The sequence below is a fragment of the Mesocricetus auratus genome, unplaced genomic scaffold (assembly GCF_017639785.1).
Source record: "Mesocricetus auratus isolate SY011 unplaced genomic scaffold, BCM_Maur_2.0 Super-Scaffold_100024, whole genome shotgun sequence".
Taxonomy (NCBI): domain Eukaryota; kingdom Metazoa; phylum Chordata; class Mammalia; order Rodentia; family Cricetidae; genus Mesocricetus; species Mesocricetus auratus.
In genome coordinates this window covers 23,040,326-23,180,714 of record NW_024429205.1, presented here as the reverse complement: position 1 = coordinate 23,180,714, position 140,389 = coordinate 23,040,326, and the positions used below count along the sequence as shown (strand labels likewise).

The 140,389-nt window shown below is 45.4% G+C and overlaps 4 long non-coding RNA genes across 6 annotated transcripts; 2 read left to right on the top strand and 2 right to left on the bottom strand.

Moving 5' to 3' along the window:
- Positions 1-47,825: 47,825 nt before the first annotated feature.
- On the bottom strand, positions 47,826-60,542 carry LOC110341533. The gene is made up of 3 exons (XR_005870847.1): positions 60,438-60,542; positions 58,072-58,123; positions 47,826-48,264 (listed from the first exon to the last, which is right to left on the bottom strand). It is a non-coding gene; the product is annotated as an uncharacterized LOC110341533 (long non-coding RNA).
- Positions 49,223-52,262, top strand: LOC106021425. Its single transcript, XR_001196699.3, has 5 exons — positions 49,223-49,385; positions 51,298-51,344; positions 51,434-51,536; positions 51,635-51,794; positions 52,078-52,262. It is a non-coding gene; the product is annotated as an uncharacterized LOC106021425 (long non-coding RNA).
- An 18,907-nt stretch (positions 60,543-79,449) lies between the features above and the next one.
- LOC121133834 lies at positions 79,450-94,286 on the bottom strand. 3 transcript variants are annotated; one of them, XR_005870840.1, is made up of 4 exons: positions 93,852-94,286; positions 92,578-92,759; positions 82,448-82,568; positions 79,450-81,426 (listed from the first exon to the last, which is right to left on the bottom strand). It is a non-coding gene; the product is annotated as an uncharacterized LOC121133834 (long non-coding RNA). The 3 variants fall into 3 exon arrangements; XR_005870839.1 differs by lacking the exons at positions 92,578-92,759; positions 93,852-94,286 and having other exon boundaries at positions 82,312-82,874; XR_005870838.1 differs by lacking the exons at positions 92,578-92,759; positions 93,852-94,286 and having other exon boundaries at positions 82,448-82,874.
- Positions 92,693-95,399, top strand: LOC110341521. The gene is made up of 3 exons (XR_002383487.2): positions 92,693-93,118; positions 93,207-93,321; positions 94,845-95,399. It is a non-coding gene; the product is annotated as an uncharacterized LOC110341521 (long non-coding RNA).
- Positions 95,400-140,389: the final 44,990 nt, after the last annotated feature.

Below are 140,389 nucleotides of genomic sequence, written 5' to 3'. Positions count from 1 at the left end.
GGCAAGCACTCTAGTAAATTAACTCTACCCCAAACCCTGAGTTTTATTAATGTGAATTTTTTTTAACAAACTCTGATCTGTCCTGAATCTTTTCCTATCTGTTTTAATTTTTTTTAAGATGTCTGTTCTCATAGTCTGCTCGTTTCTTGTTTAGGCATCTAGTGTCATGCTATTTTCCTTCAGAATTTCCACCTCTATTCTTTGAACTCTTCTTTAAACCCTGGAGATTTCCTCAAATATCTGGTGATTCTTGGTCATCTATATATATTTATTGAATAAATTTATTGAATATTTATTGAAACCCTGTGGGGCTCTTCTTTGTGTGTAAAGGATTTTTTTTGAGCTTCATCCAGATGAGAAGACACTCAGCAGCTAACAGGCTAATTTTTTAAATTGCTGTCAAGTGTGCTGTCTGCCCCACCTGTCCAGCTAGCTCTCCACCCACCATCAGCTTCCAGGTTATCTACTTCTGAAGTACTGTCTCCCACATTCCTCTGTGATGTCCTGCTCATGTCCCCAGACTCAGATACATAGTGCTCTTCTGCCATCCTCTTAGGTAAGCTGACTCACTCCCCATGTCGGCCACCCACAACCAGGCTTATTAGCCAGTATCTTCCCATGTTCCCGTAATCTCTCTTTTGTGTGCACGAAATTATGATCGCTGCAGATTATTATGGCCATTAGAGAGTCACAGAAACAGAAACTTTTCATAGTGAAATGGGATTCTCTATGATATCTATCAGATACAAACATTAAATATTAGTGTTGTTCCTTAAAGTTGCTGGCACAGAGGAAGTACATCCTGTGTCCCCAGAGATTAAGGAAGAAGAATGAATAGGAGGTAGCTATCACAATTTACTGTCACTTGGGCAGGAGAGATGACTCGCTAGTTAGTTAAGAGCACTGGCTGCTTTTTCAGAGACCCAAGTTCAATTCCCAGAACCCTCATGGCAGCTCACAAACTGCATAATTACAGTCCTAGGGGATCAGACATCCCTATTCTGGTCTCTGTGGGCATCAAAGACTCACGTGGTACACAGACACATATACAGGCAAAACATCAATACAGATAAATTAATAAAGGATTTTTTAAAAAATTGCCATCACTTTTAATTTTGATTTAAGAGATGGAAAGTTCTTGTCCATGTAGGAACATTGCCCATGGAGACAATGGAAGCTATAATTAGGACTTTGAGTTCTGACATGATGCCCCTACCCCAGAGGTACTGTCTGATATTTAGCCCTCAGGACCCAAGAGATGTTCTCAGATAGGAAGAAGTCCACAGGTTGGAGCTGTACCCAGTTTCAAGTGTAAAGAACAAGAGTAGCCAGCATTGCTTCTGATAATCAAATCAAAGGAGAAGCGGCTACGGACTGTCTCCATCACATCGTGTCCTCTCCGCTGATAAGGAAATAACCAAACAATTCTCTCCTGGGTCATCAGATTTTGAAGCACACAAAAACAAAACCTGGAAAGCCTATCAGATGGAATCTGAACACGAGACAGAGAACTGTACATAAACAAAAGCACTTCCACCCGAGACGCAAAGATGGAAGTGGGCGATAGCAGACACAGGAGTGTTCTCTGTGTGAGACAGACAGCTCAGGATCTAGATAACAAAGACAGAATAGTTATTGCCTGGGCTCAGCCACAGAGATAAAAGCTAGTGGGTATGCTGTGAAACTGCAAGCAAGGAAGAAAAAAAAGAGTCAGCTCATCAAAGGTTTCTGTCTAAAAGCAGGCAGTCAGGAGCTCTGAAAAGCATCAACCATGTGACTGTCACATATTGGGTCCTGACTTGAAAAGGGCCTCTCAGGTAGGGTCCAAGGGGCAAGAGGAAATCTGGTAATAGCGAATCCTGGTTTGGCCAAAGGGCAGGAAAAAAGGGAGGAAGGTAATAAGACCAAGCCTTCCAAAGTAGAAAGTGCGTGCGGACCCACTGCCTGCAAAGGCATTTTGGAGAACAACCGTGTATAACTTTTCTGTATTGGCAGCCAGTGCATCACACTGAGGTCCCCTCATGGTGTTGTGATAATGAAGGTAAAGCAAGCAAATAACAATAAAAAAGGGTTTCTTTTCCTTAGTTACTGGATTGGCGAAGACACGTGTGGAATGATGTGAACACATGGTGGAGACCCGGGTGCCTGGAGGGAAGGAGAAAGTGCGAGCACCAAAGAAGAGAAGAATGAAGACAAAAAGGAACTTATACATGCTCATCTAAGAGAACTTTACCATCCTTTAACACTCTATCCATGAAAGTATGTGGCCATGTGGCTACCCACAATGCCAAGGATGACCTGGAGAACCAAGTAAAAGCTCTACAGAGAACCTTCGCTTTGGATACCCTCAAGTCTGCAGTTCACGTGTGAGAAAGTGTAGGGGTCGTTTGTTGAACCCCAACAGGGTTTGATTTGGAGTTGGCTTTTCCAATCCTACACACACGGTTGGTGCTTTTCAGCTTCAAACTGCCGCCTCTTCTTCACCCAGATCTTATTAGAGCCCAGGATAGACACTGGACCACAGCTTCCTATCATGGGCCTTGAGCCTGATGCCTCTGGCCCAGCCTTGTAGATCTGACTCTCATTGCTATACTGTCCCATAATGACCAACTCAATGTCTCCATCACCAGCGACTATTTACTGGATGACCTCAAAGTATAGTACCTTTCATTTACATGCTGAGGGAGAAGGGAAAAGATTCAAGGTAGAACAAGGAGGGTATCTGCAGACAGATTCTTTAGCCTCTCCCCTTCCCTTCTCCACGCCCCCATCTTTGTTCTTTTCATCATCACCATTATGGTGATGATGATGATGGCAGGTACTGAACAATTTTTAATCACCGAGGCAACAGTAGCACAGAGGTAATCATTCTTTCAGTGTCACATACACTGTCTGTTGTTTTTTCCATCATGAGACAGCTGAGGTGTAATGGACCCAAAGAATTTGGGAGTGGCAGACCTTGGTGATCAAACACGGAGTCTGACCTTATCCACCAGGACTGACTACCTTCACACTTAAGAGTATCCTATTTGTTCCCATTCACGTAATTTTTCATAGCTTAAAAATGTTGTTTTCCTCTACAAGTCTCAACCAGACACATAGGAGATGTTACTAAATCATTGTTCCACGCAGTTGGAACATCTCATTGACACACACGATGCTATGATGAATTCTCTGGCCAGGATGCTAATTGGATGGTTTTTATTGTGTGTCTTTCAACAGCTGGTCAGCCTTGCCTTGGATGAAGGAACCCTTTTCAGGCCTGGAGGCCTGGGCCTCTGTGACCTGGTGTGAAAGGAAGTATGAAGGATCTCATTATTAGCTGCTCAGCATCATGCCTGCAATGGGAAGGGAAAGCTCAGAGGCACAAGTGGCTGCCAGTTTGACTCGGTCTCTGGCACTCTTGATGACTGTCTGGGAAAAGCTGAAGCCAGTGTGAACATCTGTCCGGGCCAGTGAGAACGGAAGCAGAGCTGCTTCTCTAATCACGTGATTTCTCATCTGCCTTAGATGATTGGATTTTAGTGCAATAGTCTGAATGTAGGCTCTAGGGGTCCTGACTCATTCTTTCCATCCTTCCTTGGTAGTAACCAGTAGGTCCAAACACCTCCCAGATCGTGTTGTATCCATCAGGATAGGCCCTTAAATATGAGGAACTAATACCCGTCTGAACCAACTGGAGGGCTGAAACAGAGGAAGCGAGTGAAGGCAGAGCCCAGCCTCCAAAGACATGTCCCATGTTACATGCTTCCTACTTTTTTGACACCATCCAACAATATTAATGACATTGCTAATCTATCAAGAGGTTGATCTATTCATTAGGCTAGAAAGCCCATCATCTCATTGTCTCCAGAAATGCCATCACCACTGGCATTCCCTGAATAGTGCTTTGGCAATAACTTGTGATTTCAATACAATCAAATTGGCAATCAAAGTGAACTATCATTGATGGCTTGCTTAGACTCAAAAGGATGTATGTTAACGTTGGAGGCATTGTAGCCTACACGGGGGAATGAGGGCCACATGTGCCTTTCGCTGTAGTTACTTGGTGTCAGCACACACTTATGACCCAGGTATGTGTGTGTGTGTGTGTGTGTGTGTGTGTGTGTGTGTGTGTGTGACAGGTGAGGTCAGAGGAGAGATAACATTTATAAACATGAAGTAGTGTGACAGGATAATTTAAAACAAGGTATGTTCAAGGTCTAAATTGCTCTGCAGTCATCAAGAGAAAGGACAGTTCAGTCTAGACCGACAGGACATTGAAAGATAAAAGAAATGTAAGTGAATGGAGGACCCGGGAGGAACAAGGTGTTTGGCAGGGAGGAAGCAGGGAGGGAGCAGGGAGAGCACAGGGAGAGGGCAGAAGGTTTGCTGAGGAAGGTCATGGTCAGCTCTGGACAAGGAGAGAGCAGTGGTAGTCTGCTTTCCTGACAGGGATCATGCTGGAAAACCCAGGGGTCTCTTCTCTTAAGCATTTTCCTGAGCCCACAGGGTGTCACTGTCCAGCACTCTAACTGTTTCTTGCACAGAGTTCTTCTAAGCTTCTACTGACCTGTGACAGCTTTGTCCCTGTGTCTATAGTACTTCTTTCTGAACAGTAACATCCTTAGAGCTCTGGACTCTGGCTTATTTGTCCCCACTGGGTCCAGAACACATGCTTAAAGGTGTGTTGGGTAGAAGTAACGGATGCAGACATTACTGCAGGTGAGACTGTGTGAATGAACAAGCTGGTTATGGGATGAAAGTACTGCATGTGCCAGGCCTGCTAACGCCTTCCGAGGACTACATACGGCATCCTGGGATTATACAGATTCACTTTTAAAGCATCCGTGTGTTCCATAAAGAGTTATTGAAAGCCCATAATGTTCCTGACACTGTTGTGGAGGCTTAGGATATCACTGTGCTAAAACAGCCAAGTCCTACTGAGGTAAAGCAGATGTTTTGAGTGGGAGACGCAGCCAGGCCTGCTACATAACTTGTAGAAGCTAGTGCACCATGGGAGAATGTGACCTTGTTTAAACAGCAGGAAAATGAGTGCTATTAAAGTTACCAAAGTCTAAGACTGGATATACTTAGCACACTTAGTATGATTTAAGCCTTGGGCTCAGTTCTCAGCATACACATACACCTTATTTTTCTTTTGTTGTTGGTGGTGGTTTTTTGAGACAGGGTTTCTCTGTGTAGTCATGGCTGTCCTAGGACTCACTCTGTAGCCCAGGCTGGCCTCAAACTCATAGAAATATGCCTGTGTCTGCTTCCCTGAGCACTGAGATTAAAGGTTTGTGCCACTACTGCCTGGCTTACTTTCCTTTATGCCTACCTGTAGCCTCCCTTTCAAGCTGTCACGATGAAATGTTCTAAGACCAATAATCATTTTACCATAATCACCACAATGTTGGTGATCTTTGTAACACACAATGCCAGTTTCAAATGTAAAATGAGAGCCACTTAATAAATTACACAGTTCCTATTTCATAGCTCTTACACGCATATGGACTTAATTTTTGCCAGAGCAGTGGAGACTGTATACAGCTAGTCCAGTTGGTTTTATTTTGGTCATTGGCATACAGTACTCTACCCACACTCTTACATGCACTTTACTGATGAGTAAGAAAAGTCTGAAACAAAAAGAGATGTGGGTTGCTCCTTCCTTTGTGTGTGTGTGTGTGTGTGGAGGGGGAGGGGGAGGGGGTCACTGAAGCTCTGAGACTCCCCAGAGGCTACACAAGAATTTGCTTCCAATGCAGAAAGAACACAGTACATGAGAATAATGCATGACCAAGGAACCTCATCTCGTCTTCCTGACTCGTGGTACTTTTCTGTACTATGTTAGGACTGGGTTTTAATGTGCCTTCTGCGAGCACTAGACAGTTGGAAAAGCCTTTGACCCTTTTTCAATTTGGTCCCTCCAGTACAAGTCTTCCTGTAAGAGGACCCCAAAAAGCACACAAGAGTCTTGCGCATCAGAAAAGCTCAGACTTGACTATTAGTCCAGTGAGATGAAAATGAAAGGATTCTTGATTACAAACACTGTGTGTGTGTGTGTGTGTGCATGTGTGCATGCGTGCATGCCTCTGTGTGTGTGTGTGTGCGCACACGCACAGAGCACCTGAGAGGTGTCCTAGGATGGTGCTAGAGTTTCTGCAGTGCCGTGAGATGGTGGTGAGTCTGTGGAATGCCTGGGTGAGGTTTAGGTAGTATGGTGTTTGTATGTACACATGACATGTATACATTGTTTGTGGCACAAGCTCGCCACATGTCCCTGTGATTGTATGTAGGCTCTGGGGCATATTTATATAAGTGTGCAATGTGAAATGAAATTTTTTTTGGTTTCCCTGCACATTTTGTCTCCAGGCTCTGTAGTCTACATCTTATATCCGTTTCCCCCCTCCACACGCGTATGTAAACACACACACACACACACACACACACACACACACCTGTCTCTTCTCATGTTCATCTCGGTAAAATAACACACAGCTTTCTGACATTCACAAACAAAGCCGCGTGGTTTTTATCTGAGTCAAGCGCTCCCCGGGTCTTGGTGCTTTTTTTTTTCTTCCTCTCCTTCCTGTAAATCCGTTTTATGCGTTGGAGTCAGAGGATGACATCTTGCTACACCATGTTAGACAGCACCATTATTTTTTCCAGCAAACCATTTCCAATGTGGCTAAGCAGACAAAACTGAACAAAGACAGACAATCCAGCATAAATCAGGAATCAGCTCATAGCCCCTGGGGAGGGACCCAGAGGAGCCCTGGTCACTATTCTGAGGCTGACTTGCTCTGTTCCATTTAACCCCTTAGACTGGGGGCTGAAAAAACCTCTATAAGCTCAGAAGGTCTCCGGTGATGCTACGCAGGCCCCCTCTCTGCTGGAGTCAGGCTGGAGGGAGGTGTGCTCTGCAGGGGAAGGAGGAATGGCAGAGATTGATGCACGCTCAGAGGCCCTTTCTATCCTGTGCACAGGTCAGGCCTGTCTTTTGCTTTCCAGATGCGGCTGCTATTTATAGTCCTGTCCTTTTGCTATTCTTCCCATACCCCCTGTGGTCAGCTCAATGCCTATATTTAAAAAGAGCTGTTCTGTGCTCAAGTTCAAATCAATCCCAGAGACTTTTCTTAAGCAATCTTCATTCTGAATCTCAGGCACAAGAACTCCCTGGGAGCGCTTTTCACATCTATGTGTCAGAGAGTGAGTCTGGAGTCCTACAACCCCAGCATGGGTCTGTATTGTAGCCTGTGCTGTGACAAGGGTCCTCCCCCCCCCACGCCCCCGCTAGAATGGAGTTATGCTTCAGATCTTATTCTAGGTGGGCTGGGGATGTGGCTCAGTGGGGAGAGGGTTTGTCTGGCGTGCACACGGCTGCCATCCCTAGCACCACATAAACCAGGTATGGTGCCACACGACTGTAGTCTCAACACTTGGACGGAGGTGGGAGGATCAGAGAAAGACAGCCTGGGACACACGACACCTGGTTTCAGAGAAGCAAAAGAAATCTTATTCTTGGTGATAAATCTATGTGTTCTTTCTTTCCAAACCAATGTTACCATGTCTTCACCTGACCAGAAAACAGTCACTGGCTGTCAGGCTATACTGCCTAGACAGCTAAACTTAAACCTTAGGGTCTGTTCTGTATAATGAGGGAGCTATGAGGTTGGTGGACTTAGAGGTGGAGATCTAGGTTTGAAAATATGTGCACCTGGGTAAGCCAATGAACTTCCTCTGCTATATAGAGTATGCTTGTCTCCTGGGGAAGCTGTGACAACAAAGATGAAATCATGCCTATGCTAAAGTAGTCTGGAAAGTTGCTTATTCCCGTAGGTTAGCCTTAACTCTTGTACTCCTCATGAGAGTGTTACGAGAAGTAAAGGTGACAAGGAATTGAGATGTTTTAGGCAAGTGGTTCTCAACCTTCCTAATGCTGTGACCCTCTAATTCGGTTATGGTGATCCCCAACCACAAAATCACATTCGTTGCTACTGTTGTGAATCACAATGTAAGTCTCTGTTTTCCTGATGGTCTTAGGTGGTCCCTATGAGAAGGTCGTTAGACCCACAAAGGGGTCACGACCCACAGGTCGAAAACCGATTTTTTTAGATGAAAGAGAATAACATCTCAAGGAGTGATTAAACATTCAATCAATAATTGATTTTTTAATTAAAAATATTTGAGGTTCAAACTTGGCAGGTATTTACAAATATTGTACATTTAATGTAAGTCAATAACAATTAATTGAACACATTTTAAATTAGTCAATATAGTCAACACCAGAGATATCAAGGAGAATAAACAAATTAAGTGGGTGATTCTTACCACATAAAAGGAAAATAGATCAATATAGCTAAAAATAGACACTCCAGAACTCAATCTCACTATAAACATTTGAGATATGGTAAATAAGAGAGTAAAGAGAAATGATCTAATTCTAGTGTAGGTATCACTGGGCATTCATTGAGGAAGTGATTTTATTAAATCTTTTATATAATAAAGGACATGACAACTTGGCTAATATGACATATATAAATAAACAAATTAGAGGACAAAACTGTACACATTAAAAAAAATCAGTGTAGAGACTTTGCCAAGTCAGTGGAGAATTCCTTTGAAACAGTAGAAGAATGATAAAGAATGATAAAGAATGGTAAAGAATGGCAGGGACTGTGCTTGCTCCCTTCTCTGTCACTGCCACAAATATACCTGAGAAAACAACCTAATGGGAGAGATTATTAATCATGACTCATGGCTTGACAGTCTTCTTTCTATTAATTAAGGGTCCATGACACAGCTGACCACCATGGTGGCGGGAACATATGGAAGAGGCTAGTCCTCTAATGGGAACAAAAGCCAGGGAGTAACAGGAAGGAGCCAGGGCAGAGGACACCCCAAAGATGTGCCCCAAGTGACCCATTGCCTCCAATCAGCTTCCAGCTCCCACAGTTCCACTGTCTTCCAATAATCTGTCCAGATTCAGGATCTGCCACAGAAGGATGACTCCATTCATAAAGGAAGAACTCTGATAATTATGCCTCCTCAAAAGACCACCAACTAACAGACAAGAATCCAATCAAAGGACCATGGGGAACTTCCACATCAACCCATGGCGGGCATAAATAAATTGTGTGTGTGTGTAGGTGCAGAAATACCATGGCACACTCAATGAACTAGAGAACAACTTTTAGGAGTTGATTCTCACCTTCCTCTTTGTTAAGGCAGGATATTACTGTTTGCGGTACAGTGTACTCCAGGATAACTAGACTGCGAGCTTCCAAACCATTCTTCTGTGGCCCATTTCACCTTAAGAGTGCTAAGATTACAAGTGCAGTCCACCACATTGACTTTTTGATGTAGGTGGCTTCTAGAAATTAGGTGTGATGTGACATCTCACTGGACTTTAATCCCCTGTAATGATTACTGACCAGCAGTGCTTTACACAGCTGTTAGCTGTTTGTATGTCTCTCTTTATGAGATGCCTACTCAAATCTTTTGAGAGTCTTTTCTTCTTTGTACATTGCTGGGGATTGTACATGTCAGGGCTGCACCCCTGGGCCCTTTGCCCTTTTTAATGGGGTTGTTTATTTTCTCAGTATTGAGTTGTTTGAATTCCTTATATATTTATAGATGGAAGGAAAGTCAAAGAGTAGGGAAGCCCTCTCCATATTCTGTTGAATTTGAATTCCAAGAATATTCCTATTTTAGGTCTTGCTACTTCTATTTTATTTGGCTTCGAGTTTTGTGGTACTGGGGATTGAACTTGAGACTTCACACGGGCTAAAAAAGCACTGTGTTACGGAGCTATCTCCACCCCTGCTGCTTGTGGATGAATTCCCTCATCACCCTGCCCCAACTCAACTCTGTAGCTCCAATTATTGGCTGTCTGTTGGCTTTCCGATGTAGCTTTCTGTCTCAAATGTTCCTTTCCAATAATGGCAACTCTAAGACTCCCAGATTCCGTCTTTTGCATTCTCTAACAGCACCCACGGTGTCGACTCCACAACAGCGCATGTGCCTTGACCTTGCTATATACTCATCAGCTTCATTATCGTGACAGGAGAGCTCAGAGTAGCTGCTTAAATCTAGGTGCTTACCATTTGCAATCCACTGGGAAGCAGAAAGAAAATGCCAGAAGGAATTAAGCGGGTTTTCTCATTCCTCTTCCTTTCTTACTTCCTAGTTTCTTAGGGCCCTACCTTTGAGTTGTTCAACAGTAAATTTACCCACCGTGCACCGCAGCCAGATCAGAAGCCCTTTGGTACCACACACCTTTCAATCTGAACAGTTTAACAAAGATGGAGAAGATGCAGCCTTTGGTCTCAAGGAGCTTATTACCTAGCAGGGAAATACATATTAAACTCTGCCTTAGTTATTTTCCTGTTGCTGGCCTAAAACACCCCGATGAAGCAACTTAAGGAAGGATTTATTTTGGCTCACAGTTTGTGGGCACAGTCCACTATGCAGGGGAAATCAAGGCATCATGGGCTTGTTGCTCACACTGCATCCGCAGTCAGGAAGAACAAAGCAATAGATGCTTGGTCTCAGCTTCCATTCTCCTTTTTATATTGTCTAGGAACCCGACACAGGGAACGTTGTCACCCACAGTAGGTAGTACTTCACAAGCATGCCAGAGACCTGGTCTCCCAGGTAATTCTAGATGTCATCAACTTGACAATTGAGATTAACCATCACAAACCCATTTTTTTTCTATATAAATGTGCTAAGTCTAATATTTGGCATTATACTCTGGGAAACATAAGCAAGTTACTGACTCAACACAGAAATTTAGAAACTGTATGTACTGAGATTAGCTGGAAAAATAAGGGTAATGGGGATATGGGGAAGGACCAGTCCATAATGTGCTTGCTTGTTACCTGGGTTTGATTCCTAGCAGTCACGTAAAAAGGTGGGCACAATGGTGTGCGTTTGTAGTCAACACTGGGAAGACAAAGACAGGAAGATCTCTGGGACTTGTAAGACAGTCAAGCCAGTACAGCTAAGTGATGAACTCAAGGCTCAAGGATAGACCCTATTTCCAAAAGAAAAATTGTAAAAGCAGTTGAAGACAATACCTAATGCCCACCTATGCACCCCCACATACAAATGCATAGTGCACACACCCACACTCACGTGTACCCAGACACACACTCACAAACACACGACACCTCAGCACACACATACCATACATATACCCAAAAGGTGTTTTTTTTTAAGAAAAAAAGAGTGAGGAGGGTCAAGTAGAATGATGCGGGGTGGAATGACACAGAGTATGCTGAAGGCAGCACCACCCGCAGGCAAGGCGTGGCTCATCTGTCTTGACCCCAGCAAGATGTGTCCATCCGTGAATGGTGGGACGTCAGCTCTTTTCCCCTTAGCCGAGACCAGCCTCAAAGACAGGGTACTGAAGGGGAATTACATTCAGCATCCCGGTAGTTTTGAAAAGGCAAGTTATTTTAGCCTCCGAGACCAGAGTCCACTCCTTTCCATCTCTTTAATGATCCATTTTTTGCCCGAGGAAGCCCCCATGCAGATGACGCATGGGCGTCCTCCTCGGTTCTTGGCTCACTTTTCACTCCTCAGATCTGCCTTTGTTCTCTGCTGTTCTGTTTGGAGTGTTTGGCCTTCCTACACCTCAGGCACTGATCTGTCACTTACCTTGGCTATAGCACCCATCTTCATTCCTCTATACACACACCATCCAGTGGATTGAAAGCACTGGGTTCAAGAGGGCAGAGAGGAGAAAGGATTCTCTCCCAGTCACTGACAACTGAGGAATGGCCCTCATAAGTCCTTTACTTATACAAGACCCCAGCAAGATGTGTCCATTTTTGAATGGCAAAAAGTCAGCTCTCTTTTTTCTTTACTGTTCACATGCTCTGTCCACAAAACATGCCTTGCAATTGTTCTGGGGTTATACATTTTAAACTAGTTAAAAAACCAAATGTTAAGGTCTACATTGTTGACACTAAAGTCCAAGGGCTTTGGCTCACTTGGGACATTTGTGAAACATGTCCTGGCTGTTCTTGATTTTTTTCAGATGGATTTGATGTGTGGGAGAAGAAGTCAGGTTGAGACAACTGTATATTTTTAAAGTTTTGGCATTGTCAGTTTTCTGTATCTATCTCAGAAAGAACTAATCATTTAACAAAGGAATAAAGAGTCAATTTCTAGCAACAGTGCTAAAATCATCCCTTAGGGAAAGTACAGATGTTTCGACAAGTGGACACCCACATGCGAAAGAATGAGTTTACATTTCTGCCTCATCCCATATACACAAACACACTCAAAATAACATTTCAAAACCCAAATATAAGAGACAAATCTCTTACTTTTGAGAAGAAAACCATTATAAATCTTCATGACCCTGGACTAGGTAGCAGTTTCTTAGATATGACAGCAAAACACAAGCAATAAAAGAAAATATATATAAAGATGTCATTATAATTAACGACTTGTGCAACAAAAGTTACTACCAAGAAGGTGAAAATAATTCAAACCATAAAACATGAGAAAACATTTGTAAATAATACATCTGCCTAAGGTCTAATAGACAGTATATATAAATTACTCTTAGAATTCAACAACAAGACATATAACCCAATTTAAGGGTAGACAAAGGACTTAAATAGGCACTTCTCCAAAGAAAATATACAAATGGCCAACAAGCACAGTAAAACAATCTCAACATCATTAGTCATTAGGGGGAAATGCAATTCAAAACCAAAATGAATTTACATTGGTTTTCATACCCATTAGTACAGCTATAATAAAAAATAAACAGAAAATCCCAAGAAATGGTGAGGACGAGAAGAAATTAGAGTCTTCGAACATTGCTAGTGGAACGGTAAAATGGCACAGCTGGTCTGGAAAGCAGCTTGGCAGTTTCTCAGAAAGTTAAACATAGAATTACCCATAACCCTGCATTTCCACTCATAAATATATACACGAGAGAATTGAAAACACATGTCCACACAAAACCTTGCACATGAATGTTCATAGAAGCATTATTCATATGAGTCCAGAAATGGAAGCAACCCAAATGTCTATCAACTGATGAGTAGGTAAACAAAATGTGCTATCTCAAACAACAGAATGGCATCCAACTATGAAAAGAAATAAGGCGCCGATCCACATTACCACATGGACGAACCTTAAAAACATTATGCTAAGTGTACAAAGCAGACACAAAAGACTATGTGTTGTATAATTCCATTTATATGAAGTTTCCAGAATAGGCCGGTCCATAGAGGCAGAAAATAGGTTGGTGGTTCCCTAGGGCCAGGAGCCAGTGGAAACAGATAGAAGGTCAATAGGCAGAGTTTCTTTCGGGGAATTAGGTAGGAATGATGGCTGCCCTGCCCTTTCAGATATGCCAAAGACTGCTGAATTTAAATGGTAAACCGGAGGGACCTGGTGGGGAGGGCAGGGAAGGAAGAGAGGGAGAGAGAGCTGGGATTGACATGTGAAACAAGCTTGTTTCTAACTTAAATTTAAAAAATGTTATATTGTAGGCTACGTGAATTTAATCTCAAAAGAAATAAATGCTGGCCACCGATGATTCCTTGTGCTAGATTTAGCTACCCTTCAGGACTCGCTGTGACCACGAGACAATGCGGTTCAGAGTCACACTTTCTGCTGTGTCCTGAGACAGAAAAGGGTTGAGGGCAGAATACCAGCATGACATGGGCTGTGCCATCAAGGTGCTCACGCCCGGTTGGAGAGCTCAGACCCACTCTTCACTGACTGAAACAACAGCCTGTAGATCACAAGTGGAGAGAGCTGGTTCTCCTGAAGCCCCCGGGAGTCCCTCAGTCTGACTGAAGAAATGTGAGAGGGCAAGGACGTGACTCAGTTGGCAGACGAGTGCCTCTTGTTCTCTAGGCTTAGCATGCATAAGGCCCTGAGTTCGATGTCCAGCACCCATGAAAACTGCTCCATGCCTGTAATCACAGCCATCAGTGGGTAGAGGCAGGAAGACCAAGAGCTCAAGGACATCCTCAGCTACATAGCAGATTAGAGGCCAGCCTGAGCTACATGAGACCCTGTCAATATATACGGGGGTGTGCGTGCGTGCGTGTGTGTGTGTGTGTGTGTGTGTGTGTGTGTGTGTGTGTGTATAATACAGGCAGGCTGTACAGGATGAAAAGGAATCTCATACATATATGAGGTTTTGCAGGCAGTAGGGCTGATGCAAACAAAGGCTTAGAGACACGTGAAGCGTTCAAAAGTAGCCTTACCATGCCTGGATTATGATTCTAGCTCTCTGCTATTGTTTTTTATTAAACACCAGAACCACTCTCCCCTTTGATCCATGGTTCTTATCTCAGAGAAGATGCCTTCTATGTGAACGCTGAGCCTTGGTGGGGCTTGGCAGGGTCCCCCAATTTCCCCCACTTTATCAAATCTGAGCACCAGGGACAGATCCAGAGCCCAACTCTGGTCTGACACTTTGTATCTCCTCTCTTGAACCCTCCTTTGCCGTGATGACGAGATGCATCCACCTGCTGGACAGATGTCCTCCTTCCCTCTCATGGAGGCTTTGATCATGGATGAAGAGGCCAGGGACAAAAGGAGACCCAACCCATTCTCCTGGGAAAGAGCTGTCCCATCTGGCTCCTTTGGAAGTCAGATGTCCTTGGCTCCTATTTGGATGGCAGATCCACTGCCCAGAGGTGGAGAGTGGGGGCGGGGGAGACTTGGGGAGGACTGTGGTGCCTAAGGAATTGTTCAGCAAAGAGTGCTGTGAAGGGAACACAGATTCTCAGTCTGGAGCCACGGGGCCCCTAATGCCTCCCAGATGAGCAGCTAGCCATCGACCTCCAAGTATGTGCTTGCTGGCGTTTGCTCCCACATACGCGGGGCATAAGCCTGTTTTCTTGTGTTTACCATTGTGTATGGGGATCATAACTGCTGCATTGCAAACACGAGTACCCTGGATGATGGAGCCGGCCCTTGGCAGACTTTCTCTAAAGCCAGAGATAATCCCCCACCCCCCTTGCACCGGAATGCCAGTGTGATGAACTAGTCCATGTTTCAAGCCCCATGTGCTTACAGAAGAGCAAACATCTGTCTAGTCGGCCGTCTATCCAGGAGTGGATCTAAGCATGACAGACAGACTGGCTCTCCTACCCCAGGACAATGGGTGCCCACTAGAAGACCCACAGCATGGTAAATATGCTCTTCTATACTCTAGAGCAAGCAAGACACGATTTAACACTGACCTGTCCTTGAACCAGCAGATAATTTGTTTTTAAAATCCAAGCAAGCTCGGCTCCTAGTCCGTTGCCTATCTCTCACTGTCTGAGGGATAATGGCCTGACAGCACCGACAAGGACCAGATGTGCAGTGGACGGGTCGGTCAGTACTGGGAAGGAGAGAGGGAGGGAGGGAGGGAATGAGCTTGGATGTCATTACTTGGAAGGGTCACAGGGTCAGTGACAGTGGCAAGAAACAGATTTTTCCAGCTGCTTTCAGGCTGAGATTTGCTCCGCATAATCTGGATGCTTTTATCTGTTTCTGAAAATAGACAGGAATTTTTTCCACAGGCTGCTCCAATCTGGCTGTGGAGATGTGAGGGAGGACGGAGCAGACAGTTGCACGTATGTTTGTGTGGAGTCCCCATCCTCCACTAGCCCTTCCCTGTGCTGGCCCTATGGGACAACATTATCTTAATGTCTCTTGATGAGAGTCGGGGATGCAGGGGATACTCTCCACTCTGAGTTTTAGCTCAGCGTCAGAGTGAGCAAGCCTTCCTTCTTTTGCCTTCAACACTCAGAATCAAAGGCCTTGGTGAGGTCAGAAGCGTGGCTCCTCGACCCTATCGAACAACACATGTTGGAGACAAACGGTGCAGGAAAGAAAATGGCTCCATCAGACTTATGGCACATGGTTGTTACCAGTTCCTCAAATCACTCTCCACCTTTGTCCTAGACTACAAAGAAACATCAGAAATTATCTACAGAGATCTTCTGGAAGGTTAACCCTGGACTAAATCAGACTCATCTCTCAGCAGCTGGTCCCTCTCATCTGAGATCAAAAGGATCTTGAACCTTCCAAGTGAACTGCTGTCAAGTGAACAGCAGGAGGACCTCAAATATTATTTACATATCATTTTCTTTCTCCAATTATGCATTGATTTCTTCTTGTTACAAACCTATCTTATAAACATGGAAACCAAGGCATGAAAGGACAGCAGTGTTCAGAATTATGTAGACAGTCATTAGCCCAGAAATGTATGTGTCTAGATACCGCCTCTGTTTATCCCGGCGGTTTGTTTCAGCTGTCACTCATCCACCTGACAAGAGGCGGAGTTTAGGGGATTGTGCGAGCTTTGCTTTTCTACCTGGAATGTCTCCGGCCTACCGAACACTGCTCTGAGCCTTCGAGACTGGTAAATTTGTGGAGCTTCTTTGTAAGCTTCCTCTAAATCAGGCCTTGTTACAAATGGAAGCAGGAGAAGCGTGCCAGATTGTTCTAGAGTGCTGGCAATGCCCCGTGTCTCTTAGATGCCTTCTCTGCCCTTACAGACAGCCTTCTAGTAACTGCAGATAGCCGTGATGGGGTAAAAGTAGTAGAAATGTGAGCTCACACAATTACCCATGAGAGCCGACGTCCTCAGAGAACCCCTGTCTGTGTCTAGAACCTTCAGGGAGGGAGTCAGTTTCCTAATGGCACAGCTTTTCAACATCCAGCCACGCTAGGGATCGAGAGGAAAGTCTTGTTTTCTGGCTCTCACACCTGGTACTGTGGTGCAGTGCGCGGGAAAATGACGTCAATCATTTGTGCGTACAGCGCTCTGTGTCTCACCAGTTTTAGACCTGGTCGTCAAAGGGAAGATAGGCGCGCAGCTCAAAGGGAGGTGGATGGGGGGCCGGGGGAAGTCCTGGAGCAATGGCGGTAGGGAGGGCAGGGTGAGCCAGAGAGAGAGGAGCAGAGGCATTTCAGCGGAGAGCAGAGCTGCACGGCTTCCAGCACTTGCAGTATCCTCAGCCTCCATGAGAGACCCTCCCTGCCAGGATCTTCCAGCACAAAGCCACTCAAAGGAAAGGGAACAGGGTGCTGGCTGCTTTCAGGTGCCTGGAAAGAAGCGAGCCAGCATCTGACTCATCCCTTCTTCTAGAAGCACTAGCACAATGAAGACACTTGCTGATGATGTCATCTGGTGGTGACTTGTACAAGAGAATTTGGTGATACACAGGGCCAGGCACTTGGTCATGCTGTTCTTTATGTTCCTGGGTATGAAGAATCACAGCCCTCTTATGACGATAAACAAAGTCCCAGAAAGAAAAGGAAAAAAAGGAATACATAGAGGGACATGATGTGGAAGTCCTGTGTATGTGTCAATAAAGCACTGTTGGCCAATAGGGAAGCAAGATAGGTGGGACTAGGAGTCCAGGAGGATTCTGGGTAGGAGAAACACAGGGAATCAAGATGTAACCGACATAGGGCTAAGAAGCCCGGAAACTTCTCCAGTAAGAGAAAATACTCAGATTAACAATTATGGGATAAATACTTAAGTCAGAGCTAGCCAGTAAGAAACAAGCAAGGCCAACAGCTTCATAACTAATACAGCATCTTGTGTGTTATTTGGGGACTACAACGTGGCAGAGCCCAGGTGACTTGGGGGGGGTATCAAAGCAGCAGACAAGAAAAAGGCATCTCTCTACAGGGACAGACTTAAAAAGGGATGTTTGAAGTAAGGAAAGCAGACATTCACTGTCTGGTGGTCCATTGCAGGGATATGCTGTGCAAAAAGCACATGAACTTCCACCTGGGGAAGATAAAAACTTAAGCCTACCTTTGCCACATGGTAGCCTTGATATCTTTGATCCTTGGTGTTCACATACACATCCGTGAAATGGGAAGATGAAACCTACATGCAGAGTTCTTATGGAGACTGTTGAGTCCACACCCTCAGTCCTAGAACCAAGTCTCCAGTGGAGAACTTTTAGAAGTTTCCACCCACCTCCATATACTTGTCTTGTGCTACTCGAAAGAGGAACATCAAGAATATGTAGCCCAGCCATCCTTTTCTGGGCCATACTGTAGGGGGTGGTTGATTCAATGTCATAAGCCAGGCACAGGGATGGGGGCTGAAGCACCTGGCTTCTTAGACAGTATTCCTTCCTCCACACCTTGTCTGTCTGTCTGTCTGTCCAGGTGATCTAGATGGCTCTCAATGTAGCCGTGTGCTTTGCCTGATCACAATGCTGACTCACAGTCCTTGTCTGTGATAAATAACCCTTAGAAGAAAAGATGGAGATGAAAATGGATGAACAAGAGGTCTACCCTCCCCCCCCCTTATCTGGGGGTCAAAGCAATTCAACCCTCCATCTCTTGGGTGCTACTGGTAGGGGTTGGGGTGGGCAGCAGAGACTTCCATTAGTCACTGAACTTGTGGCTGTCTTTTTCCACAGGAGCCCTTTCTGCCTCCCTGCAGGGAGGTAGTGTCATGACACCCTGCTGTGGAATGCTCTATCCACTTGCTTTGGATTTTAGGAATCCATCCAATGACCATGCAGGAAGTCACCTCAATCTTCCTTGCCCGTAAGAAGCTTGAAACTGGCCAGAATCTCGGGGGCAGTTGAGCTATTAATGGAAAATGAGTCAACTGTGAGGCCCTTAAAGGTTTATACTACACAAGTAGTACAAACCACGTTCCCATAAACCCCGATGGACATCTAGGAAGCCTTGTGGCTTCCTAGAAGAGACAGCCTCCTCCCAGGCCATGCTGCTTTCTGAGTTTGTATACTGAGTAGGTATGCATCTTCAACACGGATGAGTTAGCATAGCCAGAGGCAGGACCGAGGAAGACTTCAAATGAGGCCTAGAAAGAGTGGGACCGGACCCTTAGCCCAACCTTGTGTTGGGCCAAATTCAACCTCAGGATTTCCTTTTCCTATAGCTGGTAGGAAAGAGAGCCAGACACTTGCACACAGGGAGTCTTCTAATTCCAGGAAAGGCTTGCCTTTCAGAGTATGGGCCTGTGGGCACTGACTAGAGCAGATGTGTTTCTGGAAGCTGTCCACCACTGACACCCAAGCCTGGAGTCTTTATGCTGGCTAGATAGCTCAGAGGCCTAAAGCCCAACTGCCAACTGGGAAGAGATTGCTTAGCCCTCACTTAGAGAGATTGAACCAATGTACCTAAGAAATCACAAGATAGACCTGGGTGATGGTGGCCCACACCTTTAATCCCAGCATTCAGGACTCAGAGGCAGGCAAATCTCTGAGTGTGAGGCCAGCTTGGTCTACAGAGCCAGTTATAGGACAGCCAGGGCTACACAGAGAAACCATAGAAAGAATGAAAGCAAGCAAGCAAGAAAGAAAGAAAGAAAGGAAGGAACAAGGAAGGCAGGAAGGGAGGGAGGGAGAAAGGAAAGAAGGAAGGAAGGAAGGAAGAAAGAAAGAAAGAAAGAAAGAAAGAAAGAAAGAAAGAAAGAAAGAAAAGAACAAGGCAGGTCAGATTGCAGGTTACCAGAGGGCCCTTCTAGGCCAAATACCTGCCAGCTCCAGGCAAAGATGAGTTCATTTCCTTTCACCCTCAATGATCACCTACCTACCTGCTCCATTTCGCTCCAGATGCTCACATAAAGGATTGGATTCAGGGCCCGAAGTTTAGAGGGGAAGGCACCTTCCCTTTTTCTGCATGCATACACAGGCACAAGCATGCTCTCATACCTTCTACTCCCGATCAACCTTATCATCAGCTGAGCCTCATTTCCTTCCACGGCAGGGTCTTTGGAGCCCAGCGCCGAGCTGGTGTTGCTCTAAAAATAACCATGTCCTCGGTGATGAATGGGAAGGCATTTGCTCTCCTTTCCCTGCCTCAGCGCTGAGCCTGACTCATGTTGGGAAATGACATTCTGTTAACACAAGCACTTTTGTTTCCTCCTGTGCTCACTCACCATCCGGTGAGGGCCCTGGCTGGGACTGGTTTTCAATTTTTAAATTCTCTTCCAGAAGGGGTCCATTCCACACCACTATCCAGTGACACTAAGGCTAGCTTTAGACAAAGAAGAGGAAGAGAAGCATCTTGCATATCCCTGGAGGATGCTAAGGATGTGCTGGGTTTGAGCCGTAGCAACACCTAAACCAGGCATGGTGGCCTGCACCTGTGATCCTAGTACTCGGGAAGTGGAGGGAGAAGGACCAGAAGTTTAAGGTCATCCTCAACTGCAGAGAGTTTGAGGCCAGCCTGGACTACATAAGATGCTTCCAATAAACAAACAAACAAACAAAAACCAAACAGGCAGATGCTGCTGGACAGAAGGGCAGGCAGACATAAGAGGAGACTCGGGTTCCAAAAGTGAGCATAGGGTTACGTTGCCCAATGAGTCTCACCTTTAGCGATTGATGGGGAAGTGGGAGGAATCGGACTTAGGGAGGAGATGTTGGCTGAGTAGAGGTCTTCCTTTGCACTCAGGTGCCTTCATTGGGCTAATAAGGAAGTAGGGCTGGGGGCTAGCTCCTAGGCACAGATGCTTCCATATTCAAAGTTGCATGCATCAGCCGACAGGAGCAGAGGGGTAGCCTCCGTGGCTCTCCAGGCCAGTAAATCCTTCTGAACTTCCAGCATCTCCACTCTGCTCTGTGACTCCTTACAGCAAGCAGGTCAGGAGGGATCTTTCTCAGAGAGCCTGGACTTCACCTTCATGGCAAGGGTCTTGTTTCCTTAGGTTCCACTCAATAACCCTTATCTTCTCTCCATTTTCCTTAATTTCTTATTCTTCTAGACACCAACAAGTCCAATATTAGTGTGCTGTCATCTGGTGAGGGCCCTCTTGCCGTGTCAGGACATGGAGGAGGTCATGCCATCACGAGAAAGGAGCATGATTACTAAGCAAGTAAAGACCATTCTGGTTGAGTTCTCTGTTAGCTTCAGAAGATCCCTGGATCACCTGAGCAGTGTCCATCCTTGGTCTCTGTGATTTCAGTATGTTCCCTAAAAGACCATGTGTTTAAAGCACCATCTCCAACCTCATAGGCCAATGGTATTTGGAGGCAGAACCTTTGAGAAGGGTTACATGAGATCATGAAGCTGAGGTCCCTATGATGCCATTAGTGCCTTTATGTGGGAACAAGAAATCTGAATTGGCATGCTCCTTCTTTCTCATGATAGCATACTAATATTGGACTTGTTGGTGTCTAGAAGAATAAGAAATTAAATTTCCTCATAAATGTCCCAGTCTCTGGTGCTTTGTTACAGCAGCAAAGAAAAGCATAAGCCAAGAGGTATACCCATATTTAGAGGAATCCCTGTTTCCAAATCAGCTTCCCCGAGGACACGATGTCCTTGGCTGCTCTTCAAACTATTTTGGTGGCCACTCACTGCCTGAAGGTCTGGCCTGAATAAACTCACATTGTTTTGTCTTTTCTGATGGCTCTTTTTGTTTGTTTGTTTGCTTTTGTTTTTTGAGACAAGGTTTCTCTGTGTAGCTCTGGCTGTCCTGGAACTCACTTTGTAGACCAGGCTGTCCTGGAACTCACAGAGATCCTCCTGCCTCTGCCTCCCAAGTGCTGGGATTAAAGGTGTGCACCACCACCGCCTGGCTCTGATGGTTCTTGTTTGCACACTTCTCTTTGACTTTGGTCTTGGCCCTCTCCAGGACTTTCATTCTCTGTGGTTACCAGAGCTCATCTACTAAAGAGCAGGAATAAATGGGAGAGGCATATCCAGGGAGAAATATCAGAAATACTGTCTCTCCACCCAGGCGTGTCTCCTGAGATTTCTCTACTGAGAAAGCCTCCAAGAGTCTGGGAAACCTTACTCACTACAAGCTAAGATGACAGTGGGTTCCAGGGAATTATCCTGGATGTTTCCAGAGGGAGCCAAAGTCCATCTCAGGATATTTATATGATAACAGAAGCTTCCAGTACCGATCAATGACATGCACAGTTGAGTAACCGTGGCTTCTGCCAAGTCTTCTCCATTTGCAAAAGTCTCCTGCTTGCTAAACATGTCACTTCCTTGCTGAGGGTTAACTGCTCAGCAAGTTTTTGATCTATATGTTAAAAAAGCAACCAAAGTCACCCCTGCAGGCAAGCAGCCTGCTGCCTCTCTGTCTCTAGATGACATCTGAGCAGCCCTGTTCTGATGGGTGCCGGAGAGTAACTCTTCTAAAATTAGAGGGCATGGAGATCTTTTTCATTTCTTTTTAAACTTGGACCTTGTAAGTTAACCTTCTCCCCAGTGAGGAAGGCTTCTAGACAAGCTGGTTTCACTGCTATAAAGATAAATGAAAGGCTAAGTGGAACTGTGAGCACCTCCCGGGGCTGTAGCTGATGACTTGACAAGTCATTTATTCCAGGGCACAGCCTGGCTTCTAGCCAGGCCCTCCAGTGTAAGCTGAGCTAAGGAAAAACCCCAGTGAGGTGGGTGACCCCCAGCGTGGGTCCTCTGCTTTCCCGCCGCGGCCGTCCGGCATCTGGTGGATGTGCATAGTTCGCAATGCTTTTGAGGACGATGATTTGGTCTCATGGAAAAAGGAGACTTGGTCCAAGATAATGTCTGGTAAACTTTGACATTCCACCCTGACATGGCCGCATACTCACATAGAATCACTAAATAGCTGTATGACCGCATTACAGCATCTTCCTCAGGAACCAGCTTGTCACTGAATCCATCCCTGAATCACGTTTTTTTTTTTCTCAAACAAAAGCCTTGATGTGGGAGGAGCTGGAATCACCCAATGGAAGCAAGTGTGCAGGCTGCCAAGGCTGCAAGAACCTTCTAAAGGTTTTGGCCCAATATTTTTCATTTTATGTATGAGAAACCCAAGATTCATGAACAGAGAATCTCTCAACTCGGAAGAAGAGGACAAAGTGAGTGACTTTCACAGCCTAGGCCAAGGTGCCCACGCACCTCTAAAGCTGCAAAGCCCTTTTGTCCCCACTGCTAAAGAACTCCTGAGGGTAAGTGTCTAGGGCAGTGGTGGATGGAGTCTCAGTAGTAGAAAGAAATGAAGCTGTCTCCATAGACTTGGCCAGGACATGAGATCTTGCTGTCCAAGAGGGAGACATGAAGGAGAGGTACTGGCAGATCCCGATTTTGCTAAACCACAAACACAAAAGTTCAACCAGATGAGACGAGTCACCTTGGTCTGTGACACAGGCAAGAACCTGTGTGTGTGCCGAATCTTTTCAGAGGACCTAACAGAAGAGCTGATCATGCTGCTTCCTCAACAGCGGGTGCTAAACGCCTGTTGCATGTAGAGCATCCTGCTATTGTGCGGTTGCTGGAGGGGACAGAGAGGATGGAGCAGGGCAGAGTGGCCAGTCCAAGAGCCAGTCTGGTGGCTGTGATGGAGGTATTTTTACAGGCACACGCCAAGTGCATACGTGTCGAGGAATGGGCTACCTAAAGTTTGAATGACTCTCTTCCCTCTGACATCATACCATCACATCCCTTGTATTTGAGGCTGTTACTAACACAGCTCCTAAGATTTAATGTTATCCTTGCAATAAAATGTTGGCAACTCACTCAGGGTCGAGTGTTTTGAAACAGTGCTGGGTGATGAAATCCCCAAGGCTGGCAGTCATAAATGTAGTTGAAAGGACTTAGGCTCCTGGGACAGAGAAACATGGTCTTAAATCTGAGTTTGTTTATTAGTTATGTGACCTTGAGACACTTCTTCCCACTCAGAGCCCATATCCTATCTGAGGTATGGAAAAGTCTGCTAAAGAATGAATCTCCATGGAAATACATACCTGGGTACCTACAAAATATATCTCGTATCTCCAAAGAATATTTCATGGGTAATTATAAGTACATATGTATCGTACTAGGGACAGTGAGAGAAACAGGAAGCTTTTGATAAATCTTTATTCTCAGGGAGAAGAAACATGCCTGGAAAGAGTGTCTTTTGTCCCAGGAATCACAAGCAACGTAGAAAGCCTAGCATGTATCGCCTCTGCTCTAGCGATTTCTTCGCTTTGGTAGTGGCGGCAGGAACTTTCAGAGGTTGCCTTCCACGGTCCACATTACATTGTTTTTCCATGGCTGGCTTCAGTTTATACTAGGGCTCCCTCAAAGCTCATAAAGTTCCCCTGAAACCTTGTAACATTTCACCTGTGGAAGTTTATTGCCCACAGGATGTGAGCTACGCCCTTTGGGTTTTGATAGGTTTGCCATTATTAAACATGCTCTCCCATTTCCTACCAGCCATGTGAAGATGGCCTACCTCCTGATTGGACAGAGTAGACAATCTCCTTTATCCCCAGTGAGGAAATATCTCAACTCTTTGAAACTGAGCTTAGGTCGTTAGCAAGGATTTTTGTTCCCAGGCTCCTGAGGTTCAGGAGTTGGCTCTGTAAAGTTTACCCCAAGCTCACTCCAGCTGCTCAGACTCCTCCCAGCAGTCATTCTCTGGAATCTGTTCATGGATGCATGCTGACCTACACAGTCAGACGTGCTGGAGATCTGAGAGGGGCAGTAAAGATGTTTGGGGTGGCTTGAACACGACTGCCCCCATGGGTCATAGATTTGAATGCTTGGTCACAGGAAGTGGCACTCTTAGGAAGTGTGACCTTACTGGAGAAGGTTTGACTTTGTTGGAGGAAGTGTGTCACTGGGGCTGGGCTTTGAGGTCTCAGAACCTCAAGCCAGGCCCACTGTGCACTCTCTTCCTGCTGCCCGCTGATCCAGATGTAGACCTCTTGGCTCCTTCTCCAGCACCGTGTCTGTGCCCTGCCATGTTTCCCACCGTGATGACAATGGGCTAAGCCTCTTTACTGTAAGCTACCCCAGTGAAACGCTTTCTTTTGTAAGAGTTGCCGTGGTCATGGTGTCTCTTCATAGGACTAGAAACCCTAACTAAGACACCAAAGGTGACTCTTTCTCCAGGAACTGTGAGACCCAGGTGATTTTCTATCTCTTAGTTCCTAGTTGATGCTCTTTTCAGACAGATGCTTCCAGGCCCTAGCTTCCAGAAGTTTCAGTTCACTTCTGCCCAGTTTCAGACTCAACTGAAAATGAGTCTTTGTTTCCTGAGAACTCTGAAAACAGAAAAAAGAAAAGTTGAAGAATTGGGGCAGGTTGCTCAGAAGCAGAGGTCTAGCCAGGGAATGGAGGCGGGTGGGCTCATTGAGAAAGACGGGTGGGTCCTGGTGAGACACAAACGGCAGATGTCTGCACTCTGCCCTGCTGCAGATGAGCTCTGGAGCTGGGGGGCACCAGGCCTGAGAGGCAAAAACTGCCAGTGGTAATGAATGGAGAGTGTCTGCCAGCTGGAAGACCTCCTCTTTGTCAAAACTCAGCCCAACACTCCAGACATGAGCCAACCCACAAAACAGACAAAGGAGCTCCATTTCTAAAGGTCAGGCTTTGTCTAGTAAGGAACGCCCGTGTCTGGAATGCAGGTGTCCCGTGGCCTCATTGCACCTGCCAGGCATGCAGACAACACCCCCACCCCAGGTCTTCCGCAAGGGACCTCCTCGAAGACATTCTGTCCCCATCAGATACCCCGCAGCAGTATTTGCTCTCGTTTGCTTTCCAACATCAGGGGATATTTTGCAGAGTAAAGAAAGACCATGTAAAACATCCTTATTCTGTTCATCTTCTTCCTCCGACAATAATCACAACAATACTTCATCATACTTTTAAAACGCAGAGCTTGGCTCGGCTGGGTGAGGCCAGGCCTGACTTGGAGTTGTTCAGTCCCAGAAGTCCGAATGCTGAGTGGTCCAGCATCCCCTGGTCTTAATCGTGGGGCTCCTTCCTTCTTTCCAAAGCTTTTGGAGAAGAGGGGCGCTCTCTCCTAAGCAAGGAGCTCAATGGGGACTTGTCCCCATGACTTCACCCCCACACTAGTGGCATTAGAATCTGCCCTTCCTCGTCCTCCCCTTCAAATCTTCCACTGTGAGAGCAGGAAGCTTTCCTGACAAAGAGGTGACAAATCATGTAGGAGGTCACATTCCTGTGTCTCCCCTCTCAGCTACCCCTAGGCTAAGGCAGTCTGGAAAGCATCAAAGGATTCAGAAAGCGAGCTGAATGGCTCTTCATGCTTTCCTATGTGGAGCCAGGGAGCAGAGCCACAACTGATGCAAGAATTGGAAGAGCAGGAGTTGAGCGCAGGATCCCCACAAGAATGTTTAGACATGTTCAATGGAGCTGTGTGTGACTGCAGGGCTCTACTTGCTGTTGGGGCCTAGGTGGAGCTGGGTTCTGCTCACACTGTGTGTGTGTGTGTGTGTGTGTGTGTGTGTGTGTGTGTGTGCACGCGCGCGTGAACTCAGTGTTATGTATCACACAGACTGGGAAGAGCGTAGGAGAGACTGAAGCATCCTCTTCCATTCCAAGCCCAGGAGAGCCAGAAAAGGCACTACTGGATCTGGAAGAGGGTGAAACCAGGAGAAGGCTCCTGGCAAGGGTCTGCTAACTGTGTGGAGCAAGATCAGAGTGCAGAGTCTTAGAGAATTTCTAAGAAAAAATAGTGGCTCAGCTATGATCCAGGAAGTCTTCTCCATCAACAGAGGCTGAATTTAGGACACTGTGCCAGGAGGCCCCTGCCTCCCTGGACCACACACAGCCTGTTGAACACACTGAACAACTGCGCAGAGTGTGTCACTGTCCCAGGAGAGACTTTCCCCCTGCTGCCTGCTTGTCACCTCTAGATGAGATAAATGACATTTCTCCAACCCCTGAGACTTTGCTGAGCCTGTCCCAGATGCCCCAATTACCCAGCTCCATTACTCTTATTTCAATGGAATAGGCCCTAGGAACAGAGAAAGGATCCAGTAAACACTACATACACACACACACACACACACACACACACACACACACACACACACTGTGTGAGCAGAATCCAGCAGCTCTACCCAGCCCCCAAAAGCAGCTCTGAGGCTGTCGTCTGTGCCTGCCACATAAAAAGTGGTTGGCTTCAAAACTGGTTTTTGAACTTGGGAATCAAAAGATTTAAACATCATTACAGCCCAGAGGAGTGCATGGAGGCACAGTAGCCAAGTGAGATGTATCTTTCATGGGACCCCGGGATAGAAAAAGAGTATTTGTTGAAAACCAAGACAATCTGAGGAAGGGATTTTAGTTGATAAAAGATTCAAAACAAACTGACTTTTTCTCCTATTGCAATCCTGCTTGAATAATCCCAGATTTCCCCCCAAATGACAGGTATCTTGACGAGAATTAAGAACAAAAACTAGAGAAGGGGAAGCACAATTTTTTTTGATATTTCAATGGGTAATTATGTGTATTGTTTCTATAGTTTCACTCTTGCTTTGTAGTCAAATAATTCAATGGTAGAAAACTGACCCCCCACAAATAGTATTTCCTTGTTTACATAATGGTTCTATTAAGATACACTTTCATACACTACATGTCACCCATTTGAAGTATATGAATCAATGCTTTTGCAAAACAGATACGAGCTATCACAATCTTCTACCACGAGCCGTTTGCCTATTGTTTATCTATTTATTTTTACTAGAGATTGAACCTAGGACCTTGCATATGCCAAACATTCTATCACTTATCTGTATCTCCAATGCTGTTTTTATGTTTTGAGTCGGGGATAACCTTGAGCTGAGTCTGTATTCACGAAAGTCTTAGGCAGGCTTTGAACCTGCAGTCCTCTTGCCTTAACTTCCTGATTAATGAGGATTACAGAGCTCCTTAACCTGGCTCAGCCATAAGCTACATTTTTAGAAAATAAACACTGGGGTAATGGGGTGTGTCTACATGTACATGCATGTTTAATCCTTTAGAAAATCTGTTTTACCTATGCTGACCCCACCTGAAGAAGTGAAATTTAGCTCACAGCTGTAAGAAAGCAGGCAACATTTTCCCTGGGCTTACTGAAAAGGGACCATCCATTCCTTACTGCTGCCAGCCCTTGCTGTAGACCTTTTCTTAAGAAAGGTCTCCCTATAAGGAGACTATTTTCCCTGTTTCTTAGATGAAGTAACTGAGGGTTCAAACTATCCAGCTGATAAGTGGCAGATTTTAAAGCAAGTTGGTCTGAATTCATGGCCACCTTCCCAAAGCCCCAGACGCTCCAGAAGACAGGAGATGGCCAGAGACCTGCTCTAGAATGGTTTCCCCTATGAGAGTGGGAAGCTGGACTCTGAACTTCTCTATTGTGCTGAGAGACACACAAAGAAAAGCACTGCCAGGTTACATCTCCAAAGTGTAGCTCCGAATCCCTGGGTTGTCCAGTCAGCCACAAAGTCAAAGCCTACAGGCTTGGTGAAGACTCTTATCATGGGCCTTCTGCCACAGGAGCAGTGACATGTCCCAATTCCCTGTGTCCTCATCCTCTGAGGTCATGGACAGTGAATGCCTCCAGAGCCGTCCTGCTCTTGTCTGAGTCTTAGGACCCAATTAGCCAAGGTGACAGACTGGGGTCAGGGTCAGGGGCTGGTGGAGGTGGGGTGGCCCTAGACATGGAGTTGTCTTCTCAGCAGCCAGTTAAACTTCTGCCCTCTGCTTCCCCGCCCTTTCTTGGACTTCTTAGCCCCTTTCCTGTATCTTCTATTTATTTACATTTTGTTTCAGTTGGTGTGTGTGTGTCTGTGTGTGTGTGTGTGTGTGTGTGTGTTTGTACAGGCAAGAGCATGTTTAGGTTTTTGTATATGCATATATCTGTCAGAGGACAACCTTGGCTATCAGTCCCCAGGAACTCCAGCGACTTTATTTTGATTTCTTATTGGCCCAGAGCTCACCAGTCAGGTAGTTATGATGTCTAGTCCGTGAGCCTCAGGAGTCCTTCAGTCTCTGACTCCATGGGACTCTGAGCAAACTGCAGGTCCTCAAGTTTACAAAGCAAGCACTTTGCCAATGGAGGTGTCTCCTCGGGGCCCTTCCAAACATCTTTTGCTTTGCCACCTTCTTTGTGAGGGCTCCTGTTCTTTTCTCTTTGAATAAAGCCATCATTCATAGGTCTTAAAGACTGACAGTACCTACTGTTGGTAACTAGATCAAAAACAATTTCATTTATAGGTGGAATTTAAAATGGAATGACCCATGTGGAAAGCAACTGGCAATATTTATGAAAAACTTAAATAGGTAAAGCCATGGGCTCAGCGATGTAAGTTCCCGAAATTACTGATTATGGAGATACACACACAGGCACAAAAATCTGCAAGGTTGTTTATTAGAATGCTTGGAAACATTGATGCATCTGCCAGTGTGAACTGGTAATTAACACTGGTCCAGCCACACAGAGATAATTGGTAGTCATTGAAACTTGCCTGTTTATCTATATGTTTTCATAGACACATACAAGATAACGTACATGTAATTTCTTGAAAGCAGTAGACACTAATAGTCAATATTTAAACTTCCTCGGTGTCAGACATGTGCGTTCTGTTCATTGACTTACTAATTCTCAAAGCAACTGTATGCCTGTTTGTAACCCACTTTCAGACGAGGCTTTATACAAACTTTACAAACCTTACCCCCATGTCACACACTTACTAAGCAACCACACCAAGATAGTTACAGAGGTCTGTCTCACTCCTCAGCTTACCAGTGCAGTCACTTTTGGTTCATGTATTTTGAGATAGACTTTCACTGTGTAGCTCAAGCTGGCCTTGAACTTGTGATCTTCCTACTTCCAACTCCTAAGTGCTAAGATTACGAATGTATATCTCAATGCCTAGCTTTATAATTGTGTATCTATAAGGAAAATATATGTATGATACAGGTCAGCAGTTGCTTTTTATCCTTTTGAGATCTTTTCCTTCCATTCCAGGAGGAGTTTGTCACCTTTTATGGGGTATTTCCCAAGCTCTTTGTTAATGACCCAAATACTCAATTCTATCTCCATGTGTTTGCTTGTTACTTCTATTATTTTACAAATTCCCCATAGGCTAAGTACTGAAATCCCATTTTACAATGCTCATGCCTGTCACCAGGTAGAGAGATGGTCACAGAGCATTGGTTGAAACCTTAAGGAAATTTAGTAAACGAGAGACAGGGTTCAAGTTCAGAGTCAAGATGTCCAGCCCTACGTTGACTGAAGCTATTCTTGAAAAGGGCCTGTTGGCTGGAGCAGGGAGTTCTTCTCAGCGGCTCTTTAGGATGGCCTGAGCAGTTCTGAGCCCCAGAAGGACTTTTTCACAGTGCTGGGGCAACTGGTGAACCCAAGCCTTCAGGAACTATTGCTGAAGTTCCTGGACTCTTCCAGGGGAGATGTGAACAATTCCTACTTCAAATAGGATGCAACACTGGATCAAGAAAGCGTCCCCTGGTAAGCCTAGCTTAGTGAGCTAGCACATTTACGCATTTACTGTGGTTCCTAACAGGAGCCTGGATGACTGCTTATCATCTGCATCACAGGAGAGCCCAAGGAAAGGTGAGGCTCTGGAGCTTCCTGTGCGTGGATGCCGGATGCCGGCAACTCAGCTGGTGGGAGAGTCGCTTCTCCCCAGCTTTGGCTCCTGGCTGCTCTTCCTTGCACAAGGGCTTAATATATCTGGCTTCAGGAGTTATTTGAGATTTGTGAGGTTCCTCTACTTCCTGAGCCTTTTAAGTCTCATGTACTTCCTGCTTCCCATGACTTCTCCCTCCTTGGAGGGACAGTTTCACTTTAGAGGAAACAGCTATAGGAACCCTATGAAGCTTCATGTGAATTTTACACTTGTAGTTACCTCACCTTTTTGAGATCTGCCCTCCTCCTCCTCCTCCTCCTCCTCCTCCTCCTCCTCCTCCCCCTTCTCCTCCCCACCCTCCTCCTCAAAAAAGAAGGAATACTGTTCAAACTTCAGGAAACCAGTACAGCCATTCCCAGTCAAGAATGTCTTATATCTCTATCCCAGCCATCTCTCTCCTTAGTGCTTTTCATCTGGGGTTCAAAGCACTGCTTCCCAGGAGGGAAAAACAAATGTCTTGGGTTTCCAGGGGTGTTCAAATACTTGAGAAAGCTTAGGGGGAGAAGTCTATTTACCCAGCAAATCTTAAAGGTCATTTGAAATGTCAATTGGCTGTGAACAATCTGCAAGGTACCACCTCAGGAGAGAGGGGGACAGTGGGCCCTCATGCCATCAGATGCCAGACTGACCGACACTGCCATTTGTGATAACCAGGTCACAAAGAAACAAGTTTATTTTAATGTTTTTGTTTTCTGATTTTTTTAAAAGTAGTTTTACTGCTTGGACCCCAAACCCTTAAAAAGCAAGTGTTTCAATAGGAACCTTTGGCAGTAAGGACCCTGGAAATCTTCGCTTTCAACTTTCTCTATCCTGGTGAACATTTTCATCACTTAGTTCCCAGAGACAAGAGACAAGGACTCTGAGGACAACAGGTAGGACTGAATAGAAGGCTCTGTATAAGGTAGCTGGCCTGCTTCCTATTAGTTCATTAAGGCCTGAGTTCTGTAGGACCATCTGGGACACAGTAGATGACTCTGGTTGTAAGAAGTGACAGCTGGGGGGGCTGGAGAGATGGCTCGGTGGTTAAGAACACTGGCTGCTCTTCCAGAGGTCCTGAGTTCACTTCCCAGCACCCACATGGTGGCTCACAACCATCTGTAATGAGACCTGGTGCCCTCTTCTGGCCCACAGGGACACATGCAGGCAGAATGCTGTACACATAATAAATAAATCTTAAAAAAGGGAAGTGACAGCTGAATGTTGCCTGCGCCATCGCTTTTGCAAACCTAGGGTCTCAATCCCTGACCCTGCAGTTGGAAGGAGAAGCTGTTCATATGACACTTGGCTTAAGGGCAACTTATTATTTTAGCCCCCACCCCATCCCACATAGACACCTTAGCCTATCTCTCAGCTCCATGTTATATATGCCTATGAATATTCATTGGCCAGAAGAAAAGAGTAAAGGAAGAAAGGGAGAGCAAAATAAGGAAGAGAGAGGATAAAGAGTGATAATGAAAGATGAAGAAGGAAAGTATGGGAGGGAAGTCAATGAAAGAGGAAGAGTGACAATTAAAACAGAAAAGGGAGAGGAAAACTCACATGATCAGAAAAGAGTGGGCCATGATACAAATCCAGCAAAGGGAATTATTTCAGATCCTCCCAGGAAGATAACGTGGTGCTTTTCCTTCCAGTATGACAAAGGTCCCTCCATGGTCCAGGTCATCATCCCCACTCCTCCTCCAACACCAGCATAGCCCCCCCCAGTCCCCCATGGTCCAGGTTGTCATCCCCACTCCTCCTCCAACACCAGCATAGGCCCCCCCCCAGTCCCCCATGCAAACTGCACCCATTGTTCCAATGCATGATGCCAGTTTCCAGCACCTAATTCAGGGCTGACATGAGCCTTCCAAGATCAGGATGGGCTTTTGCAAATCCCAAACAACACATAGCAAAGCAATTGCTCAACTGATTCTTAAGATACCACCACCTGGGGTAAATGCAGGCCAGCTGTTGAACAGCTGTCCCACATCAGCCCTCAGTGACCGAGGTGGAGTGGAGCTGTAATTCAACAAGATAAAGGGAAACCTCAGAGGCCAGGGGCTCACAGCAGGAGCTGAGGCCGGCTGAGCTGCAGCCCAGACTCTTGGCCTGAGTTTTCTTTGTCTTTGCAGTTTTATTATAAATATACTCGTAAAAATAAGTACCACTCTTCTTTTGCAAAACACTGTATAATTTAAGCATTTCCCATGCATTGTTTCATTTGATCCCTTTGCATTTAAAATTGTTTTAAAATTAGCTAAATGTCAAATGTATTTATAATCTCCCCCCCACTTGACCTACATAGTTTGTACAATGTCTGTTGCTTTCTTATAAATGTAGCACAAGAGGGAAAAAATGTCTTTGCATTTTCCCCTGTCTCTTGCAAAGCAGCCTTTTCTCTCCTCTGGCCACTTCTCTTGATGCTGTAATTACAGGTTTTTGCAACTTTGTTTTCCTGTCTGTGTCTAGGAGATAACAATCCTTTGTTCCCTTCCCACTTCCCTTTGAGAAAACGTTTTGTTCATTGCACCTGTGGCTTGCCCCTTTTGCCTCCTCCAATGTCAGCACAGCCAAGTGTCACCAAGTTCTTCAGCACCCAAGGACAATGAGAAGCACAGCAATTGTTACCTCGTCAACTTCCCAGTACAGCCCTCTGCCCATGGCCGCCCTTCGATGCCCCGTGTATTTTATTGTCTGGGAGCCAACTCTCACTTTCCCTAACTGGACAACATTAAAAGTTAGTGAACCACTCTGAGCAGATGTTCCCACAACTGTAACACCAAAGTAGAGTCCAGCTAACTTTATAGGCGTGTGATTAGAAGCTAAAGAGGAGGCGTGGGATATAGTTCAGTCACCAGAGTGCTTGCCTTGTGTACAACAAAGCTGTCCAATCGTTCTCAGCACCCCATAAACCAGAAATGACAGTTCTTGCCTGGAATCCCAACACTCACAAGGCAGAGGCAGGAGGATCAGAAGTTCAAGGTCATCCATCCTCAGATACGTAGTGAGTTTGAGGCTATCCTCAGATACGTAGTGAGTTTGAGGCTATCCTCAGATACGTAGTGAGTTTGAGGCTATCCGTGCTACTTGAAAAACCTTGTTTACAAACGTGTGAGAGGGAATGATACACAGGTACCACAGAGCCTTGTACTTGACGTGGCAAGGACACTCATGTACGCCATCTCCCGGTCTCTCTTTTAGGATTGTAAGAAGAACATTTGGCTGCAGCATGACAAGCTCTATGAGGCACCCCAGGCTTTGGCCCCTTGAGCTAAACGCTCATTTTTGTCTCATTTAGCACGTACAAAATCTGTCTCGTCTGCACTCAACAGTCAATGTGGTTGTCAGGATCAAATAGGAGGCTTGTAAAAGTACTTTCTAGAGTAGAGGGAGATCTGCCAATACAACTCCTGGGCATTCCCTGGGCAGGGCAATTGTCCTATTTCTTGGTAAAATTCCCTGTTCCTTCCTAAAGATATTTGTTGCTTATTATTAGTATTATTAGAGACAGGGTTTCCTTGTGTAGCCCTGGTTATCTTGGGACTTGCTTTATAGACCAGGTTAGCCTTAAACTCACAGAGATCCACCTGCCTCTATCTCCCAAGTGCTGGGATTAAAGGTATGCACAACCACCACCTGGCTTTTAAAGATTAAAGCAGTAGAATACACATATAAAAGTTACCATCTTAACCATTTTCAGTATATAGCTTAGTAATGCTAAACATTTACATTATTACGTTATTGTATAACAAGTCAGCAGAAAATTTTTACATTGCAAAACTGAAGAGGACTATTAAATGCTCTTAATCTGTACAAAACAAGAATCTGTGGCATAAACTGTTTTCCCTCTGAGATCCCCCTCACCTGTCTCCAAGGGCTGAGGCAGGTCATTGAGCTTGCATATTCAGCAGAGGGCGAGCTGTTTTAGAATTACTAGTGATGGGCCATATTTTCTCCACAGGAAAACTCCCCCTTTCCTGACACCATTGCAACAGCAGAATTACCATTTGCCTTCTCACTGTAAAAGAAAAACAAAACAAACCCTTACAACCTAGATGCAGTAAAGAGTGTTTCTGCCTCAAGGGGCTGTAAGGGTAGAGAAGTCACAACCCAACAGGCAGCATTGATTAGACTGAGTGTTACATAGGTTCTTGAACCTCCGTTTGCTTCTGTGTCAGTTCGTGGTCCCTTGCTCTAAAGAAATGCACGGAACTAAATACCCATAAAGAAAAGAGGGTGACTCAGCTCACAGGTTTGGAGGTGGAAAATCTGACAAGCCCCGCCCCCTGGCGCCATTACACTGGGTCAGGTCATCACAATGAGAGGTTTCGTGAGGAGTGGTGTGCAGCTATGTCCTCCTCCTGAGTGAAACACTCACTTCTGGAGCGAGGCTTAAGAATCAGGAAGTAACACTTTGTTGTCTCTGGAAGTTCCCAAGGTGGGGGGGGGGTCTGCAAAGCCCCTCCTGAGGCTATAAAAAACAGGAACAATTGCTGAGGAGAGACTCTCCAGTCAGCCAAACTGCCTACAAGTCATTCATGGAACTCCAGTTCTACAACTTTTATGAGTTGTTGCCTATGCTAGTGTGGACAATTTGGTGCAGCTGCTGCCTTCACCCATGTTCCTGTAAGTTACCCTAAGAAACTCACTTGTTTACTAAGCAAGACTTGGTACCATCATCTCTTTGGTCTGTCATTGATACCTAATCTGGGGTAAGTTGATATTTGTTCCTATCTCCCCAGGGAAAGCCTCACAAGAGGCAGGTGGGTAGATGGGCAGCCCAGGAATGATTCAGGGACCAGTTTTGCTTCTATGACAACTCAGGTTGCTCCAAGAACTACCAAAATCACTTCTAGGGGAAACATCTTTAGCCTTTGGTTAGAGACCTCCCAGCAACCACATCCTGCCTCCTGAAGATCCCACAGTTTCTTAATGTCATCAGACTGGGGAATCAACTTCCCAGTGCATGTATCCTTGAGGACAGATTACATCTAAGAGACTAGTTAAAGTGCTGTAAATAAGTGAGTCCTTAAGTGGGTCATCCATATCAACTGTCTTCCCAAGTCACAGGGACATCAATGGAAAGTGGCCAGAAGTAATGTAAGAGTGGGGGAATGGGGAAGGGAGTTGTGAAATGTTGTCTTCTGGACGTGGCAGCATTAATTAGACTGAGTGTTACATGCCGAAACGGAGAAGACCAAGAGTGGAGAGAGGGATGGGGATGTATTGGTGTGCCTGAGGAGTGGCTGTGGGACTGGGGATGCGTATGATCAAGATGTGTTGCTTACCTGTATGCAATTGTCAAAGAAGAAAGAAAAGATATCCAGCTTTAAGAGAGGAGCCCCGGGAGCTGGAGAGATGACCCGATGGTTAAGAGCACTGGCTGCTCTTCCAGAGGACCTGGGTTTGGTTCCCAGTTCCCACATGGCAGCTTACAAGCATCCTTAACTCCAGATCCAGGGGGTCCAATCCCCTCTTCTGGCCTCTGCAAGCACCATGCACAACCATTGTGCACATACATACACACAGGCAAAATATTCATACAGATAAAGAAAAAGTAACATGTTTTAAAAAGGAGATGTGCTCTAAAGCATCTATAGCCATTACCTTTTTTTTTTCTTTTTTGCTAGCCATTTTTGTTTGTGCTCATCTCCCTAACCCCTAACCCTGTTTGTGGACACTTCCCCCACTTGTCCTTTGAGTTTTGCTATTTTCTGTTCCATTTTCTTCACCTTTATATGGGGTAAAATGGCCAGCATTGATCACTTCTTTGGAAGGGAAGAGCTACTCTGTTATTAAAGTCCTTGGCTCAATGCCTCCCTTTGAGCTCTTTTAGCATGCCCTACTTCATGTTATCTTGAAGGAGGAGAGGCCATGCTATCTTTAATTATTCCTTTAATAATCTTAATTTCTTCCGGCTTCATAGGAATCTGTGTAGTCTCTATCTGATCTTGCCAAGTTTCCAAGATTGTGAGAATGCCCCCTTTTGATCAGGAGAAAAGCATCTTGGTCACCGCTTTATTCTAAAGACCCGTGAGATGCCGTGTCAATCACTCAGCCTTGTGTGCCTTGGGCTCCCCATTTCCACACAAAGATAACCATACTTCACTCAAAGGCTGAGTTCTGAGTGTGCTAATTTCCAGCATCTTTGTTGCTCTGCCACCTGGATTTCCTGATCAGAAGGATAAGATTGTAACTACCCCTAGTTCATGAATAGCTTGTCCTTTTTATTAGCCTATTTCTGCATCACCTTTTGCAAATTTTATGCTTGGTTATTGGGATAAAAACCATCTGTGTTTCATTGTTCCATTTTAAATACTTTTCACACACTTCATGTGGGTTGGCTCCATTGCTGGTGCACCCAACTAAGCAAGCCCAACTCCAGTATCTTTAAAACTTCACATGTGCAGTAAAGACATACAGTACCTCCTGTGGATCCTTGCATTTTCCCATGGAATGTTTTTAGCAGGAACTCACTGAAAAGTTTATATATTTAGCTTAAACCCTTTTCCTTTTCAAGTTTTCTTATATTTGTTTTTTAAATTAGCATATGGAGTAAGTAATGGGTTTCATTATGGCATTCCATAGATGTATGTCACTGTTTGTTATTAGTCATCCTTCTTTGCGTCCTCTCCCTTAACCCCTCTTCTCTACTTTTTGTTGGTCCCCTCCATGCCCTCCAGGTTCAGTCCTATGCTGTTTCGTTACTCAATCTTTTGCCTCCACCTCCCATTCCTTTTCATTTCTTCCTTCTTATGATCTGTTTTCTATCACACACACACACACACATACACACACACACACACACACAATGTGTGAGAGAGAAATTTAGATCTACAGCCTACATATGAAAGAAAGCATGCAGGATTTGTCTTCTGTAAGTCTGGCTTATTTTGAATAACATGACGATCTTCAGTTGCATTCACTTTTCTTACAGAGGTCATGATTTCATTTTCTTTTACAACTGAATAAAAGTCCATAATGTATGTATACCACTTCTCTCTATCCATTCATCTACCAGTAGACATCTAGGATGGCTCCAGTTCTTAGCTACCATGATGTCCATAGACCCAAGAGTGGTGTAACTGGATAACATGATAGTTCTACTTCCAGTTTTTTGAGGAATCTCCATATATATTTCTATAGTTGTTGCACCAGCCTAACTTCCCACCGGTAGTGAATAGGGTTTCTTTTTCCTCGGCATAACTCACAGATTTAACCATTCTACTAACTCCTGATCAAAGTTTACAAAAAAAAGAAATGTTAGTTATGATGACTTAAATATCCAACAATGTCCAACAATGGACAAATAACTATGATATGTTTACACAATAAATCATATATATATGCATATGTATATATATGCATAATGCCATATTCCTGAGTTCTTGGCTATTTGAAAAGATGATCATGGAGGCCATGATCCCCTGCCTGCTTTAAAAAATGAATGAAGTTAATTCTCTTCATAGGCACTGAGAGTCTGCAAGAGTATTTCGGTAATTGTTTTTGCCTTTGCAGGACTGAAAACATACTTTACTATTAACTAATTTTGTCCTGTATTGATTATATTTTTAACAACAAAGTTTAAACTAATTTTTAATTAAAAAATATTAAAGGAAATCCACATTGACTGGAAATACTTTTTATAAAATTGAGAAAGAAAATTGCTACTATTGAAATTTTTTAAGCCCGCTTAATACTTAGCTTCTTTTAATTTTATTCCTAAATTTACATAGACTAGCCAACTTTTTCCTTTTGATTTTTTTGTTCTATTTTGGTAAAGTCATGACTATTTGCAAATTTGTTTAGCTTTCCACCCAGATGCCATGGCTTTCAAAATCCACATTCTCTCAGGGTCTTCGTTTAGCCTTTGGAGACTCAGGGCACTTGAAACAGGCACTTAAAAGCTCCTTATGCTAAAAAGCACTGCCTCTACGTGGGCCCACGGGGCAGCTGAAAGCAGATGAAAGCCTGGCAGCTCTGCCTGTGTTTTATGCCTACGCTTTGACTCAGGGCACAGAGAGGTAAACACTTAACCTTGCCTTTCCTCCTGAGTCACCTGGAACTTCAGGAGGAGCAAAACCTTGCAGGACAGGCCCCGCCTCTCCCTCGGATAAAGATACTGCAACCTCAGCAACAAAGGGACTCGCAATTTAACATCTTGTTGGCTCACCATGAAAAACCTGAGTGAGACAATGACAGGTTCTGATGCATGGTAGCAGCCCGAGCAGACTCTTTAATTATACAGACCTCTAGCCCTCGCCTTAAACAGGAACTCATGTGAGCACCCCAACGGTGGGCTTAGAGTCACTGAACTTCCCCAAGCAGACATATTGAACAAGGCTCCTCTATCTTTAATTGCCACACATAGATGAATGGCTGAATGTAGCTTACTAAGGCTGCCAGAATCAGGTTTCAGGCTAAAAACACTGTTGGCACTGGTGGACTTTTGTCCTCCCGCCCATGTTCCCTGGCCCTGTGGAGTTTCTATGAAAGTCTTGTACTTGTTCTGTAGGGAGCTAATTTTAGGAACAACACAAGATTAAGTGGAGTGTTCCAGTCCTAACATGCGTCCACACGCATAACATTATTCAATTGTCCCAGTTGGTCTTTTCAGGAAGTGGATAGAAACCTTATTAACCTTATTTGATAAAGGACAAGACTAGGCTTTCCAATGTTCGCCTTCACCAGGACCACAGTTAGCAAGTGGCCACAACAGAAGCAAAATCCATTTCCAAACCCAGTGGTTTCCTTTCTACTCTTCTATATTACCCACACGCAGAGTTATCAGATAGGCGATTACCACGGTCCAGAATAAGAGCAGGGTCTATTTAACACCCAAATGGTACCCAGGAAGCCAAGGTCACATTATGTTAAAGGGGCAGCTGTGGGCTGGAGAGAGGACTCAGTGACTAAGAGCACTGACTGCTCTTTTAGAGGATCTGAGTTCATTTCCCAGCCCCACAGGATACCTCACGACCATTTCTAACTCTAGTCCCAAGAGATCCAGTGTTCTCTTCCGGCCTCTTTGGATATTGTACACATTCAATGCACTGAAATGCATGCAGGCAAAACACTTATACACACAAAATAAGCAATAGCATGAAAAATGCAAAACTAAAAAAACCAAAACAAAACCCGCCCCCAAACCTGAAAGGGGCAGCTGACCCAGGCCGAACAGCTCAGAGCTATCCATGGTCCTGAGATCGCCAGCCTGAACCCACACTGACCACTCAACTCTCTACAGCCTATCCGACCTGCCTTTCATAGTTCCGTTACCACATCACTCTTCCCGGTCACACTCACAATTCTGTCTCATGCCCCCCCATTTCTCTCTTTTATTGTCCTTTTAACAAGTGTCAAAAAGCAAGTCTACTGGTATACAATGTATACATTGTTTTCCTGCATGATTGCCATTCTTGAATTTAAGGGGCAAGCCTAGCCTTGGCAAGTAACAATTTACTCTGTTCATCTTCAATTTTTTTTTAAATCAACCAATGTTTAGTTGTTATTCTTAACATTCTGAACATTGTTGTTATTTATCCCATCCATTAAACTTCTGCTGCAGCATTTGTGTTTTTCTCTCCTAGACTTTCTTTTCTCTGTTGCCATCTCATCTCTTGCTTGTTTCTCAGGCTTTCTGCAATGCCTTACTTCTATTGTTACTTTCCTCCTATTGGGTTTTGGGTGCCAGGGACCAATACAAGTATCAGTTTTTCTTTGCCTTGATTGACTTAGCTCACTATTTCTTGAGAGAGGAACCCAAAATCTCCCGTGACATTTAGAGGTCCTATTTCTTCTGCCTTGGATGGAGCTTTTCACATCTGACTGTCCAAGGACCTAGAGACTATGACTTCAACACCGCCCTGATTAGCTAGCACATGAGAAAGCTTGTGTCATCCCAAGACACTGTCATCACTGTGTTTATTGAACTGAGTGTGGTCCACGATCACAGGACGTTCTTGCATTCACGTCCCCTCTTTTCCTTTCCTCCTCCTCTTCCTCTTTGCCCTTCACTTCAAGTCCATGTTTCCTTTGTTCCTCGTCTGGATAGCTTGTCTGAATTGCTTCTCGCATTCCCACAGCACTAGCATTCCTGCGCTCCTTCCATCTGCTTCCCTGATGTCTGAAGAGACATGTGCTTCCCTATCAGAACAGGCTGCTTATGAATCAAGGTGGGTGTAACTCTAAAGATAACATTTGTGAATGAACCTGTTTTACTCATCTGAGCTCTAAAACACATTCAGCATGGGGGTTTGTGGCAGAGACCTTGTCTGGAGACATCCATGTAGTGATTCAGCTCCATATATACTTCTGAAATCTCTTCTATGTGCAAAGCACTGGGTCAGGCACCAGACAGGACATCACATGGAAAGAGAGAGGACCCTCTGTTGTTTCCTAAAGCTTCAGGGGTCACCAGGAAGTCAAGAAATACCCCCAGACACACATCTCCAAGGCTCTGTGTTCAGTGCCTCAACTGCTGAAATGTAAGACCAAGAAAAAGAAAATGTTTGAGTTATTTAAACTATAGAGTAGGAGAAGTTGGCACAAGTAACTGATTGGACAGAGAAACTTGAAATAGGCATAGAAAACCAAGTAAGGACTTGCTGCACATTTGGGGCATTTCTGACATGGGGGTAAGAGATTGAAGAAATGGGCAGGTTTATAGAGAGAACCTAGGACCACATGAAGTAAGTTCTTTAATGTCTAGCTAATTTGGAGGTGAGTGAGACCTAACCTCCTATGCTTGTCTTCACATTGCATGTGATACACACAGAACCTAAGTGGGATTTTGAGTGAACTTACCACAACTGGGGGGTCAAGGCCAAAGCAAGAACCCTCAACAAGGTGCTGGCATGAGTTCTGAATTGTGTGTGTGTGTGTGTTGCTGTTGTTATTGATGCTGTTGTTCACTGGAGAGATCCTCCTCCTGTTTCAAAGAGGAAGATGACACACATTGCCTAGGGCCTTCTCTTGGATCCCTGGAGAGTGTCCTGAATCTGAAATAAGACATTTATGCTCTGTGTCGTAGAGTCTTGGCAGACATCAGGGTATTGTGATACTGATAAAAATTCCTTCAAATACTTCAAGCTACTAGAGCAATGAAATGGGGCTGGGGTGGTGATAAAGGTGATGTTCAAACACAAAGCAAATAACTGATTTTTCTAAGGCATACAGTAGCGTATGACTAAAAATAGCCCCGTTTCAGGTTGGGTCCCAAATTGGAAGAGCTTTTCACATACCAGATTCAAAAAGCATCTGTCACCCAGTAGCCATGGCAACAGCCATCCCCGAGCAAATGTGGAGAGATGTTTTTGGAATAGGGCTGGAAAAGGAAGTGGACATGACAGCCTCTGGATGAGGGGTGATTCTCTCTTCTCCTCCCTGGGGTTGAAGTCACATCTGTCTCTCCTAGTCCACCGCACTCTCATTTGCTAACCATTTGTTTTTTATTTTCTCTGTAGGTGTAGCTTGTAGAGCCAGTCAGTGCCTTTCCAATAGACTGGGCATCTCACTGGCACTACAAAGATAGGCTAGGCTGCTTGGGGACATTGGGACTTCTGCAGAAGAGGAGTGGCATGAATTGGCTATGCTCTGTGCTATTTTGTTGTCTATGTTTTACTTGTCATAGGTGTTCTTAAAACACATTTCATGTGTTGTGTTGTGTTGTGTGTGTGTGTGTGTGTACACATGTGTGTTTATGAAGTCCAGAGGGAAACTTTTCATTCATTACTTCATAAATTTTGTTTTTGGTTTTTGAGATAGTGGTTCTCACTGGCCTGGAACTCCTCAATTAGGCTACACTGGCTGACAGTGAACCCCAGAGATCCTCTCGTCTCTACCTCCCCAGCACTGGAATTATAAGCACACACATAGCACCACGTCTGGCTTTTTATTTGAGCTCCGAGGATTGAACTTGGGTTCTTACATTTACGTGGCAAGCACTTTACAAACTATCTTCCTAGCCACTTAAAATCATGATTATTTGTCACCTCATGATGACAGTGCTGGGTTCCATGCATGTGTCATTTAGTTTCCATGCTTTGTGTTCCTTGCAAACACCTTAAGGACAGGAAGACCTCTGTTGGGTGCCTCCATAGCTGTGTAACTCTCCAACCTCTCACAGAGCTGCCTGGGAGGTGCAGCCGCACAGACTCCTCTGAACGACTCCAGAAAAGGTATTCTCTATACCTGTCCCTCCAGGCAGCTCTTAACATCTCCAGTTCTGACCACTAAGCAAGGTTCTGTGACACTGCCCCACGTTGTAGACCATTGTCGGTTATGAGGGGACCGGCATCAATCCTAGTGATCAGGGTGTGCTGTTCAGTGTGTGACAGAACATCAGCCACTGAAGATCCTCGAGATGGCCTTGGAGCCAGAGTCCGCCCAGTGTGTTCCCAAGACAGCTAAATTAGGAAGGCATCTGGTCCCCACAGAGAACAGAATAACGGTTAGGTAGGGGTCAGGATAGATTTTTCTGAAGACAAAGTCAGGAGTCATTGTGATGTTCAGGCAGTATCTGAATGCCCTGAGCCCTCAGGGAAGAGCTCTTCATAACAGAGGCCTAGATCCTGGCCATTAAGGTTATGCAGAAACAGAATGTATTCACCAAGCATCTGCACCTGTGTGTCTTTTAAAGCATAGGAAGCCTTAGGCTTAGCAGAATCATTCATTCGTTCATTCATTCACTTATTCTAAAAGGCCACCCCGAGTTACTGTGTGCCAGACACTGGGCTGTGTGCATCATGATCCCTGTCTTCACTCACCATGCATTTGGATAACAATGGAATCCTTATTGGTGGATGGTCCACGATGACAGGACCCACCCAGCACCAGTAATGGGGGTTAGTTCACCAGTGCATCAACTCTGTTTTCTTCCATTCTTTCTTCTTAAAGTACTACCACAAAGAGGTTTTCTGGGGCTGGAGAGACGGCCCTTCCGGGCCAGCTAATTCCTAGACCTAACAAAGGGTTCCTCTGAAAATACACCTTTTCCATGAAAACCAACCAACTCAGAGTCCAGAAGGGCCCAAAAGTGTTCCCTCCAGAACTCCCAGATTGAACCACCTTTCTGTAGCCCAGATCATTCCAGGACAAGGCAGAAAGCAGGCCAAGGAGCAGTCCATGCACCCTTACGAGCTCAGAAAATCATGGAAAACAGCCAGAGATGCATCCTACTGGTCTGCTCACCCTGTATCACCATTGTTATTTCAAACACCCATGGTAGATCCATGCCTTCCTCAGCCCTGGCCAGCCCTGTTGCCTCCCGTGTGGTCCCACAGGTTCTGGTGGCCCTTTCCTCCTGGAAACTGCATTGGCAATGGTCACCTGTCTGTTGGACTCAGCAAAAAGCCAAAAACAGTAATGATAAAATCTCTGTTTTAAAGCATGAGCTCAAACCCTGGAGGCAGAACTCCTATATTCAAGCTTGTGTCAATGAGTCACAGCTACAGTTTTTCATCTCAAAATACAACAACAAAAATCTATCCCAGAAGGCGGTTGCTGGAATTAAACGAGATAATCTATAGAAAGCATTTACTGTAGAACCACTGCCACATGTAAGTTCTTGATAAATGTCATCTACAGGCGAGTGGACCCATGTATCTTAAAGCCTATAGCAGATGAAACTTTCCAGAATTTTCCATCTTCGTATTTATGGTCTCACTTGTTCCCACAGCTCTGTGTAGGTGGGTAGTAGTGAGCACTTGTGTTTTGTGGACAAGGCAATTGGGAATCTAAATGTGCTATCTAGTGGAAAGGGTTGGATTCGAACCCAGCTCTTGCAATAACGAGTTCTTCCTCCAGATTGAACATGCTGTGTCTAGTACTTGGCTTTCAGATAAGATCAGGCTTAAGAGGGCTCCATCACTGATTAGCCTAGTGTAAGTTCAGGAGGCTGGACGACCCCACCCTCTCATCTTCAAAACTGCTGCACCTCTTGGGGGTTTAGACAGAGCAGTTTAATCAAAGTTGGTTAGAGTACAGGGAAATAAGCACTCTCACACAACTTTCTCTTTCTTTCCCGTCTTTTGTTTCCAAACAGAGTCTTACTGGGCTATATGGCACAGGACAGCCTCAACCTCATGATCTTTCTGAACTGGGATTATAAGTCAGTGCCAGTACTCATAGTTAGGCTTCCTACTTTCTTATAAGGGGAATCTCAGATAAGGAAGAGGTTCATGTAAATGGCTGCTCAATAAAATGCTGCCTGAATAATAGAATTTAGTAGAAAATGATATGCTCCATAACAGGGAAATAAAAAAAAAAAGAAGTGTGATATTTCTACACAATGGGACAATATATAACCATTAAAATGATGTTTACAAAGTACAATATGTTTACAAAGTATAAAGTATGAGCTGGGTTTACTGTTAGATCAATATAGTGTGCCTTCTCTCCCTCTTTGAAGCTAATGTTTCGTTTTATCACAGTTGTATATGGTTTCAAGATTCAGCAAGCGTCACCAGACTCCTTAGGAAAAATTCAGAGTTTGCCAGCCTCACCTCTCCAGAGACAGCTGTTTTCAACTCCTTTAGCTGAATATTCAGCTAACTTTCTTTCTTCTTCCATTCTCTTTCTAAATATCCAGCCCACATTTTGTGTTTTCTTTAATGCATCTGAAATAGTAATATTAAAATGTTCTTCTGGGGCCAAGGTGATGTCTCTGTCAGTAAAGCACCTGAGTGTGAGGCCTTGGACCCTCAGAATCACATGAAGAAAGCCAAGGTTACAAGAGTGAAATCTCCCCAGGAGGTGGAGACAGGAAGGTGCCTGAGGATTGATGGTCAGCACTGGGCCAGTGAGACACCATCTCAAAAGTAACACAGATGGTGCCTGGGGAACAACTCCTGAGGTTGAACTCTGGCTTCTACACACATGCTCACACACATGCACGTGTGTTCATATGAACACACATAAATGCTGCTTTTAGAGTATTTTACACTCAGAAGTTTGGGGTTTGTAGCACAAATAATAAAAACCCAGAGACAGATATTGGTGTTCAAGCTGAAGACAGAAAAGCAAAGCAGCCAGCCAGCAGCTCTCACCTCTACCAAGGCTGAAATGTCTTGTCTTCCCAGCGACTGAAACTGAATCTCCCATGAGACCCTTTGCGTCTTCCTTATGCACCTCTCTAGTGCTGGGATTAAAGGCATGAGCTCTGCTTCTCTTTTAGGCCGAGTAATTCTCATGTGGTGGTCCTGAACTCACAGAGACCCATCTGCCTCTGTCTCCTGAGTCCTGGGACTAAAGGTGTGTGCGCCACTGCCCAGCTTCTATGGCTGTGGCTGGCTTTGCTTTCTGCTCTTCAGTGGCTTTATTAGATGATAACCAATCTATCACCACAGGAGTTCTATCTGCCTCACAGACAATGTTCAAGGAAGTAATGATCTCTGTGAGTATGAAGAATTGGGAAGAAATGTTTGCTGACTGGAAAAGAAGCCAGTGGGAGTTCAGTGAGGACCACACAAAGAGAGGACCAGGGAGAAAACTGTAACTTCCAGGAGGTTTCCAGAGAGAAGAATTATTAGTCACCCACCCTGAGCCTCTCACACTTTTCCACGATGATCACCCCTATCTCTTATTGTGCATAAATATTTGGTTTAAAATCGAATGAAAATCCTACTTGCTCTCAGTAGGTTGTAAAGCCAGACCCCCCCACAGGGCCTAGGATGTCTTCATCAGGTTCTCAGAAGTGGCCGTTCCTTTCCCTCTGTTGGCTTGACCGGCACTGGGGTTTCTACTCCTTGTAGCATAGACAGAGGGAACTATTGCAGGTGGATCCAAGAGTAAGTAATGGGGTGCTCTGGCCCTGGTGCTGGTGTTTGACTTTGCTGCAGAATCTGAGCCACTGCAGAGACACTCAGGTCTCAGATGTGGGTAGCTAGCTCTGAGGCAGGCATGGCCTGCTTTATGCCTCAGCTACCTGGTTCCCGCTCATTACTTTTCTCTCACTGTGACAGGATACTTTAACAGAACAACTTAAGGGGGAAAGACTTTTTTTTAACTTATGGTTTTGGGGAATACAATCTATCATGGCAGCTGGGGAAGATTATTTCAAAACGTCTAGAACGTGTTTATGGTGCAGCAAGCAGAGAGCTCGATGGAACTAAAGACAGGCTATTATGGCTGTCAAAGACCCACCCGTGGGGGTCTATATCCACCAAGGCTCTATGTCACGGAGGGGGGAAGGTCTACGATGTCTCCAAACTGCACCACCAGATGGAGACTGAGTGATCCAAAGGCAAGCCTGTGAGGGACATTCTGTAGTCAAGCTAACGCCATCCACTGCAAGCTGCTGACAAGCAGCCTGGTGTGACTCTGCTCAGAAGAATTGGGTCCTGGCAGAAGTTTGTAGTGGGTGAATGGCACAGACTTGTGGGGCAGGCTAGGTTGAGAATGGAGGACACAAGAAAGGAAGAGAAGAGAGATTAATAACAATGAGATCCCTTAGGCCCTGGGAAAGAAAAAAGGCAGCTCAGTGTAGTGGTTTTCAGCCTGTGGGTCGTGACCTTTGAGTTGAATATCAGATATCCTACACTTCAAATATTTACCTTACAGTTCATAACAATAGCAAAATTACAGTTGTGAAGTAGCAATGAAAATAACGTTATGGTTGGGGGGTCACCACAACATGAGGGACTGTATTAAAGGGTCCCAGCATCAGGAAGGTTGAGAACCTCTGGCTTAATGTCTCAGCTGTAATGTGTGCAAAAGGGGACAAAAACATTTCTTCGAGGACAAGAAGGGGACGAGTTTCTAGATGGAAGAAACAGTCTACATTTAGGCAAAGCCTCACAAGAGGGGAGCTTGGTTGGGTGCCTGTGAACTAATATCATTCCAGGCTGTCGGCTACTATTGATGACCAGACTTCTATTTCCAGATCTGTCCACACTACAAGTACAAGTGCTAATGAGAGTCAGAATGTGGAAACAGCCCACACGTACATGAATGGCTGAATGAATAAATAAAGTGTGGCATATGCATGACATAAAATATCAAATGGCCATTAAAAGGGATGAAATTCTGATATATGCGATGGCAAATGAACCTTAAAACCATTATGCTAAGTGAAACAAGCTAGACGCAAAACAACAAATATATATGATTCTACTTGCATGAAGAACTCAGGATGGGTACATTTACATAGAGAGAAAATAGTGCCTACCAGAGCCTGGAGGGAGGGGCAATGGGGAGTTACTATTTAAAGAATACAGAGTCCCCATTAGAGAGGATGTAAAAGTCCCGGAGATAAATATAGGAACGGCTGAGTAAATGCGTTTGATATTACTGAATTTTACACTTCAGATGACTTAAATAGCAAGGTTTCTGCCATGCATAATTGACACAACTTTAGAAATTTCTATTTTCATAGAGCGTTTGTGAGGAGGCAGTCAATGGCAGCGATTTGACTAGACCATCATCACGTTATGGTAAGCACAATGAAGGAAGAAAATGGAGAAGGAAGAGGAGGAGGAGCCTTTATTTTAGGAGACTCAGCACACGCTTCCAATAGCAGTGCAGTGCCTGCAGAGAAGAGAGAGTAAGAAAAGAGAGAGATGAGGGTCATGGGCTCCATGATGGAGGACCCCGAGTGCCGCATTACGACCCTCTGGCCCTGTCCTGAGAGCCAATACAGGCTTTAAAGAAGGATAGAGGTTGACTCTGGCCAGTACACAGGAAACACTGGTGACTGAACAGGTGCAGAATACGGGCAAGAGGATTTTATCCTCTTCTGGCCAGGCAGGAGAAGACATCAGATTGGGGGGTGTGAAAGTATTCCAGATGTGGAGTTGGCAAGTCCTGGGACTAGGTCAGAGGTGAGAAGTGAGGGAGGAGGGAGAGCAGGTTTCTTGCTTGGTACATCAGGTGGATGGCGGTACAGTAGTTAAGCCAGGGGTTGTAACTGGGGGAAAAAAAGACATTGGGTTTAACATTGAACATGCAACTTTTGGAAGGTTCAGGGAACCCATCAATAGGTAGCTCTGTGAAGACACAAGCAACAGAATGGAAGAAAATCCCTCTCAGCCATTCACACAACAGAATACTAATATCAAGACTACATTACATTTAACAAACGGGCTGACCAATCTCAGAAGATGTGTGTGTGTGTGTGTGTGTGTGTGTGTAGAGAGAGAGAGAGGCTCTGGCTGTCCTGGAACTCACTCTGTGGACCAAGCTGACCTTGAACTCAGAGATCTGCTTGTCTCTGCTGGTATTAAAGGCGTGTGCCACCAGTGCCCAGCTTGGTTGTGTTTTGAGACAGTATCTCTCACTGTCCTAGAGTTCAGCAAATAGGGGAGGCTAGCTGGCCAGGGAGCCCCAGGGATGCTCTCTCTGTCTCTCTGGCACTGTGTTTGCAAGCGGCACCACCACCCAGCATTTTTTTAAATGTGGGTTCTAGGGATTGAGTCAGGTCCTCAGGTGCCCCGCCATCAGGCACAGATTGGAGGGGCTCAGTGGGTACTCTTTTCTCTCTTGTCCTGAGAGGAGAACTGAGTCTTTATCTTCCATAATATCCAGCATGGAGCTTTACATACAGTAAGTGCTCACTTCTTGCGGGGACAGGGGTTAATAAAAGGTTAGAATGCTGGCCCTACATAAAGGCCCCCAGAAAAAGAAAGCACGCAGTTCCAGTCACGTGATCTGTGAGTTTACAGCCCTGCAGTTGCTATTTTATAACTAGAATAAATACTCATTAAAAAAATGAATCGGAATGTGTAAAATCAGCATTGGCAATTGGCAGGCAGCAGAGCCTGGCTCTTGGGAAGCCGCTTGGGTCCAAGGTCAAACCGTGCCATGGGTGGAGATTCAGAGGTAAAAAGTCACTTGCTCCCCAGGGCAGGACACTGACTCAAACCCAGAAAGACACATTGGGGCTGTCTGGGGCAAAAGACACCGCGAGGCCTAGCTTTGATTCTTTCATGAACACACTCATTGCCGGGAGAGGCTGGTGAGGCAGCCAGTCCTAACAGTGGTCCTTAGAGGGAAGGTGGAGGACAGCAGCCTTGGGCTAACATCGGTCAGGTAAGGGGGGGGGGAGGTGGGGTCAAGGCTCCCAGCCCCTCCAGGATGGTTTTCAGAAGCCCCTTGGCCTCTGGGCACTTCCTCCAGTGTCGGCATTATTTTCTAGCTCACCATACCTCCTCAGTACATTTTCTGTTACCTCTTCACATACGCGCGCGCGCGCGCGCACACACACACACACACACACACACACACACACACACAAACACAAACCATCTGACCCAAACCCTTTCTCCTGTACCCAATAGTTTTATCCATTCATTTCTCAGCAAATTGGAAATGATAATTGCAGAAAATCTTGCCTTTTGGCTCATCAACATCCTCAGATATTTTCTACCCTTATCCCTCTCCATCTCTTCTCAGAAACCCCTCCTCTTCTCTCCCCTGTCCCTCTGTGGTTTTATTTGGGAGCCAATCGCATCTTTTAGAAGCATACCACAGAAATAAATCCCTCCAAGGAAATGCAATGAGTTTCGCATGAGTGGCGGAGCCTCTGGGTAGGAGATGTAAATAATGCTGGTCATAGAAAAAACAAAAAGCAAACCTAAAATCCAAGAGGCCAAGTTTTACAGGGAGAAATTAGTGTTAAGTAAGAATGTGTCACAGATTGTGAGGTACTGGAATCTGGCTGCCCCACCCTCCTTTTTGGTAAGTTGGGTTTACTAAATGAAACATAATGATTTGTAACCAAAATCCTGGAGGACCTTTGCTCTACTAAGGAGACATAGCCAAAACAAACCCAGTGAAAAAATAGGAGTGATACCTCTCACTCTGGGAGGTTACTTTACCTTTTCACTTAAAAATCTCCCTGGGTGTAAGAGAACAGACCACAGAGTCTTGGAAAGTCCTAGCAGCCTAGAGAGGCAGTAGGAAGCATCTGACTCTTCTTGAGATGAATGCAGGTTAAACAAACAAACAAAACAAAACAAAAATGGTCATTCTGCAGTTCAATTTTTGTCTCGTGTTAGACAAGGAATTTTTTAACAATAAAAATGTACACTTTCATTTAAATGATTGGTTGGTGCTGAGCCCTTGCCGGGAGGCTAGAGAGAAAACTATCTGGGGTGACAAAATGGGGAAAATTAGTCACTAGTGATTCACAGAGACTATAAATATGTGGCTATACTGCCCTCTTATTTATGATCCAGCTGGGAAGTGTTGTTAGGGAGGAAGCAGAAAGAATCCCAAACAAGGTCAAAGGGCGACTGAGAGTCTCACGTGGGTTTAGCAGAGTGACTGTGTCCCCCACAACTCCAGCCCCACCTGTCTGTCACAGGGCCCCTGAAAGCTTCCGTGAGAACGCCTGCTGTGCCAGAATGATGGTGTCTGCCACAGGGCTGTCTGTGATGCCACAGGGTGGCACATAGTTAGTGGTCTACGTCCTGGGGCACATCATTGGGATGAGCTTAGTGCTGGCTTTAGCATGTGCCCAGCTGGGGAGAAGAGTAAAAGCCAGGGTCTGGGGACTGTAAGTTGGCAGAGTTCTGCTTATTTCTCAGAATTCCAGACACACCCTAACCTCCCCAACACACACACACACACACACACACACACACACACACACACACACACACACACACACACCATAATTAGTAACTGCATCATTCATGCCTGTGTGCATTCATGCACCAAAGGACCCCGAGCCTCTTAGACAGACCAGCTTGGGCTGACTTGGTTGAACCTTTAGTCTTGAGGAGAAGACTTCTGTATGAAGCAGGGAAGGTGGAGACCAAAGGCCTTGCCCAGATGGGGAAGCCTCCAGCCTTCCTGCAGGTCAAGAGCAAGGACTGTTCTAACGCTAACTGTATGAATACAAGCTGAGGCCCAGTTGGGCAAGCACAGGAGGGCACAGGAAATGGGTTTGGGCTTCAGGAGAGACATAGGCAGATCATTCTGTTACCTTGAACCCTAGGATGCTGAGCTGTGAAGACTTGCTTCAGCCATGGAGGAGTGGAAACTGTGAGGAGGGGGACTTGTCCAGGACATCATTCCTGCCTTGTAGAAGAACTTGAGAGCCAGAGACCAATCTGGGTTTGTGTGTTTTCTAGGTCTTCTCACCTGCCAACAAGCCTCTAGGTTTCAAATGGTCCTAGCTGATCTGGGGGAATCGGAAGAGAGCAGAGAAGGGGATCCAGACAGGCTCAGATGGAGGTATGTGGGGGAGGACATAGGTTCTAAAAGCTGGACGAAGACTTAGAGAGCACTTTGTTCTGGTGACCACTCTTATGACTTCAGTCTCCTCCCCACAGAGGATGGCATCTGCCTGAGACAGACAGGAAAAGGTCCAAGTCGGAGCCACCCGAGCAATGGCTTCCAAAGCAGAGGCAGAGGATACCCGAATACCCCAAATAAAGACCCTCTCTGTAGACTAGATTTGTCCAAGAGTGTAGACTAGAACTTCACTGTCAGGTAAGGGTTGACCCCTTCCATCCCATCTGTAGCAGTTTGAATGAGCAATGCCAGTTGGTGGCCATGTTTGATGAGTTTATGGGACTTTAGGAGTTGGAGCCCTGTTGGAGGAAGTGCATCACCTGGGGTAGACTTTGAGAGTGCCTCACTCCACATGCAATTCTGTCTCTGATTCATATCTGTAGTTGAAAAATAGGATCCTTAGACTTCTGGGCCCTGCCACCATGCCACCCCTGCCATCATAAACTAGCCTTCTCTAATCTTTTTGTTTTTTTCTTTTTAGAGACAGGGTTCCTCTGTATAGCAGCCCTGGCTGATCTGGAACTCACCTTGTAGATCAGGTTGGCCTCAGACTCACAGAGATCCTCCTGCCTCTGCCACCCAAGTCCTAGGACTAATGGCATGTGTATCCATCACCCAGCAGCCCTCTATTCGTAAGTCAAAATAAACAATTTCTTGTATAATTCACTTTTGGTCATAGTATTTTATCACAGCAGCAACAACAAAAAATAACTAATGCACCAGGCTCACAGGGTACCTACCTGGTACTTAGTTCACAGCCCTCCTCTTCACTTTGACTCCTGCCTTTGTCCCAGGTGACTCTGCTCCATACGGGCAACATTCTTCCTTCTCTGGCCTCTTAGTCTAGACAACTCCACTGCCCCTCAAGACCCTCGCTCTTCTACATATGCATGTAGGAGCCACTTTGTAGGGATTGGGTTTCTGGTTCTGCTAGTGACCAAGTTGTCTGACCTTAAGCAAGCTAAGTCACCTCTCCTAATGGGACCCAGGAAGAACCTCTACCTCTGGATACTGTGGAATTAAAGACTTCACAGCACATGTCATATAGGATCCATGAACAGAGTCATAAAGAGGATAAAACACTAACTCTCAGGAGACAATGCCACACCCCCAGCTGAGCATACGACCCTACAGCCGAGAATGCACTGCGGGCTTGGTGAATGACTGAATTGTGTTTTCATTTTGAGTTGGCTTCATTCTTAAAGTAGGCACTTCTCCAGCCACACCCTTTATCCTTCCCAAACATGACTACCTTCAGTCTCCCCTAATTCACTCTTTCTTTATCCAGCTGCCCCCTCCCATTTTATTGCTGCAATAAAGCACCATGACCAGTGCAATTTATAGAAGGAAGCTTTTATCTGAGGTTTACAGTTCCATCACCATTGTGGAAGGAGCACAGGCAGTCACAGCCCTGGAGTGGCAGGCGAGAGCTCACATCCTGACCCACCAACAAGAAACAGTAGCACACGCTGGGAATGGCTGGAAGCTTCAGAAGCCCCAGTGACAAACTTCCCTTGACAAAACCACATCTCAATCTCTCCCAAACAGTTCCCACCAGCTGGGGACTGAGTATTCAAACATCTGAGTCTATGGAGATCATTTCACTCAAGCCACTTCATGCCTGCGCACGCGCGCGCGCACGCATACACACACACACACACACTCCAAACTTAAAAACATCTTTTTTACAATCTCATGGTCACAAGTTCCTCTGGTCACAATCCCTTGCAGTATCCTGGCCTACACAGCTGCTGTGCCCTGCTTTCCTCATGTCATACCTTTCTAATCACACTTAGACCCCTGTAGAGGGAGGTCCATGCAATATGGAATATAATATATTTATTTACCAGAGAAAGAGCGTTGTGCTGGGAGGCATGGAGAGTTTTGTGGGCTCTCCCCTACAGACCCCCTTCCCTCTCTAACTCCCCTTTGATCCTAGTGGACAGTTGCTTCTCCTTTTCTGAGGGAAGAGACATCACTGATGCTCTTGTTTGTAACTAGAGTGTCCCCAAAGTTCATGTATTAAGGCCTTTGACTCCCCTGTGGTACACCTGGGAGACAGTGGGGACTTTAGGAATGGAGCCTCGAGGGAGGACTTTGGGTGGGGGAGATGTGCTTTTGCTGAGAATCATGGAACTTAGCTGTTGGGAGATGCCATCCTGTAAATATGTGTCTGATTGGTTTGAATAAAGCACTGTTGACCAATAGGGAAGCAAGATAGGTGTGACTAGGAGTCTAGGAGGATTCTGGGAAATGTAGTGAAGGGAGTCCTTGCCACGTGATCTCCCGGGAGGAATGGACCCAGCAGGAGTGTGTCCTTATAAAGATAAGTCCTTATACAATATATAGTAATTATGGGTTAATAATCAAGTCAGAGCTAGCTGATAAGAAACCAAGCAAATGACCAACAGCTTCATAATTAATATAGTGTCTTGTGTGTAATTTGGGGGCTGAAAGAAACAACAGGAACCAGGCAGGAAGACTACATGTTACACTTAGCCTTTTCCTCTTCCTCCTCTTTGAGGTGATCTGCACAGCCCCGCCCCCACATGCCTGCCATAATGAGGCCTACCCATTGTAGAAGGACCCCTCAAACTTCTGAGCCCAAAGAAATCTTTTTCTCATGTGATGTATACCTACAATGGAATGCATTGAGCCATAGAACAGAACAGAGTGAAGTTAATGTCATTTGCAAGAAGGTGGATGCAGCTGGAGATTGCCACATTAAACGAATTAAGACATTGTTAAAAAGACAGACCATGTTTTCCCTTACTGATGGGCCATGGCTGTCATAGATACATAACGTCACATGTGAACTGGTGACGTGAGGGCAGAAACAAATCTGGGGAACAAAGGGAACAACGGGAAGAGGTGAAGGGTGATGGTAACAGAGTGTGAGGGGATATACTCAAATGCATCACACACTTGCATGAAAATGCCTTGTGTAACCGGGTACAGTGAAAACATAAAACTTGTTCAAAAGGAAACCCCGTTGCTTACATAGTTGGTACCAGGGGCGGTGGAGTAAAACTGACCAATGCACCAGATGTAAATTTCACTTGCTGTCTTTGCCCACCTATGAATCACCCACATCTGCTCTTTTCCTGAATTTTCCAGAGCGCCTCCTTCCTCGTTAACCCTTCACTCAAATGTGCTCTCATTCTCTTCTCATTCAGTCTTTCCCCAACACAGAGACCAGTTTAAGACATGCTCACTGCCCTTGGGGAGCAACAGTGGGGTACCTGGAATGAGTAGGAAGTGGCAGTTCTCTGGGGAGACTTTTGTACAATTCCAACTCCCAGAATGTGATGCTTCCTTACTCCCCAGAGAAAACATACAAATCTAGAAAGATACAAACGCTGTAGACAGAGCCCCAACTGATATATACTGTAATAAAGGAACTCAGTGCTGTTACATGTGAATAGATACCCATACTTAGGAGGGCAGAGAGGACAAGGATTAATCTAAACAAATTTGAAGTCTCAATGTGACAACTCTCAGGCTAAAGACAAAAAAAGTATGCGCACAGAGTAGCTGCTATTTTATCTCTCATGAAAGTATGTGTCAACAATTCAGTATGTATGTTACAATTAAGCAAATATAAGTCTGTTTCAGACAAGGGAAGGTAGATTCCTCAGTGTCATGGAAAAGAATTAAAAATAAGGAAAAGGGGAAACTAAAAATGTATTAAGTGATAATTTAAGGTGTGAGCATTAACATAGGATGGAGACAGAGAGAGGAGTTTGAATACAGCAAATGTTATTTTCTAACTCAGTAAAGAGAGCCAAAAAGTAATGATACTCCAGGGAAATGAAAACCCAAGCCCAGTTGTCTCCACATCTGGAGCAATGAATCATCTCAGATTCAACTAGCAAAAAAAGCACTGCAAATGATGGCGGTACCTCAGCATAGCACAGATGCCCACTCCAAAGGAGATCCCAAGAGCCAAATTGGAGGCACTCGAAGCAACAAAATGAACGACTCAGATAGCCACCAGTTTGTAGTGATACTAACAAACCCTTGAATGAGTAAGTTACTGCCAAAGAAGAAAAACTTTTCCATATGTAATTGATGAATTAATGAAAACAGAAAAATCACCATCAGACAAACACTATAGAAATAACTATTCATGAAAGAACTGAAGTCTAACTTCATGGTGGGGAGACTAGCAGGCATTGCTTTCACTGTGGAGTTGGGGTTTGCACAACTGACAACACTCCAGCACTGTGTGTTCCCGTGTTCCTGGGACAAAATACCCAGCAAAAGCAACTTGAGGAGGGAAGGGTTCACAGTTCAAAGGAACATCCATCATGGCGGAGAAGACATGGCGGCAGCTGAGGTGCTGGCCATTTTGCTTATACGGTCAGAGAACAAAGAGAGCCCCGTGCTAGCCCTCGGATGCTCTTCTGTGTATGCAGTCCAGGAATCTAGCCAACAGACGGTATGGCCACATTTAGGGTGAGTTTTCCCACTCCAACTAACTCACCCTAGAAACCTGCAGACATACCCAGAGGCTTGTCTTCTAGCTGATTCTAGAACCCAATCGAGCTAACGTATTAACTGACACATGCCTCCCAGCACAACGCTCTGAGGAAGATGTCACCCCACTGATGTTGCTACAGTCCTGAGGAAATTTCAGACAGCCCCAACTGGGACATGTCATATGGAATAAATAGCCAGTACTCTTCAAAGGAGCTAAGGTTAGGAAAGACAGAGGAAGACAGAAACTATGGCGGATGGAGGAAACAAGGGAGGCACCTGTCTATGTCTCTCACTTCTGTTGTACCAATATTTCCTTGCCAATGTCCAAATTCTGGTCCTTTCCTTTTCCCAGGATGCATCTACTTCTTGGAAATTCTTAGACATTCCCATAATAGGCCTAGAGATAAGAGCTCAATTGTAGCATCCCTGCTTAGAATAGACAAGGCCCTAGATTCAATCACCTGACCATCAATACTTAATAGTCCTTGATCTAGATTTCTGATCACAACTTCTTTCGCAGATCAGTGTATATTTGAATTGTAATTACTAATGTGTATTAGTTGTGCATACTACTGCATTTTACTGAGTGATTCCCATACTTGAATAGGTCATGGATTGATTATATGCACTTTCCAGTTATTTTTTTCTTATCCTTCCTTCTCCCCTCTGCCTCATCCCTTATTATCTTCTAGTAGTTTCCCTACTGTTTTAAAGTCTTTTGCTTTGCTTTTTTCTTTTCCTTTTGTTCTATTATGAGCAGAAGCAGCGTTTTCTGTGTCTTGCTTATCTTACTAAACCTAACAACCTCTAGTTCAATCCATTTTCTTGTGAATGATGTGAGTCCATCCTTCTTTGTGATAGAATCACACTGTTCAGTGTACACGGCACATTTTCTCTATCCGTTCATGTGTTACAGGAACCTAGGCTGATTCCATATCTGGGCTATTATGAAGAGCGATGCTGTAAGCATGGCTCTATGCACATCTCCATGCATTGTTGGTTGAGATACCTTCTAGCTGAGTCACGTGCTACTTCTATCTTTTACTTTTCTGAGGAACTCTCATACTGGTTCCCATAGTGACTGGACTAATTTACATGCATACCAACAGCATATAAGGTTTCCCCTCACATCCTCACCAGAACTTCTTATTTACTTATTTGATTATAACAACCATTTTGAGTAGAATCAGGTGGACTCTCAATATAGTTTTGCTTTATAGTTCCCTGGTAGCTGAGGAGAGAGAGAGAGAGAGAGAGAGAGAGAGAGAGAGAGAGAGAGAGAGAGAGAGAGACCGACCCTACATGGAAAAACCAAAAACCAAAACAAACAAGCAAAAACCAACAAAACAACAACAAAAAACCCCCCAAAACAAAACGAAAGCCCAACAAGACAAAGAAGGCAAGCAACGCCTGAAGAAGACACTTGAGGTTGGCCTCTGGCTCCCACATGTACATGTATCCTTGTGCATGCATGCCCCCAGGACATACACAAAAACAAACAGAAGACAACCAACCAAACGCACAGACATATATTCAGGAGTTCAGCTGACAGCTGAGTGAGAGAAGTTTGCTTAAAGACCTGGGAAGTTCCAGGTAGGGGAGGGGTCTGGAGAAGATCATTGAAAAGGGCCATAAGGAGGCAGAGGAGGGTCTTAAAGCTTAGGGGAAGGGGCTGTACATTGAACTTAACTGTGGACAACTTTGACTATTTGATAATAATAAGGCTATTAGCAATTCTATGTCATTATCAAAGGCATTTCAGAGCCCAGGACCAGTTCTGATCCTTTGGCCAGCCTTTCCCAGGCCCTTTGGCTTGAGAAGCACAGCAAATGCATCCTTTCCAATCTTCAGGCAGTGAGATGACAGGAGTCTCAATCAAAGAAAGCAAAAACCAAAGGCAGCAAACACTTGGCCTTCGAAACCCAAGGCTTTCATGCAAATGAGAGACAGGAATGATTAAGACTATATTATGTGACGTGTAAAACCACTTTACCTTTAGACGGTCCTCCCCGTGTCCTGCTCTGATCAAACTAGTATTCTGTCATCTGTAGAAGAAGAATCAAATTCAGAGTTAGAGCATCTAGAGCGGTGGTTCTCAACCTGTGGGTCGTGACCCCTTTGGAGGTTACAACCACCCTTCCAGATGCTTAGACCATCTGAAAACACAGGTATTTACATTACGGTTCATAAGAGTAGCAAAAATTACAGTTAAAGTAGCAATAAAAATGATTGTATGGTTGCGGGTCACCATAACATGAGGAGCTGTATTGAAGGGTAGCAGCATTAGGAAGGTTGAGAACCACTGATCTAGAGAGTCCTGGAGGTGGAAGGAGGTAGGGAAAGCAGACAGACTCTTACAAGGATACGGTTCAGGCAAGGGGAAAGTTGTATTGCTTCTCTGGGAAAGGTTAGGGAGTCGGTCCCTGGTGCTGCAGCTATAGTACAATAGAGGCAGTGTGGTATGCCTTGGCCTCCATCTCTTTGCCCTTGTCTACTCTCAGGCAGGTAGATTTCCCAGGGCTCTCCTGGAGACCATGTGATAGTTAAAGTAGACTGTCAACAGCATTTAGAATTACCATGGAAACGAACCTCTGGGCACATCAGGGAAGAATTTTCTGAATTAGGTTAACTGAGGTGGTAACTCACCCTAAATGTGAGTGTCCAAGACTGAAAAGGGAGAAAGGAAGCTGAACACCAGCGTTGATCTCTGCCTGCTTCCCGTCTGTAGGTGCCGCCTGATGCTTCATGCCCCTGGCACCATGATTTCCCTCTGTGATGACCACACCCTTAAACTGTGAGCCAAAAAAAAAACCCCCTCACTCCCTTCCTTGATTTCATCGGGCATTTTGTGTTTTCTCACAGCAGTGAGGAAAGGAACTGATACATACGTGTGTGTAAGCCTCGAGCATGATAATGAAGTTATAGGTCTGCGAAGAGGCATCCGGAAGGATCCAGGGCATGGAACAGACAGGATGCTCTGGCACTGACCATTCAGTTAGGGGATGGATGAGAATGGCTTCTATACCAACTTGGAAAGGGGTCATGTTTGAGGGCTACACAGGGACATGTCACTGTTTGACAAAAGGAATCCAGGGCAGACTGAGCAACGACATAGTTTGCCTTAGCCTCAGTGTCTGAGGCTGGGGGATTGGGGGAGAGGGAGCGGGGGAGGAAAGGATTGAGAAAGACTCCAGTGCCCGCTTTTACCTGGAAATGACTACGCTGGTGTTTCTGCACTTGCCACAAGAAGGCTTGAGATAGAAAATCAATCCAATTACAGGTGAATAAAGGCGACAGCACTGTAGAGCCAGAGTGGGAAGTCACTCTTGCATTTATTTCTTGCCTCCTCTGCTTCCTTCCCCAGCCTGCTGCCCATCCCACCTACTCAAACCTACTGAACCGTTGTGCAGCCTAGGAATAATGAAGCCAGAGGGAGTTCAGAAAGACCTGGTATCTATTTCACCAGGAAAGAACCTGGGCCCCAGAGAGAGAGACACTTTGCACAGAGTCCCAGTACAACTGAGGAAATGAACCCCTAAAGCCTGGAGTGGGAGCTGTCCTCCACCCCAGCCCTCCCTCGGGACAAGTCTCATCCTTCCTGGTCACTTCTCCATGGACCTTCCTCCCAGCCGTGGTCTCACCCATAGCCAGAGCCAGCTATCAGCTATCTCCAAACTCAGGCACAAGTCTGGACCTCCAACAAGAAGGCAGCTGCTGGCTCTCCAGGCTGTATCTGTGACATGCAGCAGATGGTGTCAGAACAGGGAGTAGGGGAGAGAGGGCTGAGGGGAGCAGCTCAATGGGGAGACTTATGGGTGACCCTCCTATGGCGTGCCCTCTTGGCCCCAGAACAAAGCGCTTTCCCAACACGCCACGGATCATGGCTTGTGGGAGACAACACGACACATGCCAGAGATTCTTTCCAAGTCACAATAATTTTGGAGCCGTGGCAGCAAGTCTGTGTCTGCTGGGGCCAGAGAGCATCCTCCAGGCCATGCCATGACAAAAGGAGGTCTTGGGTCTCGCTGGGTTAGGAGCACTGGCTGCCAAGACACCACCCCAAACACAGAAAGCCCAAGGGAACAGTTGGTGAGGACTCCCTGCCTAGTGGTCAACTCTAGATCAACAAGAACCTTTACAGGGAGGGCAAATCTCAACTGAGTTTATTATACTCCTAACTCTGGCCAGCAGCTTTGGCTCCTGAGTCTCCTCTAATCCTTAGAAGACAGGAGTTCAATACCTACTTTGTAAAGAAGAAAAAACAAAGTTGAAAAAGGCCAAGCGTCTTAGTCGCAGTTAGTATTGCTGTGATAAAACACCATGATCAACAGCAACTGGAGAAAAAAGGGTCCCTCTTACACTGTTCATCATCGAAGGTGGTCAGGACAGGAGCTCAAACAGGGCAGGAACCTGGAGACGGGAGCCGAGGCCATGATGGAGTGCCGCTTACCGGCTTGCTCCTCATGGCTTGCTCAGCCTGATTTCTTATAAAACTCAGGACCACCTGCCCAGAAACGGTCCCATCCACAGCTGACTGGGCTCTCCCCCATCAATCACTAATTAAGAAAATGCCCTACAGGTTTGCTAGAGCCCAATGGTTTATTTTCTTTTCCTCTCTCTCTCTCTCTCTCTCTCTCTCTCTCTCTCTCTCTCTCTCTCTCTCTCTCTCTCTCTCTCTCTCTCTCTCTCTCTCTCTCTCTCTCTCTCTTTGGTACCAGATCCTGTGAAATTGGAATTACAAACAGCTGTGAGCTGCCGTGTGGTTGCTGGGAATTGAACCCGGTCCTCTGAAGAGTAGCCAATGCTCTTAACCACTGTCCAGCCCCAGAACCCAATTTTATAGAGGCATTTTCTTAACTGAGGTTCCCTCCTCTCAGGTGACTTTAGCATGTGTCAAGTTGACATAAAACTAGCCAGCAGGCTAAGTGACTTTGTCAAGGTTACCTGTGATTAGAATGCAGGTATGTGTCAGTCATCGGGCCCCGAGCTTTCAGAGTGGTTCTGATGTGTCTTCAGCTGCAATGGAGCTCAGGGCAATGCTTCATAGCTTTCTGGAGTCTCTCTGGGGAGTTTCTTTTCCAAGAACTCCTTCTCATGAAAATCAGACATAGAGGGAGGGGAGGGATTGTGTCCAGCATGATCTGCCTCAGAGTCAAGCTGCTTGGGCCTTTGTTCATCTCTGGCTGGCCGCACTGACAACTCACTTCTTCCCTTAAGTAGGCGGTTCTCTAAGCAGGAACCGGAACTAGTCCCAGGATCCGCTGTTATCTTTACCTGGTTCTGCTGCTGCAACTAAGGGCCCGAGCTGTGCAATTAGGAAGAACAGTGGTTGAGTTCCTACATTCTAGAGACTGGCATGAAAAGCCTACTTCATTGTAACATGGCAGAGGCCATCACATAGCAAGAGAGAGCAAGTGTGATAATGATGTTCTTATATAATCACTGTTACTACCACTGACGAGGGAGGAGGTGTCTCTCTAATAAGACTTCATTTAACCCCAATTACCATACAAATGTCTTCCTCCACACAGAATCAATATAAGATGTTTAGAAATTAAGTTCTCAATACATGATCTGCGTGGTTGTGTGTGTGTGTGTGTATGAGAGAGAGAGAGAGAGACAGAGAGACAGAGAGAGAGAGTGAGAGAGTGTGTGTGTGGTGTGTGTGTGTGGTATGGTGTGTGTGTATGGATATGTGCATGTATGTGTGTGTGTATATGAGTATATATATATGTGTGTGTGTGTGGTGTGGTATGTGTTTGGTGTGTATGTGTGTGAGTGTGTTGTGTGTGTGGTGTATGTGGTATGTGTGTATGTATGTATGTATGTATGTATGTATGTATATGTGTGTGTGAGGTGTGGGGTGTGTGTGTGTGTGTTCGTGATTATGCAGCCCAAGCTAGTTTTAAACTCCTGATCCTCCTGTCTCATTCTCTGAAGGGCTGAGACTATAAGAATGTGTCATCATTTCTGGCTCAACACATGGATGTTGAAGAAACACACATTTAATAAAGCACCTAAACTCTCTCAGTGATGTTCTATGGATGCTTCTCAACCTATGGGCCACAACCCCCATGATTTGCGTAACAGATATGAACAACACTATTCATAACAGTAGCAAGATTGCAGTTATGAAGTAGCAACAGAATAATTTTATGGCTGGTGGTCAGCACAGCATGAAGAACTGTGTTAAAGGGTCTTGGCATTGGGAAGATTGAGAGCCTCAGGTCTAAGCTGTGAGTGTAGCAAGCCTCCACTGGGAGCAGCACTGGGTATGAGCAGAGCCTGAGGTAATCAATCCAACAAAGTCTGAAGCCAAGCCAGCACTCCACCAGGCGTGTGACCTGTCGGCCAGTACTGAGCCGACAGAAATTAGACCGCAGTGATGGGCAGCATTTTAAAGGAACTTTGGTAGTACTATCACACAATGCTGCCGTTTGGTGAGATTTTAGATTATAATTCACTAAAAATGTATTTTGTATGACTTCTGCTGAAATAGTTTATTCTCACTGCCTTCCTACTCTTCACAATCTACTGTCCCCCTACATATGGAAAGATGGAAGTTCGTGCTTCGGCTAACCACCATGGGGTCCCCGGCCTTTCCCACCATGACCCAGACAGGATGGTTCAGGCTCTTCATTGCAAGAGTATGGTTTTTTTTCCTCACGTGTTCCCTTGTTCATCTCTCACATGAGTGTGCACCTATGAACACATGTGCCAAAGTGAGCCCTGACTTGAACAAATCTATGAGACGCTTCTGTTCTGCACTTCAATCTTCAGGTGCTGCCCGAGCTTGGGGTGGGGGCTCTGAGGCTTTAGAAGGCCTGTCTATAGGATCAGGGCAGGGAGGATCCCCTTCGTCCTCTCTAGGGCCTTGCAATGTCTCCTGCTCTCTGAATGCTTAAGGTGCCTGCAATGGTGAAATGGCCGCAGGGACAGCCATCCCTGTGTGGTCCCTCACTAACTACATCCTGTTATGAAGGATGCTGGCCTCTGTTTCCAGGAGCCTGCTCTCATTCCCAGGCAGGGAAGGAAGTCAGATACGGGAAATAGCAATGGAGTTGAGAGAAATACCTAGCATGTGCCTCTTTCCGGTGGGATGGCTTCCCTGGGCCTCAGTCTGGCCTGTAGGAATAGTGTGTGTCCATGCGGAGCTACCAGCCTGGGGAGGAGCCATCCTGGTCAACGTCAGAGATCAAAGTAGGAGGTAATTTTGGTAGTGCTAAAAATAGGTCCAGTGGTTATTTCCAAACTGTTTTTGCTAGCATTAAGGAGCAAATGTTGGATTCTGCCCAAACTTCCTGTCACTCCCACGAGGTCTTCCTCCCTTGTGCTCAGTCCCTAGTCCAGTGGCATTTTAAGGTTATTGATTGCGGCCCAGAGATGTTTTATTTTACATAGAGGTTTGTAGGCACAGAGTAACACATACAACTGAAAAGAAGCAGGAAATACGTGCATCCATAAGCTCTATTTTCTACTGGATTCCATTTCATTTCTTTGAAACTTCTGGTTATTGCTTAGTGAAGCCACTGACTGGCACATGAGTGGCAGGGAGCATCCCATAGTTTGAAGTCATTATCCTTCCTTCCTTCCTTCCTTCCTTCCTTCCTTCTTTTCTTCCTTCCTTCCTTCCTTCTTTCCTTTCTTCCTTCCTTCCTTCCTTCCTCCCTCCTTCCCTCTCTCTCCCTTTCTTTCTTCCTTCCTTCCCTTCCTTTCTTTCTTTTTTCTTCCTTCCTTCCTTCCTTCCTTCCTTCCTTCCTTCCTTTCTTTCTTTCTTTCTTTCTTTCTTTATTCCTTTCTTTCCCTGGGTGCTGGACTACCCAGGTCTGTTACCCGAGGCAAGTCACCTAAACCATGTAGAGACTTGATTAGTAACCTCTTTGATTCCTAGAAGTCCTGTGATTTGGACTGTTTCTTCCTGTTGAAAGAAACACCCGTAGCATTTCCTAAGCCAGTTCCGATTGAGACTCAGGGTCTCAAATTCAGAACTCTAGACTCTCTTCTGGCCTGGCTATTGCATTGCGGGAAGAGACAACCTTTGGAGGTGGATAGGGGAACCCTCAGCTCCCTGCAAGATCATCTGTGCAGCCTCCTTAATGGCCCAGGGCCTCGGATTTCTTATTCTATGAGGCTGGCTATGGCATAGTGGTTGTGAACTGTAAATGTGACACCGGCGGTGAAATCCTTACCTTGCGATTCAGCATGAGCGCAAGTTACAGGGGCTGCTATTGCTGTGGCCATTGTTTAAAACAAACGAAAGTCATTCAGCTGTTTATCTGTTTTTAAAGTTCTTGGTGATCAAAATGCCTGTGTAATTGTCAATGCTTTCTGTTTTCAGCCTCTTCAAAAATCCATCTTAGCCAAGGGTGGCCGCTCCCGAGTTACCGGAAGGCCAGGCACTGTGTCCTGAGTGGGCTGCCCCTACCTGTTTGGCTCTACCAGTGGGGATGAGTTCGGTCTCTTTGGAACCTGCTGCTGCTTTCTGGCTGCACCCCAGCGAGCGGCTCATAGGTAAAGACCGCAGAGTGCTGATTTCCGTTCTGGACCTTCTCCAGCACGGTTCCTTCTGCTCCCATCCTCCCTTCTCTCATGCTGGCTGCTCGGGCGGGGAAAATTAGTAATCCCGACAGTTTCCCAGTCCTTCATCTCCCTGCTCCCTTCTCCCTTTCATTATTCCTCATTCCCCCGCCTTCCTCTCCCCTGCCTGCCTCCTTCCTCTCTCCTTCCTCCTTCCCCGTCCTCTCCTCTAATCTCCCCTTCTGCTTTATTATTTTCTTATTAATAAGTGACAGATTCTCTAAACTCTTTTCATATAAACTTAGTTCATGCCATCATCTCCATTTGGAACTTTACCACTTGCAGAGTATTTTCACCCAAGATCTTCTTGGTCTTTATGCCCATTTTACAGATTAGAAAAATGAGATTTTTCCCTACATATTTGTTTCTTTGTTACTCTGGAGAGCTCTTAACATGGAAAGGAGTTACTGGCAGTGGTTAGTCAAATAACCAGCTATACTGAGAGAGGGGGTAGTCACAGGTGGGAAACCCTGCACCCCCACAGGCTCATTATAGTCTCCTCCTCTTCTTCCTCCTCCTCTTTCTCCTCCTCCTCCTTTATCATGGTGTGTGTGTGTGTGTGTGTGTGTGTGTGTGTGTGTGTGTGTGTGTACCACTACCTACAATTGCTTATAATAAACATAGACATTTTGGGCTACATTCTCATCCTCACTATAATTTATAACCATTGTAATTGTTAGATTACTGACTTTCGTCTTTTTCTTGACAAAAATCTATGCTCTAGATGGACAAAAACCATCACAGTATGCTCTAGATGGACAAAAAAACATGTTTTCTTTGTCCTCATGGTATCCCCAACACATGCACAGTCACTGGCCCAACACAAACCTGTTGCTTGAAAAATACTATCATTGAATACAAGATGAAGCTCACCACCCATGGGAAGCCTAGACTGGGAAGTTCTGTCTTTATTTAAGTTCTGTCTTTATTTATGTGGCTTATTTCTATCTGTGTTCTCTGACCTGAATGATAATAGTGTTTTGGTGTATACACAAAGGCAATGGGAAAATTGAGGTAATTACATGGGTAATTCGAGCAGAATGGACCACCCACTCTGACCTCAATTATCTGGTTATTTTAGGTGGAAGTAGCTTCAAACCAGGAGAACTGGAATAATTGCCTCACCTCTCCATTTAGTTTTAGCTGTGGCCAGATGCAGAGCCACTTCCCCGCTGAGGCTGTGCGAACTCCGGCAGACAGCACGTAGGCATCCAATGCAGATATGGATGTGCACACACTCAGAGTGCAAAGAGAGCAGGAGTCAGCTGAGGAACAGGAGGCAGTACCCGGGAGGCTTTCCCTTTCCACCACACCTGGCCTTTTGCAGCCTTCTGCTTCCTCTCCTCAAGTGTTCTTTTCTGGAGTCAAGGAAATCGTCACTTGACCTTGGCAGTCCTGGCCTAGATCCAACCTTGAACCTCACAGGCAGAGAGGACTGGGCTAATAGACACAGTGTTCAAGGAGATGTGTTCTTCAATTTTGGATTTTAAAACAGAACGGAAATTCAAGTCCAAGCCAGCAAGTTTGGCTGCGTCGTGTCAAGAGTATTTAAAGGTGATACTTGGCTACAGCAGCAAACCCCGCAGATGAAAAACAACTTGGCCTTCTCTCTCTCCTCCCCTCCCTTTCCTTTCTTCTGTCCTCTCCCTTCCTGTCTGTCTTTTCCAGTCTCTCCTCTGCCATGAAACGATGATGTATGCTTTGGACTTCTCTAAGCCCGCTTGGCAGTAAGAAGGATGGCGATGACTTCCTTACCCTGCAACACAGGTAAGAAGGCTGAAGTTGAAGGAATCGCACAGCACACACTTAACTGGGCACACAGCCTGCCTGGCTCCGAGTGTGCACCCTGACCCAGCATGCTGGAGATGGCTGCAGGGGGAGAGCAAGTGTCGCATGACTCTTAGGCTCCCCTGGGCCATGAGCTGCCTGGCGGGAAGCCCACAGCTTCTGGTCTCCCTCTGCCCCTGTCCACACTCCAGAAGCACTCGGCTCCTACTGATAAGCACACAGGTGCTTGAGATGGCTCTGACACTGCAGGAGCCCTGGGGAGGGGGCAAATGTGGGTATCTACAGAGTCCAGAGCCCCACCTTGGAGAGGGTGCCTCTCGTACGCCAGGGCCACTGGCTCCCACATGGCAAGTGGCCCCAGATTCCTGGCCCCGAGCTGTCAGCACCAGCAATCTCTTTTAGGAGCTAAGCCCTCACACTTCCTAGAGCTATAAGGGGCCAGGTCTCCCAGAGCAACACTCCAACTCGCTCTGAGCCATGGCCTTGTCCTCTGGCCAGTGTCCTCATAGTTCAGATTCCCATGACCAAGATGGGCTTGATGCCATGAACACCAGACCTTCTGGCTAAGCCCCACAGGGAAGGTGATACATTTGCAGGTCAGCCCCAGGCCTACAAGTCCTTCTGGCTTGTAAGACGTACCACATTCTGGTAGCCTCTAGTCTGTAATACTCCAGGAGATCACTCCCAGATGAAGTCCTTAATTTCCATTACAGGTAAAGAGTTGGGAGAGGCCAAAATAAGGGCTTGGGAGTTTGGAACTGGGTAAAAAAAAAAATAAGTGAATGTTGGAATAATGAAGCAGGACCTGGGAAGTCTCATATAGTGACATTTTCTTGTATTAGTTACTTTTGTCCTCACTGTAACAAAATACTTGACAAAGGCAATTTAAAGAAGAAAGGATGCATTGGGCTCACACTTCCAGGGTAAGGAAGTTACAGGGAAGGAGCTTGAGACGGCTGGTCACATTGTACCTCTAGTAAGGAAACAGAAGGAGATGAATGTTGATGCTCAACTCACTTTCTGCTACTTCTTCAGCCCAAGACTTTAGCACAGGGAATTATGCCACCTACATTTAGTGTGGGGGTGGGAGGGTGGGCGGGGCTTCAATCGACACAAGGTAAAAAGTCTTTCACAGACATGTCCTGAGGTTTATTTCCATGCTGAATACTAAATCTCAAGTTTATTACCTCGCTACAAACAATACTGTGGGGTCCAAGATCATCGTCGCCCCTTCAAAAGAACGAAGGAGATTGGAGACACGGGTGAATGTTCACACATTAAGGCTGAGCAGCCGGTGTAATCACTTCACCTTGAGTGACTGTGTTGTATGACTGATGTATACCTTCAAGCACTGTAGGTAACACTGTAGGAGGTTGACCTGACTGAGATGGATGCCGGGTTTCTGGGTTCTGGGGTAGATGCTCACTAGGTAATTTGGTAATTTGCACACATGATGCGACTCTATAGTGCTGACACTCAACATCTGTGTCTGCATGCCAGGCTGAGCAAAGTAGCAGGGTCATCACAGATAATGGAAACAAGCCAAGGGCCTGCCCCCATGGACTCAAACTCTGTGCATTTGGGCCACTTTGTTTTCTTTGAAGAAAGCCTAGCTTTTTTATGTGGCATTTTTGGAGTGAGGAGAGCCTACGCTGGAGCCACTTTCTGCTACCAAACAACACATGTTCTCTAGCACAATCACAATTTGAATCTCTCACTCAATCCTGCGTGTAAAGGAATCATTTGTTACAAACTGACAACTGTCAATTCCCTGGTATGGAACAAGGGTTAGACAGCAGAGCCTCCCATATTACTACAGCTGCCAGAGCATCTGGCCATGGGCAGGCTGGGAGAAAGACAGGGTACACAAGATGTCAAAGCAGTACAGAGCATAGAAGGTTCAAGAGGCCCCGAAGGCTTCTGGGTGGGAAGGTGAGGGGTAACCTCATCAGAACTAAGGAGGCTGTCACTACAAAGAAGAGAAGGCAAAGGACCCAGGTTACAATAACCTCAACATCATTCTCCAGATGACCGAATGTTTGCCCTAAAGTGTGCTTGGAAGCAGAGGCGGCCGGTGCTCTGCAAATACTTGTAGCAGCATTTTAAAATTCATTACTCTTTATGACAAGAGTAGCAGAATGAATGTTATGAAAAAATGTAAATATCAAAATAATGGACACCCAAAAGAGTGAAAGGCTCACCTAATTCCCCCATGCTGGAAATAAACATGGGTAACGGTTTAGGATATTTATACCAGGGCTTTAGTCAATCATCTGTTTATACAGAAAAGACACAGGCAGGGGGAAGTGTGTGTTTGAACTTGTCTTTCTCATTTCCTGACTGGATGGGGTCCCCCAGCCCATTGCTGCCTTTCCAGTTCAATAACAGCAATCTCACCCTTTGCATGGGGTCCCCTGCCTGTCACCTAGACACTTCTCACTTGGGGTCACTATGGCATCTGAAACAAGGCATTGTGAGTATAGGGATATTGTGATACAATTAGAAAAACATGTTTAGTTTCTGTTCCTGCCCCCTAGTTTCTGACCTGCACTCCCAAAGCCCTTGCAACCCACCCCCTCCCTGTTCTAGGGAAAATTTTTATTTTGACATTTAATATTGTTTATTACAGTTTATAACATACATGGGGTGTGATTTGATGTTTCAATACATGCATGCATTTTATATTGATCAAATCAAAGTAGCTAGCCCATTGACCACATGCACTTATCATTTCTTTGTGGTGAGAACCTCAAGCCCTCTTCCAGCTATTTTTAAAAGTACCATGCCTTATGGCATAGTGGTGCAAAGACTTTTGGATATACTGAGTAGTGGGAACATGGGACAAAGATCTCCTGAATACACTGGAATCTCCCAGATGATACCAACATCTTGGGTTTTGATGATGAAATTCTTAGTGGGCTCCTAAAGGGCCCCAGGATGGAGGCTGGTTGTCAGAGGAACCAGTCAGGTGATTTGATGGTTAGAACTTCCAGCACTCGTCTTTGCCCCTACCCCCACCTCTGGGAAGAAGGCACTGAAGATTGACTTAGTCACCAGTGACCAAGAGCTTAATCAGTCTTTCTTTTGTATGGAGCATCCATAAATATCCCCCAAAGAACTGTGAGCCTCTAGGCAACTGAACACATGGGGATCCCTGGAGGTGGTCAAACCAGAAGCGACATGGAAGCCCTATGTACTTTTCCTGTATGCCTTGCCCTGGCCCTACACATCTCTTCCACTGGACTATTGGTCTGCAACTTTCCCCATAAATTACTAATTATAGTTAAGACATTTCTATGAGTTCCATTAGCCTCTCTGGTATGTTCATTGATGCCAAATGAAGATGTGTAGGGGAACTTAATCATACCTAGCTCAACGGGGGTAGAGGAAATGGACTTTGATATTGGAATTGGAGGACAGTCTTGTGGCACTTTAAACTGGGTGGCCTGGCACTACCTCCATGAAGACAGTGACAGAACTGAGTCAAATGATAGGACATTTAGTTGACATCTGCTGGAGAATGCTTACCAGGTACGTGGGGAAATGGCACCTACATGGTTAGTGTTAGCATGTTGTGGAGTCACGTGACATCAGGAAACACACTTGGGCTTCCATCTCACAAATGTCCTTCTCCTGGATTGCTCCGGGCATGCCACACCCCAGGGCCTCCGGAGCACTGCCTTGTCTTGAAGGCTCAAGCATGATAGAGTTCTAAAGGCCATCCTCTCTTGCATTCTTCTGCATTGTTCGGCTGGGGTTACGGAGGAGGCTGACGGCAGGTGATGTTAAATACGCCGAAGTCTTTTATGGTAGAGTTGTATGACACACTCAAGGTTACACAACTAGGTAGGAGAGCTGCTCGGAAGGCCATGCTTGCTCAATTGAAAAGATTAGAAGACACTGTTGTTACACGCACTGGATCCAACTCCAGTCCTCTCAGCTTGATGTCTCCACACAGCAAGACAGCTCACTCTTGGCTGTGCTTAGATAAACTGGTCCCTGCTCTTATAGAAACTCAATGGGTTAATGTAGGAGGAAGCCGTGTGCCACCATTAGCCATGTGACTTACTAGAGGCACATGCAGATGAGGTAATAAAAGAGCAGTTTACCACACCGCTAACCACACCCACTTTAGGCATGACTAAAGACGTATACGGACAGACATAAAGACGTATACGGACATAGGTGGTAAACTACATCACTAGCCAGGCCCACTTTTGGGCATGGCTAGGGGCGTTACGGGGGAAGGTATAAAAGACTGAACAAAGGAAGTCTTGGTCTCTTTTTCCGGCTTTCGGCTTCCAGTTCGGCGGCGGAAAACTACTCAGCTCATCTGGGTTACTTGTTTGGTATCTTGTGAGTAATTTCTACAATAAATACTTAGTTTTACTTTCAGTAAGTGTGCCGTTTATCATTATAGCATCAGGTTAATTACAGAAAATAAATATTTTTAATATTTTCCCACTATCATCCCTCAGCATGTAAGTATCAAATTGGCATATCATTCTATTGTATTGTTAGAATATTATTTATTTTACATACGAATCACAGTCTTCTCTCCTCCCATCCCTCCCTCACCTCCCCTGTAGGCCTTTCCCTCATCCACTCCTCCTCTGTCTCCATTCAGAAGGGGTAAGGACTCCCATGGAGTCAACAAAGCATGACAAATCCAGTTGAGGCAGGACCAAGCTCCTCCCACTTGCATCAAGGTTGAGCAAGGCATCCCACCATCCCACCGTAGAAAATCGGTTCCAAAGAGCCAGTTCATGTATTACCCAGATGCAGAGGGCCTAGGTGGGTCCCCTGCTGGCTCCCTAACTGTCCATTCAGAGCCCATGAGCTCCCATGAGCTCAGGTCAGCTGTCTCTGTGGGCTTCCCTGTCATGATCTTGACCCCCTCCCTTGTCCATATATCCTTCCCCACTCTCTTTGACTGAACTCCCCGAGCTCAGCCCAGTGCTTGGCTAGGGATCTTTGCACCCGCTTGCATTAGTTACTGGATGAAGGCTCTATGATGACAATTATGGCAGTCACTAGTCTGATTACAGGGGAAGGCCAGTTCAGGCACCTTCTCCACTGTGGCTAGGAGTCTTAGCTGGGGTCATCCTTGTAGGTTCCTGGGACTTTCCCTGGCACCAGGTTTCTTCCTAACCCCATAATGGTCCCCTCTATCAAGATATCTCTCTCATTTTTCTCCCTCTCTGTCCCACCCCCAACTTGACCATCCTGATCCCTCATGTTCCCATCCCCCAACTCTTCCCCTCTACCCCCACTTCCTGTCCCCAGTTTACCAAGGACATGGCATCTATTTCCTCTCCCCAGGGAGATACATGCATCCCTCTTAGGGTTCCCCTTTTTACCCAGCTTCTCTGGGGCTGAGGATTGTATCCTGGCTATCCTCTGCTTTACATCTAATATCCGCTTATGAGTGAGAACATGCTGTATTTATCTTTCTAGAATGTTTGATTTTAAAAATGGCTGTTTGAGTTACTGACTTGAATCTCATAAAATACCACTAGATAGATTTTTACCTTGGTATCAGATAGAATTTCCAATAATTTCTGAAATAGCCCTGAATATACTTTTGCCATTCTGTACCATTTCTGTGAATCTCAGCACTGATGATTATAAAATCAAAGTATCGACTAACCATGAAATAAGTTGAAGATGCTCTGTGTCCTGCAGTATCAAACATCCATTCTAGATTTGATGCTTTATATAAAAAGAACAAACCCATCCACCTCATTAGTATGCAGGTCTCCTTGCACAGTCAGTATATAATAAAAGTATATTTATTCCCACGAATCATTTTAAAATAAAGTTACAATTTACTAACAATAAGTATTTGGCTTGTATACCTGTTTCATTTTTATTTATTCATTAATTTATTTTTGAGAATCAGACTCGTGTAGAACTCTTTATGTAGCAGATGACCTTGAACTTCTAATCCTCCTGCCTCTACTTCCTGAGTACTGGTCTTACTTGCATGTTCCTATACATCTGATTTATGTAGTCCAGGGTGTTGAATCCAGCCAGGATTCATGCTTGAAGGCAAGTACTGTCCTTACCTAGCTATGTCCCCAATCCTGCATACTCAGTTTATATTACTGTCTATCTAGAGTTATGTGCAAAACTTCTTGGCCAAAACCCACAGTAGAAAAATATTAAGAAACCCTGCTCTAGAGAACTCTCGCCAGTAGCTGTGGCTCAGAGCATCATGTCCACTTACTCTGGTCTGTGTACTGGGATCATGCCCTTGATACCTGTGATAGTCTGAATAAACATGGCTCCCACAGACTCACAGGGAGTGGCATTATTTTGAGGTATGACCTCTTGGTGTACGTGTGGCCTTGTTGGAGGAAGTGTGTCAAAGGGGGGGTTCAGATGATCAAGCCGGGACCATTACGTCACTCTTTCTGTTGTCTGCCAACCCGGATGTAGAACTCTCAGCTACCTCCCTAGCACATTGTCTGTCTGTATGCCACCATGCTCCTTGTCATGATGATAATGGACTAAACCTCTGAAATGTAAGCCAGCCCCAGTTATGATCTCTCTTCACAGCAATAGAAACCCTAACTAAGGCAATATATGGAGCAGCCAGTAGAGCGTCTAGGAAGATGAACCGGGATCTTCAAGTAGTTGGGCTCTTGAAGGTTGTCTAGAGGCTTTCCTCAATGACCTTGCTGCCATTCCCCATGTAGATATAGATCTGGGTGGCAGGAGATAGGCTCCTTCTATCCTCTTGACCAACTTTAGACAGATGCTAGACAAGTTGTCTCTTTGAGATCTCAAGGGGTTCTTAGAACCCCCAGGCAGATAAGAGCATGTACTCTGCCCCTGTCCCTTCTAGACGGCTCAGAAATGCTCTCCTGATTCACCATTGTCTTGTTTTTCACCCAAGAGTGATGCCCATAGCTGACTGGTCCAAGACTTAGCTCCCAAATAATGCCTGGTAGACTGGTCTAGGTACTCCAGGTAGACCCACAAACGGCTGGCCCATAAGGCTTACATATTGGAAGCAATGTAGACATGGGAACTCAGGGACTCTACGATCACAAAGCCCTTAGCTGGAGCCCTCATTTTACCATTTTCCAGCGTGACATTGGATTAATGTACTATCTGGGCCTCATCTTCAAGTTCACATGTCAATCATGCCTGTTCCATTGGACTTTTGGAGGATTAAATAAGACCATGCAAATAAAACACGCGTTTCAGATCTAGCACCTGAGAAGACACTACTTACTGTATCCCGGCTACGGCCAATAAGAATCTAATCTTCTGCCTCCTTCCATCGGTGATCTGGCACCACCCAGGCCTGACCCCAGCTTCACTCCTGTTGCAGCTCTCCTCAAATTCCCTTCCTCTCCTGCTGTTTCCCTTAACGTAACTTTACATGAGCACTCTCACATACACTAGTAATTTCTCCTATTTTAAGGGTATCAGAAGAGCAGAGAGTTCACGACCACCCTGAAGCTCATTGACAAAGGACACTCATAGCCCACCAGGAATAGCACAGTCCACTTGAGCACTGCTCCTGACTGGCTCTAAAGTGGATCCTCATCGGCAGAGGAGGCATGAGAGCTGATATTATCACATCACATCGTCCTGAGCACGAGTCCTGCCAGCTGCTCTTAGAGCTGTGTGCCCCATGCAACTACCGTGAGACTGGCGGATACTAGTCATCTCTGGTCTCCTCAATAAGTGCTTCTGCAACCTAATTTTATTAAGACCTTCACATAAATATGTTCACATGGTTTTAGAAAATCATTTGCAAGCCAGCAAGAACTATATTTGGGCTCAATTAAATGCCCTGCCTAATTGCAATTATATTTATAGACAGTGTACCAGGGTCTCGTCACTCAGTCTGCATCAATCTTGCCTGGTCTTAGGAAATAGAGATGGAAGATGGAAAAGAAATCACTACTTGTTGGTTCGGTCTCCGATACTTGTCATCTCATTTAAGCCTTTTAGCAACTCCCTGTGGTAGGTAGGCATATTCTTTGCATCAGTGCTTAAGGAATTTGCCCTAAAACACATAGGTAGTCAGCTGTGGGTCTGGGTCTGCTGTTCAGGATGATTTTTATCTTTGCTGTCAGTCTGCTCTGACCCCCACCCCTCCACTGCCTTAAGCTTCCATGATGCCTGCTACCCAGGGAGGCCCATTATCCAAGTCGTGGTTCAGGTTGCACATCTGGACTAATGTGTCTGTACAGACAGTGCCACACTGTGCAAGCATAGTAGCTTCTGTCCCCATGTGGGCAGAGGGGGGGAGGGAGGAGAAAGACTCACTGGATACTCAGAACAGGGTGTCCGTCAGATACACCAGCAACTGATCTATGGCATGCCGGTCCTTAGGACAGTAACTGGTAAGGAAGGCATGGAGGAGGCTGGTGAGATTGAGAGTTTCATCATGAACCCATCCTGGCACCTTTCTCCCTGCCTTCTGACCCTGGTGCAAGTCACCAGCAGCTCCTCAGCCTGCAGTGGCCTTTGCCCTCATTGGTTTCCTTGTCCTGGGGATGGAAGCTAACCACATACTTATTCCTTACCTGCAGGCTAGACAGAACCGATCCCTCATCTGGTCTCAGAGAGTGATGTGTCATAAGGTGTGTTGGCCTGACTCCCAGATGTGTACATCTGGCCCTATTATGTTCCCCACCAACTTGTGTCACACACCTCATTTCTTTGCCCCCTTATTGTCCCAGTGATGAATTAGAGGTGTGAGCTATGACCCATGTTCCAAGCCTACAAAACAGACCATTCAAGTCAAGATATACTGGCATCTCCATGGAGATGCAGAGAAAAGGAGGTGATGTGTGAGTTGTTTGTCAGTCAGTCCTCCGGTCTCCCCCCCCCACCCCAGATGACTATGGAGTGCTTCTTTGAGCCCACTGCCAGCAACTCAACCAGATATTCAAACACTGTTCAAAGACAGCAGCCAGGGCTTAACTATTGTCCCTACACCGTTCGTATGTGAGCATCCTTAACTAATAATCCAGATGCTCCCTCTCTTCCACACTTGGAGGGGCTCAGCACCTTCTCCTCGGTCACCACTGCTTGCCGAGTTGTAATTATCTTTCAGCATTGTCGCCTTTGGAAGACTGGGAAGGGAACGCTCACCCCAGCTGGGCTGGAGCCAGGCCTGTTGGAAGACAATGAGCATCTCAGAGCCCATTATATTTATTCCTCTCCTGGAACAGCAGGAGGAAAGAGAGTTTGATACCTTTTCACATTCCCCCATGGCTGCAGCCCGAACCACCGAGACTTAAAATTTTAACCTTTTTAAACTTTGTTTCTGGGAGTGCCTCACTAGCTAATAGATCAGATCTTTTATTATTTGTAACAACAGCATGATGAAGGTTTTTCCTCTTTAACTGTAGCAGTTCATAGTCATGGGACTCTACTGGAAGCAGGTACTGTGTTTACACATACATCCTTAGTCACACATTGTTACTGTATGAAGCAGGCACATGGCTGAACCCCGTTTACAGACATGGGGACCAAGGCACTGAGAGATTAGGCCCCTCCATCCCATGCCAGAGGTCACATGGTGGCTCGCAGATAGTGCTGAAACTGGAGCACAGGTCACCTGACCCAAAGGCTCTCTTTCAGCCATGACTTTCTAGAACAACACCTGGGAAACACCCCAAAGAGACCAAGTTTCTGATTTATAATTTCCCCACTCCATCCCAGAAGCCTGCACTAACTTTCGTGTGTGATGAAACTTGCTCCCTTCTCTCGGACAGATACTTAGGAGTGGAATTGCTCTTGTGGCAATTTCATGTTTTGCATTTCATGTTCAGAATTTTAAGGAACCGCCAAATGTCTTCTGGAGTGGCTCTAGAACCTTATATACGGGCCCACCCGGATTGTGTGGTGACAATGACTTTTCCTCATGTTTCTCAACTCACTGTTCTCTCGCTTTTCCGTTTTAGCTCTGAGTTGCCTTTGAAACTCATTTTCCCCTGTCCAGCAGCTGATTTTCCCCCACCTGAAACAGACACCTGCAGGTGGTCTAAACTGCGCATTTAGACAGCAGCCATTCCTGTTTACCCTAACCAGGTGCCAAGACCTCCCTGGAACTGCCCCCGTCCCCCACCGCCACCAAAAGATGCCCCAGCCCACGGTGAACAGAGAACATAGGAGACCTCTCTTTCTTGTCTGCCAGAGAAGTCACACACAGGGAAGGTAGGGGGCTCGTGTTCCTTTGAAAAGCATGAGATTTAAAGACAATGAGCTGACACATATGTCCCAGCCCTCAGGAGGTAGAGGCAAGAAGGTTACAAGTTAGGTCCAGCCTGGGTTACACAGCCTATCTATGCAGGAATTTATCAGATTTTATTACTAAGGAACAGGCTGTGTTTATGGCACCTAATCTGCCATCTTTATGAAACATGCTTGCCAGCTTCTGGGTTCCCATCTGTCTTAAAGGTTGTCTTGCCTGAGATCACCCAGCAAACAGGGGAAGACCAGGGTCCAATTCCAGGCTGTATTCCTTTTATTTATTTATATTTTTTCTGTCACACAAATGGCAAGATACACATTTTTAGGCTCTCTCTATCCTGTCATGGCTTGTTTGGCACTTCCTTGAGACCCTTCCTTTCCATTTATTTCCTGCACGCTTCCTGCTGGTGACCTAGATACCCTGATTTTCAAGCCCTCCATCTGTCTGACATGGGCTTCTCGGGCCTACCCTGGTCACATGGGACTCTTGGCAAAAAACTGGGCGCTAGCATTTGCTTTAGCTGTTTTCTTTTCCACATCACTGTTTCCATAGGATGTCTGCCTTCCCAAAATAACACCGGGGCATTCCAGGTAAACTCAACATCCGACCAAAGTCCCCATTCAGCAGCAGGCTGAGGGCCTCTGGCTACCCATTGTTTTCTTCCTTCCCTCTGACTACTCAGTCTCAGAGGGCTGGGAGTGTGGGACAGGCTTACTGCGGATTCTGGAGGGGGATACAGGGGAGATGGGAGGGATTTAATCAAGTCCCCTGACCTCTGCCCCCTACTCAGGACTAGAGGTTAACAGCAATGTCCTTTTCAGTGCCTGGGGCATGTTATGATGACATGCACAGTATTTTTTAATGTATAGATTACATACAAGTGTTGTGTAGCTGGTAACATTCTGGGCTAGCCTCATTGGCTTTGGGCTCTATGTCTATTATGTCTATGTGCCCCTTTTGGATCCCCATTCCTGGGTCCTAACTACAGACTCCTGGCTTGCCAGTTTCTGCCTTGTGAGAGCTTTCCCTGTAGATGTTGTAAGCAAGCTGAGCTTTGTCTGCTGTTTGCATTCCCTCCATCACTTTCTGAACATTTCCTGTAATTTTCCTTGATCTGTCTGACAGTTCATGTCCAGAAGCGCTGTTATCGTCCTTGGATTTGGCAGCTTCATGGTGTCCTTCTTTTCACTGAAAAAAAAAAAAAAAAGAAGCCAGCTAACAAAGGATCCTCTGGGCCAGGATGATGGCTCAGTGGGCAAAACAGCTGCTAAGCAAGCCTGAGTACCTAGATTCGAGGCCCCAGAACCTAATAAAGCTTCAGAGCTTAGCACAGGTGTTTATAATCCCGGTGGTCCTCTGAGAGGATGGGGAGGGAAGATGGTAGACTTTCAACCTAGCCTAGAATATGAAGAAGAAAAACAACTGAGAACCTGCTTAAAGGAGGAGGTGAGGACTGACAGCCAAGGCCGTCCTATGGCTTCTACCTGTGTGTCATGAGGTGAACACACACACACACACACACACACACACACACACACACACATACACACACACACACGCACGCACGCACGCACGCGCACACACACACACACACACACGGGTATGCATACACACACATGAACACCACACACACAGAGGCAATCTCAGCATCATCAGTCCCTTGGAGAGGTGACCCTAGGCTACCTCCAATGAAGCTGCTGCCCCTGTCTTTGGTCCTAGACTGGAAGACTCCACCCCAGCACGAACCATCCTTTCGGGTCACATCTTAGGGGTTCAGCTGATAAAGAACAGCGAGTATGATGTGTGAATGCCCTGGAAGTCTGGTCTCAGGAACTGTTTTATTAGGGAAGGCTTCTGACACAGAGGGAAATAAACAGGATGATGGAGCGTGTGTGCTGAGGCCTTTGCTGCCATTTCAAACCAGTTTATTTCACTTCTTAGCTCCCATCCATCCCTTCTCCTGTCCAGACCTTGTTGCAATCATATACTTTATCCATAGGCATCTTGGTCTGAATTTGTAAGACATAAGGGTCCTTAAAAAGACTTAAGTACAATACCTTGATACATTAAAAATTGAACAATTCTTTAATAAAGTCGATGTGTTCAAATTTGTCCTATTTTCTCATTGTTTTATGGCTCAGAAATGCATTTTCAAATTATTTCTTTTGAATAATTTCAGATATCTTTAAAATGTTTTACCAGTGTTTTTCTATATCAAAGATCCATCCAGGGAGCTTGTTAAGATGAAGATTCCCAAATCCCAGCTGGCTGTAGAAAGAGGCCCCCAAGTTCCCTTGTCTGTTCATGTTTACCAAAACTCAAGTCTCTTTCCCCATCTGTGTTTAACTCTTTGGCCTCTCGCTTTAAAGTGCCTTCTTATGTTGGGATTTAGTTGTAGGGACTTTATTTTGTTTTGTTTTGTTTTTTAATGTTCCCTGATCCCTTCATTTGGCATTTGCTTCTGCCTGAAACAGGGTCTATGCCACCCCTACATCCCTCTTCCCTTAATCCCCCCCCCATTCACTTTGGGCTCCTGGCTTAGCTTACATCCTCACTCTAGCCTCTCTAACCTTGATTGTGGGTCAGATGGTCTCCAACCTTTCCTGTCACAACACTCACCAAATGGCTTTGTCACAGTTCCTGGTCCTGCTCATCTAGAAAACCAAAAACTCCCTAGCGAGGAGGCTCCATCATCTTGTTTATTTCTGTAGTTCCCTGCCCCCCCCCAGGGGCTGGCCCGCAGTCAGGATTTGGCAAATCATCATGGAAACGGAAACCAAATTCAGATGAAAGTTTATTTCAGCCACATAAACTAGGGACAGTTCCGCTAGCAGAAAACACCCAAGCTTTGACTGTGTACAGTATAAAAAAAATCCCAAGCATTCCCATGTCTGGGCAAAAGCACAAACTCTAAACATCTATTCCCAGGATGTTTTTTATCACGTTTGCTGGCAATGTGCTCACTGTCTTTTTCTCGGCGCTTGCAGACAGCCATGCAACAGTTATCATCAGAGAACCGAGAACAGTAAGCGAAGTTTCATCCACTAACAATTCTGTCTTTCTATTAAGGACAGGGTCCTCCTCCACATTTATATCTGAATTGAGGAGTGGGAGCAATGTCTTAGAAGCAGCACTCTTTTACCATGGTTCATGAAACAACATGGCATACAGTTCGGCACTGTCCAGCCACTTGTGGCTACTGGACATTGAAAATATAGCTTGTCTGTCTACAGCCATACCACCCTGAACGCACCCGATCTCGTCTGAAAATATAGCTTGTCCAAGTTGAAATGTAGTGCAAATGTAACACAGATACTCAACTAAAGAGTCAGTAAGAAAAAATGCAAAGTATCTCACTGAAATTTATGTGATGACTTCATTTTCGAAATAGTAGCCTGGATTTATTTAGTTAATTTTTTAAAAAAAATTAAAGTTAATTTCATCTCTTTCTTTTGCTTTTCCAATATGGCTACCAGAAGGTTTAGGACACTGTCCATAGCGTACATCATGCTTCCTTTGAACAGCAAGGCCAACTGGCTACTGTGCATGCCTGCCACAGTTTCCCCATTTGTAGAATGAAAGTAAGGAAACAGATCTCTTCCTTCGATGGCTATGATAAAGATAAACATGTTAGCATTCGTGGGGCACATAAGATAACAGCTAACATATAATGTGTGCTTTCTAAATGTTTACGGAATAAGGTGCACATTACTGTTTGTTGACACCAGAATTTTAGCGCAGGTTCTCTACGAAACAGATGCGAGGCAAAGCATCTGAGGAGAAGGTCTCGTTGAAGGGAAGAAGCCCAGGGAGGTAGAATGGAGGAGAAGCATTGTGGGACAGAGAGTGAGGGCAGCTAACGGCAGCGTGACGAGGTCACAGCTGCCCTACAAAAGCCTAGCTGGTGCTTGACGGGCTACACCGTGTGGGGAGATGATGCCGGAAGGACGAGGTGCTCACGTGTTCCTTTGCCCCCCCCCCGTTTCCCACTGGATGAAGTTTGCCCCAGGGGTGCTAAGGTTTTTACGCTTTCTGATCATGTCACACAGCCTTTCTAGAGACACGCTGAGAGGCAAAAGTCCACTGGCAGGACATGGGTTCTCCTGATGTGACGTGGAAGACTTAAGGAAACTTCGCTCTCATCCCTGGAGCCTCCCTATGGTGTCGAGAGACGAAGTCACAGCCGTGTGAGCAAAGGTCATCATACTGTGCCGGGGTTGGTCAGCGAGGAATGGCCAAATCCAGAAGCCTATGAGACACAGGGAGGCTGAAGGAGTCGGTGGGCCATCATCTTGATGGTGTACATCCCACCTGAGACTGATTCATGCCCATTTGCTAGATGTTTATTTGTTCGTTTGTTTGTTTTAACAACTCAAAAGTGTCACTTGAGCCTGTTTAATCTGTACTCTTGGTGCCCATCACAGATTCCTTCCTCTGACTCAGCCCCTCCATGCCCCGCCTTGGACCGCTCAGTACCTTCAGCATCTCGCTCAAAGCACAAGCCTGAGTGCCACACATGAGGCTTCTCTCTCCCTCATTCCATGGTCTTAGAAAGTCCTGCTAATTCTACCCTCAAAATATACCAGGAATACGCTGGTCACCTTTTCACCTCTCCACAGATGGCCAGCATCTCTACTTAGATGGTGGCTATAGATTCCAAAACGGCCTTCCTGCTTCCCCCTTTCTTCTCTCCAGGGCTCAATGTAGCCAGAGGTAGCTTATAAAGCAGTGGTCGAGTGACCCTTTCACCGGGGTAGCCTAAAACCATGGGAAAACACAGAAATTTACATTACAATTTGCAACAGTAGCAAAATTACAGTTATGAAGTAACAATGAAATAATTTCATGGTTAGGGGGTCACCACAACACCAGGAGCTGTATTAAAGTGTTGCAGCTTTAGTAAAGGTTGCAGACAGAGCCTAAGTCAAGCCCTATCCCTCCTTGCTTTCAAGCCTCTACAGTGGTTTCTAGCACAAAGCCAGAAAGTCCTCACCATGATCTGTACTTGATAACCCCTCCTGACTCTTCTCATCTCACCCTCCTCCCTGCCTGCTCACCCGCCTCCTCCCTCCCTACAACACGCCTTATTGTTTCAGTGCAAACGATGGCAGGATACTACTGCCTGCTGCTGTTTTATGTATAAAGGTTTATTGAGGCACAAGCATGACAGATTTATGGGGCAGGAGGTCTAAAAGTTACCATTTGTCTCTTGTTTTGGGTGGCTTTGACCATGTTTCCATCTCTTTCCCCAGTTTATGGACCAGCAGCTTTCTTGACTTAGACACACAGTTATTTTTCCATGTCTCCTTCTATTGCCATTGGCCTAACAAGTCTCTTCCACTAACACACTATTATTCCCTGTCTCTACTCTCCCTGCTTACTGCTAGTGCCCTCCCTTTACAACTCTCAGCTCGGAGAGGACCTTGGGGTGGGGCGCTCCCAGCATCCCCAAGAACCTTCTTCTAATCAGTTCCTGGGATTTCTACATGCTCTTGAACTTGAGCCCTTTGGAGTGGTTCTCTAATCACACTCTGGTCTGAAAGTTAGCCAGTCATTCCTCTCTGCTGAGAAGTTGGGGCAGGGTTGGGGGCAGGCAACATTTTCAGAGCAGCAATTTGATGTTTGAAGGTGAGGTTGCCTTACCTAAAAGTTTTCAGCCATTACTGAGTTTTAGCCTCGCCTCATCTTGTTGGAGTTTTGTTCTCCACAGTCACTCAATCCCCTCACTCTTCCACATGGACCAGAAAATGGACAGCGAGCCCAAAGCAACTGCATTCACCTTTTGCAGGAGGTGGGCTCCGTGCTGGGAAGGCTTGCAGTTTCCTCCTCCGGTCACCAGGGGGCTGTGCACCTTCCGGAGTCCTGCTCCTCCTTAGCTTCTCACAGGACTCGTTGGGAAGCTGGGAAAGGAGAGAAGTGTCCCTCCTTGGGCATCAGGCTACACTCAAGCCAAAGGAACCCGTGAGCATACAAAACATCAGATGGAGACCCAGAGCCCTTCAGAGACTCACAGGCAGTCACCAGTGGCGAGGCAGAGCAGGAAGTGGCTTTGAAAGTCAGCCACTCCCTCTGCTTTAGAGACCAGAAACTAAAAGGAACCTATCTGGTTAAAACCAGAACCAGCTAGAACTCAGTCTGTCCATTCTCACTCTGTGTCCCACCGTGCCAGCCTGTCTTTCACTCTAGGGTATCCTAGGAAGAATGGAGAGTGGCTGGACAGAGGTCAGATTTCTCTGGGAAACTATCATGAGCAATCATGAACCATCAAGAAGCCATCTTGACTTTGACAGCTTTGGCTTGAATCTCAACAGTCTTAACAGTTGCAAGGCAAGATCGAGGTCCAAGACTCTCCTGCCTCCAAGTCAAATCATAATTTGGTATGACACTGACTCTTGGGCAGTTTTGAGGATTCAGTGAGGCAACCCCTGAACATGCCTAGCAACTCTGAGATACACGGTAGCTATGCTGCAGCTGTTTAGTCAATTTTGAGTTGTGAACAGGCTGGTAAAGCACGGGGCTTCTGTAATGATTCAAATAATCCTGAGCTCTCATGGTGCTGACGCAGCTAGTGTGCTGGGTCTCCTTTAGTGAAAGGAAAAAACAAATAAGCAATTGCTTCATGCTGGTGTAATGTTCCACTCTTGGAGGCTGCCAGAACCAGGACTACTTCTGAGGAATCAGTGTTTGTTCTCTGAGCCTCTTGCATTCTAGGACACAGAGTTCTATATCCCCAGCTCTTGACTTGTTATGGCTTTAGGAAAGACATTCTATGAATATCCAGCAAAATAATGCCATTGGTATTATGATATACATATTTGATACTCTTAGTAGGTAATGATATAGGTATGCTTGCACAAAACGTTCCTCTTAACTGATGGATCCTGGGCTGGGTAGCCTGGTGTACTGAAGTACCGCGATGAATGTCAAGGTCATAGGTTTAGTATCAAGGCATGCAGAGTATTTCCTCCCTGTTACTTGCTACAGGTGCACTAGGCTAAGCAACTATTGGGGAACAAAAAAAGAGGGTAGGGAACACCCATTCCCTCCTCTGAAAGACTAGCTCAAATGCACAGGCTCTGGATAGTGGGTCACTAATGACTTCTGAGAGATAAAATGGCATCATTGTTTCACCTGGGATATTTATTCAGTCTCTTGAAACCTCAGAGCACTCTTTTCCTCAGAGGCAGGTGGTCCAAGCGTACCCTGAGGAATTCTGGGTAGTCAACAGAGTCTTTGTTGGTTGACAAGCAGGCCTGAGTGGGTAGGGCCTATGGATCCAATGCCTTCCTTTCAGAGATGGCCCCCCTCTTGGTGAATTGCAATTGATTGGTTTCTGTGCAACTGAATCGAAACTTCTGTACCTAAAAATAAGTTTGTAACATGACCTATTCAAGACAAAATTATGACTGCTGATCTCTGTCCTAGGTTACCTGCATGGACCATCTTATTCCCCAGCCCTCTTTAGACTCCTTTGAGAAGGCATGACTAGCCCCACATCAAGGACAAAGAGACCAGGGGTCAGAAAAAGAGAAGGATTGGGTCCAACAGGTAGGAAGAGAAGGATCCCAGGACTGGAGGCCACGTATGGCTCCAGCCAGCATCATTGGACCTACAGAACAATCGCTCAGAGGAGGGAGTAGCTGGAGGTCAAGGTTCAAGCCCAGCTCCTACCTCTTCTTACCCAAACTTTCCTCGACTTGGAGTGTTACAAACTCTGAGCCTTTTCTTCCCTAACCACACAGGCCTGCTAGCTAGTAACATCAATGAGCGGGGACATGGGACAGAAACCCTAGACAAACTCTGCTATAGGGTCATGAGAGACAGCTCAGCAAGCCTCCCATAACCTCAGTCCTCAGTCAGGACAGGCCAGTATCACGACCAGCAGGTTTACTCCTGAACACCCCACCCTGTGTTAGAGTCATGAACTACAAAGAAGCTTCCTTGGACAGTCTTTTCTCTCAGCCTGGGGGATGCAAGGGTTCCGGGTCAGGATCAAAGCCAGTGCTATATTCTGTTGCAGGGTGACACATTCCTTCACCCCACAGCCCTCTTTAATTAGCTCAGAGCCTCAAAGCAATACCTTCTGCAGGTTCTTCTCTGTGCTTCCTGATAAGGTAATTAATGGGCTTCTCTTCTCCTCTGAGCATCCTCCAGCCCCAGAGGGCTGTGCTCATAGGGAAGGTGCTAATTAGTTCCTGTGTGATTATCTGGGGAAAGTAACACAGGGACCAAGTCCTTGCAAATCCACTTGGAGCCTTCATCCTCCCTGGGGGCGAGGCTCAGGCTGCTGACTCCTTGTTCCTTTTGCTTGGAGCCAGGTCTGCCTACAAAGTTCAGCCCCTCCCAAAACAGCCCCTCCCTCACCGTTAGCCTCGGCAGGTGGCATCCCGAGAGAGACAGAGGCCCTGTCTTGAGCCTTCCAGTCAGTCACCTGGAAGCTCAGAGGAGTCTCCTAGAATCAGGTTGCGCCACTGGAGTTGAGATTTCTCAAGCCTGTCCCCCGCCCCTGGAAAACAGCCAGGCCCTCAATGGGGGCCAGAGGATGGACTCCACACTGAGTTCTGCCACCAGCTGAGCTAGGTGACCTTGGATAAGATGCCTTGACCCCAAGTCTCAGTTTCCTTAGCTGAGAACCTCAGTTTCCTTATGAGGAAGGTTGGTCTTCTGTCAGGGATAGCCCGTGTGTGGTTTGGATGGTTCCGATGACTTGGTCACCACGTTTCACTTTGTAGTGAATAGGAAGCTATGACCAAAGTCTGCGGGAAGTGTAAGGTTACAGACCCGGCTCCCAGAGATCAGGACACCCCTCCTTCATTCTCTCTCCCCAGAGCAGAGAGTTGATAAGCAAAGCTTCTGAGGCCTGGTCGTCTTCTTCCTTTGCAGCTTCCTGTAACCCAGAGACCCTCCCCCATGTCCATCCCCAAATAACTCGGAATTTAAAATTTACTTTTATCTAGTGCTTCCTGCCTGGAGACACACAGGATATGAAACATCCCCTCATGGCCCCCTGGAAATCTATATGAATAAGATAACCCTTTGCTCTCTAGAATCAAGGCCCTGTCCCTTCAGGGCTCTCATCTAGCTATCTGTGACGGTCATCTGTCTTCATGGAGGACTTCTTCTTCAGACCCGAAACCTTGCTCTCCCATGTCAGGGCCTCACCATGTTGCCAATGATATAATTTACCGGAACAAGTCCCTGAAGGGTGGATTCACCTCAGCTCCTGTCCAGTGCACCAGTGAGCTGAGTTATACCAGGAACCTGAAGAGGTTTGACCATGACCAACCTCAGTATTATTGATGGGGCTGTAGCTTGTCCTGCCTGTGGCATGACTGGCATTCGGGACAGGTAGCTTTTACTGTAGTTTACAGTTAAGTTTCTTGAGTTGTGTAGGGTCATTCGCTAACTACATGACGACGTGCATAGACATCTCCCTTAGCTGTGGAAGAAAAATCTCAAGTATTCCATTGGATCCTTGGGACTGAGGATAATAGTGAACCCTATCTATGTTATGTTTTTTCCATGTGCATGTAAACTCTTATGATTAAGTGAAGTTTATAGATTAGAAAGGACCAGAGATTAGCAGCACTGACTAACAATAAAAAGAACAATTATTGTGACACGCCGTGAAAAGATTACCAGGGCGGTTACTCCTGCACTTTCAGGCCTTTATGAAGTAAAATAAGGTCACCTAACACAAGCACCATGGTACTGTGACCTTAGATCTAATAACCCAGACTCACACTAAGTGACGTATGGGTGAGTTGTATGTATATAGTGAATATGCTGGACAAAGGGACAGTCCTCTTGTTAATTAAGACAAGAAGGACAGAAGCTTGTTGCCATACTATTTTGAAGGGTACAGAATGTGTGTGTGTGGCGAATGTGATAACCACTACACTATGGAAACAAGCCTTTGAAGGGTACAGAATGTAAAACTTAAGAATTATCTTTTTTTTTCTAGAAGTTCCCACTGAATATTTTCAGACCATGGTTGATCTCAGGTAACTGAGATCTCAGAAGGCAAAGCCCTAGACAAGAGGGAGAACTACACTCCACACATTCACAAATTTCCCCGGGGAGGATGACACCACCAGTAGTTGACAACCACAGGTAGGATGATGGAAGTAAGACAATTATTTTGACTTCAAGTGACAAAGACTGTCCTTGAAGTGGCTTAGCTGAAAATGAAATGCATTCCCATGACATAAGGAAGCCACAGGAGAGATCTGAGCTGTCTTTCCATTCAAAGAAGCAAATACACCTCTTCTTCAGTGAGATCTACAGCAGGGAATGTTTTCCTGTAAGCTCTGCACTTGCAATCCCTGTTCTGTCTTGTAAAATGATGAAAGATGAGTGTCAAAACCCTTCCTAGGCCTACACAAGTCCTTTTCCTTACTCCACATAGATTAGCAAGGACTGAAGTTTGGCCATCTGTTGTGCCCGTCTGGGATTTAGGGTCCAGAGACATCACACAAAGGCTCAAAGGTCCATCAGAGGGTTGCTCATGGCAGCAATCTTAAGAGTGAAAGGCAGTAGAGGTGACAAAGGTCCCCTGATGAAGGGCCCACAGTGGCAGCAGGCAATGGGGTCTATAGGAACGTCTTCAGAATCCTTCTGGTAGGAGCTAGACTGAACACTGTCAGCTTCAGTTTCTGCATGGGGCTTGATATGCAGCCTTTCATTGATTCTGAAAGCAGTCTAGTCCCTTTCCAAGCAGCCAAGTTAGATCCTGTTGCTTGATGCCCAAATTTTCACTAGTACAGCTGGAGCAATGCCTGGGTAGGGTGCAAACCTGGAGGACAAATGGGCTGCTCCGTAGTCCCAAGAGACCCGGGATCAGAAGGCCACCCAGAACCTTCCCCATGACGGTGGCTGTGGTTATTATTGACTTGCTTGTCAACTTCATGGTATTTAGAGTCACCATGGAAACAAGTCTTTGGATGCATCTGTGAGAGATTATCTAGATTAAATTGAGGTGGAAAGACTCATCCAAAATGTGGGTGGTGTTGTTTTGTAGACTGGGGTCTGGGACTGAGAATAAGAACAAAAAAGCAAGTATTTACTACCCTCTGCTTCTTGACTCCAGACTCAATGTAACCTGAGGCCTGGACCAAGCCACACAATCACCCTCACCATAGTGGACTATAGTCCCAAACTATGAACCAAAATTAACCCCCTTCTTCCCCCTCTTTAAAAAAATCTATTTATACTTTTATTTTATGTGCATTGGTGTTTTGCCTGCATGAATTTCTGTGTGAGAGTTTTAGATCTTGGAGCTACAGACAGTTGTTAACTGCCGTGTAGGTACTGGGACTTGAACCCTGGTCCTTTGGAAAAAGTTGTGCCCTTAACCACTCAGCCATCTTTCCAACCCCAAACCCTTCCCTTCTTAAGTTGCTATTGTTGGGTATTTCATTGTAGCAACAAGACAAGGAACTAACACAGTGATTACTGTGGTGATAGTTTGCTTAGTGTCTAACAAAGTTTGCCTGAAGATCAGAAAAGCAAAGTGAGTTTGCCTTTCTCAGGCACTAGAGAGTTCTCACCTTGACCAATGCTCAGACCAATGGGTGATCTTGTCCTCAGACTGCGTCTCCAGACGGCACTGCTCCTCAGACTGCACTGAGCAGGGGGGATGGGTCTATCTTTTGTTGCTGTTACTGTTAGTTTGTTTTGTTTTTAACATCTCTTGAAGGTCTGAGGGATGGGTCTGTCTTGTGCTTATCATTCATGAAGCCTTTTTCTTTGCTGTAAAGGTCACTATGGAAGGTGACACATGCTTGCCACTGTCAGTTCTAGAAAATAATGGAAAGTAACTGAACTGGAAAACAATTAAATGAAGACAACCTTCTAAGTACTTGGCGTCTTCCCACCTCTCTGATCACTTAAGACAGTGGTTCTCAACCTTCCTCATGCTGTGGCCCTTTAATACAGTTCCTCATGTTGTGTTATTTTTATCACTACTTCATAACTGTAATTTTGTTACTGTTACGAATCACTATGTAAATACCTGATATCCAGATATCTGATATGCGACCCCTGTGAAAGGGTCATTGGACCCCCCAAAGGGGCTGTAATCATCCACAAGTTAAGAACCTCTGATGATCAAAGGGATTAAGACTGGGCTGGTTTAACCCCCAGAAACAGCTGACCAGACAAAGGTTAACTCTTGAATCCCAGGCATTAGCCTGGGAAGCCAGCATGGGACTGATCAAGACCCCCTGAATCTGGGTGTCAGTGAAGAGGCCTAGGGAATCTATTGAGCCTTGGGCAGCAGATCAGTACCCATCCCAAGTATACACACGGACTTTGGACTCCAATAGAACAATGTGAGGTGCACTCTCACCCAGAACTCTTGGGAAAGGGTCTAGGCCCTGCCCTATATGAAATGACACACTATGGACACCCCCATGGAGGGCCTCACCCTCCCTGGAGAAATGAGAGGATAACGGGGGGGGGAGGGGAGGGCACAGGAGGAAGGGAGGGAATGGGAGAGGGACCTGGAACTGACTTGTGAAGCAACCTTGATTCTTATCTAAATTTAAACTGGAAAATAAAATTTAAAAAAACTATACATAATATGAAAAAAAAAGAGAGACTCTGCTAACGATTGAAAGGTGTGTACATACAGCTGGAAGTGGCAGCTTTTGCTGGATGTCAGCATGGACTGAGGCGGTAAACTGGAGTCACGCTTACGCCCGCCATCTTGACGAAAAACTGGCAGTTTAAAACAGCCGCGGTTTTACAGATAAGACACGTGGCCAGAAAAACGTAAAGATTTACAGTAAAGTCAGACTTGGATGAAGAAAATCTCTAAAAGTTTACAGTGTGTTTAAAAATATACGTGGGATTGAGAGAGAAAATGAAACGGCAAAGTGCTATATAAATACAAAAGCCGGCGTTGTGGTGGCGCACACGGGTAGGATTTACTCCAGAGGCAGAGGCAGGTGGATTTCCAAAGAGAAATCCTGTCTCAAAGAAAAATAAATAAAAGTAAAATAAATAAAGTAATAATAGATAAATAAATAAGCCACGTAAAGATGGAAAATACACAGAGAGTCTGGATACTGCATGCTATTGTGTTTTTCAGTTTTTTGCTTGCTCAGGAAGGAACTGCTACTAAAGTACACTTGATTATAAATGCTGCTAAATTAATCCAACTTCTATCTTTTGAAAATGCCTTGACTTCAAAATTTAAGTATAATGATATGTTACTCAAAAAAGGAGTTTTTGCTTATGTTTCTACAGAAAATGAAAAGCTGAGGATTCCTTCCAGGCTTCTGTGGTTCGACGAACCAAGACCCCCGGAAGCAGTGGACAAGGTGTTCCAACAATTGAGACAGTTAAGATGATGCAGCTTTACAGACCCCGAAAATAAGGACTTATTCAGGTTTCTGAGTTTTGTCATGATCCCCATGGTATGAACAGCGCCCCTTTCCAGCATGAAGCAGTTTGGAATGAGCGACGTCCTAATTCCCATCTTGTTTATAAATCTTTGTTTTCATTTAAATGGGATTGTTTATAATTGGCTAATGATCACAGCCAATCTTTTTAATGGTAAAAAAGGGAATTATGGTATGGGTATTGTTTTTCATTTATTGATACAAATTCAAGGTCAATTTTGTGATATGTATATTTCTCCTCTTGATTAAGTATTGTGCTTATACTGATCTTTTAAAATGTAATGCATAATTGAATACAGACTATAGATAGTTACTTTTAATAGTCAGAACTTATAGTTAGGTTAGTTAGGTTTTCTAGATATACAGAAAAATATTTGAGATAGATAAACAGTCTTCAAACCTCTCAAAGACCTTCAGAAAATGGCATTTAAAATGGTTTAGGGCTTTTCTTGACAATGAGAAATGTCTGCTCCTGGCAGCACTAATTACGTCTGAGAGGAAGATGGGCATCGAAGAAACTTGTTATGGAGTTTGCTTTCAACATGGCAAGATTAGCCATTTGGGCAAGAAACTGCTCTTGCCTAGACTGTTTGACTGTTGCTGTATAAACTGGACATGCAGGACCCACAGGAAAGTGAATGCTGAACTCAGTCTTACAGGGTTCCTGCTTCATGGAAGAGTCTGAGAGACTTTCTGCAGGACAAAGAAAAATGATTGACAGACTGCCAACGCAGATGGACAGTTTGAAATTTCCTGCTTTGCTGAGAAGTGTTCCAGACACGTTGTGGCCTATGGGCTGAAGATGGATGCCCCAACGTTACAGAGGAACTTCGGGTGGCTGTCCAGGCAGTAAGATACCTCTGTCAATCCTAGTGTTTATATATTATCCTTCTGTGGTCTTTGATGGAGTTGAAGACAGATAGTTATAGTTTTTCTTAGTTATGATAAAAGATAAGCTACATATAGGACTTTGGACTCACAAGAATGAGATAGATGATATTTTCTTTAAATCTTGCTGAATGTTGATAGACAAAATATTGTAACTGTATTCTTACTTGATAACTGTTCTGTTGTATATAATTTGACTATGTTAAAGTTAAGACCTTTCTTTTGTTTAAACAGAAAAGAGATGTTGGGGAAGTCCTGTTATTTGCCTGTTGTTTGTCAATAAAGTACTGTTGAGCCTATAGGAATCTAGATAGGTGGGGCTAGGAGTCCAGGAGGATTCTGGGAAGGAGAAACACAGGGAGTCAAGATGTAATGCCATGGGGGTAGGAAGCCCGGAACCATTCTCTGGTAAGAGAAATACTTAGATTAACAATTATGGGGTAATTACTTAAGTCAGAGCTAGCCAGTAAGAAACAAGCAAGGCCAACAGCTTCATAACTAAAAAAAAAAAAAAAAAAAAAAAGAACCTCTGACCTAAGACATGGTTTAAAAAGGGCCTGTTTTTGGAGTCTGTGGATGGAAAGTGTCCTCTGCAGTGAGGGTGATAGGTGATTATAATAATCTGCTCTCCTCCTCACCAGGAAACAGCCTGGTGTCAAAGTGTGGAAAATAATTGGGGCCATCCTATGCCTGTTCTCTCTCTCTCTCTCTCTCTCTCTCTCTCTCTCTCTCTCTCTCTCTCTCTCTCTCTCTCTCTCTCTGTGTGTGTGTGTGTGTGTGTGTGTATCTTACCTGTCTATAGAACCGATACTGGTAGTCTCACATTCCCAGGGTCCTCTTTATATATACGATGGTAGATATAAAGGTACAGCTCTGTCACCCAATTGAGGCCAAGACTCAGTCCTTAGGTCTCCAAACCCTTAAAGTTAATAACTTGTGGGCTTCCCATTCCTCCTGTTTGGGCAGCGTGTTCTCTCCTTGCAGGGGCCAGGAAGGGGTTAAAGGACAGGCAGGACCTGGAAGGTTTGATGAACACGGGGACAGGGAGGAAGGGAGCTATGATGTGTTTACCTAATGACTAGGGTAGGAGGCACATTTTACCTGGCCATCTGGGCCTTCCCAAGAATCAACATGCCTGACCGTGAGCCAGTCTAGCTTGCTCCTGGGAGAAGACAGGACTGAAGCACACATGGGGTTATTAATAGCCCAAGCTCCCTGGGACCCTTTTTCCCTGAGCTGTTTCCATGTGAGGCTCCATCGGAGTTTTGTTTCTGGTTCTCATGAGTTATTTCTGCCCTCTGCCCTCAGTCCCTTTGCCGTAGGTCAGCTGGGTGGGGGTGGGGACTGCCTAATGGCATACTTGGGGGTCATAGAATCAGGAAGGGCTGTGAGGGTGGGCAGGGCCTTCCTCGGCTCCAGAGAAAGAGAAAGAGCTGTACCCAGGGAACCTCCAAGTGGGGACATGGGGGAGGTACGCTGGGAGACTGCCTCCCACCAAGGCACTAATGGATTCCCTCTGTACACAGGGAAGGCTCTCTACGAGTCTGCAACCCAGAGTTCCCCAAGTTAACCACTCAGGCTATAAAGGCAGGCTTAGCTCTGTCTAGCTTCTTACCTTGTTCTTGTGGAGACCGAGGGGTGCAGTCCTGAAAGGCAATGTCGTAGCACGGACACAGCATCACCCCACACTCCCAAACAGTCTGGCAACGTCCTGTAGTTTCCCAGCTGTAGTAATTTAAGGAGAGCAACCCTCCTCAGGGGCAGTAGGCAGACAAAGCTCCACCGAATGTCTTCTTGCTGTGGAAGGAAGAGTGACTGCTGGACCTTAAGGGGGACGGGTCCTGGAGCATTGGAACCCAGTATGACATTCAGAAGAAAAATCAGCCTTAGATTTGGAAATGGTTGGTGGGGGGATGGTGGTGACAGAGACACTGAGTTGACATGGTGAATGCATGTGAGAGGTTTGAGAACCTAAGGGGAAACGTTAAGTTGAAAAGTCGTTAAGGATCAGAGGAGAGAGAGAAAGACTGCTGTGAAGTTTGTAACTTGTAAGCCAGTGTGAGGCTAGTTCAGTGCCTAGGATATGCTTCATAAATGCCATGGAAGAAACGAAGAAGGGTGTTGAAGAGGAGGAAGAATGCCATGAGAGTAGAGAGGTAACAATCACACATTTGATGCCACCACACCTGAATGCCCCCAGCCCCCCAATGTCTGTATGTGAAGGTGACTATTCTCCTATTGTAGACGCAAGCCCAGCAGTTCAGAGCGGGGTGACCGAAGACACAGATAGCTCATGGTGGCCGAAATGGGAGGTCGCTCACACCAGAGTTTAACCTCATCGTGCAATTGCAAAAAACAGGTGGGACCTCAAGAAGGAAAGGGAAAAAACTAGCTAGGGTAGGAACAGGAAGCAGCATTTTAGAGAACGTGTTCCGACTTTACGGGGATCTCCCACTTCAGTCTGCATTTAAAATGTGTACGCAGTGCCTGCGCGTTAAGGGGGGAAGACAGGTGGCCAGTGCAGGCAGAGAGGTAGAGTCTAAAATGTGAAGCTGTGTGTCATAGATCTCAGGGTTATGTTTGACTGAAGGTGACAAAGCTCTAACGCGTCTCTCTAGCTCGTCTCTCTCGGAATGAGAGAGCTAGCATGGCAGTTTAACGACATCACTGGGAACTCAGCCTCTGTATCTCCTTTCTCGTGCATCCTTTCATAGAGGCATTTGTCTTCTTCGTCATAAGTTGCTTGCTGTACTTCCAAACACTGCATGGGAGCTCCAGGCAGAGAAGAGAAAATGATGAACAAAGTTCTGCCATTTATTTTGATGGCAGACTTTCCCTTCGGGTCAGTTTGCTTTGAAACAGCCAGGATGGTGTCTCCTGGTTCCTTACCTCTGCAAGGGAGGATGAACAGTTGAGCCTTCTTCTTTTAATACTCTGAAGCAGAGGCAGAAAAGACATAAGTGAATGGAAAGTAATGTTTATCAACTTTGTTGTTAAAGTTTGTTTACTACTGTTTATAGCATGTTTGCAAAAAGTGCGAGTGGTCTATTTTGTTAGAAGGCATTAGAAGATGCGGCTTGTAGGCGGGGACTGAACTGTGAGTGGCATTTTGTGTGCAGGATTGGCATAAGCTAATTCCATGAGCTGTTAGGCCCTTTCAGGAACTCTGAGTGTGGTTAACGGCAAACAAGATTGAGTATATTTCTCCAGAAGGAGCTACTCTTACATTACAGGAGGATTGTATGAGTAAGCATGTCTTCTCGATTTCTTATGGCCGTTCTCTCTATTTAATGGTTCACTTATCCATCCATCAATTCATCCCACACTTACCACCCACAATTACCTGCTACCCCCACTCATCCATCCACCCATCCACCCATCCACCCATCCATCCATCCATCCATCCATCCACCCATCCATCCATCCATCCATCCATCATCCATCCACCCATCCACCCATCCACCCATCCATCCATCCACCCACCCATCCACCCATCCATCCATCCATCCATCCATCCACCCATCCATCCATCCATCCATCCATCCATCCACCCATCCATCCATCCATCCATCCATCCATCATCCATCCACCCATCCACCCATCCATCCATCCATCCATCCATCCATCCATCCATCCATCCATCCTTGTGCCTATGTATCCACTTACCTGGCATCAACCCACTATCCATCTAGCTATCCACTAACCCATCCATCCGTCAGTCTGTCTATCCTTCCATTCCATCCATCTGCCCATCCATTCATCATCCTTCAATCTTCCCATCACGCATTTGTCAAATCAGCTGCTCGGTAAGCATTTACCAACCTATGTGCCTGCTGTATTATCCATGTGCTAAGCTTGTTTCTCTCTCCTTCTTTTCCCCAGCCCCGGTTGAGACCTTTTCCAGACGTGGGAGCCCAAGGATGGAGAGAGTTATCTAAAGCCGTTGCTATTTCAGTCCAGAACTTGAAGTTAAAAATGTTCAAATGGAAAAAAAAGTTTAAAAATATAGATGTGTATTTTTCTAAAACCCCATTAAGCTGTCAAAGGCTCTCGCTGTGTGTTTCCTTTCCCATCGTTGCTAATCGGCAAGGTATGTGTGTGCCCCAAACAGCAAAGTGGCCCTCCGTTTCCTCTTCTTCACCCTCCAGTTACACCTCCCACCCCTGACCCTCCTCCTTCCATTGCTTATACTTAATCTATTCCCCAGCCTCAGGGACCTAGCAGCTTAATCTCCGCTCCCTGGAGAGACTGCTAAAGGGAACAGCAGCCCTGCTTCTGCCTAGAGGCTGGGACGCCCACTGCAGACTCTGTGGTGCATCTACACTGCCTGAGCAGCTGACTCTGTGGTCTACACTGCCTGAGCAGCAGAAAGCATCACTTTTCAGCTCTGAGAGCCTTATTGCGCTGGGTTCCAGGTTCTTCTTGTGTAGAGTGAGAACTGACATCTCCTGTGTCTTCCTGTCTTTGTGAATGGAAGTAAACAGATTGTGTAAGCCACCAGCAGAGTTTTGGACTAATGTTTACCATTAAAACTGCTGCCTTGACGGGTGGTGATGGCAATGCCCTTTAATCCCAGCAGAGGCAGGCGGATCTCTGTGAGTCTGAGGCCAGCCTGCTCTACAAAGCGAGTTCCAGGACAGCCAGGGCTGTTGCACAAAGAAACCCTATCTCAAAATACCAGAGAGAGAGAGAGAGAGAGAGAGAGAGAGAGAGAGAGAGAGAGAGAGAGAGAGAGAGAGAGAGAGAGAGAGAGAGAGAGAGAGAGACAACAAAAAACCATCAACCAGACAAAGACAAAACTACTTCTGCTACTGCTGGGATCTTACTGCCCTCCACTCTGTTCTCCACATTTAGAGTTTTAGCAAACGACTAGAAGATAGACCCTCCTCGTCCAATCCTATAATTAATGCAACTATGTAATAATTTGACACAACAAGTGAAAAAACAAAATGGAGGAGACTTTTCTAAAATGAATCAGGGAGGGTAGGGTGCAGAGTCAACCTTGTGCCACAGGAGTAGCTCTTAGCTTGTTCCTCTCTTCACAGTCTACCAAATGCTTGCGTATTTAGTATTATCTTCTTTACGATACCGTGTCCCTTAATGTTGTCCGACCATCACAGCCACTCCTCCCCTGCTAATGTCTAGAGAATCGAAAACACACAAGTGAATTGTCTTTCTCATTGCGCAGCACAGCAGGCAGAAGCCTGGGAGCTGCCTAGAAAAGGGGTTCCAATGACGAGGATTGCATGGGGCAGGCAGAGGCAGCGGGGCAAGACTCTCCACTCTCCATTTATCAACTTCTTCCTGGGCTAAATGAAGGCATTGTTTCAAAGGAAGTGGTCACCAGGCATGGTGGGTGGCAAATGTTTGTTACCCTCCAGCTCTGGAGAGTGAGGCAGGGGGACCCGGAGTCAGAGGCCAGCCTGGGCTGCATACATAGGGAGTCATAGGAAGACCCCACCTCAGCAAACAAACAAACAAACAGCAATAACAAAAGAAACATTTACAAGGTAGTTGAAGATAAGTCTGAAATATAGCACATTTTTCTAGCCTTGGGTTCCTATGATTCTGGTTTTGATTCTGATTTACATATATAAGCAGGGACCCAAGTTCTGCGGATGCTGTGAACATTCCCACGCATGGATCTGGGGCAGTCTAGGAGTCACCCTTTACAAAGCTGAGCTCCAGCGTTCCCCAAACATCTCAGCAGCTCATGGCATTGCCTCTGGGCTCTTCAGCATGACGGCTGTTTGGAAACCAGCTAATTGTGGGTGCTAAGGAGGTTATGGGTGCCACAAGGGATCCCTGATGGGTGTGCCAAGATGTCAGCTTTTGAGAGGCTTGAGGTGTAGATGAACATGCAAATGGCAGCAGCTGTAAGTGATTGCTCAGGACATCCCAGCAGAACACACACCAATTGCCGTCCTAGGCTGCAGTGACAGTCACTGAGCTGGGGGTCCTAGGATTACCCACATGTCCCTGGTGCCTGGGGGGGGGGTTCTTGGCCAATCTCTGTGAAGTGAATAAGCATCCCATGCTTACCTCTGGGAACCCCTGACCCAAAAGATCTGCTTCAGCGTCCACGCCCTCTGTCTTTGTTCCACAACACCTCAAGTTGGCAGCTAGGACCTGGCTTCTCATGGATGACCTGACTACAAAATTGGAAGCAGAACAATCAGTGTGGCTATGCTTGGGGCCTTACCCTCCCCACGCTGGAGGCATTCACAGTGAGGGCAGAGAAAATAAACGAATGCAGGGAGAAGACAATGGAGGAGTGTGTGTGTGTGAGTGTGTGAGTGTCTCTGTGTGTGTGTGTATGAGTGTGTGAGTGTATGAGTGTGTGAGTGTCTCTGTGAGTGTGTGTGTGTGAGTGTGTGAGTGTCTCTGTGAGTGTGTGTGTGCATGTGTATGAGTGTGTGTGAGTTGGGTTGTGTGTGTGTGTCTGTTTGTGTGTCTGTAAGTGTGTGAGTGTGTGTGTGTGTGTGTGCATGTGTATGAGTGTGTGTGAGTTGGGTTGTGTGTGCATGTGTCTGTCAATGTCTGTGTTTGTATGTGAGTGCGTGTACGTGTGTCTGTGTGTTGTGTGTGAGTGTGTGTGTCTGTCTGTGTGTGAATGTGTATGTGTGTGAGTGTGTGTGTATCTGTCTGTGTATATCTGTGTGTGAGTGTGTGTGGATGTGAGTGTGTGTCTGTGGATGTATGTTTGTGTGTGTGTGTTGGGAAGTTGCTTAGGACAAGCTCTTTGCTGAGAGAGTGCACAGCCTAAGTCCCTGATCCACTGGGTCAGACAAGAGAACAAAAGCACTTTTATCTGGAGGAAAGCGTTCCCAGAAAAATATTCTGAGCTAGAAAATTCCTGTCATCCTTGCTCATTTATTTTGTATGATACAAGGGCTCAAACAAAGTCGTGCACTTTACTGTGGAGCCCTGACATAAAGAGAGTCTGTGTACGGCTGTGGTGGCGGCTTGTGCTCAGCCTCCCTGGCTGCTGCTCTCTTGGGGTTCCTGAACCACCTCTCCCACTAATGCCCAAATGCTGGCAACCCCACCGCGCCAGCCATCCCACTGCCCTTCAGGCTCAAGCCTGCCTCCATAAATACTCTACTGAAAGAGAAAGATCCTTTCTTAGCAACAGAAACCCCATTTATCAGTTAGGTGGCTTTTGGTTGTAAGTCCCAAAATACCCTACCAGGAATGAATTAAAGCACAGATAAGTACTCTCACGCTCAGTGGAAGCGGACACTAGTTACAATTGTTTAGTGACCCAATGATTTCAGCCGGGCATAGACTTCCCCTGTTTGCCCTGTCTGTCATCACACGGTCACAGATGTCGGCCATAATTCTAACAAGCAAAGTCCTCACAGAACCCCCAAAGTGGAATGGGTGAGTTCCAAAGGTCATTGTATTAGTTACTTGTCTCATTGCTGTTATACATGCCTGACAAGAAGGAACTTAAAGAATGGTAAGCTTATGTTGGTTCACTGAGTGTATAGTGCATTATGGTGGGGAAGCCAAAATGGAAGAACTTGCGGCAGCTGGTCACACTGCAACTACATTCAAGGAACAGACAGTGACAAATGCTGGAGGCCAGCTCCTTCTTCATGAGTCTCAGCACAGAGGACAATGCAGTCCAGCCACAGAGTGTGTTCCCCACCTCGGTTAATCTACTCTCGAGAATTCTTTCCAGGAGTGTCTGCTAGGTGATTCTAGATGCTGCCTCTTTGACAATTAACGCTGGCCTGCATCGTGATTTTCATTGGCAACTCTTAAGTCTTTCTCAAACAGGATTTCTTCATGTTGTATAAGTCAGAACAGGATCAGCTGTCAACTTCAGGCCAATCACTTGTAAAAACAAATACCTCTTTGATAACTTAAAACATTCATCCTTGTTGGGGGTGATATCCTACAGAGGATGGAACTCAGCTCTTGGGGGGGTCATAGGGACACACTACACACACACACACACACACACACACACACACACACACACACCACTGGTGATATTATACTTTTAAGAAAAGAGGCAATTAGAGACAAAATGTCCCTTCTGGATTCAAGTCCCAGCACCGACACTGTGACATTAACTATCTGTAACTCCAGCTCCAGAGGATCTGAAACCACCATACAGACATGCATGCAAGCAAAACACCAAAGCACATAAAATGAAAATAGAAAAAAATCTAAAATGCTCCTTCAGGGGAAGGACCTTACCCCAGTCATGATTCATTGCTGGTTCCTGCTGACATCTCTTTTGGTCTGGCAGGCAAAAGAACAGTGTCCAAATAAGTCTTAACCCTACCTGGGAAGAACTATGCTGTGCAGGCTGAAAACATGGTGGCTGTGACTTCAAAAGTGCACTGGGCTGCTGACTGCTTCCAAAGGTGGCCATGGTTGGTAACTACATGGCGAGGTCAAGATCAGCCTGGTCTACAAGGGATAGTTCCAGGACAGCCTCCATAGCCACAGAGAAACCCTGTCTCAAAAACAACAACAACAACAAAAAACAAAAACAAAAAAGATGAAGGAGGTCATTTCATATTTATCACAGGAGTGATCCATCAAGATGAAGTGTCAATTCTGAACATCTATGCCCCAAATACAAAGGCATCCACATTCCTAAGAAACATTACTAAAACTCAAATCACCCATAAAACCTCACAAACTTATAGTGGGATACTTCAACACCCCACTCTCACCACTAGACAGGACCACCAGATAGAAACATAACAAAGAAACAAAGGAACTAATAGAAGTTATGACCCAATTGGGTTTAACGGACATCTATAGAGCATTCCATCCAAACACAGAAGAATATACCTTCTTTGGCAGCATAGCAAACCTCAACAGGTACAAAAACATTGGAATATCCTCCCTGTATCCTATCAGACCACCATACTTTAAAGTTAGAATTCAACAACAACACAAATTGCAGTAACCTACAAAATCATGGAATTGAACAATGTACAATTGCACCTGGGTCAAGGAAGAAATACAAAAAGAAATTAAAGACTTCCTAGAATTCAATGAGAATGAAGACATAACATACCCAAACTTATGAGACATTTTGCAAGCAGTGCTAAGAGGAAAGTTCATAGCACTAAGTGCCCACATGAAGAAACTGGAGAATAGTTACACTAGAGAATTAATAGCACAGCTGAAAACTCTAGAACAAAAAGAAGCAAACTCACCCTAGAGGAGTACATGCCAGGAAGTAATCCTAGAAACTAGGAAAACAATACAAAGAATCAATGTAACCAACAGCTGGTCCTTTGAGGAAATCAACAAGATAGACAAACCTTTATCCAAACTTACCAAAAAACACAGAGTGACCATGCAAATTAACAAAATCAGAAATGAAAAAGGAGACATAACAACAGACACTGAGGAAAACCTGTGCTCCTCAAAATTCAAAAATCTGAAGGATATGAACAATTTTATAGATAGATATCACTTACCAAAATTAAATCAAGAACAGAAAAGCAATTTAAATAGACCTATAACCCCTAATGAAATAGAAGCAGTCATCAAATGTCTCCCAACCAAAAAGAGCCCAGGACCAGATGGTTTCAGTGCAGAATTCTACTAGAAATTCAAAGAACAGCTAATACCAATTCTACTCAAAGTATTCCACATAATAGAAGCAGAAGGGTCATTGTCAAACTCTTTCTACAAAGCCATAATTACCTTGGTAACCAAGTCACACAAAGAAAGAGGACTACAGACCAATTTCCTTCATGAACATTGATGCAAAAGTACTCAATAAAATACTGGCAAATAGGATCCAAGACCACATCAGAAAAATTACCCACCATGACCAAGTAGGCTTCATCCCAGGGATGCAGGGATGGTTCAACATACAAAAATCCATCAATGTAATCCACCATGTAAACAAGCTGAGAAACAAAAATCATTTGATCATCTCACTAGATGCTGAAAAAGCCTTTGACAAAAATCCAACACCCCTTCATAATAAAGGTCTTGGAGAGATCAGGGATGGCAGGAACATACCTAAATAATAATAAAAGCCATGTACAGCAAACCAACAGCCAACATCAAACTAAATGGAGAGAAACTCAACACGATTCCTTTAAAATCAGAAAGAAGACAAAGCTGTCCACTGTCTCCATACCTTTCAATACTGTGCTTGAAGTTCTAGCTAGAGCAAAGATGACAACAGGAAATCAAGGGGATACAAATTGGAAAAGAAGCCAAACTTTCACTATTTGCAGATGATATGATAGTGACCCAAAAAACTGTATCAGGGAACTCCTACAGCTGATAAACACCTTTAGCAAAGTGGCAGAATACAAGATTAACTAAAAAAAATAAGTAGCCCTAGTATAAAAAAAGATAAATGGGCTGAGGAAGAAATCAGAGAAACATCACCTTTTACAATTGCCACAAACAACAAGCAACATAAAATATCTTGGGGTAACACTAGCCAAACAAGTGAAAGACCTGTATAGCAAGAACTTTGAGTCTTTAAAGAAAGAAACTAAAGAAGATACCAGAAAATTGAAAGATCTCCCATGCTCTTGGATAGGTAGGATCAATGTAATAAAAATGGCAATCTTGCCAAAAAGCAATCTACAGATTCAATGGAATCCCATCAAAATCCCAGCACAATTCTTCACAGACCTTGAAAGAACAATTCTCAACTTTATATGAAAAAAAAAGACCTAGGATAGCCAAAACAACCCTGTTACAATACAGGAAAGTTTGGGGACATCACCATCCCTGACTTCAAGTTCTATTATAGAGCTATAGTCCTGAAAATGGCTTGGTATTGGCACAAAAATAGACAGGTAGACCAATGGAATCAATTGAAAACCCTGACATGGACCCAGACACCTACAAACACCTGATTTTTGACAAAGAAGCTAAACTTATACAATGGAGACAGGAAATCATCTTCAACAAATGGTGCTGGCATAACGGGATGTTGGCATTTAGAAGACAGCAGATAGATCCATGTCTATCACCATGCACAAAACTTGAGTCCAAATGGATCAAAGACCTCAACATAAACCCAGTCACACTCAACCTCTTAGAAGAGAAAGTAGGTGGTACCCTAGAACGAATTGGTACAGGAGACTGCTTCCTGAACATAACACCAGTAGCACAGACAGTGAGATCAACAATTAATAAATGGGACTTCCTGAAACTGAGAAGCTTCTGTAAGGCAAAGGACACAGTCAGCAAGACAAAAAGGCACACCACAGAATGGGAAAAGATCTTCACCAACCCCACATCTGACAGAGGGCTGATTTCCAAAATATATAAAGAACTCAAAAAGCAAGTCTCCAAAACACCAAAGGATCCAATCAAAAAGTGTGGTACAGAACTAAATAGAGAATTCTCAGTAGAGGAATCTAAAATGACTGAAAGACACATAAGAAAGTGCTCAATATCCTCAGCCATCAGGGAAATGTAAATCAAAACTCTGAGATACCATCTTACACCTGTCAGAATGGCTAAAATAAAAAAAATCCAATGATAGTTTATGCTAGAGAGGATATGGAGAAAAGGGAACACTCCTACACTGCTGGTGGGAGTGCAAACTTGTACAGCCATTTTGGAAATCAGTATGGCAGTTCCTCAGGAAAATGGGAATCAGTCTACCACAAGATCCAGCAATTCCACTCTTAGGCATATACCCAAAAGATGCACATTCATACAACAAGGACGTCCGTTCAACCATGTTCATAGTAGTATCATTTGTAATAGCCAGAACCTGGAAGCAACCTAGATACCCCTCAAGTGAAGAATGGATAGAGAAAATGTGGTACAATTACACAATGGAGTACAACTCATCGGAAAAAAACAATGGAATCTCGAAATTCACAGGCAAATGGATGGTACTAGAAGAAACCATCCTGAGTGAGAAAACCCAGTCACAAAAAGACAACCATGGTATGTACTCATTCATATATGGATTTTAGACATAGAACAAAGTATTACTAGCCTACAATCCACACCACCAGAGAAGCTAAGAAAGAAGGAGTACCCTAAGAGAGACATTCATGGCTCCCCCCCAGAAGGGGAAGGGGACAAGACCTCCTGAGCTAATTGGGAGCATGGGGGGAGGGAGTTAGGGGAAAGAGAAGGGGAAAAGAGGAGGGGAGAGGAGGACAGGAGGGAGCAGGATGATTAAGTCAGGGGAAGAATAGAGGAGAGCAAGAAAAGAGATACCATAATAGAGGGAGTCATTATAGGTTTAAAGATAAATCTGCCACTAGGGAAATGTCCAGAGATCTACAAGGATGATGCCAACTAACAATCTAAGCAATAGTGAAAAGGATACCTTAAATGCCCTTCTCCAATAATGCGTTTAATGACTGCCTTACATGCCCTCCTAGAGCCTTCATCCAGTAGCTGATGGAAGCAGAAGCAGACACCCACAGCTAAACATGAACTAAACTCCTGGAACCCAGTTGCAGAGAGGAAGGAGTGATGAGCAAAGGGGTCAAGACCAGGCTGGAGAAACCCACAGAGACAGCTGACCTGAACAAGGGGGAGCTCATGGACCCCAGACTGACAGCTGGGAAACCAGCATAGGACTGTTCCAGACCCCCTGAATATGGATGTTGTTTGGAGGTCTGGGTAATCTATAGGACCTCTGGTAGTGGATTAGTATTTATCCCTACCATATGAATGGACTTTGGGAGCCCATTCAACATAGAGGGATACTCTCTCAACCTAGAAACTCAGGGGAGGGTCTAGGTCCTGTTCCAAATGATATGACAGACTTTGAAGATTCCCCATGGAAGGTCCCACCCTCCCTGGGGAGCAGAAATGTAATGGGGTAGGGGGCCGGTGGGGGGGCAGGGGAGGGGGGAGTGGGAGGGAACTGGGATTGACATGTAAAACAAGCTTGTTCCTAATTTAAATTAAAAAAGGAAAAAAGAGAGACCTTTTAGAATGTTGGTAAGATAACTTCAAATAGACATGATTTATATTTCACATATTTAAATGAGGAAGAAAGTATGGAAAAGACATTTGAAGTGAGTGGCATGCCAGCGGAACAATTTCTGGTGAGCTTCTCCATGTATCCCTGCCATGCACTCATCTTTAAATAGGTGTTTTATTTCTGAACCACCCCAGATGATAGCTGCTTCTAGTGGGAGCTGAGATTTCCTAACTGCATGTTTTGTACCAGATGTGATTGTAAAAGTAGTAGGTGCCTCGACAGAGGTTACACAGAGATGAAAATAGAAGCAGCAAAGGGATAAAGAAGTAAGACTGAAAACACACATCCAGGGAGTCCTGCTCCCGTGACCCCTTCCCCGTGTGTAGAGCAGCTGCTGAGACGGTTCACCGAGGGTGGGCTCAGAAATGGCTTTCTTGCCCGAGGACTAGAAGTCCCAGGATGCAAAGGCAGATAGATCCTAAGGTGTTGATTCCAGGCAACCATGGCAAAGTCCTGAGCCTGGGGCTCCTGAGGGCACTGGATGGGTTATTTCCAGGGGCAGCTGTAACTGAGTTTTATCCTTTGGCCAGATTCATGACATCTATGTGTTGGTGACCATGACAGCTAGAGCTGTCTAAGTCAAGCCCTCTCTTTCCCTCTCACCTTCACTTCCCCTCTTCCTCCCTCTCTCTTTCCCCTCCCTCTATCCTTCCCTCCATTCTTGTGTGTGTGTGTGTGTGAGCACGTGTGCATGTGTGAACATGTATGCACAGATGTATGAACCCATGCATGTACATGTGGAGGCCAGAGAATGACATCATAATTCCTCCTCTGTCACTATTCATCTTTTTTTTGAGACTATCTCTCAATTAATCTGGATCTCACCTCTCCAATTAGTCTGTCTGACCAGCAGATTTTGGGGGTCCATTTGTTTCTCCCCACTTTCCTCAGTGTTAGCTTTGACTTTAGACATGCATGGGTATGCTCAGCTGTCACGTGGGATCTGATCTCAGGCCCCCATGCTGGTGTAACCATTTTATCCACTGAGTCTCTAAATCTTGACTTTTAATGTTACCATAGGCAATGTGTTAATAAAGAGCATGCCTAAAATTTGCTCTAAAGATAGAGAGGAAAAAAATGTTTCTTGCTAAACACTAAGAGTACTAAGCACCCTCTGGGCCCAGTGTGTCTATATGGTGTGCAAAGTAAACTACTTAGTGCTGAAATCCATATATAATTAATTATATAGCTGTCTAATATCATCATTCTCATGTTTACTGATAACTTCATCCCATTCATGTAAGGCTGTAAAAACCTGTGTTGTTAACACCTCCAATATATATTGATTAATCCATACTTTTCTCTTTTAAGATTATCCTCAAACATTTATACAACAATATCCTTTCTTTTTTTATTTATTTAGGTTAGAAACAATCTTGTTTCACGTGTCAATCCCAGCTCCCTCTCCCTCCCCTCCTCCCCTGCCTTCCCACCAGGTCCCTCAGTACCCCCCCTCAATCTCCATTCCGATCCCCAGGGAGGGTGAGGCCCTCCATGGTGGATCTCCAGTAACTGTCATTTCATCCAGGGTAGGGCCTAGGAACAATATCCTTTCTTAAGTAGACCATAAAGGCCCCAGGTAGATGACCATACTTTAAATGTATAAGTCTATAAAATATGGGACTGGGAGATGCCTTGCAAGCATGAGAACCTGACTTTGATCTCCAGAACACACATTTTAAAAAGCTGCATGAAGAGGCACACACTTGCAATCCCGGGCTAAGGAATTCAGGGACAGGCAGGTTCCTGAGGCTCACAAGTCAGCCAGCCTAACCTACTTGGTATTCCGGAACAATGAGAGACCTTGTCTAAAACACAAAAACAAACCACCAAAAAGATAGATTTAAGAACTATAATTGAAGTCATCTTCTTGCCTCCACATGCACATGCATAAAAAATAAAATAAAAGAAGCCTTTAATATGCTGGAGTACACACTATGTGTGCCCGGTAAGTTTATGGCCACCAGCTAGTAAGGTCACTGGGTCACCAGCCTTTTCATACTGTGCTCATTGTCCTGAATGTCAAAAATTGGATTAAAGATTGTAGTCAGAACATCTGGGATTTGATCTAGCCCAGTGCTCCCATATTATAGAAATAGATTTTAAAAAAAAGAAGAAAAGAAATGGAGATTCAGAGAAGTAAGTAACTTGCTACTAAGTATATTCGAAGAAAGGAATTTGAAGTAACTGTGTCACTAGGCTGCTCCTAGCAACTCACTCTACCCTGGAGAGGCAGACCCCTGGCACCAAAGTTAATAAGGCTGGGATTATTAAACTCTGTTGCGAAAGAAAATCGATGTCTGCATTAACTATGGAAGGGCACGTGTATCCCGCTGTAACAATTAGGATGCTAAGCAACACAAAGGAGTGTACAACTGACCTGATTTTGCTTTGAAAAAGTGGACTAACTACCTTGACTACTGAATGGTGCCTGGCATCCCATGCCATGGGGAGAAAATGAAGACACCCAATGCTAGCTGCCCTCACGTGGATTCAACTACTACTCCCAGGCTGTCCTTGATTCTTGGCTTGACAGTGGCTTCCAGGAACCCAGTGAAAGCAAGTCAGTCTACATGGCTGCCTCATCTCCCTTGAGGACAAAGGCTGCATTTCCCATGGTTGCTGTCTTTTTTGCACAAATCTCTTCAGACACCGTGTTGGTCCCTCTTAGAGGAAGCCAGACAGCAGTGTCCTGAAAGAGAAGCTCTTGTCTGTGTTTGTGGTGACTTGTGAAGTCCAGTTCCCTCAACAGGAGGCTACATATCTCAGCCCTGGCAGCATCCTCCTCCTCCCTCAGTCCAAGGCCATCTGGCATTCAGCAGACTGGAGTTTTGCTCCACGGAGGTCTTTGCTCCTACTGGCTCCATCTTCCCCTTCACTCACTCTTGCCAGGCTACCAAAGCATGTGAGCGATGGCTTCTGCCCCCTTATAGGGCCCACTTCAGAGCTCCAACTCGGAGCATCATCAGGTAGGAGTCTAATCATAGCTCCTTCACTCACTAGATGGGTAACTGTAGGCCACACACATTCCCTTTACCTCTCAAACCAGTTTTGTTGTGACAGAATTTTCTAGAAACCAAAACAAGTCTTATGAAACCCAGGCTGACTGCAAACTACCCAAGTAGCTAAGGATGACCTTGAACTTCTGATCTTTCTCCTGAGTGCTGGGGCTATAGGATGTGCACCACCATACACTGGTTTTGTTTTGTTTATGTGGTTCTTGGGTTGAACCCTGCATGTGTGATATGTGTCTAGTAAATATCCAGTCCTCCCCATGCAGAGTTCAGCTCTCCTGGGAGGCCTGACACCAACTGTGAATCAGACATTCACTGCCTGCCTGCCTGCTTTTATACCCCCTCCTCTTGCCTTGTCCAAGCAAGGAGGGAAGACGTTCAGAAATGGAAGAGCAATCATAGCTGACCTGTCCTGTTGCTCTATTGAAAATGGCCCCGGGGAGCATGTGCACAGCATGGCTGCCATTATCACTGTATGGTTCCAGTCGATCGCTCATCCTAGATGCCATAAAGTCTGAAATATACCTATTGATAGAAGGGACAAGATACGCATGCTTACTGCCTAGGTTATCTCTAACTCGGGATTTATATGACAGGACCATCTAGACATGGGCCTTAAGCCTCAAATAAAGAGGATTGGTGGACTAAAGACATGCCAGGAATTCAGATGAAAGTGGGGCGATAAGGGGAATAGATACAATGTAGCACAGCCTAAACCCCTCACTATGCTGTGGGCCATTCTTCAGGTTCACCTGATTCAATGCCCCCTTGGCTCTGCCTTGTTAAAATAGCCATCCTAGAAATAGCGAGTATTTATTGTGCACTTTAGATGCCCGATCTCCTTTAACCCTGACAGGCTTTAGGAAGTGAGTACCCTCATTATCCTTGCCCTAAGTTCATAGCTGGTAAGAGGCAGAGCTAAGGACAGAGCCCCACAGCTGCTGCTCACGGCCCCTTCTGGCATCCATTGTCCATTGGTTACTGACTGATTCATCCATCCCTTTGCTGGGCACGTACCAGCTCAGGGATGAAGCCGTACATCTAAAGATGAGGAAAGCATAGACGCTGCCTCAAGAAGACCCACAGGCTAGAGAGACACTGAGTAAGCAGACAGCCTTCTTTATCAACATGTGTGCCACAGCAGTCACCCCAACAAGTCATCCACATAGTCCTTGATCCGTCAACTCCAGGTCTACCCTTCCGTGTTTGGTCTGTCTTTCCCCACGATCCTTTGCCATCCTGTAAGATTCTGGTGTCCCCTTCTGATGCGCTTTGTCTTGTTGCTGGACGTGGCTGCCTCCCAGTCCCCTCTCAGCATGAGTGGAGTAGGGGAAGGACCCTGAGACAGCCTTGTTACGTTACTCTGCCTCTGCCGCCAGCTAGTCCTTGGGTCAGTCCCTTTATGTGAGGGAGCCTTGGCTCCCACACTCTGTGAATGAAATCATGAGGCCTTATGATGTTCTCTGAACCGCCAACAAGTGTCAGCATATGAGGGGCTGGGAGGCTGGGGAAGTATGAACTCACAACTTCCATCAAGCCCTCCCTCCCCCGTTCTTTCCTCCCTCAGCCTTAGCCCACAGTCCCGTGATGCCACTCCCTTCTAGGCCCCTTGACATACGTACACAGGCTTTGGATTCCCCCAAGGTCACAGCCTTTCAATTTCTGAACCAAAATGTTTTTCTAGGGGCTGCCTCGCTCTTAACTGTGTTCAAATGTCAGAGAACTCAAGGCTCCTGGCACTTGGCTGGGTTCACAGCTACCTTGCTGTGGAGGTCAAGACTTCCACCAGCAGCTGAGCATAGGCCACAGGAGGGAGGCCACCAGACCCGGGCTTATCCTTTGTGAGACCCAGAGTTAAAGAAATAAGTGCAGTGGGCACTCAGGTATGTTCATGGCTCAGGTTGGTGACATTTTCTTTTCTCTTTCTCCAAATCAACCTCTGGTAGGAAACAGAGCCTGATGTTTGTGCTGCCAGCTCAACACATTCACCCCAGGGAACCAGGATCATGTGACCTCAACACCTTGAACTGATAAAGGCGAGGGGACATGTCTTAAGTCACTGAACTATCAACAGGTTTGGTGCCACTTAGACTCCCAGGGTCTGAAACAGTTGACACTCCTGTATCCTCAAATCACAGTTTCAGAAGGTCCTTTTACACCCAGCATAAACAGTCCCCAGAGAGCTCTGCTTTCCTCTCCCTAGAAGACCCACAGCAGAGAGGGACTTGAGCTGAGATCTCAAGGTGACAGCACTTGTCACACTCTCAAAGGTGTTGTCATAAATGCTCTATGCTCTGGCCCCAGGCTTTGCTTTCATTTCTTTCATTCTTTTTTTTGTAAAGATTTATTATTTATAATATAGTATTCTGCCTGCATGTATGTTTGCAGGCCCGAAGAGGGCACCAGGTCTCATTATAGATGGTTGTGAGCCACCATGTGGTTGCTGGGAATTGAACTCAGGACCTTTGGAAGAGCAGTCAGTGCTCTTAACCTCTGAGCCATCTCTCCAGCCCCCATTTCTTTCATTCTTGATTGCTGTTGCTGTTTCTCACATGGAAGGGGAGCATAGGTGTCTGGAACGGCTCTCTGCCAGATACCCAGGCCTCTCATCAGTCCTGCAGGCAGCCCTCCTTCCAATAGAAGGAACCATGCTGGCCTCTGTGTGAATCTCAGGCATTTACTATGTGTTGACTGTGTCCAAAGTTTGGCGATGGCCCCAGCAACATATAAAAACAATTTCTCTCAATACTTACATAATGTATTTATGGCATGCTGGGAATGTGGTTGTAAGAGGCGAGTCCCTGGCCTCTGAGAGCTTATGCTCCAACAGAACGTACAAGAGATGATAAGGCAGAGACACTATGTGTGGTGATATATTATTTTTGACTTAATAAAGCCACTGGAAATCAAAATGCAAATCCATAGAGCCAGGCAGTAGTGAGACACAGCTTTAATTCCAGGACTCAGGAGACAGAGGTAAACAGATCTCCATGAGTCTAAGACCACCCGGGCTACACAAGACAGAATCAGTTTAAAAGAGAAACAGAGCTCACGTCTTTAATCCCAGCACTAGGAAGGTATAAAAGGAAGAAGCAAAGGGTCTCATATGAGATTTAATTCCAGACAGGCAAAGAATTGCACTTTGAGGATTCATGGAGCCAGTATCACCCTTTCAGTCTAAGAGCTGGTGGTTGACTGCTTTGCTTCTCTGATCTTCAAGCTGAACCCCAATATCTGTCTCTGGGTTTATATTATTTGTGTTACAAATTTGCATGCATGAAAGGCATAAACTCCTGATCCTGGAGGAGTTATGTTCAAGGAGGCAAAGTAAAACCTGCTGTAGTACCAATATAATGCAAATGTATGCATATATAATGTTGCATGCTCATATGCATGCATATATAATGTCAGAACTATTTACATACGTAGTATTTACATTTTATGTGTAAAGAAATGCTAGTATTGAGAAGATAGCCCACTTGGTAAAATACTTGCCATTCAAGCATGACGCCATGGGTTTAGATTCCCAGGTGTAGTGGAATGCATCTGTAACCCCAGCACCAGGACTGGGCAAAGAAGAGGCTGAAAAATCCCTGGAGCTCTTAGGCCTAATCAAAGAGCTCTGAGTTCAGGGAGAGACCCTGTCTCAAAAATAAGATGGAGAGCAATTGAGGAGGGCACACAATATTGCTCACTGCCTCGTTATGCACATGCAAACTCATGTACATGCACCCACATTCCTAAACTCCCATACCCACGTGGACACATATGAGAGAACAAGAAAGAAGGGGGGTTGTTTTAATTGTTTAGTTAATTTTTTGAGATTATAGTATAATTGTATCAATTCTCCTTTTCCATTTCCTTCTGCTCATATACCCTTCCTTTTCCCCTTTCAAATTCATAGCATCTTTTTTCATTAATTAATTATATACACAAAGTGTGTGTATTTAGAAATATATATGTATATGCACTCATAAAATACATATTCCTATATATGTTATATATATATGCTTATATATATTATGTATATAGGAATATATGTGTATTCCTAAATATATAACTATAACCAGCTCAGTCTGTATTGTGTTATTCATATGTAGATTTCCAGGGCTGACCATTTGGTATGGATGAACATTTGCTGTGCTCTGCCTGGAGTGCTTCTCCACTCTGCATTGCTTGGTTGCCTGCAGTGCTTTGTGTAGGGTTAAACCCCCAACCCCTCATCCATTTTGCGTATCTATTGCTCAGCTCATGTTTAGAAAGTCACATAGGTGAGACTTCATGGGTGTAGTTTCCGACATGCCCAGGACACAGCATACTCCCTGGTTCTCTGGCTCTTACAGTCTTTCCAACTGAGATGCAGCATGTCTTACAGGAGTATAGAAGCTGAGTCCCATCACTTGTAGTCTGTGAGCTGCTGATCCAGACATGCTAGTGTTGTGACTGTTTGAGGAGAAGATAGCATCTCAGCTGAAGCAAAGAGAAGTCTCCTTTGTTTTCCCTTCTCATTCTAGTCACACCTCCAGTGTCTTGGATGGTTGTACCCACACTTCCAGGGGCTTGGATGATTACAGTCACACCTCCAGTGGCTTGGAAGATTATAGTTACACCGCCAGTGGTTTGGATGATGGTGGTCACACTTCCAGGGGCTTGGATGATTGTAGTCACATCCCAAGTAGCTTGGATGATTGTAGCCACACTTCCAGTGGTTTGGATGATTGTAGCACATCCCCAGTGACTTAGATGATTGTAATCACACCTGCAATGGCTTGGATAATCGATCGTAGTCACACTTCCAGTGGTTTGGATGATTGTAGCATACTTCCAGTAGCTTAGATGATGCCCACTCACACTGGCAAGGGCTTCTTCACTCGGTCTACTGATCCAAATGCTGATGTTTTCTAGAAATACCATCTTGGACACACCCAAAAGCATTGCTTTAACATAAGGTCTTTTCCCTTAGCTCAGTGAAAATTAACCATCAGAGTGAATGACAATATTTCATCTGAAATCCATGGCCAATGATTTCAGGCAGTCAGCCCTCTATTGGTTCCCTTTTCTGTAGATAAGAGTTGTTGTAGAGAAAGCCTTGGCACAAGAGGCCTCAGTCACACCTTGTGTACGTGACTTTAGGCTCTGCCAGATGCTGGCCTGAGGGTTGAGCAAGTCCTTCACTTAACCTTCTTTATTCTTCATTTGCAAGAGGGTCTGTCTTACTTCCTTCGCCCAGTTCGAGAGCAGATATATTAATAGACATGAAATCAGCTGTCACACTATGAGTAACACCAAGATGTAGTTGCTATCCTTAAGGCAAAGGTATTTCAAAACAAAACGTTTTGAATGTTATAGTTTTATTTGCATTCTCAAGCAATTAAAAATTCACTTAGTGACAATTATAATTGTTTCTACATCAAAGTTATTGGCCCAATTTCACTACCATAATCTCCATTCAGAGCTGGACCAATTTAAGTGGAATTTACCATTGCCTACATGGAGTGAATGCTGATTTTCCAGCTGGTTCCTGATGTTGAAATCTGTAATGAGAATAGGATAAGTTCTTCAGTTAGACAAAGCTCACCACCTGTGCAAGGAAAATACAACTGATGGGAATGAGTTGACGGAGTTGAGCACAAGTCTGAACAGGGGACTCATTCGTTTGGCCTGCATCTGCCTGCTCCAGACTCTGGGAAGACAAGGTGTTCAAGACTGCTCACGGGGACCTCAAGCCGGCGACCTCAAAGAGGGGATGAGTGACAGGGTGAGGCCTGGTGATGGGACATGGGTGCAGTGTGAGGGGCACCCCACTCAGACTTGGGAGCAGCAGTGGGGGCTGAGAAATGCCTCCAGGAAGAAGTGCTGGGGGAAGTTGGGTAGACTGAGTTAGCTGTAGAGTAGGGTGGGCAGGTGGTCAGCAGAGGTTCTAGTAAGAGGGAACAGTATACAGAAAGTTGCTGAGGTGAGCTGATGAGGAGACATTGGAGGAATCCTGGGGCCTGGAAAGTGGGGGAGGGGGCAGAGGTAATCTCTCCAGAGCTGAGGCTGCAGCGTCTGCAGTATCTGGGAAGGAAGGATCCCTCAAGCGGTTTGGACTTTCTCTTTGGAAAGGTGACCCCACAACCGAGTTAGCCAGGGAGAGTCATGGTTTGTGTCTCTTGCCTCCGTTCCATGATTAATAGCTCTGTCTCCTTTCACCCTTCAAAGCCTCTGGGTTGGATGATAAATTTTATGGTCACTGATCATTAGGGCTTCTGGATGAGGCAGCTAAGCAAGGCAGGCCTGTGAAGGTGTAGAGGGAGAAGTCCGGCTCTTCTAGAGGATGTGGGTGAATGTGAACAGACGTTTCAAGACACGGATGGGCTCACTTCTACCTTTAAGACAGCTATGACTTCAAAGTCAAAAGAAATGATTCAGTTCATGCCCTCACAGATTCTTTGTGACCAGTAGCTTCTCTGTCAGGCAACGGGAGAAGTTTAAAATAGACTATTCAGGGTTGAACCTTCTAGATGTTTCAGGGCCAGTTATAAATGATCCAGAGCAGAAGTCAAAAGACATCTGCTTTCCACAGAAGCCTGAAGCAAGCAGATCTTCCTTTGGCCCAGGTCATGCATGGGTCGGTGACTAAACTTGCGTAACTTACTTAGGGGCTCTCAGTCTTGTCCCCACACTGAATCTTGTGGAGCAGGGTTTACTCTGAGGACACTAGGGCCTGTTTTCCTGTCTCTCTGCCTTAGTGCTCAATAGCCCTGGGAATTGGGGTGTTCTGAGAGGGTTCAGATTTCTGAACCCTGCTCCCTGTAGAAGAGGCCTGTTATCAGAGTTAATGAGAGTTACTCATAGTTTAAGTGCTGTTTCCAGCCCCGAGTTGGCATTTCTGCTGAATTCTGCCTCTCCCACGGTAATTAACTAATTAACTATCAACAAAGGAGTGATGCAATTATGATACAGCAAGTCAGGCTCCTTATCCTCCCACCGAGGAACCCCCTGAGTTCTTAGAATCAGGAGAGTCCAGCCTGTGTCCAGCAGGACTTCCTGGGAGTCAGGATGGTCACTTAACTGTCTCAGGCCCTTGTCCCATCCCCTTCCTATGTCCTACAGGTCAATCTGAGACCCAGTTGGCTCTAAGTGTGAACCCTGGACTCCACAAGAGACCTACTTAGTGTCTGACTACTCTGGTCCTGGCCATGGGACTAGTGGTGTGGTTGAGGGTCGGACTCAATCTTGGGGGCTCTCTGAACCTGTTTCCTCATCAACAAACACATTTCTCCAGTGCTATTCTACTGGTGGCTACAGAATGCTCTGTGAAGTTTGGACAACCCTTCTGTGTACATGTGTATAAGCTATGGCATTTGACTGGAACTACCAGCAAAAGCATGAGCTGGGGTGAGAATGTAGGACATCTAAACCCAGACGATCTTGCCCTCCGGGGTGTAGTACTCTAGACAGAAGACACAGTGAGCCTCTATTCCCTCCCCCTGTCCTGGTCTGTGGGTAGAGGACTTACACTGCATGGAGGAGAGGCATAGGGGTGGGACGTTTCTCAAGGCAGGACTAGGGGTTGTTCAGTCTATGAGTCCTGAAGCTCAGCACTAGAGGCCCAAGGACATTCATCCTGGCCTGTGACTTGAGTAGCCACAGCCGAGGGAGGGCCAGCTGGCTCCTGTCTTTGTTTAACATGTGTCTTATAAGCTGTGTCTCATGTTCTAGAGATGCCTGGCAGGGAGGCTGTGTCAAAACTGATCTACTCTAGACTTTTGGTACTCTGCCTTGGAATCTTGAGGCAGAATAATTGTGGAAACAGCCTTCATCAGAATTGGCCTCATAATTGCTTGTGTAGTGGTAGATCCCCCACTCTGCTGTGATGTCCTCTCAGGACAAGCTTCAAGTCCTTGTCACCACTGAAACCCCAAGTCCCTTACAGGACCACCTAGAGTAACTGCTTGATCAAACCCATATTATCAATTACAGACCACACTGCCTCTGTTTTCTTTGCAAACCCTGTCAGTGTGGCGTCTAAAGATGTTAGCTCACTGTAATGGTATGCAAATGATATTTGATTCCCCAAATTCTTTATTTGACATTATTTTATCTATTACACACTATAACACATAGTCCGCATACTTGCCGCTGTTATTAATAATAGCTACACTGGATTCCAGGGTTCTGATGGCCCATGCTTTGTTTAAGCATTCCCTGATGGTTGGATATTTGGGTTGCCTCCAGTATTTGAGCACTATAAATACCACCATGGGGCCACCTGGCTTTTCTCCCCTTCACCTGGAAATGTCTGTTCACACAAGCTTCCCTAGCCTGGAGGTAGCAGAGACTAATGCCTGTTACTCTATCATAGACAAGCCAGTATCTCGTATTGTCATTCAGGGGCTTCTTATCAGGCTTTTAGTGCCCCAGCAAAGAGAGAGGGCCCTGACATGCTGCACCCTCTGAATCCAGACTTGCCAGGACTCCTTTAGGAAGCTGTTGTCTCTCAGCCTGACTTCTGAGGCATGGTTTTTCTGTTGGAAAATCTCATCAGCTGGGCCCTGAGGTACACCTGATGACATGGTTTATTGTTCCTGGCCGGTCATTTCAAGGTTACTCTGGGAAACAGACCGTCTGAGCTGAAAGGTGATGTTTTGGTTGAACCTCCAACTTTTCCATTTGAAACAGAGAGTAGAAGTAGCTTTCCTAAGAGCACTTTGTCTGTTAGAGGCAGAGCAGGGACGGGGTCAGGGTGACCTTTCAGGTCCAGGCTAGGCTTCTGCATCCTCTACTTCCCCAAGGGAACATATTTGCAAAGTTAGAATATTCATCCCAGGTAAGGTGCAATTCTGTATTAGACACAATCAAAGTCACAGAAGGGTTCTTGACAGATATGGGAAGGTGCATTACAACTGGACCAACTTTGAAGCAGACTGTAGTTTTTAAATTACTTTTTCATTTATTTTATAAACTGACTGAAGTTTCCCCTCCCTCCTCTCCTCCTGTTCCTTCCCTCCCACCTCCTTTCTGCCCCCCCATTCACTCCTCCTCTGCTTCTGTTCAGAAAGGGGCAGGCCGCCCATGGGTGTCAACAAAGCATGGCATATCAAGCAGAGCAGGGACTAAGCTCCTCCCTTTGTATTAGTGCTGGGTGAGGCAACCCAGTATGGGGAATATGTTCCCAAAAGCCAGCTCAAGCATTAGGGGCAGGCCCTGATCCCACTGCTGGGAGTCCCACAAGTAGACCAAGCTACACAACTGTCACACATATGTCATGGGCCTTGGAGACACACTATCACAGTGTAAGTTGCAGCAATTAAGACAGAGGGCTATCGATGAAAGGGATGTATAGAACAAACAGTGAAGAAATGGACAACTAGGCATCCTATACAGAGCCAAGATCCTTGATATATACTCTATATTCTATTCAATACATATACCCTATGTAATATGTACTTATATGTAAAAATATATAAATGCATTATATTTAATATGTATACCATATAAATATATATCCCACATAACATATAGGGCATATAAAGGACTACTTTTCCCCCCATGAAGTCACTGTTGCATATGTCAAAAATGATCTGACAATATCTATGGAAGTCCATTTCTTCACTCTTAATTCTATACATATAGGGCTATATATATATATTATATGATAGATAGATAGATATACACCAAAATGTGTACCCTACATAGCATATATCCTGTACTCTATTCAAAAGTGAACCAGTAGTCAATTATAGGCTAAATGTGGAATTTGTAACTATAAAATTTTGCAAAACTAACAAAGGAGAAGATCTTTGTGATCCTAAGTTAGTGAACAAGTTCTTAAACATGACAACCAACTCATGATCCATACAAAAACAACAAATTGGATTCTATCCAACTTAGACACTTTTATTGCTGTTACAGAAGTGTCATTTATAATGTGGAGGAAATCCCACAGTTTGGGGAAATACTTGCAGATCACATCAGACAATACACTTCTATTTCACAGGGTAGATATTTAAAAAATAACCTTGAGAGCAGAAATGACCACAATTTTTAAACTGGTAAAAGCTTCGGAAATACGCATTAGCGAATGAAACGGCAAGCAGCGATGCTCAGCACTGTAAGGAAATCCCTATTAAAACCAGAAGCAGAAACCATCGCATAACTACTAAGAGGGCTAAATGCACTGACTCCAGCAAGTGCTGGCAAGGAAATGCTCACACCCTGATCGTGGGAAAGCAAAACAGCTGCTCCTTTGGAGAAGATAGATTAGTCACGTCTCACAAAGTTAAATGTATACTTGCTGTACAATATACCAGTCCCACTGCAAGACATTTATGTTAAGGAAATAAAAACTTATATTCACATTAAAAATCCATAGAGTGATGTATATAACAAGATTATTAGTGATTGCCAAAAATCTGCATGCAAGCCAAGTGTCCCTTCATAAATGTTCTCTGACGTGTTCATTCTGTGGGATACTCACTATTAATAAAAAGTAACAAACTACCGATATACAATGTAAGTCTCATATGTTAATGATGGGAATAAAAAATAGTATAGCAGTTATGAAAACTAACTTAGTTGTTTCATATAAAGTGGGGGTCTCAGTGAGTGACTAAATCTCAATGAATGAATGAATGAATGAATGAATATGAATGAATGAATCTCAAAAGCATGATGTTAGGTAAAGTAAGTCATGAGGTAACGCTATATAATTCAACTTATATTGCTTTATAGATTTTAGGGACACAAAACAGATCCCTGGCTGCTAGATGTTGGGAATGAAGGGATGGTTTGAATGCCAAGGAGTGGTAGACATTCTCTATGTGTTGCAATTCTCCTTTGTTTTCTTAGTAGCATTTATTTAAGAGCCTATTATATGTTAAATAGAACTCAGGACTGTACATATAAAAAGATGACTTCTATTAGATATAGTTTAAAGCACAAATTGTTGGCAACGTTTTGTCTTGTTAAATACTTTGAGTTTCCTAATTAGCCATTGCAGAGTCCATTGGATACTTGGAATCAATTGCTCATTCTTTTATTATTTTTAGAAATGTGCATGGGTCCTTACCAGGAGCCTTGGTACAAGAACTAAGCAGGGAAGGCAAAGTCTTGACCTAAGAGAGCTCTAATCCTGAAGGCTAAGTCACCCTGTCTGTGAGCTTGTGACTTTTTCAACACGTCCTTCTGTTCATCCAAGAAACTGAACTGTGGTTTCTATGGAAGTCCTTCCTTGGGCTCTTCAGTGCTGTACCAAGCAAATGATGCTGGCCACCACAGCATTTCCAGGCACCTGGTGCCCAGTCTACCCAGGTCAACCTCCTTACAGTAGCTCTTGGCCTAACATTGCTCACAAGCAAAAGGGGTCACTATGGCATGGCTCCAGACCATTTCAGCTGCAGCTTTCCTTTTTTCTCTAGGGATTAACATCAACCCAAATGTACAGTAGTATGCTAGAAAAGAGGGATGATTGAGTAGCAGCAGTCATTTATGTCAGGTACCACTCTAGTCACCAGACACATAGGATTACTGTCTGCTCCTAACAATTTAATAAAACGGGTAAAGTTTCTCCCAGTAAATAGATAATACAGTCAAGTCTTGGCAAAGGCTGTTTAGGTGATCTGCCTAATTCCTGTAGATAGGAAATGGACAACATCCCACCTCTAACTCAAGTCCTTTGGATTCAGGAACCCACGCCCCTCCCCACCCACTCTGTCCCAGGCTTACAGCTGGTTTCATTGACAAATAGCTAATCTCTTTCCAAAGCAGCACTCTTGCCTCACCTGGGCCATTGAGACCAAGGAGCAGGGCCCCGCCCTTACTCTAAATTCTAACTTGCTTGGTTCAGGCAAAGAGCTCATTGCTTCCCCTCTTTGGATTCCAAGAATGGATAAAGGGGACATTTAAGAGTGTCTTCCATCAGGCGGCAAGCAATGATCCAAGTATTTGCTACAAACTGCAAGATGAACCCAATGCATTCCATTTGGAGTTGGCTGTCGCTTCCTGGGGGGAGATGCTCAGCACACACGGTCTTGACTTCCATGCAGACTGACTCAGCCTTGACTCTGGGTCCATGTAAGCTTGTGAATTATGTCAGGGGCTCCTAAGAGAGTAGCTGCAGGGAAACTCCCTGTGAGGGAGGGCCAGGGGCAGTAGCATGGTAGAGGAAGGGCCTAGGATTAGATTCCTGTGGACTCTGTAGGGTGGGATGGGGGTTTGTAGGAGCAGGAGAGGGTCTTCTGTCTGTTTCCAGTCTATGTAGCCTATTATGTTGCATGTGGTGGTTTGAATATGAATAGCTCCCATAGGCTCATCTATTTGAATGTGTGGTCATTGGGGAATAGCTCTGCTTGAGAGAGATTAGGAGATGTGATCTTGTGGGAGGAAGTATGTCACTGTGGGTGAGGTTTAAGGTTTCAAATGTTCAAGCCAGGCCCAAGCTCTGTCTCTTCCTGCTGCCTGCTAATCCACATGTAAAATTCTTAGCTACGTCTCCAGCACCATGTCTGCCTGCATGCTGCCATGTTTCCTGCTATGAATACAATAGACCAAATCTCCGAACTGTAAGCCAGCCCCAATTAGATGGTTTCCTTTATAAGAGTTGGCTGTGGTCGTGGTGTCTCTTCACAGCAATAGAAACCCTGACTAACTGCAGCAGTCTCTTCTGGGCCCGGAGGAAACAGAATAGGGTTTGATGTAAACATGGCTGAGTCATACACCAAGAGGCACAGAGAATGGAGGAGAGCCATAGTCAGGGGTAGACTTGGTGTTTTGATCATTAAAAGTGATGGGACCTGGTGACCCACAAATCTGAGACTGATAATGAATGAGAATTCCAGAAGGTAGCCTGGATATTCTGTCAGGACCTGCGGTTCAAGGACAGTTATTTACAACTAGAAGGAACTTAACCCCGAAAGAGGAGCTCTGACACTGAGGGAATTGGGAGCCAATTAAATGATCTAAACCAATGGGACACTAGTTGTGGTACTCAGTATTAAGAGTGGGGTATGAGGCCAGGACTCATCCATGGGACTTGGGGAGCATCTCTGGTTCTTTCCCTAAAAGTGGGGGTCAAAAGCAACTCAGGAGAAGCTGACTTGGATCTAGCCTCCAAGCAAGGGCTGACATGGGGATTAGAACCAGGATTATCCTCACAGCTCAGACCAATGTTACTGGACATGTCAGCTTGCAACCAAAAGCCCTGATGGGGGTTGGATGACAGATGGGGTGAGAGAATTGGGGTGCATGTCATGGCCTGGTGTGACAAAGCCGCTTATTGACACAGTAGGAAAGTGACCTTATGGTCTGACCTCACTAGCTATGCAAGGGACCACATTTCTCTTAGAGAGGGATAAGAAAACCAGACTTAAGTGATAGCAGCATACAGTGTCTAATATCTATCAGATTAGTGAATACAGGGATCTGATACATGCCGGCATCATCTGCCAAGGTATGTCTCAGGCTTGACTAAGCATCCCCAAGGGACTCACCAAATCGTTGTGCTTCTGCTCATCCTCAGAAGGTGTTTCTGAGTCTGTAGCTCTGGGTTGGGTTCAGCCCATGTATTTTCTGTAATCTTCTTACATGATACTGCTGCTGGCCCAGAGACCACCACCCCTGAGAAACACTGGAGTGTGAGTTTTCTAGCCAGTCCTTTGGAATGGGGGAAGATTCTACTTCTGCCATTTTTTTAACTCCGGGCAGGACCTGGACAACTTTCTTTATTGCATCTTAAGTTTCTTCACCTATAAAACAAAGGTAATTGTTCCTTAGGGTTATTGTAAGGATTAACTGTGTGAAAGATTTCAAAGAGCACCTGCGTTGACCCAGCTCAGGCACAGTGAAGCGCTAGGCTCTTTCTAAAGCATGTCATCTGGGGTGACAAAGGGCCTTTCAAAGTGGATAATATCGTTATCTCATCAGGAAATGAAAGATGAGGCTGACCAACCCTGGGGCTTCAGGCTTCATAGTTGGGGCTGTTTCAAATTGGGTTTCACTGATTCCTTCCTAGCCCCACCCCTTGCTTTAAACTCTAAACCCAGAAAATGGGCTGATCCCTCAAGGACGAATAAAGACTTAGGCCTTCAAGAATGCTGGGAGCTCGGAGAACAGGAGTGGCAAGGAAGAGGTGGGGGACAGTGTTTATGTGGGAACTGGGCACAGACGTTGGCCAGGACTCGCATGGTGGGCATTTTTGTGTGCTCAGAGAACAGATATGCACAATGACTCATGTTTTGCCCACACATTCCCTCTTTTCTCTTGGCTGTCTTTGCTGATTGAAGTCATCAGTGATGATGTGGCAGGTGCAAATGGATCACCCACTGACGGATTACACAGCCCTGGAGTATACCCCTTCCTTCTGCCTAATAAGGACACCAAGGCCAGCCACTGAGCTACGGAGTGAACAAACACAACAACTTGTGGATGATGAATCAGAGAAGCCCACTCTCCCACATGGACCACAATGTCCCAGCAGCCGGAAGGATCCATTGTAGAAAGCCCATGTGCAGTAGGTGGGGAGTCTTTGTAGTCCTTGTTTTAATTACATTTACTTACCCGGCATTACACACTCGTGAACCAGGGTGGAGACCATGTGTTTGGTCATCCCAATTTCTTACAGCTGCTAGACAGAAAACTCTCATCCATATTTAGCATCTGAAGGCTTTGTAAACTGACGACTGCCATTGTAGTTTTGGCAGCCTGAGTTTCAGTCTGAGTTTCCCCTGGTCTGGAAGATGTCCCTCACACTGCCTGGCGCCACCACATCCAAACCTATTCTGTATCCTTTACTCTCAGAATTTTCCAATTCTTCTATCCCCCATTGTCTCAGTGGGTGATGACATCACTAAACAGCCAAGCCAGAGGCCAAGAGTAGCCCCAACATATGTTTTTAAATTTTAATTAATTGATTTTATATTTTTTAAAGAGACGAAAGAACAAATAGTTCCCAGACTCCCCATTTCCTGTTAGTTCCTCCTCAAACAAGTACCTTCCATTAGACGGTACCCTAAAATTTGTTATAATGTCTAAGCCAATACCGATACACCATTTACTGAAGTCCGAGTTAACATAAAGCCTTACTTACTTTTATAAGTTTTAGCAATGGATTTGTGTATGGTATTCTTATTCTAATAGTGGACACATAACAACAAGACACACATTATAATAGAAAGTTCAATTCTTAAGCAGATAGTGACTTGGGAGTGAGGTCCACATAGAGGGCCCCTCCTAAGAAGGGCATCAGGACATAACTGGTAGTGACTCAATGTCCTAACCTCAGGAATGCCCACAGTCTTAGCTGGTTTCTGGGCCCTGACTTGCCTCAGTCAGTTGGGAGAGCCTGTGGTTTTTAGATTAACTCTTATCTTTCTTTTTTATTTATTTGCTTGGCTTTTTTTTTTTTTTGAGACAGGCTCTAGATGTCTTGGAACTCCATCTGTAGACCAAGCTAGGCTTGAACTCAAAGATTAATGGCATGGGCCACCACCACCCAGTGACTCTTATTTTAAGTGGCAGCTCATGGAATCACCTCCGAATGATCTACAGTGATCTTTGCTGTAGAATACATGTGCTAGCTGGGCTGGAAGTCCGTTCCCATCATCACAGTATTTGCAGTTTATACTCAGGGTTCTTCGTGGGTCAGTTGTACACATCGATAGGCCTGGTTTCTAGAGCAGGGTCTCCACCACCAGTCCCAGGTGGAGAGACAGGGACTTGGGGCATCTTCCTTTTCTCCTGACCTCCACATCATCTCATTGACAACCTCTGCTAGTTTGTTTCCTCATTTCCTCTTCCTTTCAGAGGCCCTAGAACAGTCTCCATCCTAGCCATGGGACTGAATAAAAGGAAGAAAGGAGACAGGAGAGAAAGAGCGCTCGCTCGGTCCTGGGGAATTAAACCATGTGTCTATTCTTCACATTTACATAACCAAACACTTTAGTTAGCCTTTCACTTCTTAGATACTGAAACGGTTAACTTCAGAAGCAACAATGGAATGATCTGGAATGCCTCCACATGTTAGGATAAATTCATTCAGGGAAAAGGAATGCATTGTTCAAATTTTTTAGACTCTGTTTTCCTTTTAATTTGAGTGTTCTAGGCTATTAAAATGTTTTCTCACAAAGGGGAGGGGGCGTCAAGAATTCTGAGGAGGTAGTCATACTGTTATGTTTGTTATAACTAAATTGAGGTGCATTTTATATATGCTGTTGGTTATAATGCAGAGGCAGGTTGTCTGTGTGATAAAAAAACCATCTAGACCCAGCTACAGAGCAATGCATTTTTATCAATTATGCATATTTTCCACCCATGATTGGAGGCAAGTCTTAGGTCCTCTTGAGTATATCTAATGATTGCCCCAAGGATGAAAAACTTTGGTCACAGCTGTGTGACCTTGATGGATACTAGCCCAGAGTCTTCAGGTTTTTCTGTAAAATGAACACCTTCCACTAGAAGATCCATCAAGACCACATCCCCTGGTTTTTACATTCTAATTCTATGTCAGTGCTTTCAAGCACGTGAAATAGCAATTTAATCAATAATACAATTATTAAGCCTTGCCCATTGCTTTCTATCCCAACCCTTGGCACAGTAATTCCAACATATCCCTCCCTATGACATTGTCTTCTCTAGGAAGGGGTAGTCCTTCCAAAGACCCTTGATAACTCTCATGCATATTATAGGAAAAATGGTGTCTCAATAGAAAACTATGTACCCTGTACAGCCCAGCTTTCCAAGGGATCAGATTCTTCTGTTCATTGTCTTTGAGCTGTTTTGCAATGCTCTATAAACTATAAGTAATAGATACATAAATTATGTTCTGTCTGATATAATTGACTTCCTACTCATTTGGTGGGGGGAAACCAGTTTTGTTTCCATTTGTAATACATCTCAACATTCCTCTACCCTGAAGAAATATGCGTGTGTTAACTTCTCATTTGAACATCTGCCTGGCTTCCTGGTAGTAAATACGTTCTTTAATGTGGGCACTTTTATTTTCGTAGGCGAGTCGTGATTTTTATCTCTTTCTGAAAATTATCTTTACTAGCACATTATCTCCTCCGAACTTTTAAGAAGACTCTTTCTATTTTCAGCCCCTCACTTGGGCTCTCAGTCTGCTCCTCCCTCCTACAAGATTCCTGTGCCCTTTTACCCCAGACTTGGGCAAAATCAGGCTCCAACATATCCAGGCCCTGCTGGAAACCAAATGTTTTGAGATTTGTTATGTTGGAAATTTCAGCTCTGGTACTTAAGAAATATAGCCCGGGCATGCTTTGGTATTTAAGATCACTTAAGGGCTGCCTAGTCGGTGCCAGGAGACAGAGACCAGAGTTGGCATTTTCCTAGCTTTGGAAGGCAGTCTGGGGGCCTGCATCTTTTCAGATCCTTGGTATGAGGTTAATTATGTGGATAATTTAGCCCTTTGCTCTTTTTTGTCATTTTAAAATAAGATTTCAGATTAAAGTGGAGATCTGTAACCATCAGTTAATGCTTTTGTTTTTAATTACCTTTAAATGAAGAACTGCAACAGCCCCAAGTGTGACTCTGACAATATATTTAGGCTGGCTTATTTGGGTGTGCATGTATGTGTGAAATGCATAGAGGAAATGAGAGGAGGCCCCGCCAGTTTGCAAAGTGTTTGAATTGTGAGACTTCCTCAAATCATTCCCTGTGCCTCAGCTGTCAAATCTTAGCTCCAGACGTCCCAGCGAAGCAACTGCTCCTACAGTTTGCCCGTGTTGATGACTTTGTTGGGTCCCTAGGACAGGGACTTCTTTTATTTTTGAAAATTGTTAAGGCTAATTAGAAACATTTAATTATCTCTGATAAATTCATAGCTAAGGGAAATAAGAGATTGTGAGTCACAGATGCTGAGCGTTCTACTTTTAGATTTTTAACCCTTTCTCCTACAGTGGTGTGGGCAATGTGCATTTTAACCACAGCTCCCACTGAGCACTTGACTCATGTCCATCTCCTGCCAGAAAACATGTTGTTATATTGGGTAAAGGGGTAAATTATACAGTATGTGGTTTGAGGAAGTGCATCTTTGAAAATGGAGGTTGAGGAGGGCTACAGACAAGGACCAAATAGACCCTGTCTGTGCCTTGTGGAAATTCCTCTGAGAAGCTCAGGAAGGACAGAGAATGCCATTTCAATATTTTATGAATGAATTTCTTTGCTAACATTTTTCATTAGGAAGAGCTGGACCAGGTCCTCAACTAATATAATTGCACCACTGGAGCTATTGATGCCATTTTGAAGCTTGTGTCACATTATAAAAATGCAGTGCCATAAAGACTCTAATTTGCCAAGCCCTGAGAGGCACCAGATGGTACACTTATATGGAGGAAATTCCTCTTTGAACAGGCAGAAGTCTGTGATGTCACAGACAAGAGAAATCATGCATGCTCGGGGCCTTAAAATTGGATACCATCAAAGGACAAAGATCACAGTTTAGTTATAGATCTTAATCAGCTTTATTTCAATTGTAGAATCACACATTTCAGGCCATAAAACAGAGTAAGAGTGCCAATGCACTAGACAGAAGAGGGTTTTATAGCAGAGGAGGGCTGGAGAAATGAAAACAAAACAGGAAAAAATGAATGAGGAGAAAGCTGGTCATGTCAAGGTCCTTTCTTTGTAGAGACAGAGGCCATAACAGAAAAATAACTGATTAGCTGACAGGTTATTCTGTGGGTGGTGGTGGTGGTGTTAGTGGTGGTGGTGTGTGTATGTGTTTAGATTGATAGCAGGGACATTTAGCATGGGTGACTCTGTTGCTTTTTTTTTTTTTGTATAATCTATTAGGCCCAAGTATGGGAGTCTTTGAAGACAATGGCTACCAGTAGTAGTCTCTTAACAGCACTGACTCTTTTTTTTTCCCTTCAGAATCTAAAACCCAACAGATACCCAAGTTGTTATAGCTCTGATTCTTCCTTCTGCCAGTCCCCTGGTACTAACTGAGTGATTAAAAAAAGGAGAATTGGGAGCTCCTGGCCTCTGCAAACCCTATTATGGTTTTGTGTGAATTGATAATATTTCCTCAGAACCAACCAGAAGCCGACCTGAGGTCACTTTAGACTCCCACTTAGGCAACATTATGCCCACATTAGACAACATTGACCTAACCCCAGTCAGTACTCCAGACCTTGGCAAATGGCTGCTGCCTGACCTGTAGGCTTGTACTCTCTTTGACTGAATGGATGGTATCCTCTCCATCTCTTCCCACCTGACCTTTTCAAGTTGCCAGAATGGCTTTAAGTGTAAATCTTAACCATGTCCCTTTCTTGCTGACAAGTCAAACATACCAAAACAATACAGAGAAACCCTGTCTCGAAAAACAACAACAACAACAAAAAAAAACAAGTCAAACATAACAATACTTCACTCCCTGCACCAGTGATAGCAAAAGTCATCAGGTTTGAACAAGAAGCAACAGACCAGAATGTTTTTAAAGATGTAAATATAAGCAGTAAGACACAGAGGAGACAGGGCAACTTGAGCATGTTAAGGAGGAAAAGGAAATCAACATATATGAAAAAAGAAGATTCAAGCTTTTAAAGATTAGAAACCATGCTCTTGGCAATAGAGATGGAAATGAAGAAACTCGTGAGATGAGAATAATTTTATTTTAGACACTAACTATTGAAGAAAAAAAGTCTGTGAGGGTCTAGTGACTACCAGTCAACTTGAAGCAACTTAGTATCTAACTAAACTACCCCCAAAAGGAGGGTAGAAAGCAAAAGGGGAGAAACAAGAGTGGAATAGTTTCCCAAGTTCAGAAAAGAGGGAATGAACTTGCTTTAAAGTAACAAGCAAGAAAGAACTTTCAAACAACTGGGGAAAGGGTACAGGAACAGTGGGGATGACAGCTGACTTATCCCGGTGCAGTGCGAGGAACAGCTCATCACTCTGGAGCTAAAAGAAAACACTGTGAACCTAGACTTCTATCCAAAGCAAGTGTGTGTGTGTGTGTGTGTGTGTGTGTAGTAAAGGAGAAATAGCTTTCAGTCATACAAAGCTGAAACAATTGGTCATAAGTCTACAAGAGAGTTAAAAAGAGGACCTTCAGAAAATAGGAAAATGAAATAAGATGGAAATCTTGATCTACACAAATAACAGAAAATATTATAGATGGTAAGTATTTTAAAATTCAAAATTATTTTAAAATATCTTTAAGTAGTGAAAAACATTAGTGTAGCATAGAATTTATAGTATATGTGCAAGCGAAATGTTCACACAAGACGGAAGAGGGTGTGACCGGAAGGCTTTTCGATATGTTGGCACACCATAATTGAAGGTGACTCTTATGGTTTGCCTCTTTGTAGCTGCTGGGTTGAAACCATGGCCAAAAGCAACTCCGGGAGGAAAGAGTTTATTTTTAATTTATGAGTTATGGTCCATCACTGAGGAAAACCAAGGCAGGAACTCAAGGCAGAAATCTGAATGCAGAAACTAACGCATCATCCACAGTGGGCTGAGCACTACTACATAAATTAGCAATAAAAAAATGCCCACATAAGGGCTGGAGAGATGGCTCTGTGGTTAAGAGCACTGGCTGCTCCTGCAGAGGACCCAGGTTCAATTCCCAGCACCCACCTGGAGGCCATAACCATCTGAAACTCCAGCTTTTAAAGGATTCAGTGCCCTTTTCTGGTCTCTGTGGGCACCAGGCACATATGTGATGATCAGACATGTATGCAAGCAAAACACCCATGACATATATGATAAAAATAAAAATAATTTTAAAATAGAGGAAGAGATAAGGAAAGGAGGGAAGGAAGGAAGAAAATTCCTACAGGCGTGCCCACAGACAGTTGGACAGATGAAATTTCTCAAGTGAGGGTCCCTCTTCCCAAGGACTCTAGTTTGAGTCAAGTTGATCAAAATGAACCAGCACAATGGCTATGGTTAAAAAACAAACAATCAAAAAAAAAGCCTACTATGTACTATAAATCTAAAAGCAAACATCAAAAACAAAGTGGCACGCACCTATATAATCAATAAACCAATAAGTGAGATAAAATCAAATGATAAAAATCTAATCTAAAAGATAATAAAAATACAAAAACCAAAAACATATGGGACAAGGGGAAACAGGGAAAACAGCTTAATGTGGATTCTATCTATACCTTAAACATTAAGTGTAAACGTGCAAAACGTTTTTAAAATGGAAGCATCACCCAAAAAGATTTTTTTAAAGACTAGCTCTATTCTATTCATTAGAAACAAAACAGAGCTGAGCAGGGGTTGTGCACGCCTTTAATCCCAGCACTTGGGGGCAGAGGCAGGCAGATCTCTGTGAGTTCAAGGCCACCCTGGTCTCCAGAGCGAGTTCCAGGACAGCCTCCAAAGCCACAGAGAAATCCTGTCTTGAAAAACAACAACAACAAAAAATAGTGGAGCATGACTTGGCTGTACCAATCAGAAAAGGTTCCCGTGCGGTGAGAATGGGAGAGCGGGGAGAATAGAAGTCAATGTAAATGCCCCTCCTATACCTGCCCTGCTGTAGAGCAAAGCTTCTCAACCTTCCTAATGCTGGGACCTTACCATGTGGTGACCCCCCAACAACACAATTATTTTTCTTGCTGCTTCATAACCATAACTTTTGATACTGTTATGAATCATGATGTAAACATCTGTTTTCAATGGTCTTAGGTGACCCCTGTGAAAAGGTCATTTGAACCCCCCCATGTGACTAGCCCTATGAGGACGAGGAATAGAGGAAGCAGAGGAGAAAGGGCCTCTCCAGGTAAGACACAGCCATTGTGTTCATGTGGGAGGGGGAAGCTGTTATTAAATAGCCATTGGTTGAAGGACTGGAAAGGGTTGAAGGACTGGGAAAGGACTGGGAAAGGTCATCATGGTTCCCATACCAGAAAGGCATGAGAACTGAGTGCAGGGCAGGCAGCCTTAACGTGGATGACAAGTTTGTGTTCCACAAGGCACATGCCAGTATGCCACTGCTTTACAGCTAAGGTATGGTCGTGGGAAGCAAGAGCAGAGGACGTAGGGAGTGAGGCAGGACGCCAGGAGAGTCAATACCAGGACGTGAGACTGAGCAGGTGCAGCTCACATTGAACCACCGGGTAGCTGGATCCTGTAGAGCCTTCCTCCAAGAGGCTATATGGGCCTCTGACTCTCAAACCAATTCAAACCTGAGAGGCTGCAGGAGAGCCTGACAGAGGAAGTGGGTGTGGTAGGGGGAGTGACAGCCTGTGCCCACTGCCTGTAAGTGTCTGGGACGTGGCCAGATTCTAGAAGGCCCTTAGGTGAGCTCTCACCTACAAGCCAGCCCTACGGCCCTCATGGCAATGGGTATGACATCACCTGGGCTGCATCTCCCTAAACTAGAAGTAAGTTTGCCTGTCTCCTGGCACTTCTCCTAACACAGTCTTTTTCAGCCCCGTCCTCCTCTTACCGTGCAGGTGGGGGTGGGGCATGGGAAGAGAAAGTGGACCCGATGGCAGGCAGGTGGTGGCCCTCCACTCACACACCTCACAAGGCTTCCTCTGGCCCAGCCCCACCTGCCCACCCTGCTTCTCTCCACTTGGTCAGCAGAGGCGAACTGATCCCGTGGGCCTTCTGCCTACCCGCCCCAGATGGGAGCCATTGGTGCACTGAAGTGAGGCCGAGCCTCCGGATTCTTCCGCAGCTGACCACCACAGAGGCATCAGGCTTTCTGCTGGGAGCTTCCCTTTGGGGTAGTCTACAGGAAGCATCCTTCCTCATTGTCTCACCCACAATCCAGACCTCCTCGTACTATCCTAGAAGCACTCTCTACCTATGATCCTGGGTCTGGAAGGGAGGCCTCAGGTTTGAACAGGTGCTTCTAGCCGGGGCTGCAAAGCAGGCTCCTCCAGACCAAAGCTGCAACTGTGGTACCAGGGGACGCTGAGCTATGAACGTACTTCCTTCCTTTTAGAGCAGAGGATGCCATGGCCTTCCCTACTCGAATCCCTTTCTGGGGCCTGCCTTGAACTGCACCAGAACTGACTGGAAAGTTCCAGGGGCAAAATCCAAGTGCTGAAGCCAGAGGGAACCTGGTGTGTAGGTCGTGACCCCTTGAGGGTCACATGACTCTTTCCCCGGGGGCCGCAAATAAGATATCCTGCGTATCAGCTATTTATGCTACTGTTCATAAGAGAAGATGGTAGCTTGGCCTAGAGTAAAGCGCTGGAGGAGAGAAGAAAGGGGTCTCTAGGAGGTAGAATGGGTAGGAGGAGCCAAGAAGAGCTCTGCCGGGGATGGACACACGCGCGCGCGCGCGCGCACACACACACACACACACACACACACACACACACACACACACACAGACTCAGTTTGGGTAGAGACAAAACCCTGAAGAAATACCACTTGTGGGGTCCACAGCATGAGTTCAAGTCTGACACTGTTGGGCGGCTGGTGCCTGTGAGCCACATGAATGGGCATCTGACAGCTGCATACACAGACCCAAAAGCTCAGGGAGCCTGGGCTTAGGGCATCCTGGACCCTGAAACAGGTAGGGCTCCCAGAAGTGGCCAATCTCCCTCCAAAACCACTCCCTCTGCTTATCTCCAGTTACTATATAGTTCAATAATTCTGTTCCACAAGATGCTGAGTCACAAAGTAGGCCCTGACTGTGGGCACTTTTGCTGAGTCCAATTTCCTGGTTTGGAAATTAAAAGCAGGAATAGAATTAAAAGCAAGATTTAACCAGATACTTGTACACTGACATTCATGCCTATCAATAGCCTTGAAAGAGTAAATAAAATGTGGAATATCCATACAATGGGATATTATTCAACAATAAAAATGAATGAATTGTGTTATGAATAGAAACACAAAAGAGCCAGAACACATTATCCTGGGTGACAATCAGCCATTGATAAAAGGACAGAAACTATGTGGCTTCATTTGTAGAGGACCCCAGAACAAGCAAATTCTTAGAGACAGACAGTAGCTGCAGTTCTGTTTGGAATGATAAGAATGTTCTGGAAATAGTTGTGATGGTTGTGCAATATTATGAATGTACTTGAAGCCACTGAATCATACACTTAAAATAGTTAAGCTGGTAGGTTTTATGTATATTTTCCACAATAAAAAGTGTCTTCATAAGAACTTTGTATGGGGTAAAAAGGCACATCAGTCACCAATGATAATTGCAATATTGCTGTGGTAGACAAGTGTTCCAAAGTTCACTGGCAGATTGGCAGGCAGAAAGGTGCTGTGTAAACACAGCCTGTTCTGGCCCAGACCTGTTGCTCACTGCCTGTTCCAGTCAGAAGACTTGATGACCAAGCTGAACAATGAACAGATGATGGCCAGGATTCTGGAAGCAAAGGGGGTCATAGCACCTCCACTTTCGGCCTGGACGCCTGTTGTTCCTTGCTCTCTGACTGCAATGCCTTTGGGGACCAGGGATTACAGTCTTGGCCGAGAGAGCTGAGACCATCCCAGTGTAGGTAGGAAAGGTCCACTCACAAGAGGCCAAGTCCCCACCAAGCCCCAACCATGGAACTCGTTCTGAGATTAGCCTGGTCCCGTAGAGTATATGAACTGCTTCTCATGTTGCCAAGCAAACCCATTTTCAAAGATCAAATGTTTGGAGACACACAGAAAGTATAAGGTGTCACAAAAGATTCCAGAGGCCAATGGGCATGCCATGGACACACACACAGACACACACACACACACACACACATTCTGACAGCAAGTGTGTCTAGTGTAGTTTGGGTTCCACACATGTTCCACCTTCCCAGCCCTGGACTCCCCTGAAATCTGTAATCAACCTATTGGCATCTGTGGAGGGGGGTGGGGGATGTCCACAGCTTCCATCAGATTCTCAAATGGGTGCATGACTGCCCACCCCCAGATGCTTTAAAAATGCTGTGTGCATTTACAGTGGGACCTTAGAGATCAGCGTTTTAACTTGTGCCCAGTGTTCAGGTGCCAGGCCTTGTGGATTGCTTCAAATGATATGCTGGATTGCACGAATCTGGTGGCTTACAGACACATTGCTACCCTGTATCTTCTATATTATTATTCTCAGTGAATCAAGTGTGTGTGTGTGTGTGTGTGTGTGTGTGTGTGTGTGTGTGTGTGTGATGTGCACAGCATGTAGATGCTAGAGATCAATATCTGGTGTTTTCCTCAATTGCTCCCTATCTTCATTTTTTTTTTTGATTGTGTTGAGACAGTCTCTAACTGAGCCTGGAGCTCACTAGTGTGGCTAGGAAAGCCAGCCAGCAAACTCAGGGATCCTCCTGTTTCTACCTCCCCAGTCCTAGGCAACTAGCCTTTTTGTACATGGGTTCTGGGGTTACTGGAGTCACATCCTCACTTTTATGGAACAAGGATTCTATCAACTAAGCTGTCTCCCTAGCCCAAACAATTCATTTTCAACAGGAACATAACTGTAAAGGTGCTGCTTCATGTGAATATGGTCTCTTTGTCGGCACCTATTCCTTCTCATTCCAGAGGGCTTCCATACAGGTGTGAATGACATGCCCAAGTCACCAGTGTCCTTGGATATGGCTGTAAAAGGATGGCCCTTCAGTCCCCTCTGGTCCCTCCAATAGCTTCTTATGGCCTCTTTTAAGCTGCAAAATGAGTCTTGGGTTGTCTGCAGGGGGTGGTCCGCAAGGTCTGGCCAAGCTGGCAAGCAGCAGGTACATGGCAGTGTCCTTCCCCCTGCAGGGAGAGGATGCAGGAAGGAGAGGCCCATGATGAATGTAATTTAAAGACTCCAGAGGGTGACTCAGACATTCCACTGGAGCTTTTCTTTTTCCTTTGTGTTGATGTGTGAAATGTAATTGCAGTCATTTTTTCCAGCATTGATAAACAATGATTATCCATGGCAGATTATGAACTGGGGCTGGCGAGAACAGTCCATGTGCCAGCATTTCCTCTCTCCCACCCCCAACACCTAAGACAACCGCCCAAGCCTGGGATTGCTGGCTTCTGGATCCCAGGGGTTTTAGCAAGGGTTCAGGCTATAGGTGTTGAGAGGGACTTGTTGGGAAGAATGGGAAAACAGGGGACTGAGAGCTTGCTTGAGAGTTCTGACCTGATCTTGACCCCACACTCCCCCTACCCTACATTCCCCCACCCCCCACTCCCCACCCCACACTTTGTTATCTGGGATGAAGGAGACTGCAGAAATGGTTGGGTTGGCATAGAAAGTAGCTATCAGGATAGAGGCAGAAGGCAATGCTTGGCAAGGACCGTGTGCAGGCTAGCAGCTTTGCTAACCAACTCTCCCCACAGGCTTCATTTCCTACTATTCCCACAGCACCAGAGAAGTGGCTAAGGCAGAGTAGCATACCCATATCCAATTTTACAACAAACCATTCACCATTCACATTTCCAAGAACCACATCCTCAGATTCAATCAACTCTGGATTGAAAATACTTCTAGAATTATATCTGTACTGAATCTGTACATATGTTTGTTTCTTGTCGTCACTCACTAAATAACGTAGTGTGACAATTGTTTGCGTAGCATGCACATTATGAGTGGTGTTGTAAGTAGCTCAGGGTTGACTTCAAGAGTACAGAAGGAGCTGTTTAGACTCTGTACAAATACTTCACTATCGCATGTGAGGGACTGGGGCATCTTCAGGTTCTGGTGCATGGCAGAAGAGTGTATTTGGAACCAATCTCCTACAGACACTGATTCACTGCTTCTCTCCAGTTTACAGATAAGGAGATTAGAGCACAGAGAATTATGTCACATGGCTACTCGGTGAAGAGTGAGGGAATCCAACTTGGAATGAAGATGGTATAATTCCAAAATCTGTTTTCTTACCCCAGCAAACCTGCTCCCCATCAGGAGCTCGCCTTGCTGGTCCTCAGTATCCCTGTTATGTTAGGAAGGCAATCTTACACCCGCAGCTATGGCAACATGGGGAGCCCCAAGTAGTTAACTCTTTACCAGCTACCAAGACACCAGTTGCTAGCAAAAAGCTGCCCCACCCATGAACTAGTCACCAGGGAATAGATGTGCTAGGGAGAGACCAGGGGCAAAACTGACTGGGGTCCAACTGTGTGTCACCAATATCTGTTTTCTCTGTTGTCCTAGAGGAAAAGGGGCACAAGGGCTCCTCAAAGTGGCACCACAATTGCTTTAATTAAGAGTTCTCTGGAGAAACAGAACCAATATGTATAAGAAGAGACTGATATTGGAATTCTGTCACCTGTTTGTGGAGGTCAGACTGCACACCAGCCACAATCTGCAGACTGGAGCACAAGGGAGGAGTAATTCAGACCTTCTGTTTCTACTCTGGCCCTTAATGAATAGCATTATGCCACCCACATGCAGAAGGCTGTGCTTAGCTTATCCATCCAAACGCTGATTTCTTCCAGAAGCACCCTCCTTGATACACCTGGGAATCACGTGTCACCCACTATCCAGACATCTCTTAGTCCAATCAATTTGATCCACAAAGCTAAACATTACAATAGTCCTGAGATAAGGCTTTTGCCCCTGTGGGGGAAATTCTCCAGGAACAGCAGGGGACTCCTGGAGGACTCCCAGGCCAGAATGCCAAAGCCCAAATGTTACTGTTGGTGTTGGGTAAAGGATGAAGAAGCCAGCAGACCTGGGGGCCTTAGGGAGTTCTGGCTAGGCTTCTCTCTGTGCTTTTTGGTCCTCGCCACTGTCTTGCCGTATGGTGGCAGTGAGGGCTGGACATGCCATTGAGGAGCAATATTTGGGTGAAGATCAATCAGACTGTGCAGAGCAAGGAGTCAGGGAAAACAGCAAACTGGCGACTTGAAGCAAATATTAGAGAAATGGAAGCATTATCCTGTAAACCAGTTGGAGCTTGAGCTTCTGTCTTAGGGTTTCTATGGCTGCAAGGAAACACTGTGACCAAAAAGCAAATTGCATAGGAAAGAGTTTATTTGGCTTAAACTTCAGCATTGCTGTTCATCACCGAAAGAAGTCAGGACAGGAACCCAAGTAGGGCAGGATACTGGAGGCAGCAGCTGATGTATAGACCATGGAGAGGAGCTGCTTACTGGTTTGCTTCCCCAGGCTTGCTGAGCCTGCTTCCTTATAGAACCCAGGACCACCAGCTGAGGGGTGGCATTATCGTCCATGGCCTGGGCCCTCCCCCACTGATCACTAACTGAGAAAATGCCTTACAGCTGAATCTCATGGAGGCATTTCCTCAACTGAGGCTCCTTCCTCTCTGATGACTCTAGCTTGAGTTTGATCCAAAACCAGTCAGTATAACTTTGAAGCTTAAATCTCAAATATTTGAACATTTATTTTCATGTACATGTATACGTCTGCTTATCTGTGTACCATGTAAGCATAGGTGCATCTCTCCAGCCCCACAAGCTTAAATTTTAATTAGACTCAAGACATGTTTAGAAGGTTGAATAAGGAGGGCCAGGTAATTTAGTCAAAAGAGCCTTGGGAGGCAGGGAAGCCATGGAGGTTTAGAATTAGAACTATCACTGATACCCTTGGGATCCTGAGCTGCTGTTTCTCAACATTTAAATAGGGCCCTGAATTCCTCAGTCACTGGGGAGTTTCTGACACACAGAACGTATGTGATTGGCCTTTGTACCTTTTGAAATACAAGTAGGTGTATTAGTCAGGGCTCCATAGAAGAACAGAACAGATTGTGTGTGTGTGTGTTTGTGTGTGTGTGTGTGTGTGTGTGTAATCACAAAGGAGATCTATTAGATTGGCTGACATTGTAGGGACTGGGTAGTCCAACTATGGCTGTCTGCATTCTGGAGAGGGTGACAGCCTGGTACCTGCCCAGATCGCAAGGCTGAATACCCCAACAGTCTCAATCGTCTCTGAAGACCTGGGGGATTCCTGAGAGCCACTGGTCTGCAGTCCGTGATGGAAAGCCGAAGCGTCGGCGTTCTGATGGGAACGAAGGACCACAGCAACGGAAGACACGCAGACCAGGAAGAAGCAGGCTTCTGCATATCTGGCTGTCACTGAAAGACAGTGTCTTTCCCTACCCATCAATCCTTTCTGAAAATACCTTCACAAACCCACCCAGAGATGTCTCTGTGTTGATCTGGTGTCCAACTAACGGAGGGTCAGAGGAACTTGGTCTGATCTAGAAATCAAGAACAAGAAAACTGTTACTTGCTCGTAACGTTTTGAAGAAAGGGCTGGCAGAAAAGAGATGAGCTTCTAATGCGTTTAACCCAGTGTCCTCCAGGGTACTCCCACTCCTGAGGCTCCTCCCATAATCCCAATGTCAGCTGTCCTTCTGCTGAAATGAAGTTTGTTGTTTCTGTACCCCCCCCCACTGTGGCTTCTCATGTGTCCCCTGTGTCTGCTCCCTTCCCTAGGCTCCTATCAGCTCACTGTCCCGTGGAGTTCTCTCCTGCCTCTCCGCCTCAGTGGACGGCCTCTCTTCTGTCACTTTTGCTTTTCCTAGGTGGAACTTCTTTCCCAGAGATGCAATTCTTTGTCCATCCCAAGAACAAACTTGGTGGTACCCCTAGAGGACCATCTCTCACCCAAGGTCCCCATGACACAAGTTGACGGCCAAGATGAGCCATCAACAATTATTTGACTGAGTTGGGTTATGGTACCTTTAAATCTGCAAATTGCTGCAAAATAGGTTTCTGTGAGGACAACTGAGATGGAGATGGAAGGGGTAGAGTGCTCTTTCTAGGTCTTTGCTACTCAAAAAACGTGGTTTGTGAACCACCTCCACCAGTGGCACTGGCATCACCAGGAAGCTTAAAAATGCAAATCCTTGGGACCCACCCCACCCTGCTAAAGAATTTACATTCGAACAAGAGTCCCAGAAGGTTTCTATATCCCTGCAGGGTGGGAGTCACCTGGGCTCACCCTGACAAGTGGTAGTTTCCTTGGTCTGGGATGAGGCCTGGATGACTGGGTAGTTCTTGAAGCTCCCCAGCAGGTCTAACATGTGTCAGGGATTAGGAAGCATTTTCCCTTAACAGGTTCGAGGTGCCAGGGGCACCTGGCAAGGGCAAACTAGAGGTGTCCTCCAAGCTGTCCCCATGCAGATCCCTCAGTCTTGGCATTCCTCTGAGGGCAGCCCAGGACTGAAAAGGAAGGAGACTGTTCAAGCATCCCAAGTTCTAATCTCAGCTTTGCTTCTGTCTGTGTATCCCTCAAACCAGCCTGTGCTGGCCAAACAGGAGTAAACTCCTTGGCGTCTGAGTCTTCAGTCTGCTGTCTGAAAACATCTTTTCTCCAACCACGACATCTGGTGCATCCCCACCTGCTCTGCCTTTTCCTGTTTCACAGTCCTGAGGAAGTGGCAGCCTATGCCGGCTGCGATGCTGTGGGTCACAGGGAGCCTGGCTCCATCACATATGAGGGCCATTCTCAGTCCCAGTGACAAAGATCAGCAGAGCAGTCCCTCCTTGGCGGAGTCATTGTCTGGGGAAGGATGCTAAGGAGTCTTGGGCATAGACAGCATTCTGTATCTGTCCCTCGTGGTGGTGGTTTCACGGAGAATAAACGGTGATAGCGACAGTCAGCCAGGAAACCAGGCACTTCATGTAAATTATATCTCAATTGTAAACAAAGAGAGAGAGTGGGGCTCAACCGGCCCCTGGGGAAAGACGAGTCTTCAGGGCAATTGGCAAACAGCAGCAGGGTGGGGACTTAGGCAAGCTTGAGAGTTCAGGCAAAAGTTGGGAGGAGGGAATGTGAGGGAGAGCCTGAGAGACCCAGACAAGTGTGGACAGAGATGAGGAGACAGAGAAGCGACAACTTCCCTCCAACTCCAGGCAGCCAAATTAGTCCCAGGCGGAAGGATGGGGGTTGGCTTCCTAGTAGCATGACGCCATGCTGGCCTCCTCTGAGACTACCCTTGTTTTGTCGGTTTGGGGTCCCAAGATCTAAGCCTCCTAGAGCAAGAAAAATGGGGCAGCAGTCCATCGCCCTGTCTCCAGACCTGGGGCTGTGGGTGGCATTCAGACAGCGCTCTGCAACAGACTTTTCCTGGGGAGGTGGAACAGATAGGTCGTCTTTCTCCAGAAAGGGAACCCACAATAAGCCAAACGGACCACTGCACCAAAGCCCACCTTGGGGAACCAATGTGTTTTTGTCGGGATTACTAACAGAGTATGGGTGAAGGGTTACTTACAGGAGCAGGGCTGACTCAAAAGCAGTTACATCACCCAGAAGCCTACCACAACACAGATGACAAGGCTGCAAGCTGGAGTCTCTGCAAGACTTGCAGGCTGCTCTCCAGGTCTGGGAGTCTCCACTCTACAGCCCAGCTGGTCAGCATCCCCTCTGCCAGCCGGTGACTACAACTTCTATAAAGCTGGGGAGGGACCTTGAATGTTTCCTACTTTCCTGCTTACGTGTCCATGCATTGTTTTGGTGAGTCTCACGGCTCTCCCGCTCTTTTCTGATGGTTCAGTTCTAGAGAAACTGCCATGCAGCCGACAGCTGGTGGAAAACAGGAGCAACCCTAGGAAGGCGCTGCTCCTCGAGCGTCCTACCTCAGTTTGGTTGACGGGCGCTGTCAGAAGTGGACCAGGCATCCAGAGTAAGAAACGAGGCTGTGTCTACCTGCTCCTCACCAGCCCAGGTCTCTCAAGCTCTCTCAAGATTCCCTAGCCATGCTTCTTGTGCAACCTGCACCCATGCATTGCCTCAGGTCACTGTGCAATTGTTTATTTGCTTGTGAGTATCTCCTTGGGCTCCTAGGCCTTGAGGTACAGGGTACATCTTCTTGCCCTTCTACACAGCCATGCTTGGGGCCATGGCACCACCAGTTTGTGGGCATGGAGGGAAGGATTGTTTTTGTGTTGTGGATCATTTTGGAAGCTTGGAGAAGTTTTGATCCTCTTTTCAGTATCTTTAAGTATCATAAGATGTGGAAGGTTGCAAAGAACATCAGTTCTGCTAAGACGCAACTATTGGAAGATATTTTAATCACACAGATTTGTGGGAAAGGCAAAAAGCTCCTTCTTTCTTAAAGCATTGCGTGGCGTGGTCCAGGTCTCCATGACGACAAACGTTATTCCACGATACCTGCAACAAGTGTGTTGTGAAAAATGAAAACACTCGTGACTTCTCTTGGTGAAAAACAGGTACCGCTGTGGTTTGCGCCCTACACCCCTGATGGCAGGAAATGCTAAACATCGCTGAATTGTACATTAAAATATATGTGCCATTTTGTTGTTTCACCTGCACCCCTGAATTGTATGGACTCCTGCCTAAGAAAAGCTACAGAATCTCATGAAAAACAAGAAAATGTACCTTGCAAACTGTCAAGCATAATGTCCTTGTAAACGCTATTAGACATTGGGGGTGTGTTGGCTTCTCAGACAGGCAAGAGAAGCTGAAAGCAAGGCTCAAACCAGATTATTCACCGTGAGAGCAGACAGAAATGAAAACTCTCGCCCTTGCTTCTCTGAGCTGAGTGTGGAGTCTCCCAGGTAAGTTGTCCAGTAACCCAATGAGCCTTAGCATAGGGTTAGAGTCTGAGCAGGCATCAGTTAAGGAAAGGGCTTCTGGGGAGTCCTACCTCCTCACAGAGCATCCTCTGAAAGGGCAGCCTCTGCATAAAAACTGCTGGGCCCTGATAGCCCCTAGGGAGGAAGGGTGCATCCCAGCCACAAGGTCTTAACAGGAGTGATTTTTTTTTTAATTTGAATTAGAAACAAGCTTGCTTCACATGTCAATCCCAGTTCCCTCTCCCTCCCCTCCCCCCACCCCCACCAACCGCCCCAACCCCCCACCCAATCCCCACTCCTCTTCCCAGGGAGGGTGAGGCCCAACAGGAGTGATTTTTAATTTTGTTCTTATTTTTGTTGTCTCTTTCTCTATCCTCTCTCCCTCCCTCCGTGTGTGTGTGCGCGCGCGCGCGAGCACCAGACATTGATGCTAAGTGTTTTTCTCAGGTGCTTCTCCACTGTAGTTTTTGAATCAGCGTCGCTCACTGGCCCTGGATCTCAGCAACTAATCTAGACTAGCTGGCCACGGAGTCTCGGGGAACCTCTGGGGGCCTCAGGGGACCTGGCGGATCCTCCTGTCTCCGCCTCCTTGGCACTGGGATTACAATGTCATATCTAGCTTTTCTTATGCAGGTACTGGGGACCCCACTCAGGTTTTCAGACGTTTGAGACCCTTTACCACCCGAGACGTTTGCCCAATCCACAGTGAGTCATTTTAAAATGTATCACCCTGTACAAAGGAACAGCGGAGCAGCGACCCAGCAGTCAGAGGATCCCACTCACAGCACAAGTCCAGATGACCTCTAACGGGAGAACAGGAAATTATGGCCTCACATGGTGTCATTGGCATGTCCCCAACCCCAGTCCATTGACATTTTAACCCCCTCCATAACATGCCCTTCCTTGGCCCTGCACAGCAGCACTGAGACCCTGAGGTTATTTTTATCTCGTGGTTGTCTGGTAGAGGCTGCGGTGGACTCCCGTGGCAGCTAGCTTGCAGTGAGCTTCCGGTGTAGCTTTCTCCTTCCTCATGCACACTGCCTCTC